The sequence below is a fragment of the Lolium perenne genome, chromosome 3 (genome assembly GCF_019359855.2).
Source record: "Lolium perenne isolate Kyuss_39 chromosome 3, Kyuss_2.0, whole genome shotgun sequence".
NCBI classification, from domain to species: domain Eukaryota; kingdom Viridiplantae; phylum Streptophyta; class Magnoliopsida; order Poales; family Poaceae; genus Lolium; species Lolium perenne.
In genome coordinates, this window is record NC_067246.2 from 267606416 (window position 1) to 267723014 (window position 116599).

The 116599-nt window shown below is 48.0% G+C and overlaps 2 protein-coding genes, 2 long non-coding RNA genes, 1 other non-coding gene and 1 pseudogene across 6 annotated transcripts; 4 read left to right on the plus strand and 2 right to left on the minus strand.

Annotated features, from left to right (window-relative positions):
- Positions 1-36518: 36518 nt before the first annotated feature.
- Positions 36519-37895, plus strand: LOC139837656 (uncharacterized). Its single transcript, XR_011754248.1, has 3 exons — positions 36519-37251; positions 37485-37637; positions 37815-37895. It is a non-coding gene; the product is annotated as an uncharacterized lncRNA (long non-coding RNA).
- A 133-nt stretch (positions 37896-38028) lies between these two features.
- On the plus strand, positions 38029-42138 carry LOC139837657 (uncharacterized). The gene is made up of 5 exons (XR_011754249.1): positions 38029-39247; positions 39347-39475; positions 39566-39691; positions 39792-39959; positions 41742-42138. It is a non-coding gene; the product is annotated as an uncharacterized lncRNA (long non-coding RNA).
- Positions 42139-47689: 5551 nt separating this feature from the next.
- Positions 47690-47761, plus strand: TRNAD-GUC (transfer RNA aspartic acid (anticodon GUC)). The gene has a single exon. It is a non-coding gene; the product is annotated as a tRNA-Asp (tRNA).
- A 181-nt stretch (positions 47762-47942) lies between these two features.
- Positions 47943-50541, plus strand: LOC127344034 (sphingosine kinase 2). The gene is made up of 9 exons (XM_051370259.2): positions 47943-48273; positions 48452-48574; positions 48687-48787; positions 49063-49135; positions 49225-49389; positions 49478-49548; positions 49637-49915; positions 50018-50140; positions 50237-50541. Exons 1-9 carry the CDS (start codon positions 47943-47945, stop codon positions 50432-50434), a joined length of 1464 nt encoding a protein of 487 aa, XP_051226219.1. The 3' UTR covers positions 50435-50541.
- Positions 50542-51397: 856 nt separating this feature from the next.
- On the minus strand, positions 51398-58828 carry LOC127344032 (putative disease resistance protein RGA4; annotated as a pseudogene).
- An 11046-nt stretch (positions 58829-69874) lies between these two features.
- On the minus strand, positions 69875-81378 carry LOC127344035 (salicylic acid-binding protein 2). Of its 2 annotated transcripts, XM_071828475.1 has the most exons (4): positions 80381-81378; positions 80083-80217; positions 79565-79887; positions 69875-70052 (listed from the first exon to the last, which is right to left on the minus strand). In XM_071828475.1, exons 1-3 carry the CDS (start codon positions 80780-80782, stop codon positions 79606-79608), a joined length of 819 nt encoding a protein of 272 aa, XP_071684576.1. In that variant the 5' UTR covers positions 80783-81378; the 3' UTR covers positions 69875-70052; positions 79565-79605. The 2 variants fall into 2 exon arrangements, with proteins under 2 accessions (XP_071684576.1, XP_051226220.1); XM_051370260.2 differs by lacking the exon at positions 69875-70052 and having other exon boundaries at positions 79511-79887.
- Between the last annotated feature and the right edge of the window lie 35221 nt (positions 81379-116599).

A 116599-nucleotide genomic window follows, 5' to 3' on the forward strand; every position in this document is an offset into this window, starting at 1 on the left:
TCAGCCACCTTGAGCTTGGCGGCTGCAGATCGGCCCGCCTCCTCGCTCTTGGCGCACTGGGCGCGAGCAGCCCGGAGATCCGCCTCCAGCCGCGGGACCTTGGCGGCTTCAACTGCAAGGCAGCCGGAAAGAAACGTCAGCCAACGAAGACTAAAAAGAAAGAAGACATCGAGTCGGAAGAAGCAAGATCTTACCCTTGACGGCCTCCAGCTCGCGAGCCAAGTCGGCCCGGTCCAGCTTGGCCTTGTGATAGTGGGTCACGGCGCGGTTGTACAGATTGGTGCGCCGATCCGCCACAGCCTAAGAAAAAAAGAAAAATCAGTATGCTAGGCGAAACCCGGACCGGCTCCGAGCAGCCGGCCCACGCCTCGGAGGGCTACCAGGATGATACCCAAATCGGAAAACAGACGAAGCTTACCTTGTTGGCTTCCTCCACCTTGGCGACGTTGGCCGCGGCCTCGGCAGCCCTGGCCTTGAGGTTGGCCTGCAGGCTGGAGAAGAACATCTCCACCGATGCTTGGCCAGGGTTCCCCTCCCGGCTGGTCACCTCATAGGAGTCGGCGCGGAGCCACGCCTGCTCCATAGTACCAGCCGAGCCAAGGCTGGAGTCGGAGGCGGACGGCACATGCAGAAGGAGAGCGCCCTTGGCCACGTGCAGGCCCTGCTGCGGCGCCGATGGGGCTCCCGTCCTCACCAGCACGCGCGAGTCGGCGCCCTCCATGCGCGCCGGCTCATCCCTTGTTGGCTCCTGCCTGGCCGGCTCCTCCGTCGTCGGCTCCGGTGGTGGCGGCGCTCCGGGCGAAGCGGATGGCCCAGTCGGCGCAGCCGTCTCCGGTGCCTGAGGTGCCCCCTCCGGGCTCTCATCCAACACCACCACGCTTGGCCTGGCTCCGGCTCCGGTCGCGGGCGGTGCAGCCCTGCCGGCTCCGGCTCCGGTCGAAGGCGGCATGCCCCGGCCGGCCCCAGCGGCTGGGTCCAAGACGAGTCCGGCGCGGGAACATGTCGTCCGGTGTCGGGCCGGCGCGTCGGCTCGGCCCACGTGCCGCGATCAGGCGCTGAGGCCAGCGGCACGGCGAAGGAAGCCTCCCCTGCGGGAGGCGGAGTACCCGCAGGCGGCGGCGTAGGTGCGCGCGATGGAGGCTGCGGCGTCGGCTCCCTCCTTTGGCGCGGAGGCGGCGACACGACGCGCGGAGTCTGCCGAGAGCAGCCGCCCTGGGCAAACTTGATGGGGGCCCTAGCCGGACAAACAAGGAGAAGATAAGCATAAAAAGTAAGGAAAGAAAAGGAATCAAACAAGAGAGAAGAAGAGAACTCACCCGGCCTGCTCCGGAACCTTCTTCGGCTGCTGCCGGCGGAGCTTCTTCGCCTTCGCCTCCAAGGCGGCAGTAGAGCGGAGGTCGCCGGCTCGCTTCTTCCCCTTGGGCGCCGAAGTCGCCGTGGTGCTTGGCGGCCTCGCGCGTAGGGGCACGGCGGGGATTGGCCCCGTGGCGGACGTCGCCGGCTCCTCGTCCTCCTGCTGCTCCGGTGAAGGGGGCGGATTGTGCTCCCCCTGGCCGCCTAGATCAGGCGCCTGCATCAGGTCGTCGTCGCCGGCCTGGTCGCCGGCTTGGTCAGCCGGATCGACGTGATCCGGCGTCCACCTCCTCGTCGCCGGGTCGCCGTCCTCGACGTTCTGGCGGTCAAAGAGCTAGAAAAACAGAAAACATGAGCAAACAACAAGCCGGAAGTCGGCAGAAGCAAAAGGAAGTCGGCCTCGCAGCCGCAAGCCGGAAGCCAGCGAAAACACAAAGCTTACCAGCTCGGGTTGGTGGTCCCTGTCGTGGGGCGCCAGCCCGTAGTTCCATTCGTCCGGCATGTTCGCCTTGGTGATGTTATTCACCCGGTGGGCCACCTGGGCCTTGGAGAGCAGCGCCTTGGACGTCCGGTTCGGGTCGAACCGGCCGGACATGTGCCCGATTTTGTGGGTGCGCATTTGGAGCGGCAGCACCCGGCGCTCAGCGATGGTGCAGAGGAGGTCCTCGGCGGTCAGCCCGTTCGCGACAGCCGCCCCCAGGAAGTCCCAGAGCTGATTCACCTCAGCATCCGGATCCGTCGTGCGGGCGTTGTACCTCCAGTTGATCCGGCCGACTGGAGGAGCCGGGTTGAACTCCGGAAGGTTGATCCGGTCGACGAGCTGGCCCTCGTCGCGCACGTAGAAGAATGACATCTGCCAGTTCTTCACCGAGTCCACAGTTGGAATTTTGGGGAAGGGCGTACCCGGCCGGGTGTAGATCGAGGCGGCGCCGCAGGCCCGCAGGCGGCCCTCAGTGGTTTGCGCCTTGAGGTAGAACAGCCGGCTCCAGAAATCGATATCCGGCTACAAGCCGGCGTAGGCCTCCATGAAGGCCACATAGCAGCTCAGGAGGATGCAGGCGTTGGCCGGCAGATGGTGCGGCTGCAGGCCAAAGCTGTCGAGGAACTGGCGGAAGAAGGTGGAAGCCAGCAGGCCCAGCCCGCGATCGAGATGCGCGCCGAAGACGACGCGCTCGCCGGGCTGCGGCTCGGGCTCCGTCTCCTCGCCGGGCGCCCGCGTGACCACCGACGACGGGATCCGGCGGAGGCGCACTAGCCGCTCGATGTCATCCTCCCGCATGTAGGAGCCCCTCCACGATCCGCTGGCGGAGGCCATCGTCGAGGAAGAAGAAGAGGAAGACCACGAAAGGCGGAAAGGCGAGGAAGAACCTTGCGACGGCGGCAGCGACGACGGCGGCGGAGGACGCTCCGTCGAAACGCGGGGCCCCGTGGCGCCGGCTCGTCGGAGTAGCGGCGGCGGATCGGTGGAGATTCGCTCGCCGGAGTTCGCCAGCGGGAGACGTTCGCCGGAGCAGCAACGGGCTCGAGCGCGAAGAAGAGAGCGAAGAGGAGCGGGAGCGCGAGGAAGATGAAGTGAGGCAAGTGGCCGCCTCGGTACCCTCCCCCGCGGCATTTATAGCCGACCGCGGCGGACGGTTAGCCTCCAAGTGGCGATCGTGGCCACGTCGCCAGGATCTTCTGCGCGTTAACTCCCCCACGACCGCTGCCGTTACCAGAAACCGCCACACCACGCCACCCACGACCGCACCGGATCCGGAGGGGACATTGATGTGACCAGATGAACCGGCGGCAGAGCCCAGGCGTCAGACCGGTCAAGTCGGGTGCAGGACCCGAGGCGGCGGAGACTCCGGCGCGCCGCAAGCCGGAGTCGAACAATAAGTTCAACTCGGACCAAAAGTCATCCAGCAAGGCGGAGACACCACCAAAATTTGCGAGAAAGCAAAAGCTGCATAAGTGTAAATAGTGGCCGGCTAGAAGCAGCCGGCCGAAACGAGCCGGATGAGGGTGCAGCCGGCTGAATGGAAATTCTCAGTCGGCCCCTCCAAGTGCCGTCACGTATATTCGAGAAGCCAGGAAAACCTGCCTAGGTCCTTCTAAACGCAGGACCTTGCCAGCTTCGGGGGCTAATGTCGGGGGGAAGACCCCGGGTAGGGCAATGGACGCGGAGCAGCCGGCTGGCCACTGGCCGGCTCGCGGCAAAGGCCGGCTGAAGAGCAGCCGGCTGGCGCCGTGGCCGGCTGGTCCGGAAGCCGGCTGGCTCTAGGTCCTAGTCGGCCTGGCTACGGCCGCCAATGCTGTAGCTGGGCCGGCTTCTACAAGCCATATCCGACTAGGGGTTTGTACCTCAGACCGACTCGAGGCTGGCGAGTCTTGCACTGGAAGGAACCGGGTTGGTGATCCGGGTTCCCAAAGTCCACGCTGACTTCATCATCCGTAAAGCGCGGGGCACTGTGGAGCAATAGTGCCACGCGCCGGACAGGCCATCATGGTCTACGTCGAGCCGTACTGGCTACAGTTGCTGATGGCGACAGGGACACCTCCTCACCATGCCGCTGACCTTGGCAGCCGGATGGGACAGGCCATGAGGCCTCAATGGCTCCTGACGTCACTGCCTCGGGAAGGAGCGGAAGCCAGAGCCGGCCAAGCCGGCCAGTAGACTATAGGGTCTTATATGTAAAGTGCCGGTGCCTATATAAGCCGCACTACCCCCTCTCGTGCAGGGGATCGATCATTCTCACTTCATTCCACCCTTAGCGCTGCCCTGTGAGAGAGACCATCGCCTCCCTTAGCCTCCCAGGAGCAGCCGGACACCGCTCTAGGAGCACCATTGTATTGTGTGATCATCATATACACTCATAGCAGGAGTAGAGGTGTTACCTCCATCGGAGGGCCTCGAACTTGGGTACGTCGCCGTGTCGCTCGTCCCCATACCCGCATCCGGATACCGCCGTGAGATCTCTCAGGAACCACCTTCGATTAGCCACCCTATGGCATATGCCGTGACGATACCACGACAACGGAAAATCGGACCGTTAGAAGAGTTTTCGGGAGGCCGTTGACTCGACGTCATGCAAACTCACACGTGGCAGACGCTGTTAACTGTTAGTTAACGTTGTTAACCAACTGAAACACCGTGATAGATGGTAGGCCCACACAAGGCTTGACACGCCTTAAGCAAGCTGGCCCATTTAGTTTGCGGGTTGGGCCAGCTGACTTAGTTTGACCGGTCAACTATATAACTGGGCTGGTCTATTAGGTACGTGGGCCGGGCCTAACCTCTAAGGTTGACTCGTCAAAACTTAAATGGGCCAGCCCACTAAGCACGTGGGCCGGGCAGAATGCCTTCGTTTGACCGGTCAAAGGATAGCTAGGTGGGCCCACTAAAAAGGTAGGTCGGGCCGAATGTCTTCGTTTGACTGGTCAACACGGTAAATGGGTCGGCCCACTAATCATGTGGGACGGGCCGAATGTCTTTGTTTGACCGGTCAACAGGCAAATCGGACCGGCCCAATAAGCATGTGGGCCGGGCCAAATGTTTTGTTTGACTGGTCAACAGACAAATGGGCCGGCCCAATAAGCATGTGGGGTCCACTTTCCTGTTATCGGGCCGACCCAGTTAGTAAGTGGGGTCCACCTTAAAGCAAGTGGGCTGGCCCAATAAGCCAGTGGGTTGGCCCAAAATAAAAGTGGGCCCACTTTCCTGATATCGGGACCAGTCCGTAAAGTTACTTGTCAATTCTATCTCAGTTACAAGCCTAGCGCAAGGTAGAAAACGGATGCCAATTCTACAAAATTTTATTCAAATACAATTTAGACTAAGTTCATGATAAATTGAGTTTACTATTAATCCTTAAAGTTAACCAGGTGAACTCCCACTCAAAAACAACATCCCTCATGTTGCCTTAATGATTACATGAACCAAATCCACTACACCAAGTTCGATCATCACGAGAGATGATGTAGCTTCAATGGCTAACATCGACATGTTCATAATATCATCTATATGATTCATGATTTACCTTTCGGTTTGCCGTATTCTGAGGCCATGTCTGTACATGGTAGGCTCGTCAAGTTAAACCTTAGTTTCTGCATGTGCAACTCTGGCTTGCACCCGTTGTATGCACACGTTGAATCTATCACACCCGATCATCACGTGATGATTCGAAATAACGAGTCTTAGCAACAGTGCTAACTAAGGACGAACACTTTATTTTATTGAGTTTCAGTGAGAGGGATCATCTTATAATGCTACCGTCACGATCTAATCAATACAAGATGCATAAAAAGGATTAACATCACATGCAATTCATAATGTGATATGATATGACCCTTTTATCTTGCGCCTTTGATCTTCATCTCCAAAGTACGGGCATGATCTCCATCATCGTCAGCGGGGCGTCAATGTCAATGGCACTGTCTTCATGGTTGTTCACCACTTGTAGCAACTATTACAACTACTTTGAAATAAAACTACTACATGATGAATCGATATGAAATTAAAGACAACCATATGGCTCCTGCCGGTTTCCACAATACAAAAAGGATCATCTCATACATCAAATATAATCACAATCACATCATGGCCATATCACATCACCAACCCCTGCAAAAATAAGTTAGACGCCTCTAATTTTGTTTGCATATTTTACGTGGCTTGGGGTTTTCGAGTAAGATCCGATCTACCTACAAACAAGAACCACAACGCTGATACAAGTGTTTTCAAGTGAAGCTTGTAAATTGGATCTTAACTATGGTGAGAGAGACAAACACTCGCAAAGCCACTTATGCAATACAAATTGCATGTCAAGCATGGACCAAGTATCATAAACACGATCATGTAAGGTTAGCCCGGGCCGCTTCATCCCGCCATGCCGCAAGATGCAAAGTACATGATAAGAAAACGACAACAAAAGCATCAACGCCCATAAAACCATTGTGTTCTACTCGTATAACCATTCTATGCATAGACACGACTCTGATACCACTGTATGGATTCGTAGCATAGAAAACAAAAAAATTCCTACCGCAAGAACGAATAACAAGCCAAGATATAATCTAGTAGATGGTAGCAACGATGTGAGATCAACATACCATCGAAGATCTCTAAGCGTTAACGAGATAAATCTCGTGGATGTAGTCAATCACTTGCCGCTCTCAAGAGTGCGCAGAAGAACTTGACGGTGCCACAATCGGGTAGCACCTCCGCACTCGTTCACACGTACGGTGTCGATGAAGACGTCCTTCTTCCCATTCCAGCGGGCAGCGAAAGTAGTAGATCCTCCTCGAAATCCCGCAGCATGACGGCGTGGTGACGGTGGTGGTGGAGAAACTCCGGCAAGGCTTCGCCACAGCCGTACGGGAGATATGAGGAGGAGGGTGTTGCTAAGGTTTAGAGAGAGAGGGCTAGGGTGCTGGCCAGGGTGCCCTTGGGTGGTGCAGCTCAAGTGGTGGCCGGCCCCTACCCTCCTCTCCCCTTTAAATAGGTGGAAAACCCTAGGGTTCAATCAAAATCCACATGGGAGTCCAATTGCAAAACTTACCATAATGGGAAACCTAGACAAGGTGCGATTTCTCCCTTTCCTTGTCATGTGGCCGACCAAGGAGGCGGAGTCCACCATGGACTCCACCTTCCCATCTTGTGGGTCGGCTAGGGATGGTGGAGTCCCTGCCATAGTGAATTATTCCGGATGATTCTAGAACCTTCCAGAACCTTCCATAAATTCACCAGACCATTCCTAAATTTGGAATATGACTTCCCATATATGAATCTTATTCTCCGGACCATTCGGGAACTCCTCGTGATGTCTTGGATTCCATCCGAGACTCCGAACAATATTTGAACTCCATTCCATATTCCATATCTACTTAAAACAACATCAAACCTTAAGTGTGTCACCCTACGGTTCGCGAACTATGCAGACATGATCGAGACACTTCTCCGATCAATAACCAATAGCCGTACCTGGAGATCCATAATGGCTCCCCCATATTCAACGATGACTTCGTGATCGAAAGAACCATTAACATACGACACCGATTCCATCTATCGCGCGATATTTTACTTATCCAAAGTTTGATCGTCGTTATCTCTATACCTAGTTCAATCTCATAACCGATAAGTACTCTTTACTCGTGCCATGATATGACGTCCCTTGTGAACCAGTCACATGCTTGCAAGCTAATTAGATGACATTCCACCGAGAGGGCCCAGAATATATCTATCCGTCATTTGGATGCACAAATCCCACTATTGATCCACGTGCTTCAACCTATACTTTCCGAACACTTAATGCCACAATTATAACTATCCATTTACGAAGTAGTGTTTGATGTCATCAAAACATCCATCCGATGTAGGTGATTAACATGATCTCATGGTCGAAGGATTACGTTACTATGTATCTTAAAGCTTGAAGCAAAACAAACTTAATGACTTGATCATATTCTACGCTTACTATGGGTGTATGTCCATGATGTCTACGCACGCTTCTATTCCTGTAGACAGTGTTGGGCCTCCAAGAGCAGAGGTTTGTAGAACAGCAACAAGTTTCCCTTAAGTGAATCACCCAAGGTTTATCGAACTCAGGGAGGTAGAGGTCAAAGATATCCCTCTCAAGCAACCCTGCAATTAAGATATCTTGTGTCCCCAACACACCTAATACACTTGTCAAATGTATAGGTGCACTAGTTCGGCGAAGAGATAGTGAAATACAAGTAATATGGATGAATATGAGTGGTAATAGCAATCTGAAATAAAGATGGCAGCAAGCAAACATGTAACAGAACTTGTTGGAAACGGTGTTTCAATGCTTAGAAACAAGGCCTAGGGATCATACTTTCACTAGTGGACACTCTCAACAATGATCACATAAATAAATAACTTCTCTTCTCTTATGCTACTTTCAAAGACTCTATTGTTGGATAACAAACACCATTCATTGTGTAGGGCTACGAGAGCACCCTCAAGCCGGAGTAAACAAGCTCCACAACGTCATAAAGGAATCACACACGATGCAAACACTGTCACTGTCACACCATGGAGAGTGAATCCGGAGTTCATATTAAAGTAACTCTAGAGTGCATAGTAATAGTTAACTTCATAATCTACAAGAGATTACAATCATAACCTACGCCAAGTACTACATGATGCACACACTGTCCACATTACATCATGAAGGAGGAATAGACTACTTTAATAACATCACTAGAGTAGCACATAGATTAATAGTGATACAAAGCTCACGATCACATAAAGATCACACCATGGGAGAGAGAGATGAACCACATAGCTACCGGTACAGCCCTTAGCCTCGAGGGAGAACTACTCCCTCCTCATCATAGGAGACAGCAATGGCGATGAAGATGGCGGTGGTGTCAATGGAGATGCCTTCCGGGGGCAATTCCCCGTCCCGGCGGCTGATGGCGTGTAACTCACACGTTCGTTGGGAACCCCAAGAGGAAGGTATGATGCGCACAGCAGCAAGTTTTCCCTCAGAAAGAAACCAAGGTTTATCGAACCAGGAGGAGCCAAGAAGCACGTTTGTTGTGGGTATACTTCATGGGTGTACCATCGACAGTGCCTAGATCCGGCAAGCCCGGGTGGCCCACAGATGGTGATGAGGCATGTGGCCCATCGGGCGGCCCAGTTGCTGTTGATCATGAAGGAAGAAGTCCGGCCCAGGAACAGTAAGCCGGATCCGTACCGACATTAGGAGGAACCCGGATCCGTGGAGGCCCATGAGGAACCGGATCCAAAGACGGCGTATATGGAAGGCGGATCCGTGACGTGCACGGCAAGATATTGTACCGTAGCTAGGCTATACGTAATCCGGCTAGGACTCTCCATGTAAACCCTAGATCCGTGCGCCTTTATAAGCCGGATCCTGGGAGCCCTAGAGGCACAACCACAACTCATTGTAACAACGCGAAAGCGCCCAGATAATTCCAGACAAGCAGCAGTAGGCCCTGTCATCGTGCAGGTGTTCTGAAGCTGGGTAAATCGCGTACCACCGTCTCGTGTGCACTCCGCCCCATGGCCCCTACTTCTTCTCCCCCTCGTGAGGATCCCTCCTCCGAGGTACCGTCGAATAGGCAACGACAGTTGGCGCCCACCGTGGGGCCTGTGGCGTCTGGAAGCCGGAACCGGGAGGGTTCCGCCATGGGAAGCTACGACGACACCATCGCTGTGGGGCGCGTCCTTTACGCCGGGAATCTGCCGATCGTCCCTCCGGATGAGTGTTGGATTCCGGCTAGGACAAACCCCGTCAAGCTCTCCATCGTCCCAATTGGCGGCATACACATCTTCATCGGGGAAACCGTCGATTCCGACGGAAACCCACTGGTAAGTAACGCAGACGCGACCGCCGCAGAGCTGGACGCTGTCGCGAAGATCCGATCTGAGATGCAGGAGCTTCCCAAGGAAGATTCCGCCTCGGATCCGGAATTTTCAAAGCCCACCCAATCCGCCCCTGAGCAGGAAACAACGGTGGAAGACCAATGCAGATCCGCCTGGGTCTCCCAGGTGTTAGAAAAGCAGAGGTGCCACTTCGTACACTTCTTGGCCCATACCGCCGGAACCGCCCCTGAAGAAGCCGGAGCTGGTCCTGAGCAGGTAGAGGCACCGGAAAACGGCGCAGATCCGGAACAGGCTGAGCCTGTCGGAGAAAGCGAAGCTCCGGTTGAAGAGTCGATTTTGGGCAATCTGAGCCCAATTTCCGGAGATACCCCCTCCATGGATACTGACGAGTTTAACCGCAAGCTAGGGGAGTACGGTTTCGGTGATCAGCCTGAAGTCGACTCCGCCCAGCCTAAGCAGGTTCTCGCAACGGTAGCAGCGCTGGGACAAAGTGGATCTGAAGAGCCAACCAGCCAATCCGACCCCCAACTATCCCACCAAGGATCTCCAATGTCACGGGAGCGACCTCGCAGGGATTCTTCCTCGGAGGAAATCCTGCCGGCTGAAGAGATGGTTGCGCGAGCAGTTCTTAACACACCTATAACCCCGGGCGACGCCGCAGATCTGGAGGCTCTAGAAGCCACTAGACAGGAAATGCTGGCCACTGCCAAGAAGCTCGCCGAGACTGAAGCCGCGTTAAGGGAAGAGAGGGCAGAAGCTGCAGGATTGGCGGAAAATTTCGACAGACAGGATCGCGAGATTACTGCCACACTCGAGCAGGTCAAGGGCATGAGGGCAGAGTGGGAAGTAAAGATGATTTATGCGTAGGCGGAGGCCGATCGAATTGTTAGAGAAGCAATCCCGCCTCGCAGAATACCCTTCAACACGCCCGCAGAGCACCGGCCGCTGGAAACCCCAAAGGACAACATGCAAAAAGCTGCGGAACTGTTGAAGAAGAAGGACGAAGAGGTTGATATCAACTACCTCCGCACACTTGTCGCTTCAGCAATGCAGCAGCAAAGCAAGGCGGATACTTCGCGCAGGCTGGAATCCAATCCGGATAATTGTGTATCTACCGCGCAGAAGGACGCCCACGCTGATCGGCATCCCGACGATGAATCACACACCGGATCCTCGGAGCGCAGAAGAAGAGTCAGGGAACACCCAAATTTGTCTGGGACGACGCAGCTGACGCAGCTCTTCGAGGGTTGAAGGAAATACTCACCTCCCCACCTATCTTGGCAGCTCCAGCAGAGTCAGAGCCAATGCTCCTTTATCTGGCAGCTAACAACAAAGTCATCAGCCTCGTCATCGTGGTGGAGCGAAAGGAAGAAGGTCATGAATATGACGTCCAAAGACCTGTCTACTACATTAGCGAGGTGCTGACAGAGTCAAAACAAAGATACCCTCACTTTCAGAAGCTAGCCTATGGAGTGTTTCTAGGCAGCAGGAAGCTGAGACACTACTTCCAAGAGCACCCAGTAACAGTTGTGAGCAAGGCTCCGCTGTCAACAATTCTCAACAACGCTGACGCAACAGGACGTACGGCTAAATGGGGCATCGAATTATCTGCCTTCGACATCGCTTACAAGCCTAGGACTGCGGTAAAATCCCAAGTCTTGGCAGATTTCGTCGCAGATTGGACAGAAGCTCCGGATGCAAGTCTGGAGCCGGAACCAGAGACATGGGTCATGCACTTCGATGGATCCAAGCAGCATCAAGGCTCAGGAGCCGGAGTCACCCTGAAGTCCCCTACCGGAGAAGAACTGCAGTACGTTCTGCAGATCCACTTCGAAGCTACAAATAACATGGCGGAATATGAGGCTCTACTACATGGTCTGCGCATCGCTAAGGAAATTGGGATCAAACACATCATATGCTGTGGAGATTCCGACCTGGTGGCACAACAAGTAGCCGGAACCTGGATTGCCAGAAACTCCGTCATGGCGGCCTACAGAGACGAAGTTGATGAGATCGCCAAGAGCTTCCTCGGATACGAAGTCAAGTACGTCAGGAGAGACGATAACACAGCGGCAGACATGCTATCCAAGCTCGGATCCGGCAGGAAGCAAATTCCGCCTGGCATTTTCCTGGAGCATCTCCGGATACCCTCGGTGAAGGGCGCTAACCCGGAAAACCCAGAGGTGGCAGTGTCTCCGGCTAAGGAGGTGATGGCTATCATTCCGGCTTGGACACAGCCTTTCCTGGACTACCTCATCGATCAGAAGTTGCCAGAGGACGAGGTCCTCGCAAGACAGATCGTCAGACGAGCGAGATCCTACACAATTGTTGATGGACAGCTCTACAAACGAAGTGCAGCAGGGGTATTTCTCAAATGCGTCTCCAATCAAGACGGCATTGAAATCCTCAGAGAGATCCACGCAGGGGACTGCGGGCATCATGCCGCCCCCAGATCGCTCGTTGCAAAAGCTTTTCGGTTAGGTTTCTACTGGCTCACAGCTAAAGAAGACGCTGACAAAATAGTCAAGACCTGCCGAGGTTGTCGCATTACGCTACTCAACCAAACGCTCCGGCCCAAGAGCTGAAGACCATACCTATCACCTGGCCATTTGCGGTGCAGGGGCTCGATATGGTTGGTAAGTTAAAAAGATCATCTCCTGGCGGTTTTGAATACCTCCTGGTCGCTGTTGACAAGTTCAGCAAATGGATCGAGGCTAAGCCAGTGAGAAAAGCCGATGGTGCTACGGCACTAAAATTCGTCTGCAGCCTCGGGACGAGATTCGGCATCCCACACAGCATAATCACAGATAATGGCACAAACTTCGCTCAAGGAGAGTTGAGGGATTATTGTGAAACAATGGGGATACGGCTGGACCTTGCATCTGTGGCTCACCCATAATCCAATGGTCAGGTTGAAAGGGCTAACGGCCTAATATTATCAGGAATTAAACCACGCCTTGAAGGACCGCTGCGACGAGCAGCTGGAGCTTGGGCTGACGAGTTGGAAGCTGTTTTGTGGAGTTTACAAACTACCCCTAACAGATCAACAGGGTTTACCCCATTTTTTCTGGTATACGGATCCGAAGCAGAAACAGCTGACGAGGCCAGACAGCTATCTGTGGACCTGATCGAGGAAGCTCGGAACTTAGCTGACCAGCGCTCCGCCATCTACCAGCAGAAGCTCCGACGTTATCACAGTCGTCAAGTTCGGAATCGCTCCTTCATGGCAGGAGACCTGGTCCTCCGCCTTCGACAGGTGAAAGACCATAAGCTGCAATCTCCATGGGAAGGACCCTTCGTCGTTAGCAAAGTACTTCATAACGGGTCATACTACCTTGTTGATTTCCGCGAGCTGAGGGATAGACCTGCTAATTGGCACCGGAAACGCAAGCGTGAGGACCCTGATGATATCTACGACGAGACAGATCGCCCTTGGAACATCGCACAGCTACGTCCTTTCTACACTTAGCATATTTTTTCCGAGTTACAAACTCTGTAATAATTATACATGATCAATGAAATAAAGCTTATGGTTCACTCTCTGAGTCTTTTACCTCCTTTACTTGTTCATTTTTAGATCGTGTATGTTTTCCGACTAAAACCGCAGAGCTGGATTTTTCCGCCTAGGCGTGTATAAAAGTTGTGATTTTCAAAAATCGTCCTTTAGGACGTGAGCTTAAGTTTTCTGATTAAGTTGTTGTCTGTTGCGAACTCGTGGATTCCTAGTAGCGATTTCCGGCACCTATGCTTGGGGGCTTGTTTCCGCGGTTATTGACGGATTGCCATTGGGCTTCGTCGCCGCTGGCGAGCGTTTCCGGCTAAGGTCTTCCGGCTCGCGGAAGGTCAAGCGGGCAAGCCGGAAAACAACGAAATCAGCACTTGCTTTCCGACACAAAACGAAACATGCACATAACATTAACGGATAGCAGGATAAGTGTTTCCGCCCCATGCATAATCGTTTCGTTCCTACCTACTTAAGAATTTAAGTCTTATTACAAACCCACTCCGGGGCCAAAATGATGCAATTTGTTTCATTGTCTAAAACAGGAACTCTACTCGGAGTCCTCTTCTTCAGATTGCTGGTAGGTGGAGCCGTCGTCGCTGTCACCAGATCCGGCTTCGGAGTTGTCACCAGAGTTTCCTCCGGAATGCTCGCCGCTTGACCCGGATCCTTCCCCATAATACTCCGGTTCACCTGCCTCCTCCTCTGCATCGGAAAATCCTTCGGGCAGATCGTGTTTGTTATACCAGAACGAGTGATCCACTCGCCTGACAAACAACTGCTCATAGCCTTCGGTTTCCGCGAGGAGGGCACCCATGTCGGAATCCTTGGGGGCTCCGCGTGCAACATCCGCCAGGTTGAATGAGGGGAAGTGAGCCTTGCAGGTGGCCAGGACTAGGGAGGCGGCTCCGCGTGCTGAAGATTTTTGCCAGTCCTTGATGAAATCCGGCACCTGTTGCATAAGTTTGGTCATCGTGTCGATGATCGTGGTTTTGGCCTTCTTCGGAGACAGAGTCTTGGCAATTCCGCGACAGGCTTCGAATAACGCGTCGATTGAAATCCGCGCTTCATCGTATGCCTCCGTCCTCTTCAGGTTTGACTCTTTTGACCACTCAAAGCCGAGGCTTGCTGTGGAAGAAGGAGGTTCAGTTCCGTTAGAGAGAAAGCATACAAGATAGTCGGAGCAACGACACGGAAAAACGCTTACGGAAGATAAGTTTGTCAATGGCCTCCGCCTCCGCTTCCAGAACTCTGTTCTTGGCTATCACGGAAAGCACGCGGCCCTGGATTTTCTCCAGTTTATCATTTAGCTCCGCCAGGTCGCGGGCATGCTTCTCGGAGAGCTCTTTCCTTGCCTCAGTCTCCTTACTGGAGGATTCTTGGATGAAGGCTTTGAGGGACTCATTCTCCGCCTCAAGCACCTTGACCTTGGCGGAAAGCTCATCGAACGAGGAGTGCTTGGCAGTTTCTTCTGAAGGCAGAAAGTTGAACATATTATGCATCTTGACAAACTATGTCAGCACAAAAAGTAAATACCCGGATCTCGTACCTTGAAGGCGGGTCTCAAGCAGCTGGATATCTTTTTTGCTATTTTCCGCGTGCTGGTGCAGCCCCTCGATTTCCGCGATCTGCTCCAGCACGTGCACGCGCAGATCTTCGTGCAGTTTCCGCGTGGTCTGCGAAGCAGCAAAGAGTTAGTCGGATATTAAAATCTGGGGAGCTAGCGAAGAATTCAAAGTCTTGGGATAAAAATTTCAAATTTCCGCCTAAAAGTACATTTTGGGAAAAGCATCGACTGATACATGTTACACGGAAATATATCACCCAATGCTTGGGGGCTAGTATTACCTGCCGCACTTCCTTGTGCTTGGTGAAAAACTCCTTCAGGCTGTCCTCCAGGTCGGCGAGTTCACGCACCTCCTCGTCCGGCTTTCCCCACACTTTGTTCAGCATGGCGGAAACTTCCGCGTGACGCTGTGCAAGGGTAAGCTTTTGAAGGGACAGAGTTGGTTGGAGGTTGACCCGAGTCGCGTTGGTAACTTGAAGGAGCTTTGCCTTTTGCTCCTGTTCTTCTCCTGTGGGCCCCGCGAAAGCGGAGCTTGGCTGATCTGGCGGAGGAACGGGTGAGGAGGTCCCCTTGGCGGAGTCGCCATGGTGGGCGGGATCCTCAGGAAGGTCATCAAGGTTGATGACGTCTTTCGGATCCGGCTTGGTGGCGGATGAAGCCTTGGGCGGAACTTCAACCTCAGGAGTAATAGGAAAAGAAGCCGGAGATGGCCTGGCTCTCTTCTTTGGGACCCTTGGGGCCTTGGGGGGCTGGCTTCCGGAGCTTCAGAAAAAACATAAGTGTAAGAGTGAGCGTGAAACCAGAACTTGGATCTCGGAAGTAGAAGCTTACCCGGAAGGCTTGAAGAAATGCTGGATGGCAGGCTGCCCCTTGTTGCTGGTATTAATCAGCGAAAGGCGCTTCTTCTCCGCCTCCGCTTTCCGGGTGGCCGCAGTGCTGAGCACTTCGCGGGCGCGTTTCGCATGGGGGCTGGAAGGAGCCGGCTTCTTCCTCTTAGCAGGGCGAGGGGCTTCGGGAGCTTCCGCCTCCGATGCAGCTTCCGGATCCGCGTTGCCGGTGGATGGGACTCGGAGGAGAGTTCCGAGTTCATTTTCTTCAAGCGCCTCGAGCTAATGCAAAGTTAAACACTTAGACAAAAAAGTTTGCAGAGAAGCAATAGACTAAAGTCAAAGCCGACGTACCGCGGTTCCGGATCCATTCGTGTGGATGTCTTTGTTGCACACGTGAACATGGAGTTCACGTGGGATTTTGATGAGGACCCGGATCCTCTTGTCGATGGCGTCGGCGGAGAGATTGTCTTTGGTGGCGCGCATTGGATCGTCACACCCTGTGTATTCGAACATCAGGCGGTCCCTGTGTTGCAGCGGCTGGATCCGCTTGGTGAACCAGGAAAGGGTTAAATCCTTCCCCGTCAGCCCCTCCTCCGTGAGCTTGCAGATCCGCCTGACAGCGCGGGTCAGCTGAGGCGAGTCAGAGAAGTGGGGGCACTGTGTCCATGCCGGAGTTTCACTGGCGGGGCTGTTCTTGAATGATGGGAGTGTCCTGTTGCCCGCCGGGTCGGAGACGTCCTTCAGGTAGAAGAAGCCTCCGGACCAATACCGCGCGGATTCGTGGCGGTCGGTATGGGGGTAGACGCGGCCGGGGCGGAGCATGAAGGTGATGGATCCGCAAGTTGCCAACTCGGAGGTCTGGCGGATCTTCTCCTTCTTGACAGAGAAATAGTATTGGAAGAGGGGAAGCTCGGGAGTTACCCGGAGGTGGCCCTCGCAGAGAGTGACATGGTTGCTAATCGCCAGGACGCTGTTTGGCGATATGTTGTGGGGCTGGAGCCCGTACTCCTTCAGGATTTCCGAGAAGAAATCCGATGGCGGAAAGGAAAAACCTCGCTCCACCAGTGCCTTTGTTACCACCATCTCGCCATCCTGTGGGGCTGGAGCTAGGGAACCCGGAACTGTTCGCCAGCTTCCGGGAAGCAGGAAACCTTCTGTTTCCAAGTTCTTCAGCTCCATGTCAGTGGTGGTGCAGGGCCACCATTTCCCTTTGGGTTCCGCATCTCGCTGATGAGCTTTGGATTTCCTGGCGGCGATTTCTTCCGCCTTTTCCTCCCCGGAGGCTTTCTCCGGGTTAGCAGAAGTTCCTTCAGTGTCCTTGCCGGAATCCTTGACGGGATCCAGGTGGGCCGGAGCGAAGGGTGGAGGGGCGGAGGAGATGGGAGTTGCCATGATGGGTTCGGAGGCTGGAGGCGGAGTCACAGAAGACATCTGAAGAGAAAAGCAGTGGCGGAAACGAAATTTAGCCGGATCCTGCATCGTCAACCTAATGATCGTACCTACCAACTACGGCAAAGCTCGAAGCTCGGAGAACTTACTGCAATGGACTTCGCGGTGGTTGGAGTCGCCGGCGACGAGATTTTTGTACGGTGGCTCGCCGGAGTTAAGAACACGAAGAACACCACGGTGGTGAACTCGCTCCGGTGATGCTCCGGCGACTTCTCCGGCGGGTTCCGGCACGGCGGAGGAAGAGCTCGCGGGCGGCGCTACGTGGAGAGGTGAGAAAGGGGGGTGAATGAGGAGTTAGGGTCGACGACTGATATTTATAGGCTGAGGGACGAGATTCGTGCTCCGCATCCTGTGGTCGGAACGCAAGCGTCGCGCCGTTGGATGCGTGACACGTGTCCCAAACCCTAACAGTAAAAATGGCTAGAGATAAGTTACCGCTCAAATCGCGTGAAAATGGCGCCAGAATTGGCGGAACCGTTTGAGTCTATTTAAGATTCCGGGTAAAAGCGCGAAGATAATTCTCATTCGCAAGCAGGGGAGTAACCCGGAGACATGTTTGAAACTGTCGATGGATGAAGTCCCGCAGGATGGGGGATTTTCTGACTAAAGGTTAGGAAAGAAGAAAATGCGAAGTTGGAGTTCTTCAAATTTCTCCGCGTTACCAACGATGCCGGAAACCTAAGGTGCAAGCATGGCGGAAACTGCAGGCGAAACTCGGAGAACTCTGGGGGCTACTGTTGTGGGTATACTTCATGGGTGTACCATCGACAGTGCCTAGATCCGGCAAGCCCGGGTGGCCCACAGATGGTGATGAGGCATGTGGCCCATCGGGCGGCCCAGTTGCTGTTGATCATGAAGGAAGAAGTCCGGCCCAGGAACAGTAAGCCGGATCCGTACCGACATTAGGAGGAACCCGGATCCGTGGAGGCCCATGAGGAACCCGGATCCAGTACGGCGTATATGGAAGGCGGATCCGTGACGTGCACGGCAAGATATTGTACCGTAGCTAGGCTATCTGTAATCCGGCTAGGACTCTCCATGTAAACCCTAGATCCGTGCGCCTTTATAAGCCGGATCCTAGGAGCCCTAGAGGCACAACCACAACTCATTGTAACAACGCGAAAGCGCCCAGATAATTCCAGACAAGCAGCAGTAGGCCCTGTCATCGTGCAAGTGTTCCGAAGCTGGGTAAATCGCGTACCACCGTCCCGTGTGCACTCTGCCCTATGGCCCCTACTTCTTCTCCCCCTCGTGAGGATCCCTCCTCCGAGGTACCGTCGAATAGGCAACGAGAACGTTGAAGGTTGATGGCGGCGGGATGTAGTGCGGCGCAACACCAGGGATTCCGGCGCCAACGTGGAACCTGCACAACACAACCAAAGTACTTTGCCCCAACGAAACAGTGAGGTTGTCAATCTCACCGGCTTGCTGTAACAAAGGATTAACCGTATTGTGTGGAAGATGATTGTTTGCGTAAAAACAAGAGAACAAGTATTGCAGTAGATTGTATTTCAGTATAGAGAATTGGACCGGGGTCCACAGTTCACTAGAGGTGTCTCTCCCATAAGATAAACAGCATGTTGGGTGAACAAATTACAGTTGGGCAATTGACAAATAGAGAGGGCATGACCATGCACATACATATTATGATGAGTATAGTGAGATTTAATTGGGCATTACGACAAAGTACATAGACCGCCATCCAGCATGCATCTATGCCTAAAAAGTCCACCTTCAGGTTATCATCCGAACCCCCTCTAGTATTAAGTTGCTAACAACAGACAATTGCATTAAGTATTGCGCGTAATGTAATTAGTGACTACATCCTTGAACATAGCACCAATGTTTTATCCCTAGTGGCAACAGCACATCCATAACCTTAGAGGTTCTTGTCACCCCTCCAGATTCATGGAGACATGAACCCACTATCGAGCATAAATACTCCCTCTTGGAGTTACTAGCATCAACTTGGCCAGAGCATCTACTAATAACGGAGAGCATGCAAGATCATAAACAACACATAGACATAACTTTGATAATCAACATAACAAGTATTCTCTATTCATCGGATCCCAACAAACGCAACATATAGAATTACAGATAGATGATCTTGATCATGTTAGGCAGCTCACAAGATCCGACAATGAAGCACAATGGGGAGAAGACAACCATCTAGCTACTGCTATGGACCCATAGTCCAGGGGTAGACTACTCACACATCACTCCGGAGGCGACCATGGCGGCGTAGAGTCCTCCGGGAGATGATTCCCCTCTCCGGCAGGGTGCCGGAGGCGATCTCCTGGATCCCCCGAGATGGGATCGGCGGCGGCGGCGTCTCTGGAAGGTTTTCCGTATCGTGGCTCTCGGTGCGGGGGTTTCGCAACGGAGGCTTTAAGTAGGCGGAAGGGCAGGTCGGGAGGCGGCACGAGGGCCCCACACCACGGGCCGCGCGGCCAAGGGGGCCGCGCCGCCCTAGGGTCTGGGCACCTCGTGGCCCCACTTCGTCTCCTCTTCGGACTTACGGAAGCTTCGTGGCAAAATAGGACCCCGGGCGTTGATTTCGTCCAATTCCGAGAATATTTCGTTACTAGGATTTACGAAACCAAAAACAGCAGAAACAAAGAATCGGCACTTCGGCATCTTGTTAATAGGTTAGTTCCAGAAAATGCACGAATATGACATAAAGTGTGCATAAAACATGTAGATAACATCAACAATGTGGCATGGAACATAAGAAATTATCGATACGTTGGAGACGTATCAGCATCCCCAAGCTTAGTTCTGCTCATCCCGAGCAGGTAAAACGATAACACAGATAATTTCTGGAGTGACATGCCATCATAACCTTGATCATACTATTTGTAAACCATATGTAGTGAATGCAGCGATCAAAACAATGTATATGACATGAGTAAACAAGTGAATCATATAGCAAAGAGTTTTCATGAATAGTACTTCAAGACAAGCATCAATAAGTCTTGAATAAGAGTTAACTCATAAAGCAATAATTCAAAGTAAAAGCATTGAAGCAACACAAAGGAAGATTAAGTGTCAGCGGTTGCTTTCAACTTGTAACATGTATATCTCATGGATATTGTCAACATAGAGTAATATAATAAGTGCAATAAGCAAATATGTAGGAATCAATGCACAGTTCACACAAGTGTTTGCTTCTTGAGGTGGAGAGAAATAGGTGAACTGACTCAACATTGAAAGTAAAAGAATTGTCCTCCATAGAGGAAAAGCATCGATTGCTATATTTGTGCTAGAGCTTTGATTTTGAAAACATGAAACAATTTTGTCAACGGTAGTAATAAAGCATATGTATCATGTAAATTATATCTTACAAGTTGCAAGCCTCATGCATAGTATACTAATAGTGCCCGCACCTTGTCCTAATTAGCTTGGACTACCGGATCATCACAATGCACATGTTTTAACCAAGTGTCACAAAGGGGTACCTCTATGCACTTTGTACAAAGGTCTAAGGAGAAAGCTCGCATTGGATTTCTCGCTATTGATTATTCTCAACTTAGACATCCATACCGGGACAACATAGACAACAGATAATGGACTCCTCTTTTATGCATAAGCATGTAACAACAATTAATAATTTTCTCATATGAGATTGAGGATATTTGTCCAAAACTGAAACTTCCACCATGGATCATGGCTTTAGTTAGCGGCCCAATGTTCTTCTCTAAAAATATGCATGCTTAACCATAAGGTGGTAGATCACTCTTACTTCAGACAAGACGAACATGCATAGCAACTCACATGAAATTCAACAAAGAGTAGTTGATGGCGTCCCCAGTGAACATGGTTATCGCACAACAAGCAACTTAATAAGAGATAAAGTGCATAATTACATATTCAATACCACAATAGTTTTTAAGCTATTTGTCCCATGAGCTATATATTGTAAAGGTGAATGATGGAATTTTAAAGGTAGCACTCAAGCAATTTACTTTGGAATGGCGGGAAATACCATGTAGTAGGTAGGTATGGTGGACACAAATGGCATAGTGGTTGGCTCAAGTATTTTGGATGCATGAGAAGTATTCCCTCTCGATACAAGGTTTAGGCTAGCAAGGCTTATTTGAAACAAACACAAGGATGAACCGGTGCAGCAAAACTCACATAAAAGACATATTGTAAACATTATAAGACTCTACACCGTCTTCCTTGTTGTTCAAACTCAATACTAGAAATTATCTAGACCTTAGAGAAACCAAATATGCAAACCAAATTTTAGCATGCTCTATGTATTTCTTCATTAATGGGTGCAAAGCATATGATGCAAGAGCTTAAACATGAGCACAACAATTGCCAAGTATCACATTACCCAAGACATTAATAGCAATTACTACATGTATCATTTTCCAATTCCAACCATATAACAATTTAACGAAGGAGAAACTTCGCCATGAATACTATGAGTAGAAACTAAGGACATACTTGTCCATATGCTACAGCGGAGCGTGTCTCTCTCCCATAAAGTGAATGCTAGGATCCATTTTATTCAAACAAAACAAAAAACAAAAACAAACCGATGCTCCAAGCAAAGCACATAAGATGTGATGCAATAAAAATATAGTTTCAGGGGAGGAACCTGATAATGTTGTCGATGAAGAAGGGGATGCCTTGGGCATCCCCAAGCTTAGACGCTTGAGTCTTCTTAGAATATGCAGGGGTGAACCACCGGGGCATCCCCAAGCTTAGAGCTTTCACTCTCCTTGATCATGTTGCATCATACTCCTCTCTTGATCCTTGAAAACTTCCTCCACACCAAACTTAGAACAACTCATTAGAGGGTTAGCGACAATAAAAATTAACATGTTCAGAGGTGACACAATCATTCTTAACACTTCTGGACATTGCATAAAGCTACTGGACATTAATGGATCAAAGAAATTCATCCAACATAGCAAAAGAGGCAATGCGAAATAAAATGCAGAATCTGTCAAAACAGAACAGTTTGTATTGACGAATTTTATCGAGGCACCAGACTTGCTCAAATGAAAATGCTCAAATTGAATGAAAGTTGCGTACATATCTGAGGATCCCTCACGTAAATTGGCATAATTTTATGAGTTACCTACAGGGAAAACAGCCCAGATTCGTGACAGCAAAGAAATCTGTTTCTGCGCAGTAATCCAAATCTAGTATGAACTTTTCTATCAACGACTTTACTTGGCACAACAAAACACTAAACTAAGATAAGGAGAGGTTGCTACAGTAGTAAACAACTTCCAAGACACAAAATAAAAACAAAATACTGTAGGTAAAAACATGGGTTGTCTCCCATAAGCGCTTTTCTTTAACGTCTTTCAGCTAGGCGCAGAAAGTGTGTATCAAGTATTATCGGAGGGTGGTGCATCAACCTTACCTTGGGCTTTACCCTTACCTTTCTTGTTGTTTTTCTTTCTCTTTGATTTAGGAAATGTATGATTCCCCCCCGGTATAGAGGTGAAATCTAGGATGCCTTCTCCCACATCTATGACTGCTCCCAATAGTTTTAGCAGGGATCTTCCGAGTGTGATTTTTCCTGTCCCTACACATTCAATAACAAGATAATCAATGGATATTGTTCTTCCAAGAATGGTTGTATGCACACCTGCGGCTATTCCCTTAGGAATTATAACAGAGTTATCAATGAGAGTTATTTCTTCTCCTCCTTCATCAACTCCCCAAAGTTTCAAAGATTTATAAATGCTCTCAGGTATAAGGCAAAATTCAGACATAATATCACAGTTGGCACGAAGAGTTTGATCACCGATAACAATTTTAACAGTAGGATCCCATAATGAAGGTTTAGAGTTCACTAAAACTTGTTCAAGACGATTACGAACATGGTGATAGTTGTCATCCAAGCGAGATGTACTTATCTCGAGATTGTTTAATCTATTATAAATGCTAATAAGGGCTGAATCAAAGTTATTAGCTGAATCATGTGATGCAACCAACTTCTTTATGGCATTAAAAGCTTGATCCCCATTGCAATGGAGGAAATCTCCTCCCACTAAAGCATCCAAAGCATATCTATAATGAATCATAAGACCAAAATAAAAATTACTAAGGAGCAAACTTAGAGTCATTTGAGGTTCAGTTTTATGATAAGAAGTAAAAATTCTAGACCAAGCATCCTTAAAACTCTCCTCATCCCCTTGTTTAAAAGTGAAGACTAATTCTTCAGGCGAAGAAGTAACAGGTTCAGAGCTAGACATGGTAACAAAAGTAACTAAATTTTTTTTTTGTATTTTTAATATAGAGTGCAAGACAGTAAATAAAGCAAACTAGATAAAGTAAATGCAAGTACCTAATTTTTTTGTGTTTTTGATATAGCAAACAAGATAGCAAATAAAGTAGTAAATAAAACTAAGCAAGACAAAAACAAAGTAAAGAGATTGAGAAGTGGAGACTCCCCTTGCAGCGTGTCTTGATCTCCCCGGCAACGGCGCCAGAAAAAGAGCTTGATGGCGTGTAACTCACACGTTCGTTGGGAACCCCAAGAGGAAGGTATGATGCGCACAGCAGCAAGTTTTCCCTCAGAAAGAAACCAAGGTTTATCGAACCAGGAGGAGCCAAGAAGCACGTTGAAGGTTGATGGCGGCGGGATGTAGTGCGGCGCAACACCAGGGATTCCGGCGCCAACGTGGAACCTGCACAACACAACCAAAGTACTTTGCCCCAACGAAACAGTGAGGTTGTCAATCTCACCGGCTTGCTGTAACAAAGGATTAACCGTATTGTGTGGAAGATGATTGTTTGCAGAAAACAGTAGAACAAGTATTGCAGTAGATTGTATTTCAGTATAGAGAATTGGACCGGGGTCCACAGTTCACTAGAGGTGTCTCTCCCATAAGATAAACAGCATGTTGGGTGAACAAATTACAGTTGGGCAATTGACAAATAGAGAGGGCATGACCATGCACATACATATTATGATGAGTATAGTGAGATTTAATTGGGCATTACGACAAAGTACATAGACCGCCATCCAGCATGCATCTATGCCTAAAAAGTCCACCTTCAGGTTATCATCCGAACCCCTCCGGTATTAAGTTGCTAACAACAGACAATTGCATTAAGTATTGCGCGTAATGTAATTAGTGACTACATCCTTGAACATAGCACCAATGTTTTATCCCTAGTGGCAACAGCACATCCATAAACTTAGAGGTTCTTGTCACCCCTCCAGATTCACGGAGACATGAACCCACTATCGAGCATAAATACTCCCTCTTGGAGTTACTAGCATCAACTTGGCCAGAGCATCTACTAATAACGGAGAGCATGCAAGATCATAAACAACACATAGACATAACTTTGATAATCAACATAACAAGTATTCTCTATTCATCGGATCCCAACAAACGCAACATATAGAATTACAGATAGATGATCTTGATCATGTTAGGCAGCTCACAAGATCCGACAATGAAGCACAATGGGGAGAAGACAACCATCTAGCTACTGCTATGGACCCATAGTCCAGGGGTAGACTACTCACACATCACTCCGGAGGCGACCATGGCGGCGTAGAGTCCTCCGGGAGATGATTCCCTCTCCGGCAGGGTGCCGGAGGCGATCTCCTGGATCCCCCGAGATGGGATCGGCGGCGGCGGCGTCTCTGGAAGGTTTTCCGTATCGTGGCTCTCGGTACTGGGGGTTTCGCAACGGAGGCTTTAAGTAGGCGGAAGGGCAGGTCAGGAGGCGGCACGAGGGCCCCACACCACAGGGCCGCGCGGCCAAGGGGGGGCCGCGCCGCCCTAGGGTCTGGGCACCTCGTGGCCCCACTTCGTCTCCTCTTCGGACTTCTGGAAGCTTCGTGGCAAAATAGGACCCTGGGCGTTGATTTCGTCCAATTCCGAGAATATTTCGTTACTAGGATTTCTGAAACCAAAAACAGCAGAAAAACAAAGAATCGGCACTTCGGCATCTTGTTAATAGGTTAGTTCCAGAAAATGCACGAATATGACATAAAGTGTGCATAAAACATGTAGATAACATCAATAATGTGGCATGGAACATAAGAAATTATCGATACGTTGGAGACGTATCAGCGGCGTGCCGGAACAGAGACTTCTGTCCCCCGAACTTGGCTTCGCGATGGCGGCGGCTGTGTAACTTTTCTCGTCCCGTGGCTTATCTTTTTAGGGTTTTCGAGGCGGAGAGAATATATAGGCAGAAGGGCGGCCTCGGAGGAGCCAGGGGGTGGCCCCCCATAGGCTGGCGCGGCCCCCTTGGCCGCGCCGCCATGTGGGGTGGGGCCCCCAGGGCTCCCCTCTGGTCCCTCTCTGGCTCTCTGGAAGCTTCCGTGAACTATAAGATCGTGGGCATTAATTTCGTCCAATTCCGAGAATATTTCGTGTGTAAGATTTCTGAAACCAAAAACAATAGAAAACAGGAACTAGCACTTCGGCATCTTGTTAATAGGTTAATTCCGGAAAATGCATCAAAACGATATAAAGTATGAATAAAACATGTAGGTATTGTCATAAAACTAGCATGGAACATAAGAAATTATAGATACGTTGGAGACGTATCAAGCATCCCCAAGCTTAGTTCCTACTCGCCCTCGAGTAGGTAAACGATAACAAGGATAATTTCTTAAGTGACATGCTACCAACATGATCTTGATCAATACTATTGTAAAGCATATGAGATGAATGAAGTGATTCAAAGCAATGGTAAACATAATGACTAAACAACTGAATCATATAGCAAGGACTTTTCATGAATAGTACTTTCAAGACAAGCATCAATAAGTCTTGCATAAGAGTTAACTCATAAAGCAATAGATTCAAAGTAAAAGGAATTGAAGCAACACAAAGGATGATAAAGTTTCAGCAATTGCTTTCAACTTGTAACATGTATATCTCATGGATAGTTGTCAACATAAAGCAATATAACAAGTGCAATAAGTAAACATGTAAGAATCAATGCACACAGTTGACACAAGTGTTTGCTTCTAAGATAGAAGGAAGTAGGTAAACTGACTCAACATAAAGTAAAAGAAAGGCCCTTCGCAGAGGGAAGCATGGATTACTATTTTTGTGCTAGAGCTTTTATTTTGAAAACATAGAAACAATTTTGTCAACGGTAGTAATAAGTCATATGCGTTATGTATAAGACATCCTATAAGTTGCAAGCCTCATGCATAGAATACCAATAGTGCTCGCACCTTGTCCTAATTAGCTTGGATTTACATGGATTATCACTGCATAACATATGTTTCAACCAAGTGTCACAAAGGGGTACCTCTATGCCGCCTGTACAAAGGTCTAAGGAGAAAGTTCGCATTGGATTTCTCGCTTTTGATTATTCTCAACTTAGACATCCATATCGGGACAACATAGAAAACATATAATAGACTCCTCTTTAATGCATAAGCATTCAACAACAGATAATATTCTCATAAGAGATTGAGGATTGATGTCCAAACTGAAACTTCCACCATGATTCATGGCTTTAGTTAGCGGCCCAATGTTCTTCTCTAACAATATGCATACTCAAACCATTTGATCATGATAAATCGCCCTTACTTCAGACAAGACGAACATGCATAGCAACTCACATGATATTCAACAAAGGTGTAAAAAGTTGATGGCGTCCCCAGAAACATGGTTACCGCTCAACAAGCAACTTATAAGAAATAAGATACATAGCAACATATTCAATACCACAATAGTTTTTAAGGCTATTTTCCCATGAGCTATGTATTGCAAAGACAAGGAATGAAAATTTAAAGGTAGCACTCAAGTAATTTACTTTGGAATGGCAGAGAAATACCACATAGTAGGTAGGTATGGTGGACACAAATGGCATGGATTTTGGCTCAAGAATTTGGATGCACGAGAAGTATTTCCTCTCAGTACAAGGCTTTGGCTAGCAAGGTTGTTTGAAGCAAACACAAGTATGAACCGGTACAACAAAACTTACATAAGAACATATTGCAAGCATTATAAGACTCTACACTGTCTCCTTGTTGCTCAAACACTTTACCAGAAACTATCTAGACTGTAGAGAGATCAATCATGCAATCCAAATTTCAACAAGCTCTATGGTAGTTCTTCATTAATAGGTGCAAAGTACATGATGCAAGAGCTTAAACATGATCTATTTGAGCACAACAATTGCCAAGTATCAAATTATTCAAGACAATATACCAATTACCACATGAAGCATTTTCTGTTTCCAACCAAATAGCAATTAACGAAGCGGTTTTCAACTCCGCCATGAACATTAAAAGTAAAAGCGAAGAACACTAGTGTTCATATGAAAAAGCGGAGCGTGTCTCTCTCCCACACAAGCATGATAGGATACGATTTATTCAAACACAAACAAAAATAAAAATAAACAGACGCTCCAAGTAAAGCACATAAGATGTGACGGAATAAAAATATAGTTTCACTAGAGGTGACCTGATAAGTTATTGATGAAGAAGGGGATGCCTTGGGCATCCCCAAGCTTAGACACTTGGGTCTTCTTGAAATATGCAGGGATAAACCACGGGGGCATCCCCAAGCTTAGAATTTTTACTCTTCTTGATCATATTGTATCATCCTCCTCTCTTGATCCTTGAAAACTTCCTCCACACCAAACTCGAAACAAACTCATTAGAGGGTTAGTGCATAATCAAAAATTCACATATTCAGAGGTGACATAATCATTCTTAACACTTCTGGACATTGCAAAAAGCTACTGAAAGTTAATGGAACAAAGAAATCCATCAAACATAGCAAAACAGGCAATGCGAAATAAAAGGCAGAATCTATCAAAACAGAACAGTCCGTAAAGACGAATTTTTCTGGGGCACTTAACTTGCTCATATGAAAAAGCTCAAATTTAATGAAAGTTGCGTACATATCTGAGGATCACGCACGTAAATTGGCAGATTTTTCTGACTTAGCTACAGACGGGGCTGCTCAATTTCGTGACAGTAAGAAATCTGTTTCTGCGCAGTAATCCAAATCTAGTATCAACCCTACTATCAAAGACTTTACTTGGCACAATAATGCAATAAAATAAAGATAAGGAGAGGTTGCTACAGTAGTAACAACTTCCAAGACACAACAAAACAGTAGCAAAATAAAAACATGGGTTATCTCCCAAGAAGTGCTTTCTTTATAGCCATTAAGATGGGCTCAGTAATTTTAATGATGCTCACATAAGGATGAGAGTTGAAGCAAAAGAGAGCATCAAAAAGCAAGTTCAAAACACATTTAAGTCTAACCCACTTCCTATGAAAAGGAATCTTGTAAATAAACAAGTCATGTAAGCACAATGCAACAAGCATAGGAAGGCAACACAAGCGCAACTTCAAGATTCTCAACATAAAGAGGGGAAACTTAATATTATTAAGATACACATAACCATGTTTCCCTCTCTCATAATAACTTTCAGTAGCATCATGAACAAACTCAACAATATAACTATCACATGAAATATTCTTATCATGAGCTACATGCATAAAAGTATCATTACTCTCCACATAAGCATAGTCATTACTATTACTTGTAGTGGGAGCAAATTCAATAAGATAGCCTTCATTATTATTCTCATCATCATAATCATCATATATAGGAGGCATATTGTAATCATAATTAATTTTCTCCTCAATAGTAGGTGGACTGAAAATATCATATTCATCATTGTAATCATCATATATAGGAGGTAAAGTATCATCAAAGTAAATTTTCTCCTCCATGCTTGGGGGACTAAAAATATCATGCTCCTCAAAACCAGCTTCGCCAAGCTTAGAATTTTCCATAGCATTAGCAACAATGGTGTTCAAAGCATTCATACTAATAACATTGCCATTAGCATGCATATAAAGTTCCATAGGTTTTTTAATTTTCTCTTCAAACACCTCATGTCCTAACTCAAGATAAATACTATAAAGATCTCTAATATTTTTGTTGTTTTCCATTAAGCCTAACTAGTGAAAATAAAAATAAGAAACAAAAAGATATAATTGCAGGATCTAAAGGAAATAGCTTCGAGCACTCACACACCGGCAACAGTGCTAGGAAATAGCTTAGTAGTCGGAGGATGTGAATACCTTTTACCTTACCTTCCCGGCAACGGCGCCAGAAAATAGCTTGATGTCTACGCACGCTTCTATTCCTGTAGACAGTGTTGGGCCTCCAAGAGCAGAGGTTTGTAGAACAGCAGCAAGTTTCCCTTAAGTGAATCACCCAAGGTTTATCGAACTCAGGGAGGTAGAGGTCAAAGATATTCCTCTCAAGCAACCCTGCAATTAAGATACAAGAAGTCTCTTGTGTCCCCAACACACCTAATACACTTGTCAAATGTATAGGTGCACTAGTTCGGCGAAGAGATAGTGAAATACAAGTAATATGGATGAATATGAGCGGTAATAGCAATCTGAAATAAAGATGGCAACAAGCAAACATGTAACAGAACTTGTTGGAAACGGTGTTTCAATGCTTAGAAACAAGGCCTAGGGATCATACTTTTACTAGTGGACACTCTCAACAATGATCACATAAATAAATAACTTCTCTTCTCTTATGCTACTTTCAAAGACTCTATTGTTGGATAACAAACACCATTCATTGTGTAAGGCTACGAGAGCACCCTCAAGCCGGAGTAAACAAGCTCCACAACGTCATAAAGGAATCACACACGATGCAAACACTGTCACTGTCACACCATGGAGAGTGAATCCGGAGTTCATATTAAAGTAACTCTAGAGTGCATAGTAATAGTTAACTTCATAATCTACAAGAGATTACAATCATAACCTACGCCAAGTACTACATGATGCACACACTGTCCACATTACATCATGAAGGAGGAATAGACTACTTTAATAACATCACTAGAGTAGCACATAGATTAATAGTGATACAAAGCTCATGATCACATAAAGATCACACCATGGGAGAGAGAGATGAACCACATAGCTACCGGTACAGCCCTTAGCCTCGAGGGAGAACTACTCCCTCCTCATCATAGGAGACAGCAATGGCGATGAAGATGGCGGTGGTGTCGATGGAGATGCCTTCCGGGGGCAATTCCCCGTCCCGGCGGCGTGCCGGAACAGAGACTTCTGTCCCCCGAACTTGGCTTCGCGATGGCGGCGACTGCGTAACTTTTCTCGTCCCGTGGCTTATCTTTTTACGGTTTTCGAGGCGGAGAGAATATATAGGCGGAAGGGCGGCCTCGGAGGAGCCAGGGGTGGCCCCCCATAGGCTGGCGCGCCCCCCTTGGCCGTGCCGCCATGTGGGGTGGGGCCCCCAGGGCTCCCCTATGGTCCCTCTCTGGCTCTCTGGAAGCTTCCGTGAAATATAAGATCGTGGGCATTAATTTCGTCCAATTCCGAGAATATTTCCTGTGTAAGATTTCTGAAACCAAAAACAGCAGAAAACAGGAACTGGCACTTCGGCATCTTGTTAATAGGTTAGTTCCAGAAAATGCATCAAAACGATATAAAGTATGAATAAAACATGTAGGTATTGTCATAAAACTAGCATGGAACATAATAAATTATAGATACGTTGGAGACGTATCAGTCCATCACATCATTCACCTAATGATATGATCTTGTTATTAATAACATCCAATGTTCATGATCATGAAACTATGATCATCTATTAATCACAACGCTAGTTTAACAAGAGGCTTACTAGGGAATCTTTTATATTTACAAAACACATAAGTATTAATGTTTCCGGTTAATACAATTATAGCATGAGATGTAAATATTTATCATAAACACAAAGATATAATAATAACCATTTTATTATTATCTCTTGGGCATATCTCTGATACGTCTCAAACGTATCTATAATTTCTTATGTTCCATGCTAGTTTTATGATAATACTCACATGTTTTATATACACTTTACATCATTTTGATGCATTTTCCGGTACTAACCTATTAACAAGATGCCGAAGCGCCGCTTTGTCATTGCTTTTTGGTTTCAGAAATCCTACACAGGAAATATTCTCGGAATTGGATGAAACAAAAGCCCACGGTCTTATTTTCCACGGAGCCTTCCAGAACACCGAAGAGGAGACGAAGAGGGGCCACGAGGCGGCCACCCCACAAGGCGGCGCGGTGGGGCCCCTGGCCGCGCCGGCCTATGGGGTGGGCCCCTCGGGCGCCCCCCGACTCTGCCCCTTCGCCTATTTATTCCTTCCGTCGCGAAAACCCTAGTACCGAGAGCCACAATACGAGAAAAGTTACTGAGACGCCGCCGCCGCCAATCCCATCTCGGGGGTTCTGAAGATCGCCTCCGGCACCCTGCCGGAGAGGGGAATCATCACCGGAGGACTCTACATCACCAAGCCCGCCTCCGGACTGATGCGTGAGTAGTTCATCCTTGGACTATGGGTCCATAGCAGTAGCTAGATGGTTGTCTTCTCCTCTTGTGCTATCATGTTTAGATCTTGTGAGCTGCCTATCATGATCAAGATCATCTATTTGTAATGCTACATGTTGTGTTTGTTGGGATCCGATGAATATGGAATACTATGTCAAGTTAATTATCGATCTATCATATATGTGTTATTTATGTTTTTGCATGCTCTCCGTTGCTAGTAGAGGCTCTGGCCAAGTTGATACTTGTGACTCCAAGAGGGAGTATTTATGCTCGATAGTGGGTTCATGCCTCCATTGAATCTGGGACAGTGACAGAAAGTTCTAAGGTTGTGGATGTGCTGTTGCCACTAGGGATAAAACATCAATGCTTTGTCTAAAGATATTTGTATTGATTACATTACGCACATTACTTAATGCAATTGTCTGTTGTTTGCAACTTAATACTGGAAGGGGTGCGGATGCTAACCCGAAGGTGGACTTTTTAGGCATAGATGCATGCTGGATAGCGGTCTATGTTCTTTGTCGTAATGCCCTAAGTAAATCTCATAGTAGTCATCATGATATGTATGTGCATTGTTATGCCCTCTCTATTTGTCAATTGCCCAACTGTAATTTGTTCACCCAACATGCTATTTATCTTATTGGAGAGACACCACTAGTGAACTGTGGACCCCGGTCCATTCTTTTACATCTGAAATACAACCTACTGCAATCATTGTTCTCTGTTGTTCTTTGCAAACAAACATCATTCTCCACACCATACGTTTAATCCTTTGTTTACAGCAAGCCGGTGAGATTGACAACCTCACTGTTAAGTTGGGGCAAAGTATTTTGATTGTGTTGTGCAGGTTCCACGTTGGCGCCGGATCCCTGGTGTTGCGCCGCACTACACTCCTTCACCAACAACCTTCACGTGGCCTTCATCTCCTACTGGTTCGATAACCTTGGTTTCTTACTGAGAGAAATTTGCTGCTGTACGCATCACACCTTCCTCTTGGGGTTCCCAACGGACGTGTGCTTTACCGTCACAAGCAATCTCCAACACAAACTTGTTCTTGGAGAAAATCCACAACCCGGATGCTTCCAAGCGACCCTAGCCGCCTAAGATTTCCACAAACCCAAGAGTAACAAGCTTGCTCGATGAACTCAAGGGGGAATGAGATTTGGCTTGGTGGAATCATAGATCTAGGCCTCCTCAAGCTTTTCCCCAAAGGTATTTGAGTTTGATTGGTGGAGGAGGGAGATCTCAAGCTTTTCGAGCTCGACAATGGAGTGTGTGTGTGTGTGTGTGTGAAATATCTTCAGATCTTGAGACTGGTCAACCTACCCCTTCGACGAAGAAGGAGTGGTTTATATAGGCCTCCCGAGAAAAAGAGCCGTTTGGGACAGAGTCGAGCCACCCGGCATAGGACTCGGCAGGACCGAGCAGGAGGTCGGGTTACCCGACATCATACCCGGCATACCGGGACAGAGGCCGGGCTGCCCGGCAGCAGCACCCGGTATGCCGGGCTGCATGCCGAGTTACCCGACAGCAGCACCCGACATGCCGGGCTGCATGCCTACGTGGCCGGCGCTAGGGTTTGTCCTGCCCGGCTCTATGCCGTGATTCTTGACTTTGCTCAAACGAAGTATTTCTTGCAACAATTATACCTCTCAACACTTTTTGGTGTGAAGAATATGTGGTAGGATGTGTATGTATGCCTTTGGCAACATCCCCATCAAGCTCATCGAGACCGCCCCTCTTAATAGTGTGGTGTTTCCTATTGACTCAAATATAGTAAGAGAGAAATGAGAAGAAACACCGGCACATCTTTTCTTCAACGAATGGGGGGTCTACGATCACCTTCCAACACCATTAATGAACTAAAACATGTGTATACACTAGCAGGTAACATTAGTCCACACTTTAGCTACGGTGTCATAGTTTTTATTTTGAGATCTAAAGAATGAGACTTTGCCTTAACCAAAATATAAGTTAGGGTAGAGTATACCCTTACAGAGGCGGCATGCACTTTCACTTGTACTTAGAGGCCCACTTGATCTAGATGACCACTCTTATATCGAGTGAGATTCCATACTATACCAATCGGAGAACCAAATCAAGTGCCACCAAACCCTGGTGTATGCTCTACGTCACGTGGAAGTGGAACATGTGGAATGAAACCAATAGGAGAATTTCCCAAGGGCAGAGATTAACCTATATAGACGCTGATCTCCTCGCTTACGAGGGCATTAGAGGTACATCCTTTAGACATTGCATGCCTGAGTGATACGACCGTCGACTATACAACTTATACAAGGCAATCCTTGTGTGCAGATTTTTAGGGGTTTTCAGATTGCTCCCCGCAAAAACATGTTCCACCATGTGTAACTGTTATTTCTATTTTTCTTGATGAAAATGCAAGGTTCCTGCCTGTTACTTGAAAACGAAAAGGTTCTGTGCTGATTGTGAGTTCGTAGCTTGTACCTGCAGGACAGGTTTGCTGCCCTCTGCAGACCATATACTTGCTTTCTGCATGATGGATTCTGGGTGATGGGGATACGCCCTAGGGGGCCCATCACCAAGCTCACTCGCCAGATGAAGAGAGCCGAAGGCGGTTCCAGTCGGCGGACGACTGGGCCATGCGCTCTAGCGACTGAAGCCCGGAGCGACTGGATCGGCAGAAGGCCTATGAAGCGTAGCGGCCCAAATAGCCTTATACATGTAAACCCTAGGTGGCTGCCTATATAAAGCCACCAGGGGCATCTCGCCTCATATCATACCTCAGATTAGACACAATCTCTCCCCCCGCCTCTGGCGGCTACCCCAAAGCAAGTCGCCTAACGCTGGCGACACTATGATCATAGTAGATTTCTAGCAGGACGTAGCGATCCTCCACCGAGGGGACGTGAACCTGGGTACATCGTGTGCCGACTCGTTTCCGGAATCTCCAACGCCGCCTTGCTCTACATCTCTCATGTGCTACCCTGTAGCATCTGCCGTGGTCAAAACCTCGACAGTGGCGCCCACCATGGGGCATGCGGCGCTTGGAGTGGTGATCCGGGCGAGACCCATCGTCTTCAATCGCCAGATTGCATCTGGCCAGCGGCGGCTCGTCCGCGACTGTGGCGATACGCCCGTACGCCGGCCGTGATGCGTAGAATTTGTGTCCATCAATCCTCTTTCTCTTTGATTACTTGGCCTACTGCTTATTTTATTTGGATCTGACCCTCTGTGCAATGTTTATGTTTCATATACGCATCTATGGAGAATTGGCCAGCTACAACACGGGATCAGAATTCCACGGATCCATCAAAAAGGATCAGAACAAGTAGCGGCAGCTGCTGTCCAAGTTCCGATAAGAGGAGAACGATCGATTGATCCATGCAACGGAGCGCGTCGTACACACGCGTGCTACATGATCAGGCCATCTTTATTACTGATTAAATTCTATTTGATTACCTTCAGTAACCTATTTAATCTACACACTTTGCTCTGTCCATGCGTGCAGCGAGTTGATCATGTGATGCACCAGTTCACATGTTCCGTTCGAAGTATTGAACGCGCATCAGTCGATCAAGAGCAGTTATGTCGAGCTGTGTCATCTAAAGGTATAATTGCTGCACCCCCATGGGGGATTCACAGAGATTTGCGAATGTGGACCGTCGGATTTTTACTGTCTATGGCCACCGGTCGATCTCAACCGTCTGTTTTTGGCAGCACAGTCCCATTGCCCTCCTAGATCAAGCCATGAAACGGACAATTTGTACCCGTCTGCAACTGTGTGTGGGACCTACGTTCATCCGGTCCACTCGTCAGTCCCTAGGGTTGGTTTTGGGCGAGTCGCGCGTGGCTGCGGGCGTAGGGGTCGCCACCCACCCAATCCAGGCCCCATTCATCTCCCCCAATCCCCTTTCTCTCCCCTCCTCCCCGTGCCATCTCATCTCCCTCCGCCGCCGCCCTTCGCGTTGCCGGCCGGCGGCAGCAGCGCACCATCGCCGCGCGCTATGCAGTCGAAATTGGCTAGTGGAGCTCCGGCTGTTTGGCGCGTTCCCTCTCGTCCTCATCCTCCTACTCTTCACCCCCTCTTCTCCCTGCCTCCGAGCATGGCCGCCGCCGCGCAAGGTAGCCAGGCGAGCACCCTCCTCCGACCCTTCAAGTTCACGCTGCTGACCTCTTGCATCCGAGCATGGCCGCCACCGTGCCGGCGAGGACGACATCAAATCGAGGTCAGCCGCCTCAGATCCTTGCGCAGGCTATGCTTCTCCTTGTCTCCCTCCGCCGCCACCTCTCCTCTACTCGTCCTTCTCCACACTTTCCTCATCCCATCCCCTAAAAGCTCTTGACCTCTATGTGGTGGTATCTAGGAGCAGCAGCGCTCAACAGCAGCTGTAGGAGCGGGAGCTGCTGCCGGTGGTCACAAGGAGAACCACATCCATCCACCTCTGCGGATTATTCGTCCCTGAAGATGCCGGTCAGCAACTCATCGACATGCCCCTCGCCTCTACTTTGTCAGGCAGGTACATGCTCTCTCTCTATCCCTTTCTCTCTCTCATAGTAACCTTGCTCTGGAGGGAGGAGCACAGAGTGTGCAATCTGCTCAAGGTGAAATGCTCCTCTGCCTCCCCGAGGTTGAGGTAACAGTGGTGCCAAACTCCCCCTCTTTGATTTAACGCCTGGAACATCTCATCTTTCTTTGTACAGATCCGTTTTATCTTTGCATATAAGGTGTTTGATGAAAATCCTATATAAGATGTGTATATTTTTGCTCCATCTAGCTGTTTGCAAACCACAATGCTACTACTACTAATAATGATGTTTTTAGAAGTCATCTCATAACCATAAAGCAAATATCATTAAGAATGAACTTACTGAGACATTCCCTTGAGCCTGCTCTTCTTTGCTATGATATAAAGAGAACCACATAAGGGGAAGGCAGGGGAAATGTGCAATGAATTTTTGCTGCTTTGTGAAAAAGACATCCACCATTCCGTTCCATTCATTGTTTCATATGTGCACATTCCATTCACTGTTTTGTTCTTTAAATTAGTGCAGATTTTTAAATAGCTTCCAAAACAAACCATGGATAAAAGTGGAAACTCATAGATGAAATTTGTTTGCAGTGTCTTGCCGAGCTGGGATGGAAGATTTATCATATTCTTCCAGTAAGATGCTTGCATAATCCTGCAACAGGGTCCTCTTTCAGTTCTCGAGGGTGATCTGCACAAAAAATTGCAAATGGATGTAGTGACTAATATAAGCTACAGAAGAGGTATAATCAAATGGTGAGACATTCCCACTGCTATGAATCCATCCTTTCTTTATGGATGGGCTTAATATTCTTTTTTGCTTCACCTGATGCTATGCTTTGGTGTAAAACATGACCTAATGATTTAGGGATTTGACTGCCCATTAGTGAACTTTGTGCCATATCTTGCGTGTTTGCATAGGGTATGCTATAAATTATAAGCCATTAACTTCAGGTTTTGCAGATGGATATTAGCTTTGCAGTTGGCTTGCTTGCTGCCAATTAGAAGAAATCAATGTGTTTCACGATAAGTATAATTTGTAGGTGCACGAAAGCCGTACATTTATGTTTCTTTCAAATTTGTTCGGAAGGCTCTCAAAGATTTCCCTACTGCTATAGCTTGGTCATAAATTGTTATGTAATGACAACCATATACTAATTGAGCATCTAATTCTAGGAAAAGATGATAACAATATTTATGTTGCTAGCGGGCGAGTGACCAATCAGCAGAATGTCTAGCGAATGGAGCTATCATCCGAAGACGCAGGTGGAACGCGAAAAACCAGTTCTAGATTCTCCATTGTTTATGTAATCCACGACGCCGACTCAGGTTTGCCTTAGAGCATCTACTTTATTATTTACCATGTCTCTTTGATTGTTCGGTCGCCGGCAGACATGTTTTGATTGGTTTGCTAGCTAATGTATACACATTGGTAGAAGGTTGATTGAGTAACTACCTTGACCAACTGATCCGTTTTACTTCTTGTGGCTGCTGTCTGATTCCTTCTCTCTGTTTGTTTCTGTTATATAGCATTGTTATTTAATCTCATTTACTCTATGCAGTTGCTGCTGAAATTGTGTATCCTCTATACACGTTTGCCGGGAATGTGTCTGTGGAGTGAGAAGGGCTCTAATCCAGCGTTTTTTGGGTCAACTGCTCTGATGAGCCCTCCATCATGCACAAATGTGGATTCTTCAACTGGATCTCCATGCAAGGTGAGCGCACTGGTAGTTGTTTGTTCCTCGACCAGCTAAATTTCTTAGTGTTCCAAGCAGATGAACTAATCAAGAGCTTTCCCATTTTCTGCACGTACCTATTTTCTTCATTTTGATTTTTAGTTGGCTCTACGGATTCATTTGCCACTAAAGCTTATATATTTTCTCCTATTTCAGGAATCAGTTGAGCATGAGGCAAAGAGGGTATGCCATTGCTGACCTACAGTTAATCGAATTGTCTATCTGTCCTTGTTAAGTGTATGTTCAATCTCCTTCTTTTGTCATTAGATCAAATAACTGCAGTATGGTGTGGATTTTCCTATGACGATGACTGATTCCAAGTTTATTTATTTTGTTTGGCAGCAGTACCGTCTTCAGGTTTGCATTTATAGGAAGCCAAATTTATTTCTGTTGACTGAGAACTATCATCTGATGTTGCAAGCATAATTTTTTTACCAGGTAAACAAGAATGACAAGAGTTATTTGATTTAAGTGCAAATATATATCTCTCTTATCCAAATATGCTCTTTGTTGTTGAGATTTTTCTATTACAACTTCAGTTTGTCATGTTTCTCACAAAAGTTGAGTTAAGCAAGGCATGAGATGGTAGTTTTTTCCAGATTTTTTCGTGTATGCTCGCATAATTTTGTCCTATGTTTATGTTGTGTACCAAACTCAATTTAATGGTGCTTTCAGTCTGTAGTTGAGCATTCTTTTTGTCATACCTTCCATACTCTTTATGCCACATAAAGAGCATTAGATCTAGCTCCCGATCTAGGTCCCGCCCCTCCACGGATCTCCAATCTAAGCTACATTAACTACTTTGTCACTGTTCTGGTTTGCCAGCACATGCAGCAAGGATAGGTAAAGGAACTCTATCTGCTGCTAAGTTAAATTAGCTAGCGATTTTCCACTCTGTTAGTTATCAGCCCATACGCCAGGTATTTTCTGTCCTTCGAACATTCTAATACGAATTACACGGAATATTTGTTGCCCACTCGTTCACATTAGGTGCTGCTTATATCATCGCTTAGGAACTATGCGGAGCTAAACCACTGAGATTATGTTATACTATATCGTACGCCAAGTTTTTCGTAACACATGCAGCACGGGTAAATGATTTGGAACAAACTTCAGTCTCTTATGTATCTGCTGCAGCTTGTACTTAAAATATTTAATACTCTGCTTTTACTCTATTGGTTTTTACCGATTTAATATGTCGGAGATTTGCTTCCTACAAAAGTATGTGCCTGATAAAACCATGCGGTGTACAGATTAGCATGCTACTAGACAACATAATTCTTATTCTAACTCGTCTTCTTTTATTTTTAACTTGCATCCACTCTTTTCACAGTTTATATAGCACGATTTTTGTCGGACCTTATCATTGTGTAGTGCTTACGATGCAGTAAGCATTTCGTTTCTCATCTATTTGCATCGTCATAAGGATTGTTGTACTGCTGTCGAGCAGATAAGGGATTGATGGGATCTTAGATGACTACAGGCAGTACCTGACCACCTCCTACAACTGGTTGTACAACTATGACAGATGCAGGTCTAGACTCAATAAGAGTATATGATGACCTACAGGCCTGGATAGCAAGATATAGGTACCTTTTCTCTTTTTGCCATTTTTTTTGCATCACCAAATACTATCTTTTATTAATTCACATGTGCATTACACTATTTTCCTACGGTTTACCCCACAGAGCAGTGTCAAGGGGTGACCTCCAGGAGGCTATTAAAAGTGCTTTCACTTGATGAAAACGGGAACCAAGTACAGAAACAAGGAACAAAATGTACCAGGAATTGCTTTATAATCTCCAAACAACATATATGTAGGTAATTTTATTAATAGCTAACAATGCTATGCATTTCTTTTCCGTGTGTTATGCATCCAGTCGACTAATACCTTTTACGTTTCTCAGGACTTGCTTCGTGTGTGGGCAGGAAAAGTTTCTGCTCTTTCATGGAATGTGCGCTGTTGTTCAAAGTGTGCGCTTTTGTACAGATGCAAGCTCAAGGTTGATATATAATCTCTACGTGATATGCATGTAAGTTTTTTTTGGTATGCCTATCTCTACTGCCCCCCTTTTTCTCTATGTATTGTGCATTCATATGTCTAATATGGTTCATTAATTGCTTCTTCTATAGGTTCACTTCGTTCATCACTTCTATTGGTTGATTTTTTGTTTTTTGGAGGATGGTGCTATACATAATTGGTGAGACCCCCCATAAGGCTCCTCCGATCTCAGCGCATGATGGCCCTCTGATTGAGCTCCCAGCAGATCCCAGCCATCTTTTTCACCGCGTGGATCTGAGGTGAGCCATTGTATCTGTAAAACAAGTTGTTCCATCCCAGTTCATGTATATAAAAAAAGAGTTTTTTTTCAAAAAATAACCAGAAAGATCATCAGATCATGTGATACTTAATATGATAAGTAAAATGTCTACTACTGATGTAATGCATTCTCCGTTTAACAATATATGAGTTACACTGCTACATTTGAATTTTTAGTTCTCCCCTTTTTTATTGATAAGCTTTTTTTGAGCCGGCGGTTGTTTATGTTGAGGGTTGTCATTGATCTGTGGTTGTGGCAGTGGGGATAACATTACTACGACCAGGTCATTGAACTTTCTATCTTGCCCATTGATCATCGGTTCTTTGAAATTAATTTTTCAACATGCTCAAGTGAAGATTGCTAGCTGGCCTCTCTACTCTGACCTACTGCCATCAATCTAGAATTCAGCAGCGGGGTGACATTGAATCCATGTTGCCATGAGCTGCAGCGATAAATAGAAAATGGACCTGGGGCACGTGGAGAGCATAGGGGAACATAAAACAGGCCAGGCTAGCTCATTAAATTAGTTCAGATTTCAGTATGTATCCAACAACATCAAATGATGCTTTTGTTAGCACCATTGATGATTTCTTAATGACATGTTGTCATACTAAATTCTGAACCCCCTGGGTTTTAAAAGCTTTATTATGATTAAAGATTATACTAGAGAGCAAGTCCAATCATAGTCGTTTACTTATATGGTTCGATGCATTGTATGTACAGATCTTTGACTTGTCTCAGCCAATTATCTTCTATCGATTGTTTTATTTGTCCTAGAATATATCCATGCTCACTGGGATTAAGAGATAAAATTGTTTGACCATTTTCAGATTCTCAAAATATCACGTGTCCTACAAGTAATTCTAGGGAAATAAGGATACATGGGTTATTTAAGTAAATTCTTGCATATATACTTGCAAGTATATGTATTCTTGGTATCTTCCTGTATATTCTTGCATTTATGTTTCCGAGTCACAGCTAATGTTTGATTTTCTTGGAGTAAATTACTTCTACCTATAAAATGAACACACATGTATGTGAGATTCCTTGAGAATCATTTTTGCTAGGGAGATTCTTTCAGCATTCTATCAGTAAATATAATAATGGACATGTAGGTGAGGTTTCAGCGTTCGTGCAAACATTAGTCAAACACTAGCTTATTAGTACCCATTTACATCGTCTTGTGTCATTAAGACGGAGCACTAAAACAACAAACAGGCCAGCTCTGGTTGCATCCTATGTGAAAACACCCGTGATTGTATCGCACTATGTTAAATATGATTTAGAATGGATAAAAAAGTGGCAGAAGAGGTCACGTTCATAGGTTAGCTAAAGAAAAGAAGATAGTATTGTTTTTGTTTCTCATGTGCTTCCTTTCTGTGTCCATACTCCATGTTCATTCTATTTATGGTCTGACTATTGCACTGACCGCAGCGGCCAGGTGCTCAAATTTGATCTGTGATAGTGCTTTAGTGGAAACACGTTGAGGTTCCTTGGGACAAATCGAGTCAGTTGCCATCTTTGTTGGCATCACTGACCGAGATTATTCCTATACCTATTCTTTATTTCATTAGACATGCCGGCATGGTATCATTTCTGTGTTAAAGAAAAAGGGGTCTAGCCAACGGGAAAGCATGTAGATGGTACATCAATATAAACATGCGGATATAATTGCCTTTACTGCTAGGTACAACATTTTGTCCTGACTTGTCAATGCTCTAATATTGAGTGACATTGACATATTTCTTTTGTCTTCTTTCAGTGGTCTACTAAATTGAGCCCGTCGTAGATTCTTCGTTGGCTATGAATATGCGCTGCGTCACCAAGTAGGCGACCGAGGAAATCTGTTGTTGAATTGATCAAATTTAATCTCTTGCATGTGACCGTTTGGAGAAACGTCTGGAGAAAATAAGGATGAGCTACTGTTCCTAAAATTAGAACCAAGGTTGCATCTATAAAATTGATTTGTACTCATGTTGTGTTATTGTGTAAGGTTGTTTATAGCCTTTTCAGTTCAGCTATTTTGTTTCTTTTGAATAGCTTTTGACACGCAATGTGTTGTCACCCCTTATCTGATTAGGTTACATTGATATGTTTGTAATAATTATGTTCATGGTGTTCTCCTTTTTTCTTAGCTTAGTATATATGTCATGCAAAACATTCATTAATGCCAAAGGCCAGGGCTGCTTCTTCCTGTGTATTTGATTTGGCTCACATTTAGTTGGTAGTTAATTTACCTTTCATTTGCAGTGGTGTTGATTTTTGGTTGGCGAGTACCTATTAGTTCCAGGTGTGTTGTGGCCTCTGACGACCTTCCTTCGGTGACGACCTTCCTTCGTTTGCTCTTGATAGACCAAGAATCTTAGTTACTTTAATATATTTCCCCAATTTTCTGATTGTATAAGTGTTTGCTATTCTAATAGTGATTTCTTCTGCTTTATTCCTTTTAAGAAACTTTCACTTCCTTTTGTAGAGCCTAAAAAACATATTATGCACTTTATTTTTTTATCGTTGTTATATAAAAAATAAATCGGCGAGTACTTCACGGGATCGTGCGCCAAGGCGCACATTTAAATCTAGTTTACTTCAACGCAGCACGTACGCCATGGCTACCAGGAAAGAAAGCGACGCCAACACATCGACCTCGGCGCCCGCGCGCGCTGTGGTGGATTCGCCCGTGGCGGACTCAGACCAGCGCGGACCCGCCGTCGCCGTACTCGTCCTGCGTGGAATCGCCGCGCACGGCGACTTGCCTACCGCGTATTCGCTGTGCTTGGGACCCACCCGTCACGGAATTATCATCACCGACTCGCCATGATTGGCGACTCACCCGCCGCATATTCGCCGCGCTCGGGGACTCGCCGGCCTCGGACTCGTCGCCACCGGTTCACCCGTCGACTCTGCCAACATTTGCCAGCTAAGTTTATTTATATTGGTACCTTATATAAGTTCAAAACATATTCACCTATTGGTTCGATCCATAAAGATGACCACGCAGTCGCAAACAACCCTCACGGGGACTACATAACAATAATTAGGATCGGGTTTCAATTTTGTCTGCTGTTTATTCGCGTCCGTCGAAGTAGTGAGGCTGGGTACCAAAGGCCGACCTTGTCTCCGGGTTCAACGGCTGGCATCGCATCCCTGTTACCCGGCAAGCGTTTGATGCTGGAGGTCTGCCTACTCATGAAAAGATACGCATAAACCTTCATACTGCTAACCAATCCATTTAATAATGCGCATTTTATCTACAAGTCACACGTCTTTACAAATAATGTTCAATATATTTCATAAATACACCTTATTGCAGTTGTACTTGTTTCTCTTTATTCACGACAGGAGCTGCAGCAGAAGGTTGATCATCTTGGCATCATACGGATCATGTCCCAAGAAAATTAAGCCCACGTGATCTTGTCCAGCAAGGAAGAGAAAGTTGAGTTGGCTAGATCGTGTGCATGCAAGCCATCGACCCGATGTAGCAATGAACCGGCCCTTCATGCTTTGCATAGGGGCGGTGATGATGGATCTGACATCCGTCTACTTTCTCAATTTCAGTAATTATTCTGTTAAATAATTAATTTATTCATACTGATCTTTTGCATGATGCTATCAATACGCATGTACTCGCCCAGCGCGGACTCATCGGCGAACCAGCCGTCGCGTGCTTGCCCGCCATGGACTCGCCCGCTGTAGACTCGCCTGTGGCGGCCTCGGCTCGCCACGTCGCCGCAGCACCACCTACTCGCCAGGCTCAGGGCCTCATTCGTCGTGGATTCGTCGCCACCGCAAAACGGGTTGGTGTCTTTCTTGCCACCCGCCACGCTCGGGGATTCGGCGCGCTGCAGACAGCGCCGCTCGCCCGAGCTCGTCACTCGTCACGATCGGGGACTCGGCGCGCTCCAGACAGCGCCACTCGCTGGTCGCCCGAGCTCGCCATCCACCACGCTCGGGGACTCGGCGCGCTCCAGACAGCGCCACTCGCTGGTCGCCCGAGCTCGCCATCCACCACGCTCGGGGACTCGGCGCGCTCGCCGGTCGCCCGAGCTCGCCATCCACCACGCTCGGGGACTCGGCCCGCTCCAAACAGCGCCGCTTGCCGGTCGCCCGAGCTCGCCATCCGCCACGCTCGGGGACTCGGCGCGCTCCTGACAGCGCCACTCGCCGGTCGCCCGAGCTCGTCACTCGCCATGCTCGGGGACTCGGCGCTCTATAGACAGCACCGCCCGCTGGTCGCCCGACCTCGCCACTCGCCACAACGCGACTCAGTCCGCCGTGTCGACCTTGTCCACCGCGTCGACGCCGTTCGCCATGCCACCGGCTAAACGCCGCGCAACTCCGTCCGCCGTGTCGACCCCGTGTCCGCTGCGTCTATTGCGCCACAGCGCACCTCAGTCCGCCGCGTTGAGCATGACTCCGCCGCGCCAACTTCGCCCCGTGCGACCCCTTCCACAGCGTCGACCCCGTGTCCGTTGCGTCCACTGCGCCACGGCGCGCCCCAGTCCGCCGCGTAGACCATGTCCGCCGCGTCGACTTCGCCAACTCCGAGTCGCCAAAGAGAGCTCTGTGCCATGCCGCGCACCTCACCACTGGGTGTCCTCTTCCTTCGGGATGAAATTTCAATTGCCGTCATCAACCTTCGGCAGAGAAGCCCGAACTGGCTAAGTAGTGCGAGCTCCGGCTCGACCACTGCGACGCTAGGGGAAGGACCTCCATTGGAGTCGCACGCTCGACTGGCCTTACGGGCCAAGATGACCGGCTCGGCTCTGCCCCCGGGCACCCATGTCCCTCTCTACCTTGGACAGAGCGACCTGAAAAGCTAAGTACTGCGCTAGCGAGGTCGCCACAGCGGCCCAACACGTCCAGGAAAAACGCCGAGTACGGAGCCCTCCTTGGGGTCGCTAAGCGACTGGCCTCCCGGGCCACGAGATGCGACTCGCCTCCGCAATCATCAGGCAAACAAATCGCCCTCCTCTACCTTAGGCAGGTAACTTGAACGGCTAAGTACTTCGACCAGGGATCCCGCAAAACGGACCCGCGGCTCGCCAAGGAAAACACGCCAAATCAAGAACCCCTTTGGAGTCGCCACGCGACTGGCCCCACGGGCCACGACGAGAGGCACGCTATAAGATACAGCGTCAAATAAACGCCACCCATGAGGCTGCTACTCGCGCTATATGACTACGTACTACGACTGGGGACGCTCGGCTCAGCAAGGAAAACAGTCAAGCGGTAGCCTTCATCGGGATCGCCTAAGCGACTGGGGAACACAGCGACATGCATAAAATTACTTAGTCGCCACAGCGACATTGCTCATTACAATTTTTACAAATTGAAGGCCCTAACACTGGCCCATACAAAACAATTATTTTATTTTCCTGCCGCAGGAACAGCACCAGCAGTGGCGACCTACTCGCCATCCTTGCCATCAGCATCGCCTGCACCTTCGCCACGCTCGGGGACTGGCCAGACGCTGGTCTCCGGGATTCGCTCCAGGATTCATCTTCGCCACGCTCGGGGACTGGCCGGACGCCGGTCTCCGGGATTCATCTTCGCCACGCTCGGGGACTGGCCGGACGCCGGTCTCCGGGATTCGTCCTCGCCACGCTCGGGGACTCGCCAGTCGCCGGTCTCCGCGACTCGCCACTCGCCATGCTCGGCGACTCGCCGGTCTCCGCGACTCGCCACTCGCCGCGCTCGGGGACTCGCCGGTCCCCCGGACTCGCCGGTCTCCGTGACTCGCCATTCGCCGCGCTCAGGGACTCGCTAGTCCCCCGGACTTGCCAGTCTCCCGGACTTGCCCTCGCCATGCTCGGGGACTCGCCGGTCTCCGCGACTCGCTACTCGCCATGCTCGGGGACTCACCGGTCGCTGTTCTCCGCAGCTCGCCACTCGCTGCATTCGCGGACTCATTCCGCTTGGGTGACGCGCCGAGATATCAAGAAAAGGAAGACTCAAGCCGCCTTCATCGAAGCCGCCTCGAGCCTCGGGGACTGCATCCACTAGATATACTGAGCGCATATCCAGCGCAATGATATCTCGCCAACAAGTTGTGACTGCTGCGTCCGAGGGTTCGACATCGACGCTTGCCCTTGGCCGCAGCCTATTATATCCATCACGTCTACATCAACAACTTCACCAACATCATCAGAGTCACAGAGAAATGCATATGCCGGGGGGAGCTCAACATCAGCATCGATCGTTCACGCGTATGCATGCCAGATTTCGCTCGGCTGAATCTACAGTCTGGAATACTGCCTGATTACCTCGCCGATAGGCCTACGGGAGAAACTGAAATTCAAGAGGTCATGTACGTGATGTAACCTGAAGCCAATCATACTACACGAGTACCAAGGCACGTAGCAGCCCAAGTGATATAAGGTTTAAGCAAAGTGCGCTGCACGCAACTTAGCTCGGGAGGTTCTCTGATTCTGATGCTCCAAAACATGAAGACCGCACTAGCTCAATGATCAGCGATCAGTTACGGCATCAAGTCCGGAAGACGCTGCTACTCCATCGTCGTGAATTCGTTCGACTGAGGATCGGCCAACTTCATCTTTGCTACTCCGTCTGATATCAGTGCCGAGTACACCAGCACCATCTAGCATGGCTTGGTCGCATCACCATCAACTTGGCGACTTCACCGACTTCTTCACCTACAATAACACTGCTCCGACAGCTACAATCTACTTCAGCACCTGCACTCCATCGACGCCGACTGGCTCTCGCCAACTGGCTCACGCCGATTGGCCTACGCCGACTGGCTCTGACACCGACTGGCTCTCGCCGACTGGTTCACGTCGACTGGTTCACGCCGATTGGCCTGCGCCGACTGGCTCATTTCGACGGCCTCTTGTTTCACGATTGTTTCCTCTGTTTCAGGAGCCCGTCGCCGATTCACCTCGACCCATCACCAAGCCTCTTCGCGCCCTGCCTCAAGCCCGCGCCGAATCCACGACGCGCTCGGGGACTACTGATGGGGATACGCCCTAGGGGGCCCATCACCAAGCTCACTCGCCAGATGAAGAGAGCCGAAGGCGGTTCCAGTCGGCGGGCGACTGGGCCATGCGCTCTAGCGACTGAAGCCCGGAGCGACTGGATCGGCAGAAGGCCCATGAAGCGTAGCGGCCCAAATAGCCTTATACATGTAAACCCTAGGTGGCTGCCTATATAAAGCCACCAGGGGCATCTCGCCTCATATCATACCTCAGATTAGACACAATCTCTCCCCCCGCCTCCGGCGGCTACCCCAAAGCAAGTCGCCTAACGCTGGCGACACTATGATCATAGTAGATTTCTAGCAGGACGTAGCGATCCTCCACCGAGGGGACGTGAACCTGGGTACATCGTGTGCCGACTCGTTTCCGGAATCTCCAACGCCGCCTTGCTCTACACCTCTCATGTGCTACCCTGTAGCATCTACCGTGGTCAAAACCTCGACACTGGGCGAAGTTCGTCAGACATGAATGGAGGCAGAAGTTCAGAAGGCTCATATCTTGATACACTGATGTGCAAGCTCCGAGCTAGTAAATACTCTTACTAGCATTAGCACTAGCGTTGCAGTCTTTTTTATTTGCACTGGAGGGCCAGTCCGTTGCTGCTGCAAATACTAGCTGTTGAATTGGTTGCACTTGTTCAAAAAAAAAATATTGGTTGCACGATTTGTCCTCACGTTGAGTATCTATATCGTCTGTGATTAACTATTTCAACAAAGTCGTTGTAGTATAGTGGTAAGTATTCCCGCCTGTCACGCGGGTGACCCGGGTTCGATCCCCGGCAACGGCGTATTTTTTTTTTATTTTTGCCGGCGAGTTTTCATCTGATTCGGTCTCCGTGGAGGTTACGCGGAAAATATTGTGATCGCTTTCTGCTACCATGTCGAGCCCGTCCGCCGCCCGACTCCCTTTTTAAGTGCCATAAACCTTCGGCACTCTCATCCCACACGTTCTTTCTCTTCCCGGCCACCATGGAAGACCACCATAGCGCCGCCACGAAGGTCAGCGTAAACGGCGCGCCGGCCGAGGCGACGCTCTCCACTGGTGCCGGCGGCGTCGGCGGCTCCGAGCTCCGGTGGCGCTACTGCGCTGGCGCCGCGGCGGAGAGGAGCCTCTCGCTGGAGGCCGACGTGCTTGGCGTCGAGGCGAACGGGAAGGAGGTCGTAGTCAGGGCCTTCGTGGCGGACGGCAAGGCGGGAGGGAAGAGGCGCCGGAGGAGGGACTACGTGTTCGAGATGGCCGACGGCGAAGGCGCGGCCGCGGCGTGGGGCGACAAGCTGCGAGCCTGCTTGGACTCGTTCGGTACGTACGCATGTGCCTCTTTGGTGCCTCCGCCGTGGTCTCTGACGGAGATTGCTGCTTCAACCTAGATGGCAACGCACCGTTCCTCTGTTTCGCAGCCTTTGATTTTAACCAACTTTTTTTTTTAGTTTAGCAAGAGATTATAACGTACACAACTCGAATCTTGTGATGGATATAGGCCGGACGAAGAGACTGTTCGTCTTGGTCAACCCTTTCGGCGGCAAGAGATGCGCGAGCAAGATCTACGAGGCAGAGATCAAGCCCATGCTGAAAGCTGCCGGTGTCGATGTCACAATGCAAGGTTTCGCCACGCAAATGCGCATTGTTTTCTCCATGATTTAAACTATCGTTCCCCTACATTCTTGGCTGTTGCAGTTATTTTGACCCGCCTGGTTCGTGCTTTTTTGTTTCAGAGACTCAGTACGGGGGGCATGCCCGGGAGTTGGCCACTTCTCTTGACCTTGCGAGATACGACGGGATCGTCTGCGTTAGTGGTGACGGCGTCCTCGTGGAGGTTGGTAACCAATACCCGACTGGCCGCTTGTGTGTTGCAACCAACGTCTTTTGCATGGTTGGCATGATACGATTTGATCCTCTGCATCCTTAGTGATACTTGTTCGCATTGGCTATGCAATTGCAAGTTGACTTTTATATGACGGATCTCACAGAATCATCTTTTATCTGAAAAAAGCTGGCGATGCAAAAAAAGACTTTAATAAAAGTTTGTTGGGAGAGAAAGCCATCCAGGTATTCTGGAGGTTCTAACTTAATTCCCATACCTGGCAATAGGTAGTGAACGGAATTCTGCAGCGAACGGACTGGGAGGAAGCAATAAAAATGCCAATTGGGATAGTTCCAGCTGGTACAAATAATTCATCTTCGGTAAGATACCAGTACAAAAAAAAAAAATTGGGAACACTCAAACAAATTCTGGAGTTGCAATCTGTGCAGGTACAGGGAATGGCATGGCTAAATCACTTCTGCATGCTGCAAACCAGACATGCTCAATTTCAGACGCTTTATTCGCCATTATCAGAGGCCATAAGCAGGCCTTGGATGTCTGCACCTTAGTGCAAGGGCAGAAGAAAATTTTCAGTGTGCTGTCAATTACGTGGGGTACGTACGAAACCACGGAATCAATAAACCTCTAATTCCAACGGAGCTTCTGTGGTTGCTGGATCTGACTCTTCCAGATAAACTTCAGGTTTGGTGGCAGATATAGACATCGAGTCCGAGAAATACAGGTGGATGGGGAGCGCGCGCTTCGACTTTTATGTGGGTATTCTTTTTATATCTTCAGTAACTTCAAATCTTTGGAAACTGCCGCCTTACAATGAAACAAGTTTTTACTGACTTACTTCAGGCTCTGGTTCGCATAATGAATCTGCGCCGATACTACGGAACCATCCATTTCGTGCCTGCCCCGGGCTATGAGGCGTACGGGGAGCCTGCCAAGCAAGTCGAGAGTTCCATTGTGGAACGTCTGGAGCAGAATGGGGAACCTCAGGTGTGTTCTTATCAAGGTCCTTCAGCTGAGTTACAAGGTTCAGACTGGAGATCCATTGATGGCCCGTTTGTGGCCGTGTGCCTCAACAACGTGCCATGGGCTACTGAGAGTGTCATGGCAGCTCCTGAAGCCAAGGTAATTGGATCCAGCTCCATGTTCTTCTTCAAGAGCTTTCTGTTAGCTGTTGATTTGATTTGCTTAACTAGTGTGAGATGGATGATGTGGCTGTCGATGCAGTTCTCAGATGGATATATGGACGCAGTCATAATCAGAGATTGTCCAAAGGCTGATCTTTTAGCTCTGATGCTAAAGATGAGCGATGGGAGCTATGTGAAGTCGACATATGTTACATATCTCAAGGTTAATTACGGTTTCAACTTATATGGATTCAGATCTTGTGCCACCTTTTTTCCCGAATACTTCATCAATAGCAATGCCATCAATTCAACTTTGCAGGTGAGATCTTTTCGGTTATCACCAGGACAGCTTGTGGAGAATCCCAAGAGGGGTGGCATCATAGACGTGGATGGCGAGGTGATTGCCAGAGGAGAAGGAACCTATGGCAGAAACCAGCATCAAGATTTGATCGCGTATGGTCCTTCTGTTCAAATGACACTGCACCAGGGCTTGGCCACTGTATATTGTCCCAAATGATTGCCCATCTGTGTCGATTTCTTTATTCGTTTTCAAACAAGGGCAGCTCAAAGAAAATGTTTCAATATCTGCATAACACTGATTCGAAGTGAACCAAGTTAGGGTCCTCCTTGTCTTCGAACCTCGGCAAGTGATCGAGCGCTGTTCAACAGGAGACCTTCAGGAAACTACAAATATATAAGAAAAATTGCCACACAGAGACCTGCAGAAGGTCAACTACAATATTTTCTCGAGAAAATGCACACCGTGTGAAACGTAGATCATCGCCGTTCTTAACCGAGACTCCGGTTAAGCTCCATCTCGGAACCGCCGGGGGTTAGGAGTAAAGCATCCCGAGGTTGGCGCATCTCGTTGGGCATGGAGAAGCATTGTGAACCCCAATATCTTTCTTCGGAGCTGTTTCTTTTCAAGGACCTTTGCGTTTCTTTCATTGAATAAGTAGAGTTTGGGTTACAATTCTCCTAGGAGGTCACCTACAATATTATATGGAAATATGTAGTTTAACCCTCCAGAAGTACATATCATACCAAAGTAAAACACAAAAGAAAACAGTCACACTCCAAGACAGGATCACAAAACAATGACAGCAACATAGAACAGTTTCGACGCCAGTATCTCAGCACGGCTGGTACATCAGTTGATACTTGAGAGTGGGAGAGCGGACAAATTTAGCAATCCACGAAGAAGGGAACCAATGGGTCGGCACCAGTGACAGCGCGGCGAGAACTGAAGTGTAAGTGAGCTCGAGGCACTCCTCTCAGTGGATACGAGATTGCTGGAGGGGACCGATCTCGAGCCTGTGTTTTTCTTTCTTTCTGTTGGAAAAGGAGGTTTCATTACTCCCAGCTTGCATTCGAAATAAACGAAGGGAAATATAAATGAATGAAGTATTTGAATGATACAAAATTATGAAATAAAATAATCTATTAAAGGTTATACTTAAGAGCACGGTGTGGTGGGAGATTCTACCTTCCCATTTGTTTGTAGTTATGAATCTGGATCATAATTCACTTTTGAAATCCTTCCATCGGATATGTGCAATCTTTGGCCAGCTTTCTCCATCAGGTGCTCGGCAGCTCTCAATCAGGCGCTCACAAACCCAAAAACATATATGTTGGAGGGATGATGGCAGATCTGGTAAAGATGATATGTTTGGGCATTCAAAGATATTGAGTTTCGTCAGACTGGAGAAGCACTTCAGATTTCCTGGCAGGGACCTCATTTCACACCTACATAATGTCAGGCACTTGACATAAGTGAAATTTGCAGAGTCTTTAAATGACACAAATGGCTCCTTGCATTCTTCAAGAGAGAGAAATGGTGGAACTGTAAAACCTTCAGCCAAGAGCATTTGGTTGACCATCGCAAGGCTGCTAACACAGAGTGATTTCTGGACTCGAAACTGCGTGATGCACTCTGCAGTTAGCTTCGGAACATCTGTCAATTGTACGTGCTGAAGTTGCAGAGAAGACAAGCCATCGAGAAAGCACAGATCAGGGATACCTCCTAGATATAATAATTCAAGGGAGGTCAGATGACCAATCGACAAAGATGGAGAGCTTCTGCAGCAAAACATGGAAAGAAATTTCAAGTGCGTCAAGTCACCACTGAAGAGATTAGCTGCAACCATGGACCTGGATATAATGAGCCTCTCAAGAGATGACGGCATTAAATCTGTTCCGCCTTCCAAGTCCAAAGATAGGCAGGAAATCAATCTAACATCCAAAAGAGAGGTAGCAACTCTTACGCCCCCTAACGACCTGAAACACCAGCAATCTCTAATGGACAAGATCTTTAGCTTATCCAAATGTTGGAAGACCTCTTGCGACGGAAGTGTAGTTAAAGTCATGATCTTCGCTAAGGACAATTCTCTCAGTGAAGTAAGACCATCAAGGCATGCAGCTAATGCACCGTCTGTTATACTACATGAAGAAAGAGCAAGTCGACCAAGTCCTGATGGTGGAACCAAAGGCATCCCGATGTGCCTTCCATAAATGAATCTTATCCGCTTCTGGTGGCAACATATCCATGCCTTGATGATATCCTCTTTCAGCATTGTTGTATCTCTCTCAGCATTTGCAATGGTTTGAAGATGTGACATGTCAGTATCCATCAGTGTCATCAACTGCTTCAGAGATGAGTGGTCTGACAATATTACTTGCCTAATTTCCTCTTCGGAATCCACCTCCCACATGGAAGCAAGTTGTGATGCCAAGTACTCTGTCCTCATGATGTTCTCCATCTGATCATGTTGTTCTAGTTCAGCATTCATAATAAACATAAGCAGTGGGCAACTGCTAATTGATAAGTATGTAAGTGCTGCTGGAAGATAAGATAATGTTTTCAGACTTGGGACATTCTCGAGCAGCAATTCAGAGCAATGCCCAAAGAGCTCTGTGTTGATTGGTAAGCTTTCTAATGCACTGCAATTAACAAGCATAAAAGATTCCAAATTCTCAAAATGTAAACCCTCAAGTAACCAACTTGGATATGTCGCAGATTTGAAACCCTCGATTTTCAGGCCCATCAGTTGCGGTGGTGGCACCAAACCTTCTAGAACCTCTAACTGTAAACTACCTTCCGAGTTCATCCCATCATTGCAACTCCAGACCAGCCCCAAGCTTCGAAGATGACTTTTCTGATATAACTTCGACTCTAAGGCTTCATCCTTTCTGTTGACATTCTCGAGATTTTTTATACTTAAACTACCACTAAGCTCTTTCATGTCTCTGAGTTGTCGTAACTCACATCCCTTCTGCTTTTGCACACAAAATTCTTCAACATGTTGGAGCGAACCTAGCTTGCCTATATAAGGGATTTGAGGCAGCGCTTCTTCAAACAACTTACATGACTCACGATACCCCTCAAGATATTGTAACTTACTTAAATTGCAGAGTTTGTCAGGAAAACTCTTAACTTTATGGTTTAAGTGAAGTAACTGTAAGTGGTAAAGAGCACATAATGAACCAGGTAATTTGTCAATGGACGTTCTAATGAGGTTTAGATACCGAAGGTGCTTCAGTTCACCAACAGAATCAGTGCAGAATAAGTGGGTCAATGCAGATAACAGTGCGCAGATTATGTAGCTTGCAGATACTGTGCTTATGTTGTTTCATACTCTCAACACGAACAGATAGATGTCGAACAGTGCAAGGTATTTCTGTCACTTTATCATCCTCTAATCGGAAGCAGTCTTCTTTAGAGAGCGACTCTGCTAAATCATGAAGAAGATCATGCATAATGTAGCCTGGCTCTTTATATCTTTCAGAAAATGGTTGCAAGAAAGACCCAGAAGCCATCTCACTGAGGTAATCCTTTCCAACATCTACCATTCTCCTGTTCTGGTTGCACGGATCAATAAGTCCCTCCGCTATCAGCAGGTGAACCAACTCATCAATGTTATACTTGTACCCTTTCGGAAACAAGCTGCAATATACAAAACACCTCTGAAGACGTGGATCTAACTTCTGATAACTCCACAACAGGGCTGTTCTGGGCTCGCTTAAGCTGTCAATCTTTACAGTTAGAGCATCTTTCCAGGCAGAGATATTCATTTTCCCTTTCAACTGGGAACCCACAACTTTTGCAGCCAAAGGAGATTGTCCAAGCCTTTTAGCTATCTTTTCTGCAATCACTTCTAGTCTTTGACGCAACTGAGGGTTACTAATTTCTGCTCCAGTGAAGGCATAGTGTTTGAAGAGTGTCAAGAACCAACTATCTTCCATGTTTTCCAGACGGAGGGCCTTTTCACAACAAAGAGCAGCAGGAAATGTATCACGGCGAGAAGTTACCAATACTTTGCTTCCCTTTCGCTGAGAAACCAGAGGAGCTAACAGTTGGTCCCATTCCATCTGACTGCCCAAGTCATCAAACCAAACATCATCCAACACAAGCAAGAATTTCTCTGATTTTTGCAGTATGTCCCTTAATTGGCACTGGAGAGTGTCCAGATTATCAACACGTGGGCACTCCCTCTTAGCTGCTGATTCAATAATCTCACGTGTATGTCGATGGACATCAAGTCTGCGTGAAACACAGACCCACATCCGGACATCAAAATGTTCTTCTACCCTCTGGTCATTGTAAACATGCTGTGCCAAGGTGGATTTTCCCATGCCTCCTGCTCCGATAATGGCCAAACCCGAATATGTAGGTGAATTAGTCTCAACACCAACCGCCTTGGTCAGAAGGTTGATTATATGATCACGATCCTTGTCACGACCTATTACCTTCAGAGGTGGTAATGATGTGGCCTGAGGAACAGCGGTTGTCTGTTCAACAGGACCCTCTGCACTGTTACCAGCTGGTAAGCAAAGAAGTGCACGGAACACCTTTCCTTTCGCCAGAATGGCCTTCAGTTCATTCAGCTGCCTAATGAGCTTCCTATTCTTGGAGCACAGATTGGACAACCGGTTGGACGCAGCATGCAGAGGCTTCAGAATAGTGCTGATGGTGGAATCATGTGATGGCGAGGTACCCTTCCTGCTCTTTGCTTTGCACTCGAGGAGGTTGTACTCATGCATGTCGAGCAGATCTTCGGCTTTGTAGAAGGCTTCTTTGAGTTCTTGGAGCCACTTGTCCAACTTGGCTCTGTGGTTGCTCCTGTTAGCTGCTTCAATCATCAGCTCAAACTGAGGCATGATGGTGGTCTCCAGTTCATGGAGCTCACTCGCCATGTCAACACCAAGGTACCTGGAAGCATCAGCGAGGAGCTTCTTCAGGATCGGCGATGCTGCCATTTGTAAGCCAGCCAGCACCACCTCCGCCATGGAATTGCAGATTTTTGGATGTCTTCAGCTAAATTATAGAATGCATGAATCTCAGGTGCAAAGACATGAAAACAGGGAAAGGTGGTTAAATTGGAGTCTTGGATAGTTGGATCCTGGATGCAGGAGGATATGAAGAAGCGTTTATCCAGGGGGGCAAGGGCGGAACATCAACACGTAAATCATGGTAAACAGGAGCAAAACAAAGTCTCCCCTCTTTCTTTTGGAGTTCTGTTCTTTTTTTTTATGAAATGGCGCGAGGAAACGAAAAAAAGAGCAATAACAATGCTTTTGGAGGGGCAAACAAGCAGTGAAGACAGCAACAGATGAAAAACCTGTAGAAGTGTTAAACAATGAGATAAATTAGCGAATTGCAAGGGCGAGAAGCCAAGAAAGAGCACAGCCCAAACAGTAGATTTTTCATTCTTCGTTTTTGTGCCACCAGAAGTATTTCTGGAGGAAAATAGAGGGGAAAACCTAGCAAGTGAAAACAGCAAGGGAGTTCTGAATCTTACGTGGATTATGGACCTCGGAAGCTGAGTTGTTGGAGCAGCACGCGATGAAAGGGATGCAAGGTCACCAGAGAGGCAGATGGGAGCCAGTGTTCTGTTGGAAGAGAAATGAGATGCAGAACTCTCCAAGCAGTAGGCAACCAAGATAATCCTAGATCTGACCCAGTGTAAATCCACTCATCCAGCCAGTTGCCATTAATTAAGTTTAGCTGAGCTGGACTCACTGAAAAAGTGAACATGGAGACTGTGGATAGCTCACTGATCAATGATTAAAATACATGCAAGTAGCCTAAAGCCCTAACCTATACCCAATAAAATAAAAGCAATTGACTGTCCATTCATATTATGAAATTACTTGATCAAAGAGCACCTGTTAACGTGAAGGAATATACCATAACCAAGTCTTCAACAGGGACAGATATATCTTGGTAATTAGTACTTACTATTAGTGGGTTCTGCGAACACGAGACCAGTAACTAAACAACATCTAGTTTGTGTTAACCGCTGGATCTTCACCAGTAAGACCACATTTGTTTGCATACCATGTAGGAGTCAAAGAACTTAAAAGAACTATCCTCTGATTGTGCACACCACATCAAAACCATCTAAGTCAGTGAAATACTGAAATGGTTGATAACATTACCTGCTTCTCCTATTTTATTGTCCATCATCATCAGCAGCCTTTCACGCTTCGCAAGTGCCATTGTCTCAAGCTCTCAATTATGAAAGCTACGAGCAACAATAAAATACTGTTGGTCTTCGGTATACAGGAAATCCATGACAATGTACAATTTACAAACAGGCAACATGCACTCCATCAAATTGGATCCATATATTACATGAGATGCACTTCTCGTATAACATTTATCTTGGAGCAGCATGACCAAAGAAGAATGGAGAGACTATGACAATCCAAAACACAGAGGCAGGAGGGATGGTAATGCAAACAAAGAAACACACTACTGAGCTACTCCAGAGAATACTGAAAGATTACCCGTGTTAAATTTACAAAAGTTACCTATGTTGCAGCCTTGCAGGCATATGTTCTTTATTTCTTCCTTTCTTTCTTTGGGAGTGTAACAAACACGCAAAGGAAGAATTGATAGGACCAGTTCCACCTGCCATGTAGTTCAGTTGGATCAATGTTGCAAATTGAACGATCAAAATATCTACTGGGAGAGAAGATAATTACCCAAATGGACAGGGATGTGCAAACATCCTACCATGAATGGACATTACAAAGGAACATTGCACATTTGTATATACTATAGCCAATATGCAACAGAATCAATTGATAAGAATAAACTTTCCAAAAGATAAGTGGAACTATTGTTATTGACAGTCAATATTGTACAACCTAAATTACAACATATCTATGAGTAGTGACCCAAAGACAAGATCACAACAAAGTACAAAACAATGGAACAGTTCAGAACAAGGCTAAGCCTTGCTATATTCTTTTCTAAAAGCGACAAGTAAAAGGTAATGCTTTCCCAAACTTAATTTCTCCTTTCTCTTCTTTTTTTCTCTGTCATCACCGGTCTTTGATGCCGTTTTTAACTGAACCGGTATTTTATGATTTCACTTGACATCCTGTAAGATCCAAAATCTATAACCAAGGAATATAAATGATCCCAACACATGCCAAAAGGTCGAAAATATTATTTTGATCAATTGTTATATCAACAAACACAATAATGGCATCTGACTAAGGGTATTTCCTCTTGGTGATCTAATTATTTGGACGAGTATAGTGCCTATTTTATATATGATAAACCCTTATATTTATAAGAAACATATTAAAGCAGATAATCCTGCTACCTCAAAATAGGTTAACCAACTGCCTCAAGGAATTTCAATTTCAGCAGAATCATTAAATGGAGCATTTCTCAGGGTGATATAATAATATCATCTTATCACGTTAGACTACAACTATCAAATCCATGATGGAGTTTGCCAAAGCATAGACTTCATGACTCGGAATTTCATAACAGAACCTCCATGTATTTATGCACCAGTTCAGGAAGCTAGTGCACAAAGCTAAAACATCGGTGCAATCAGTCGCACTTCCACCTGCGGCTGCCCTAGAGTAAAACAGGATTATTCCTGCAAGCTAAAAGATCATAATATCCACCAGGAAAGAGAAATATATATAAATTGCCACTTACTCCACATACATATTATGGAAAGATAAGAAACATATCCAATGGACAGAACATAGGCGAGCATTCTACCATTATTATTGGACATCACAGAAGAACAGTGCAGTATATACCAATTTTTTAACAGAACCATCGAGTGATTTTTGGTAATGTTGGTTCTCTTTCTGACAAAGAATAGAACGCAATCCAAATTAAACATCTACAGTGATCTGAAGACGATAGCCTAACAAAGTAGAAACAAAGGAACAACTCAGAATCAAACCGATCCTTTGTCACAAGCCAGAGCGAGGCAGTAACGCACTGTACGCCGAATCCAGGCCGAATATGAGCTGTCTGGCACTGGCACGTTGCCCCAAGAGCTCGTCCCCAGCCTACCCCACCTTATTAGCTTTGCGAGCCACTCGTTCACCTTGACCTTCCCCTAGAGTTCGAAGTCCCGCGGCAGGACAGTGCCTATCTTCCCCATTGAGCCTGGAGAGGTCGTGGAGCAGGGGGGCGGACCTGTTCGTTGGCGAGCATATTGGAGCTAGACAGCATCCATGGCTACGGCCGGCGCGGAGCAGGATGTGGTGGCAGCACGGAGCTCGACGGTGGGAAGAGGTTGAGAGTGGTGGGGGCAGTGGAGGCGGCAGGCCTGGACGAAACGGCCCCCGCAAGGGAGGGGGAGAGGGGGTTGAACTGGGAGACGAGGTTGAGGCAGTTGGCCTCACCGGCGGCGGCGGAGAGGAGGTCACGGAAGTCTTCTATTCCAGTTTCAGTTTTAATCTGAGCCAACCCCTTTTCGAACCCAGCAATTGTACCCGTGCACAGCACGATTTCATTTTGGGTGAACTGAATTAGCCTAGAATTGAATTGGATTTTGAATTCCAAATCTAAGATGGAAAGGAAATGGTTTCCAATTCAAATTCTGGTGTTGGGGTGTGCTTGTAATTTGCTGTTGAAATCGAAGGCTGGTACCGAATTCCAATTATTGTTTGGATGTACAATTCGTGAAGATAATATAAAGTTGTCTACCTATACGAAAATCAAAAATAGTTGTGTGTATTTTAATTATTATTATATAGTTGTGGTTACATGCCGCTTGTTTTAAAACCTCCTTGTAGTTTTTACATTTTGTGGTGTCCAAGTCAAACCTTACAGCATCTCCAGCCGCGTCCCCCAAAGTGTGCCCCAAAGCGATTTGGGGCGCGCCGGACAAAAAAAATCGTTCCAGCCGCGTCCCCCAAAGCCCATTTTTGTCCGGCGCGCCCTTATACGGTGTCCGGCGCCCCGAGCCCGTCCCCGTCCCACAGGGGACGCACCGGGGACGCCGGACACAACGAAAAGCGAGGCGGGGAGTGGCGGGGCCGACTCGTCAGCGACACAATAAATTTTTAACCTAACCGTCGCCTACCTCGCGACGGAAGTTATTGGCGGTGCAGTTCCCGCAGCGACGGTGCAGTTCCCGCAGCGACGCGTCCCGTCGCGCCTAGCTCTGCGTGCCGGTGTTAATGCGCGCCACCGCTCCCCCGCCTCCCTCCGGCCTATAAAAGGCTGCCTCTCATCGTCCCTCTCACACACAAACCCTAGCGCCTCTCTCCCAAACCCTAGCCGCCACCATCTCAACAAGACTCGACGCTATGTCCAGTAGAGGCGGAGACCAACCTCGCGGCCGTGGTCGTGGCCGCGGCCGCGGCAGAGCTGAACGCTCGCCGTCGCCTTCCACGCCGCCGGCTTCATCATCGTCGGAGATGGACGTGGAGCCGGGCGTGCGGTTCGAGTTCGTCCTCGTCCTCAAGGGCGACCCGTGCGGCATCCAGATGCTGCCGGACTCCTTCGCCGACTACGTCGCCGGCGACGATCGCCCGCGCACGATGCATCTGCGGGAGGCTGCGTGCGGCTACTACCGGTGGATCGTCGACGTGATCTACGACGCGCACGGCGAGATGTACCTCAACATCGGCTGGGAGAAGTTCGCGCGGCACCACAGCCTCGAAGCCGGCTTCATCCTCCTGTTCCTACTTCGGCGACAGAGACATGAGCGTCAAGGTCTTCGACGAGACGTGGTGCCGCCGGGACTACCACGGCGACAACACCGACGAGGAGGACGACTGAGTGTTCTTTCTTCGCAGCGAACACGTGCACGGAGGTTTCTGCATGTTCGCCTCATCGGTAGAACCAACAAGGGCACCATCCTCCCGCTGGATTTTCCAGTTTAGGTGACTGGGTGTGCCCTCGAGTTTTCTTTCTTAGCAGCGAACACAGGAAACCTTCGATGCACGGCCTAATTAGGTTTAGTTTCTTTGCAAAATTTTATATTTGTGTCCACGACGGTTCAAACTATGTATTAGTTTATGGAAAACCATGTGCCTAACTGTGTTTTCGTGTAAACCACGTTCCAAATTATGTATTAGTTTGTGAAAATTGAAATAAAAAAGCCAAAAAAAAGTATTTTAAATGTTTGGGGGAGGCGTTTGGGGGACGCGGCTGGGGAGCGACGTCCCCCAAAGGCGGCACGAACAAAACACGTCCCCCAAACGCTCAACCCAGTGGCGCGGTTTGGGGACGCTTTGGGAACGCGGCTGGAGATGCTCTTATGTTCCTCGTATGCTACCGGATGAGGAAAACATATCGAATGGATGTTCTATGTAAAGCTAGCTTGTACTAGTATACATTGGCGAGTTAGCACATCTGCGTTCTTGGCTTCTTGCGCATCTCGCCGGGAATCAGGTGGAAGCCAAATTGCTCGCCTCCAATGGCCGTGGACTTGGCCTGGAGCACCTTGCCGCCGTCAATTGGCCGCAACTGCTACCAGTTTGGGGAAACTGCAATTAAAACAGATCCAAAAATTAGCCAAAACTACCGCTGCAATTGTAAGTCAATGGATAAGAACATGCCCAATAATGTCCACCGCCGTTCACCTTCCTGCCGACGCTGTTCACCCTCCCATCATTCTCTGGTTGTGCCCACGATTTAGGTTAGGACCAGGTGGGGAGGGGGGGGGGGGGGGGGGGGTGACCAGAGGGAATATGGGCGGGTATGGGAGTGCCTGGAGGCGTTCGGCAAGGGAACAGGAGATCGGCGAAAGGAGACGGGACGGAGGCCATATATCTGCGCGCGCCGGACCAGAGGGAATATGGGCGGGTATGGGAGTGCCTGGAGGCGTTCGGCAAGGGAACAGGAGATCGGCGAAAGGAGACGGGACGGAGGCCATATATCTGCGCGCGCCGGCGGCGAGTCGCTGGTCGCTGCTGTCGGGAGGAAGAAGAAGAGGCCTCACTCTCGACAACGACAGGCTCGCTCTGTTTCGCTCAGCGAAAAGGTACGCGCGGGCTTGTTTCCACGCGTTTCCGAGGGGCCGAGCTCTGAATTGGTGCGGGTTCCTCTGCACGCGAGCGAGTGGGTGCTCGGAATTGGTTTCTGTTTCCACATCAAAATTCCGAGCGCAACCTAAACGGCGGAAATTGATGCTGAATTCCAGATTCTCTGATTCTAGACCCAAGTTTTTACATCCAAACACTATTATTGCATTTCACTACATGTGAAAAAAATGAAACACAATGAATCTCAACGAAATTTCATGAAACACCGTGGCATGAATTTTAAAGCGAGGAATTGACAGCACAAACATGCACGTGACCTCGCGTGCACGAGATAAGAGCATTTCACACCTTCTTTTTCTACTAAATAAACACAGTACATATATATAATACTTTCTACATCTGGGTGCAGTTACATCCATGCATATCTAATATACATTAATGTACTACTATACGGAAGTATATACAGTACTTTCTCGATCCGTGAAGTGGAGTTGTAGCCTTCTTGGCGTTGTATCGGCTGTCTTGGCATCTCTTCTATATGATTGATACATGCCGTGGGAATAACCACGGCAGATGCTACATGGTAGCTTATGACTTATGAGAGGTGTAGAGCAAGGCAATGAGGAGAATCTGGGAGCGAGATTGGCACACGATGTACCCAGGTTCATGCCTCCTTGGTGAAGGATCGCTACATCCTGCTAGAAATCACTATGATCATGATAGATTGGTTTACAAGGAGCCGCCGTGGACGGAGGGGGATTGTATGTCTAATGAGGGATGATCTGTCTAGGAGGTGCCCCTATTGGCTTCTTATATGTAGCCAGTTAGGGTTTACATCTGCATTCTTGCCTTCTACTCCAAGTCATTGTGACATGCGGGTCCAATCTGCATCTTCGGCGAGCTCAGGTGAGTTGAGCTGGCCTGGAGTCTCCTTCATAGCGTACCCCGGAAGGCATATCCCCATCAATACACCTTCAGAGTGTATTCTCGAAAAAGTATGTTTCTAAGCTATATCTAAGATATTTCAGATCAAGTTTGATGAAAAAAATGCATGTGAACACCTAGTTTGCACTATATATCTAAAATACATGCATATTTATATGTAAATAATAAGTATATGTAAAAAAATGTGCATACTACCTACAAAGTAGTAATCCCTCCGATCCGAAAAAAGAGTCGGACGAGCCATTTTACAAAAACAACCTTGCATTTGTTTTGTCCTCAACCCGCAGTCCACGTGTGTAGCTTTCTCCCTCTCCACGTGGCACCTCCTGGCCACGCATTCCTTCTGCTTGGCGTCCCTCCTATTCCCCTTTCTATTCTGACTTCTCTCCCGGGAGCACCACCGACCACCTCATCACCATCGTTCGGCTAGCTTCTACCACTCCGCGACCCGCCAAGACCTCCACGAGTTCCTCCACGTCTCCGTGTTTCTTCCTGAGAGATGGATCCTCCCGGGAGGCCCGAAAACGCCCCCACGGCCACCGATTCCCTTCCCCAATTGCAATGCTTCGGCGTCGATTCTGGACGCCACCATTGTTCTCCGCCACCGTCATCTCCATATGTACCTTCATGGCGAGTCACCGCTCCTCTGGAACCTCTTCTCCATCTACAGCCTGCCCTTAGTCAGTCCATTGATGGTGATCAATGTTTTCTTGCAGCAGATGTGCCTAGCGCCCTAATTCAAGGGTTGACCCCGGTCTCTCGCGGCTCCACCTTCGTTGCCATGGCGGACCCGTACAGCGGCGGTAGGAACCCAAGCAGCAGCTGAAGCCAGCGCTTGATATGGAGGCTCTGACCTCGTCAATGTCGATCTCGGCTAGCGCCTCTTCGCACGCCTACCTCAGCGAGTAGAGGATCCACTGGTTTTTTCCTGATTTTAGAAGGATTTAATTGTTAAAACACACTTGTATTAACCGCTCGACACTCTTTTTGAATCGGAGGGAGTATATATCTTGTATATTTCATACTACATATATATACCCTCTAGATTGTGAGAAACACACATGGTAACTATACCTTGGTGTAGTATGAATATATTCATAAATACGTATATACACTCATCCTTATAAAACAGAGTCTAAAAATTGTTCCGGGGGTCATGAGATTAACAAAGTCACAACAGATGCTGATGACAAGAATATCGCCTGCCAGTTATGATTTGAATTCTAGTGAGCTGAGGTGCCACTACCCTCCTAACCATGCCCATAGAGAGAAAATTGAAGCGCGCAGCTGGCCAGTTTGAAACAACCTAACGCGAGGGTGTTTGGCAGTACTTCACAACAGTGTGGAACCCAACTGCTGATCGAAAGAATAAAGGAGGAGTTCAGACTCTGGAACTTGTAAGAGTTGGAGGGAGTTCAGTGATGCCACGAAAGTAGGCTTAGGTTTTCTGGGTGACTCTGGAGTTCACCGCCATAACATTTCGCAGTTGTTGTGTCGGTTTCTTGTAAAACTTGTTGCTTCTATTTTATAAAGATTTAGTACGTCATTGGTGTACCCTCGAAAAAGAGAATGTGAGATCGTTAGGAAACTCTGGACATAAACTGGAGAAATTCAGCTACTCCCTCCGATCCATAATAATAGTAGTGGTCTTCCATGAGAACATAAGATTTCGGAGAACATATTTATTTCCTAGAATACACATAGCATGCCTATAATAATTAGCAAAGAAAGGACAAAGAAGCTGGTAGAACACCAAGAATGGCTCCAACAGCACACAGACAAACTTAACGTCCCATGAATTCGAACGCAAAACCATATCAACCATGTGACATAGAGAAGCCTTGCATTGTCCCCTGCCAGAAACGGCGAGGATGCAAGACTCCCTAGATCGTGTCACAACCATTGATGGAAACTTTGGTAGCATGACTTGGACATCACAACTGCACGAAGCAATGTATCACCCACCCAAAAATCCTAGAAGAGTCAACGAGTTTACTGCATGACCCCACATGATCGGAGGAAGGTTGTGACATTTTGGCTCAATGATTAATAGAATTGATAGGATACTCGTACCAACAAGATACATCCTCTTTTTCCAAAGCTCACCTTCAAAGAACCTTTAGGTTAATCTTGTTTGGCCTTGAGAAATTTTGAGGATGAGTGAATGACCGGGGAGTTTATCTTGAATGCGCACGAGTGAGGAGGGAGAATGAGAATAGAAGTAGGGGAGAAGGTGGAGAAGTGGAAGAATAGGATGGAAAGGAGATGGAGAAGGGGAAGAGAAGGGGAAGATGAGGAGGAAAAATCGAGAAAGGGTAGAGGGAGAAGTGCCATGGTATGGTTTCCAAATTAGCGTGAGGTTCGAATTTCTTTGCATCAAAATCTAAAACCTTAGAAAACTGTAGTTTACCTTTTGATTTTGTGGAATCTAAAAAATATTGAATTTGGATGTAACTTTTACTGCAGATGCTTCATTTTACCGAAACATGGTGCCATTTTTCAAAATATATCAAAATTTATGTTTCTCATTTTTTCCTAAAAACTAAGTTACGCAACGTATGGACATATCAAAGATTTTAAAATTTGAAGTTTTTATCATTTTTATATTTTTTATTTAAACCGAAAAGGCGATCCATGGGGGTGCAGGTTCTGCCTACACTTATCGCTGGTGCACCAGTATAGTTGTACGCCAGTGGTACCACTACAATGGTGCGCCGACAATGAGTGTAGGGCGCGGCTCTGCCTAGCCCGGACCTAGGCGAGACTTACCCCCGCCGTGCAAAATTGGTGGTACGTCGACGGTATTTGGGCATCACTGGCACGCCAATATTTGGTGCGCTCGCACTAATTACCGCCGGCGTACCACTATACTGGTATATTGGTGGTAACCCTGGGCCTATAGTGTCAAAACCAAAAGGTAACAAAATGAGGTCCTATGCTTGATGATATTCCTCGAGGTGCATATATATTCTAATACATGACGACATATTCAAAGTATATTACAAACATTTCTTCACACTGCGGAACATATACTTTGAGGCAAAAGAAGCATTGTTCAGATTTAGATTAACATAGGTAAACATGGTCCTAAGTTAGATCTAGCTATTAGCTAGATACATAATAAGCATTGTTACTCATAACTCTTGAAATGTTATTGACTGAATATTCGCCACAAACAAGACAGTGCAGTGTTTCCTCATTTTCACCCTCACAACCAAGTACAAGTTGGTTCATATTGCAGAAGATGTCCAGTCATTACTGAACTCTATCTCGTTGATGTTGGCATGAATGATAGTGTACTCCCCAATTCCCAGGAATTGGGGCATCCTTGCCATAGCTTAGAAACAGAGTTGTGTCATTGTGTGGGATCTTGTAACCATGTGCAATGTTTGATGACATGACTTTAAATAAAGAATACATCAATTACATTGAGCATTAGCAAACACATTAGTATACTCTCGGAATATTGTTGAAATAGAATAACTCACGAAGCGGTTGTTAGCTACATCAATTCCATTGAGCCTTGTAGCAAAGTATTGGAGTTTAGACAGATGGAAAAAAGATCATCCTTGTGAAACAATTTCTGCTTATTTACTTGCTTCATCATCTCAAAAGTTATGACGCACATGTCTGCCATAGTAATAAGATGTATATTTGTGAATACACTCATGTAAGAAACGTCCCTATTGTTGGGATCCACATCTGCCATAGTCACTCCTGTAAAATCCAATTAACATTATAAGGGTCTCAGATGGCAGGCAATATTTACTACATACATGCATGCATTTGATGGGAAACCACGTACCAAGAATATTCTGGAATTCTTTGAAGTTACCATTAGGGGAATGTGCGTCAATATTAAACACATACTAACCTCTCTTCACAGGGTCTTGTTCCTGCACATCTTCCTCTCCTTCCTCAGTTCCTCATCTTCATCTTCCTTGGATCCTTCCTCATCTTCTTGATCACCAGCTTGCGTGATTAACGTAAAGGTCACACGTTCATCGGGATCAATATTGTGTGACATCAAGAAGGAAGCATAGAAAGATCCTCTTATGTATGTAGTTTATTCTCTTTCACCAGGAAAAACTCAAAACATGGCCTGCGGCCACAACATGTAGCCACTTATCAACAAAGTAGTTGAGTCCTTCATTCAAATGACAAGGATTAACATGAGAAAAAATGATGATGTTGTTGTATATAACACAACAGATCTACTACATAGATATGCTAAATCATCTTATTAGTAGTTGTAATTCAGAACATATATTACAAGCTTAAAAAACAAAAATGAAAGGCTCTTGTGTGTCTTATTATGTTATTTTATTTTAGTGTCTACATAGAATATAGGCTTTAGTGCGACACACAATTTTCATGATTTTTTTAGGGATTTGATTATATTTTCTTATCTTATGCAAAGTCATCTATTTTCTCATGTTAAATGTATAGGGGTAATCCTGCCCAAACCTGGTGTAATTTTCTATCAATATGTATTTTTTGATTTTTGTGCCAAAAACTATATGACTTATATTTAGAAACGGAGGCTAAAATTTACTCAATACAAAGTGCTAAAAGTTTGGCTGATTCAAGATGATGTAGAACAACACTGCATGATTTTTTTTAGGGATTTGATTATATTTTCTTATCTTATGCAAAGTCATCTATTTTCTCATGTTAAATGTATAGGGGTAATCCCGCCCAAACCTGGTGTAATTTTCTATCAATATGTTTTTTTTATTTTTGTGCCAAAAACTATATGGCTTATATTTAAAAACGGAGGCCAAAATTTACTCAATACAAAGTGCTAAAAGTTTGGATGATTCAAGATGATGTAGAACAACACTGCATTCCTCTTTAAGCGGTGGCAGCTGTGACTGGATGCAAATACGACAAATATCCATCTCTAAATAAAGCCTAAGCTTCTTCTGCCTGCTGAAATACAAGAAGACATCCAAGAACGAGAATATGGAGAAGAAAATTAGAACATGACCGAACTGGAAAAAACCTAGACAAACTGGGAGAAATACAGATCGAGGAAGCACCATCTATCTGGGAACAAATTGGATAGAATGAAATGTAGAAGCACACTATACTTCTGCGTACAAAGAATTGACGATTGGATAAGGAAATCTAGAGAAAGAAATCAAAAGGAAAGAAGAGGATGAAAGCGAGAGTAGCTGGCGGGTGTTGCCGGATTTCAGACTTTCCCTATTCCTACTCAAGGAAACGGTTTCTAGAGGTTCGTCTGTGGTACAATTTCTTTTAGAGGCGATCGTATATCATCACCGTCTAAATAACATCTTAGAGTCGGTTTCTTTTAAGGGCACGAACGACTTTTGGATCCTGTGGTAACTCCTCTCGGGATCTAAATGTATTAGAGAAGGGTTAGAAATCATGACCAGCCGAGGGCTCATATCCGAAGCTGATTTTTCCTAAACTTGGTGGAAACCGGCTTAGGGCACCGTCTCTAACTTCTGAGTTTGTACTAGTGTTAGCATCCTCGTCACACAACTAAGTGTAAGCATCCAGACCATCACGATAGGTACCAAGAGCGGCTGAATAGACAAGTACATGTTGATCACAAGTATCACTACAGCATCGTCAGTAGACTTGGATGCATCCTTAGCGGTTTGAGAAGCACTAACAACAAGGACATGTGGGGTAGGAGCCACAAGAGCAACATGACACTGCGGGCATGAGACATCCCTAAGGAGAACATCCCCAAGCCAATGACCGCACATGAGGCAACAAACTTATCATAATTGATGCCATCGAAAATCAGGAGCAACGAGGAATGCTAAAATAGCTTGACAAAGAAGATGCCATATTGGTACCCTTCTTTTTTGGTCAACGTGCCGACCGACCCATGGAAGCTCGCTCCGATCGAGCGCTCGTCCAAGCGTGAACTACAGTGCACAAATCAAAGAGCTATCAGATCGGGGATGGGGCAGCTAGATCAGGGTGGTGGCCATCTAGAACAGAGCTGGGACGGCCGGATCGGGGCAGGGCGGCTGGATCATGGCAGACGCGGACCAGATAAAGGTGGCGGCCACGGGAATCATAGCAGGCGGTGCCGGAAGATGCGACAAGCAGCCAAATCGGGGAGGCAGCGACCGAAATGGAGCCGGGCCTGCACGAGCTCCACAAAAACGATAGATAGATATTGGACCTGCACGAATAGAAGCTTGACAAGAAAGAGGGCGAAGAGAAACTGTACGTTGGGCACATATTTCGACGACAACGTTGGTGGTGGAGCAAGCACGTAATTGTAGCATGCGAGAGACCCTAGTTGGGGTCTGATACCATGTTGGAAATAAACAACTACCAATCACAGGGGTCAAGAGCCAATACATGTACATGTGTGAGCTCCCGTACGACTCTTAACCCCTCCCGTGGAGCTCCCCAGGGCGCTACCGGGGGGCCGATCTCCCTCCTTCCGCCGCTGCCGTCGGCGCTGGCCACGGTGGCGGCAGGCCCCGGCGCCAAAGTGCCCGGGGGATTGTTGGAGGCAGCGACCGGCGGTGGTGGCTGGGGCGGCGACCTCCGGCTTCGGCGTGCTCCACGTCTAGGGCAGCGTCCCTAGATGTGCGGCGGCGGCTCCTCCTCCACGGCCTCCGGCGATGGATGGTGGTGGCGGCGGCTGTTGGATCTTGTGCCCGCCGAGATCCATCGCCGGCTTCTGCTGGCGACGCGAGGAAGGGGGCGGCGATGTGCGGGGCGAGGATGGCGTGTTGCGGCTTCCGCCGTCCACCGAATTCGCCTTCGTCATCGTTGGTCAGCGGATGGCGGCGTGGGGGCATGTTCGTCTGCTTCGGGTTTGAAGGTGGTGGTCCTAGGGTTCTTCTTCTGCGAAGATGAAGACCTACCGGATGCTGATCCTTTTCATCTAGTCGGAGTGTTGAGTTCCAGAAGGCTCCGCCGGTGAATGCAACAATGCATCTTTTGCCTGTAGTTTGCTGGAACGGGTGGTATTCGGTCGCGCGCACCCATGCTTTTGTTCTGACCGTTTGGTTCTGGAGGGAGCGGCGTGAAGCTCTTTTTATGTGTGGACATCAAGTGACTATGGATCCATGATGAAAGTTGGAAGATGAGAATTTCATGAAGGCCGGATGGGAGGACTAGCTAAGGGAGGTTCAAGTCTCCGCGCTGTTGATGGACTTGCTTGGTGTTCCGGGCTTCACAACAGCGGTAAGAAAGTGGGGGCGACAACACATGTGAAGTTCAGAGTCCTACCTTTCAGGGTGAAAAACCAAGGTCTAGCCTTAACTGGTTGTGTCTGGCAATGACTTTGTTGGAGGCATTGTTTTGAGAGCGGGGACTATCTTCAGGGTGAAAACCTAAGATCTTTGATCGGGCGACGACGGTGTTAGAGCATTGTTCACTTCTTGAGGGCGTCGTTTTTTGAGAGTCTGTATTTCAGGTGTTGTCTTGGTGGTGGATGTATTGCTGCAGTTAGGCTCGAGATACTGTAGCGGGACTTTTGTTTCTTAGTTTTCTTTTCTATTTTTTGGCTGTGTGCATCCGTAGTGCCATTAAGGTGGTGCGTTGTTGCAGAGGTTGGGTGGTTGGTATGTTTTGATGTTAATATATTCTCTTTATCGAAAAAAAATGTACATGTGTGATACATACTATGTAGGAAACCTCTTATACACTAAGATATACAGAAAAGGGGGCCTATGTATCTCTTATAACAAAACCAATGTACCAGGCCTTGGTCTAGGTAGATACACCAATTATTATTATAATAAAAAGATTGAGAAGTGGAAGTCCCATTAAAGAATAGTAATTTTCATTGTTGTGTAAAACAAGCTCATTTTAACAAAAAGCGATCTTGCCATGCGGATCGGCAAACAATGTTGCTTTTATCATGATGAGAAAATCGAGACATGTTAACGCACCATCCATATTTCTTTCGGAGTAACATAACGCTGGGAAACTCTCAGTTGAACCTGCGGGCATATGCACTGAGCGGAAGTCCAATTTTGATTGGTCCAGCTCGCATGTGAGCCATACAGGAGCAGCTGCCATTTTCTAGTACAAAAGAGAATACAAAGCTGAATACATCCGTGGGCCCCAGCAAATTAAGTGCCTCTCCCCATCCGCTTACCTGCAGTTCTGCACCACGACCAAAAACCACATCACATGACTGCTTGTTCTCGATGGTCCCCGTGCGCGCCCCCGGAGCCTCGGACATGACTGGCGGCGAAATTCTAGGCACGGACGGGGCGGCGGTGAGCAGCACGCGGCGACCTCCACGTCAACCTCGTCGGCGACCTCCACCAGCCACACCGGCTCCATCTCAACCTCATCATCGTCGGGCTACACAAGTGAAAGCCGAATAGAATTTTAGGCTGCGTGATCAATGTCACGGCCTCCCCCCTCATATATTTATATGCCAAAGAAATACAAGTCCAACATGATTACAACACAAATACATATCCGTATGCTGCTAGGTTTCTTGGAGTCTACTCCAAGGCGGCGCGGACGCCGTGTGTAAGTCCTTGTCTAACACGCCCCCGCAGTCTGAACGATGGAGAGTATCGACGTGAAGACTGGAGCGAAACTCTCGGAATAATGCAGTCGGCAGTCCTTTAGTGAAGATATCAGCATACTGTGAAGAGGACGGGACATGAAGCACACGAACAGCACCGAGAGCAACCTTTTCCCGAACAAAATGTATGTCAAGCTCAATGTGCTTGGTGCACTTATGATGCACAGGGTTGGCGGAGAGATACACCGCACTGACATTGTCACAGTAAACAATTGTGGCAGTGTGAATAGGACAGTGAAGCTCCTGCATTAGTTGGCGTACCCAGCATGATTCGGCCACGGCTGTTGCAACGGCTCTATATTCGGCCTCAAAGATCGAGCGAGAGACCGTCGTTTGACGGCGAGAAGACCAGCTAATCAAATTATCTCCAAGATACATGCAAAACCCTGACGTGGAGCGTCTGGTGTCCGGACATCCCGCCCAATCAGCATCCGAGTAGGCAATGAGAGAATGAGAAGTGGATTTGTGAAGTGTAAGACCGTGAGAGAGTGTACCCTTGAGATAGCGAAGAACGCGTTTGATAAGAGAGAAGTGAGGCTCTCGAGGATCATGCATGTGAAGACATATTTGTTGGATAGCATATGAGATGTCAGGACGAGTGAGGGTGGCGTACTGTAATGCCCCAGCCAGGCTGCGATAAAAGGATGGATCAGCCACCGGTGGACCGGCGGTAGAGGAAAGTTTAGACTTGGTATCGATAGGAGTGGTGACGGGATGACAATCCCGCATACCGGCACGGTTAAGAATATCTAAGATATACTGATGTTGGGAGAGATGAATGCTAGTGGGTGAGCGAGTGACATGGATTCCAAGGAAATGATGAAGGGGACCAAGATCCTTCATTGCAAATTCATGACTAAGAGACGAAGTGATATTGGAGAGGAAGCTGGGAGAGGAAGCTGTAAGGATAATGTCGTCGACGTACAAGAGAAGATAGGCGGTGTCGGCACCGCGGCGAAGAATGAATAGGGAGGCGTCGGATTTGGATTCAATGAACCCGATGGTGCGAGCAAAGTAGGAAAAACGTTGAAACCAGGCACGTGGGGCCTGTTTGAGACCATAGAGGGATTTGAGAAGCCGACATACGTGAGTAGGGGTTTGAGGGTTGATGAAACCAGAGGGTTGTTGGCTGTAGACAACTTCGTTGAGGTGACCATGTAGAAAGGCGTTTTTGACATCGAGTTGATGGATAGGCCAAGAGTTAGAGAGAGCAAGAGATAAGATAATGCGGATGGTGGCCGGTTTGACGACAGGACTAAAGGTTTCATCGAAATCAACTCCGGGTTGTTGAGAAAAACCACGAACAACCCAACGAGCTTTGTGTCGGGCAAGAGAGCCATCGGCGTTGTATTTGTGATGGAAGATCCACTTTCCGCTCACAATGTTAGCGCCAGGAGGAGGGGGAACCAGAGTCCATGTCTGATTGAGGGTGAGAGCATCAAATTCTTCCTGCATGGCATGTCGCCAATTAGGATCACGAAGAGCGGTGAGGTAGTTAGTGGGAAGAGGAGAAGAGACGATGGCTTGGAGGTTGAGTTTGGCAGGTGGACCAGGGAGGCGGCCGGTGGTGGACCGTGTGCGATGCAGGATAGGTGGTGGTGGCCGTGGCGGACTAACTGGTGGTGAAGGTCGTATGGGTGGAGAATGTGCTGCCGCGGCAGGAGAATGAGGCGCGGCAGGCTGGCGTGGCTCGGCGGCAGGCTGCCGTGGGCTGGCGGCAGAGAGATCGGCTGCCGCGGTAGGGCGGGCTGCCGGCAGAGAGGGAGGAACGGGTGGATAAAAGAGGTCAGGAGAAGAAGATGCAGAAGGTGTCGGCGAGGCGACAGGGGCATAAGGAAAAGAGGTTTCATCAAAGATGACATGTCGGGAGATGATAATGCGACGAGAGGTTAGGTCAAGGCACCGATACCCTTTGTGACGAGACGGATATCCAAGAAAGACACATTTGGTGGATCGGGGGGATAGTTTGTTTGGTGAAGTGGAGGTGATGTTTGGGTAGCATAAACAGCCGAAGACACGTAAGGTGTGATAAGGTGGTGGAAGGCCGAGAAGACGCTCATATGGTGTAGAGAGAGAGGTAGCTTTGGTTGGTCTAATATTAATAAGGAAGGTCGCGGTATGAAGTGCCTCAGCCCAAAGAGAGGGCGGCATCGAAGCTTGGAATAAAAGAGTGCGAATGACATTGTTGGTGGTGCGAATAGCACGTTCGGCCTTGCCGTTTTGCTGCGAGGTGTGTGGGCAAGAAAATCGGAAGAGGGTGCCGTGTTGGGAGAAGAAGGAGTTTACTTGATGATTGTCAAATTCGCGGCCATTATCACATTGAATAGCTAGGATGGGAAGGTTGAATTGGGTGCGAGCATAGGCATGAAAGGCGGTGAAGGTTGCATAAACATCTGATTTCTTGCGAAGTGGAAATGTCCAAAAGTAATGCGTAAAGTCATCCACAATAATGAGATAATAATTGTAACCAGAAGAACTAGGAATCGGTGATGTCCACAAATCACAATGTATTAATTGAAACGGTTTGATACTATAAGAATTCGAGGAATAAAAGGGGAGCCTAATGTGACGACCTAATTGGCAAGCATGACATAAAGACGATAGGGGTTTATTGCTAGGAATATGTTGTTGCCGATGAAGACGTTGCATGGTGGGATGGCCGGGGTGTCCAAGGCGACGATGCCAAAGCTCGGTTGATGAAGTGGCAAGTAGAGTCTGGGCTTCTGGTGGGCGGCAGATGGAGTAGAGAGGACCGGGACTATTGCATCGAAGAATCACGGTCTTGGTAAGAAGATCCTTCACGGAGAAACCAAAGGGGTCAAATTCGATGGAACAAAGATTATCGATTGTAAATTGACGAACAGAAATTAGATTTTTGATAATGTGTGGAACAATTAGAATATGACGAAGAAAGAAGTTTTTAGAATTAAGGGTGAAGGTGTGAGAGCCGGTATGTGTGACAGGGAGAGAAGCACCATTGCCCACTATGATTTTATGTGCGGAAAAGGGAACGGAGGAGGAAAGTATACCGTGATCGGATGCCATATGAGACGAGGCGCCGGAGTCCATGACCCACTCCTGGCCGCCAGGGAGCTGCAAATTCTGGAGAGCTGTAAGAAGAGCTGGGTCAATATGTTGTTGCTGCTGCGGCTGCTGAGCGATCATCATGTTGCTGGAGGGATGCTGGTAGCCGGTGGCGGTGTACGCCTGGTACGGTGGCAGAGCTGGTCGAGGCCCCAAGACGCCGGGGGTCGGAGCGCGCCAACGGGGCTGCCAGGAGGAGGGCATCGCCGGCTGCTGCTGCTGGAGTTGATGAGCGCGCGTAGGGAGGCCGGTCCAGGGATTAAACATCCAAGGGCTGTTGCTGTCACGGCCACGGCCGCGACCTCCGCCGCGTCCACGGCGGCCTCCGCTGCCACCACCCCGGCTGAAGTTGGTGAAGACGCCGGGCTGGAGGGGCGAGGGAGTCCGTGGATGAGACGGACCACCGCCAGGGCCGGCAGGAGGAGGGGCGCCCCCGGCGTGCGATGAGTTGCCGCCGTTGGGAAGCACACTATTGCCGCTGGCCCAGAGCGCAGTGGATGCCGCATGCTTGGCATCAGTCTTCTTTTGCGCCTCCTCGAGAACCAGGGCGGAGCGTGGGGAACGCCACCTGGTAGGGAAGGAAGGCGCGGAGGTGGCTGTATTGTTCGTTGAGGCCGCGGAGAACCGTGAGGACGAGGGTGTCATCCGAGATTTTCTCACCAACGTCACCGAGAGCATCGGCAAGAGACTTGAGCTTGGCGCAGTAATCATGGACACTCATGTCACCTTGTGGCGTGTTGCGAAATTCCGCGTCGAGGGCAAGGGCGCGGCTTTTCTTGTTGTCGTGGAAGAGGTTGGCGATGGAGTCCCAGATCTGCCGCGCCGTCGAGCCAGGGGAGATGACGATGCCGAAGAGCTCGGGGGAGATCGAGCCGTAGATTCAGGAGAGGACGGTGAAGTCGTCACGCGCCCAATCGGAGGTGGGGGAGGTGTCCGAGGGCGTGGCGTCGGCGGTGCCGGTGACGTGGCTGGTGAGGCCGTAGCGTCCAAGGGCGACGAGAAAGAGCTCGCGCCACTTGATGTAGTTGGAGTCCTGCAGATCAAGGGTGATGGCGACGATGGTCTTGACGGAAGGGACGTAGGTGGAAGGGTTTTGGGGGGTAGGGTTGCTATCGACGGCCTTGCCGATCTCGGCAGCACGGCGGTCGAGCTCATCCTTGCGCGCCTGAAGGAGGGATTCGCGCTGCTTCAGCTCGGCTTCGAGCTTGGCGATCTCGTCGGGAGTCATCGCGACGGCGGGGGGAGGGTGTCGAAAAATTTAGGGTTTAGAGGGGGGGTAGGATCGGCTGGTGCTCTGATACCATGAAAGCCGAATAGAATTTTAGGCTGCGTGATCAATGTCACGGCCTCCCCCCTCATATATTTATATGCCAAAGAAATACAAGTCCAACATGATTACAACACAAATACATATCCGTATGCTGCTAGGTTTCTTGGAGTCTACTCCAAGGCGGCGCGGACGCCGTGTGTAAGTCCTTGTCTAACAACAAGGGTGCGCTCGGCGGCGTCGGGGCGGGGCGTCGCGTTGCTCCTCTGCCGCGCCGCCGCGCGTCGTGCTGCTCCATGGCGTCGTCGGGCTCCACGAGGGCGCGCATGTCGGCGTCGAGTCTGCGCTCGTGGCGGGCGTCGGACTCCAAGAGGGCGCGCACGGCGACGGCGCCGGGGCTGGGCTGCCCAAACGGGAGCAGGTCGAGCGGGCGGGCGATCAAGCGAGCGCGAAGACGTTAGCCACGCAGCCGTAGGGCGCCGTGCTGCTCCTCTGCCGCGCCGCCGCCGCGCGTCGCGCTGCTGCGCGGAGTGGCCCTTCCGCTCACCGTACTGCTGCCCCGTCGGGCTGGCCCCGGTGGCGGCCGGAGCTTCCAAAGTCGCGGGGCGCTCCAGCGCTCCGTACGACTTCGCAGCGAGCTCCTGTCCTCGTCCGAGCACTGTCGCTGCTGCAGCTCTGTCAGTACTGTTTTACTTTATTAACTGTCTAGGGTCCACATATGTATTACGCCAAATTTGTTGTTTTTTGAGAATTCGGCAGGTGAGCTGCTCGATATATTAATAGAAGAAGGGTTGGCTCAGTTAATCAGGGAAACCGGGTCCAAAAACCATACAGAGTGGCCGAGTTTATGAGGGAAACCGGCCGGAAAAACCGCACAAAAGTCGGGGCCTCATCGCCCACACGAAACCAGACCGCCGACGATCAAACACACACCACCAAAACCGGAGCCGCTGCTCCGACGTCCCCAGCTCGGAGGCGAGCCGCAACGCCGCACGGCATGGACGTCTTGTAGCCCAAGCTACCAAGGCGACCACCCGCAGACCACGAACACCGCGCCAAAAGATCCGGGGCCGCCGCCCCGACTTGCCAGCCACACCGACCACCCCGTCGCGTAGGCCGGGCCGACGAGCTCGCTACCCACGTAGCACGAACACGCCACCCAAGCCTTGCTAGACCATGACCACACCCCATGGAGTCATCGCTGCAAGACCATCCGAGGCCGCCGCCTCGGCGCACGTCAACCGTCCGGGGCCGCCGCCCCGGCTTCCACCACCCTCGACAACAAGGCAACCGAGCACAACTACCACGCATCTACCACACCAGGAGGAACACGGACTCCAAAAGCGGCGCCTTCAAGAAGGTAACGGCACAGAGTGTCGCCGCCGCCCGCTCCAAGGAGCAGAGGTTTTCACCCGGAGAACGCAAGAACTCGCGACAGCGGGAGACCAAGCTCCCCGATGAAGCCCTCAACAGGGAGAACGGTACCCAAGGGCACCGCCAACATCGGCACCGAATGGTGCGAAGCTTTCGCCTGGAGTGTCAACGATGTCGATAGGCCAACGTAGGCCCTGGCAGGAGAGGGGGCTCGCTGAGCAGGGTACCTTGATGCCGTCCACCAAACATCCACCACACGCCAGAGAAACGCAAACCGACCAATCCGCTGCAGGAGGCATCGGATCCGGCCGCCAAACCGCCGGTAGCCCAGGCCGCGACGACGTCGCCCCGGACACCGCGGGAGGCCCCGGCAAAGGCGGAAGAAAACACGGCGCACACCGGGAGAGCTGGGAGCGGCGCAGGCCACAGCCCTCCAGGCCCAGATCGAGCCCGGGCGGGCCTAGATCGGGCCCTCCCCAGCCAGACCGCGCCAAAGTCGGGCGTCGCCGGACGGTGAGCTGCAGGAGGCTGCAGCGAAGGCCGAGACGGCGGAGCCACGACGAGGGGCGCAGGAGGGGCGGAGGACGGCGATGACCTCCGGGGTCCGGCATGGCGTCCTCCCTCCGAGACGGGCCGTGCGGGATCCCGAGAGGCCTAGATCCTCGCCGCCCCCTTCATCGGCGGCGGACGGCTTAGCCGCCGGCGGCCTCGGGAGGCGACGAGGGAGCGGGCGGGGAGGCTAGGTGGCGGCGGCGGGGGGCTAGGGTTTGGCTCCCCCGTCGCCTGGAGGAGGCGACCGAGGGAGCGAGGCGGGGACTGCACCGTGTCCTTGTTTTTCCGCGCCCCAAATTTGTTGTTACTATACGCCAAATTCACCTCCAAGCAGTGGACGCGCCACAAACTGCTGGACCAATGAAAGGGCAAGTTGCCCCAGGATCACATACCGCCGAGTTCCATAAGTCCACAACGGAAAACGCGCGGTTGAACCGCTCGGCATTTGATCCCGGCGCATCTAAGGCTGTCAGCAATCCAAGATTCGTGCAGCGGAAGGACCACACAATGTATATAGTCTTTGTAAAGGCTGTATGATGTGTGTATTGCATGGGATCAGCAGCAAATTCAGATGGTCCAGGGCCGACAGCGTTAGGAAAGTCAGCTGCATGGCGATCGGTACAGAGGACCGTTTTGTGTTGGACCAGCACTGGTTACTATGGGCGTGTTTGGTAGCCCGGGGCTACTCAGAAACTCTCCTTCCAACCAAGATTTTAAAGGGATACGGTGTTTGTTAGCCTGGCTCTTTCCATCTGCGCACTGCTGAGGTGATACGGAAAACGCCCCAGAGCCGGGATGAGGAGGGAAGCTCAAATCGAGCTTCGCTGCTCATCCGGGATGAGGTAATCCCGCAAACCACTGTAGCAGCGGCCCGCGCCCCCCCAGACCCCCACCCCGCAGTCATTTCCCCCCACCCCGCGCGGCCCGCGTCTCCTCTCTCTTATCCTGCGACCGCATCGCCTCCACCAGCGCCGCCTCCGCCGACTGCTCCTCCTCCACGCCTGGACGCCGTCGAACTCTTCCTCCTCCACGCCTGGATGCCGGCGAGCTCCCTCCTCCACGCCTGGACGCGCCGGCGAACTGCTCCTCCCGGACGCGCCACGGGGACGAGCTTACCTGCGCCACCAACCGCCGCCAGAACGCGCCGCCTCGATGCGCAACCTCGACGCGTCGTGGGGCGTGCTGCATCGACGCGCGCCTCGCGCCAGAGACAGCTCCAAGCCTCCCGCCTCGCGCCGCCTTCTCGCGCCGCTAGGGCTAGCTCCAAGCCCCGGCACGGCCGCCAGAGACGCGCCGCCTCTACGCGCCGCCACGGCCGTCAGAGACGCCTCCACCAGCGTCGCCTCCTTGCGCCGCGACAGCAGCCACCCACCGCCGCCGGGACTCGAATCGACGGCCGCCACAACGACCCCCAACGTCCGGCAGTATTGCGCCGCCTCTACGCGTCGCCTTCACACGCCTCCATGGCCGGAGTAGCCTCCTCACTGCGGTGGTCGGAGTAGCCTCCATGAACGAAGGACCCGATTGCTTTTTGTTTTTCTGTTCAGGGACCTTTGTGCAAAATTCTGGACAAAGAATCATCTCAACTCATACAAGCCACCGAACACCATCTCAACTCAGCACCTCTCAACAAATACGGGCTACCAAACAACCCACAAAATCTCAACTCAGCATATCTAAGGTCAGCATGTATGAGGTGGGAAACACATGTTGGGGTGATCCGACCTACCAAACACACCCTATATAACGGACAGAAACGGGCAAGGGCAAGTTTTACCGCGAGCACTATTTAAGCGCACAGAGAGGATACATTTCGAACCACAGCTCCTCCATCAGCTCCCCACTGTCGCCATTGTTTCAGTCCGCTCTAGTTCTTGTCTCATGTGCCAAAGCTCTGTCGCCACGGAGGCAACAACACAGCTGATGCGGCCATAATTTCCCCAGTTAGCTCCGAGGCTGCACCACCGGGGTAATCAAGGCTGTCGCCGTATTCCGTCGCCGGCGGCAGGTGGATGCTAGACACATCATCAGTGACTGCTCGCGCTAGGCTTGCAGCCTCGGATGGTGCGCTCTCCACCGGCTGTCCTTGAGGCGGGCTGAAAGACCCACTCCTCGAATCGTCACCTCGCTCTCCGGCCACCGGCGATAGATCCAGAACAGCTCGCGACGGAGACAGGTCGATCTGTCCGTCCGCCATCCGAAGCTTAGCTCTTGCCCTTGATCTGTATGGCCTTTTTTTTTTGGTGCCCTATGGTGGGAACGAGCGGATCGGCGGCGGGCGGCGAGCAGAGGCGTAGGGATTTGTGAATTTCACCGGGGAAGAAGGTAACCAGTGGTTTGTGGGATGGGCCGGTGGTGGTCTTTAAAGCCAGCTGCGGAAGTAAATTTCAGTTTTTACTCCCGTGAAAAACTGTTCAGTGGTGGGCTGGCCTGACCCAAAGGAACTGCTGATCAGGATGGGTACCTCGGACGATCTGCAGAGAAGACATCGTATTCGTCAACAGCGGAGCTTTTATGTGCACTTTCCACATTAATAACCTAACATAGCGCGATCAAGAACGTGCGGTGAGATATCGGCGCTCATATACCGGCCGGTTCCATTAGTCCACTCTCACGCTATCCACGGTACATAGCCATTGAAACTATTTACTCTAACTCAATTGTATCTGTTAGCAATGTCAATGATGCACTTCACAACTTGGTCTGGCGTAGAAAGCATTGCCATGTGATCCGCACCGTCGATCTCCATGACCTCATCAACAGGATTGTTCGCCACCATCCATCTCTGGTGCTCCTCGGTAATGGTCTTATCTTGCTTACAGACCACATATACCTTACGCACTAATCCATAGTGATCCTTGGTGAATGGCGGCTGGGTTTGCAGGTCTTCCAGGAAGAGTGAACCAATTCGCATGAGAGATTTCCCAAGTGTGAGGTCCTGCCAAGTTAGCAAAGTTCATAATTGTGAGACCTACAGTAAATCGGATTCTCCTGTACTTTCATACATCTAAATTTTGACAAAATTAAGACAAGTTTCATGGAATGGAGGGTGTACTAAATTCGATTACATTTGTGGCTTTCTGATGAGCAACTTGGAATCGTCAACCAAAATTAGCTCAGCTCGTGCACCTACCTCAGGCGAGCACAACTGATACAGCAGTTGTTCTGTAAACTGTTGCCCGAACATGAAGGAAGATGGGAGTTTTCCCTCTGCATCTTGGGGTCTCATCTCGTTGTCCAACGGTGTGTAAGTGCTGCGGGCAACATTCTAGATGAAAAGTAAGTAAGAAAAGGAAAAACATGTAGTACTAAGCCACAATGTACAAGTGAACATATTAATAACTTTTATGGAGTCGCTTGGTTAGTGCTTACAAAATATCTGTATTAATATACTATGAACTAGGATTACCACTGTAAATCCAAGACTTTACCTTAAGAATCACCTCCGATGGCGGAGACACGCAGTCCGGCATGAAGGCAGTAAGGAACACCGCTGCGGCGACCTTCTCCGGGAACAGCTCCGCTGCGAGCGCGACGCTCAGGCCCCCGAGGCTGTGGCCGACGAGCACTGCCTTCTCACCCTCCGGTAGTGACCGTAGCACGTCGAGCAGCGGCGCCGTGTAGTCACGGAACGTCGGCACCTCCGACAGCCGACGGGCATCCACCCCTGACGCAGCGAGGTCCGGGGCCCCGACGTGGTAGCTGAGCTCTGCCGCCCCTGATCGCAGCCGAGACGCCACCTTGTACCAGCTCCAGCCTCCGTGGCACGCGCCATGGACGAGGATGATGTGCTTGGCTCCGCTGCCACAGGCTGCCTCCATGGATGCTGCCATTGCGTGAACTATTCTATTGATTCCTGTGAGCTCCCGCGTTGCAAGTAATAAGGCTTTAAGCTAGCTGTCACGAACCCTGCTCCTACTAACAGACGCAAGGCCAGGACATCGATTGAGAAAGAAATCATCAAGGCTGCTTCTACTGAAGATCAAGAGAAGCTTCAGCAAGCCAAGCGAGAGAGAAGGAGGAACGCTCGATTCTCTGGTCCTGAGTGGACCGCCTGATCCGACGGTCACCAAAGCTCCAGGCTACGTCACGCCAACAAGCGAGCGACAGCTGCCGATGACCCACAGGATGGAGAGATTGGCCATTTGTGTGTAGTGGGGAAAAGCTGGGGTACCCCAGCTTCCCGCAGCTTCCCGCACCCAGGCGAATCGGTACATGGCCTTGCCCCTATCGTTTGCCTTATTTACGTTGAAATGCCACCGCAAAGCTGTTAGTTGACCAAAACGTTACCCCTCATCGACCCACAGAGAGAAACTCCTATTCTATTGTTCCTCTCGCGACTGAAAACAAAGACGTTAGGGTTCCTCCACCACAGCCGACCCGGACGCTCCGGCCGCCGCCAGCCTCTCGCCCGCCTCTGATCCCCCGACGCTCCGACCGCTGCCAGCCCGCCTCTGATCCACCGACGCCGCCCCGATGCTCGACCGCCGCGGCCGCCGGCCCGCCTCCCATTCCCCGACGCCGCCCCGATGGTCCGGCTGCGCGCCGCCCGCTTCCCATCCCCCGACGTTGCCCCAGACGCTCCGGCCGCCGCCCGCCTCCCATCCCCCGACGCTCCAGCCGCCCGCCCGCCTCCTGTCCCCCGCCGCGCCATCTCAGGCCACGCCGATTCCATCGGGCACCCATTGCATGTCATCGCCCCATCGAGCGGAGCTCGAGCTCGGCGGCCGGGACTCCCTCTGCTGCAGACGTCGAATGGCAGGGCTTCGTCCGGCCATCTCGCATCCACTCCAGCGAACGTACTTTGTCCGGCCATCTCCCCCTCAATCACCAATCGTCTGTTGAATCCCTGTCTCTTTTTTCTCATCACACAAATTTGTTCCAAGGGTATTATAGACTTTCCAGCATACACCTCAGATGATAAGCTAAGATAGGAGAAGCCAAAAAGAACTGGACTATAGTTTCCCAAGAGCTTAATTTCACAACTGCTTCTGTGGACAGCTCTAGCCACAATGGCTTATGCACAAGCCGAAGCTTAAAAGAACTGGGCCAAAGCCGGCTCCCTCCCACCACGGCTTAAAATCCAGTTCTTTTGGGCTTAGGCTGCCCCTCACCTCTAAGCTGTCTAGAAGCTCCAAAAGAACTGGCCCTAAATAGCCTAGGCATCTCTCTCGTTCGTTGCTTTTGGAAGGCCTGTAAAACTGAAGAACTGTCTCCTCCCACCTCATGCTTCTGTTCCTCACCCCTTCTCTGAAACTCCCCCCTTGCTGATACTTGTATCCATGAATTCCTGAGACAAATTGTGAGAATCTGGTGAAGTAATAGAGGTGCATCCAGGTACTTAACACTAGCTATATTGCACCGCAGCTTGATCTTCTTGGAAGGCCATTAAGTCGTATTTATATGGAGTGACTAACTAAACAGTCGCCAGCGAATACTCATAATTTACACACTAGGGTGAATAAACTCATGCACCATGCACCATGCACCGGCGTGATACACATGCATGTGCAGCACTCAAAATACATGGAGTGTGAACGTTGGACATTGCCGCACTAGTAATAGTAAGTCAAGATTTGAGCAGTGCTTAGGATTTATAGGCAGGATCATTGCCGCAGCACTAGTAATAGTAAGTCAAGATTTGAGCAGCACTAGTAATAGTAAGTCAAGATTTGAGCAGTGCTTAGGATTTGTAGGCAGGATCATTGCCGCAGCACTAGTAATAGTAAGTCAAGATTTGAGCAGTGCTTAGGATTTGTAGGCAGGATAGATTGTGACTACGGCTTGACTATAAAGTTGCTGATTCACACTCTTAGCTAGTGATGTTGAAGTAGTGTAAATAGCACCCCTTTTATCCCTGATAAAAGCACCAAGTACACTAGTAGAAAAAGGGCATATAATCCTGGTTGGTAAGGGCCTTTAGTTCCGGTTTTGAAACCGGGACGAACCATTCGGGACTAAAGGCCCTTCCCTTTAGTCCCGGTTGTAAAACAAACCGGAACTAAAGGTCCCACCACGTGGGCTGCTGGCACGCGTCGAGAAAATGACCTTTAGTCCCGGTTTGTAACACTAACCGGGACTAAAGGCTATTTCGTTTAAACAAATTATCCATTTTGTTTTTCTAATTATATTTCGCTCCTTTTTTCCCCTTTTTTTGAATTTCTAGTATTTCAGTTATTTAACTAGTTTAGTATCTTACTACGTTTAATCTCTAACCAAATTACTTACCCGTGGTCAAATTCCCCGCTCGGTCACCCATCCTCCCACTAACTTCCAAGTTCCTTTCCGTCCCGCTTCCAAGTGCTTCGCGCTCATGTTGTTGATAGTAGTATCATATCAATCCTATTAATATGTCGGTCGATGTCACACTTTTCTATTATTTGAATTTCTCATAATTCTTTTAATAAGCAAAACTAATGATATAATAAATCTTATAATTTTAAATTGTTTTAAATATTAACTTATTTTGTTTCGAATTTTTAATATTTTTTAATTAATTTTTTAATAATTTTTTTGACAAACCTGAAAATTTGAAAATCTTAAAATTGGCTAACTCTATGGTTAAGTAATAGTAATCTTTATGCAGGATGCAATTATTTAATTTTAAAATAAAAAAATATAAAATACTAAACTTCTCGCAAAACAAAAATCTTTTTGCTTTCATATTTTCATTCAAATTTGGAGAATCTAAAAATTGGCTAACCGGGTAAACCAAGGTAGAATCGGATGTAACTTTTTTCCCACGATCATTTTGATATATTATACGTTTTTTCTGACGTTGTATGCAAAAGTTAATACCGTTTTACCTTTTCTAAACTTTTTTGCAAAAAAGTCAAAATTCAAATTTTTTAATTTTCCCTAATAGTAGGTTGTGTAGCACACAAGAATCTCAAAAGATTTTATTTCTGAATTTTCTAACATTTTATTTTATATTGAACAGTGCTAAAAAAAGGCGATCCAGCGGGGGTGGAGGTGCGTGGGGAGCCAAAAAACCGGAAAAATCCTTTAGTCCCGGTTGGTAAAGCGAACCGGGACTAAAGGGTAGACATTTAGTCCCGGTTGGTAATACGAACCGGGACTAAAGGTTTTTGCCCCGGAGGCAGCCTGCACCACCCTTTTAGTCCCGAATCGTAGTACCAACCGGGACCAATACCCTCCATGAGTCCCGGTTCGTTTTAAACCGGGACTATAGCTCCCAGGGGTGCTGGACCAAAGACATGTTTTCTACTAGTAGTAGCAGCAAGAAATAAGAGAGAAAATTGCCCAACTTCTTGTGTCACTCCTGAAGAGTCCATTCAGTCCTCTATGTAGTGCGTGTGTGTATCATCTAGCCCTGCTAGTGTTGATTTAGAACTCACATTTGGTATCAGAGCATTGAGTCTAGCTATCCACCATGGTAGGGAATGGAGACCGTGTTGCTCTCACGCCACCAGGAACACTTGCCACGCTCGATGACTCAGCACGGGCATCCCAGGTGGTAGGGCAGAAAGTGGTACGGGCGGCAGGCTCGACACAATTCCCTCCGCTCACACGCTCCAACTATGGAGACTGGGCACTCTTCATGCAGGTCGTGCTCGAGGCGCATAGCCTATGGTCGGCAATCGAGACAGGCACGGCCAAGCGAGAGCTCGACCGTCAAGCGATGGAGGCACTGCTCTGCGCCGTCCCGCCGGACATGATCTCGACGCTGCGCATCAAGGCCATGACGAAGGAAGCCTGGGACACACTGAAGGCGAAGGCGCAGTCCCTTCGCAAGCAATACGAGGCGCTGCAGTTCAAGTACGGTGAGGGCATCGACGCATTCTCAATGCGCCTCACCGGCCTAGTGAGCGCACTAGCCAACCTCGGTGATAATATTCCCGAGGACAAGGTGGTGTTGAAGTTCTTGGCCGTGGTGCCCAAGAAGTACAGCCAGATGGCATGCGCCATCGAGACGTTGCTCGACCTCGAGAACATGACCATCGATGACCTCACGGGTTGGCTCAAGGTGGTCGAGGAGAGGAACAACGTCGACAACAACACAGGCTCCGGCGGCCAGCTGCTGCCCACGGAACTAGAGTGGCTCGTACGCTCCAAGCGAGCGCAAAGTGGAGCATCAAACTATGGCAAGCAAGCACATGGTCCCGGACGTGGCCTCGACCCACGCAACGGCAAATACAAGCCTAGCGGGAGTGGCGGCAATGCCCGAAACGGCTCCACGTCGAAGAGCATCCATTTTTAATGTGGTGTTCTCATGCATCTCAATAAGTTTTTGGCTCTCAATAGCAAAAACTAAGATTTCAACAAATTTAGAGCAAGAAATTTTATTTTTGCGAAGAGCACGATGAACAACCTCACCCTTTTCATGTAGAGAGGCAATCAATTCCTCTTCTTCTTCTTGTACTTCATCTTCATCATTATGAGAAAGATTAGCTTCCGAGGTATGAGATACCGTAGAAGACTTAGCCATAAGACATATATGAGAAACTTGAGATGATGGAGAAGAAGAGATACTTGAATCTCCATTCAAGCTCTTTTCACTGCCAATGGATTCTTTGGTTTCCTCTACATTGTTAGACACACAACAACTAGAGCAAATAGAAGCATTTATATCATGACGACAAGAATTAGCAAGCATATCACCATGGAATTTAGATGAGCATTTATCACATGGTATGCAAGGAATATCAACACAAGCATGTGAATCATTTATAGTGCTATATGTGTTTAAGTCCAAAGATGAGGCATTGCAATGAGATAGAGATGAAGGATCATCAAGAATAGGATCACCATCAATATTGCAATGGTCATCACCACTCACCTCGGCATTTCCTTGTTTCTTACAACACAATGGTGGAGTGGATGAAAGTTCATCACGGTCGGAAGTGAAGGGAATACAATCATCCTCAATAATGTTGGAAACATCATATTTTTCTTGAAGCTTCGTCCATAAATCATGAGCGCTCCGGAAAGGCAAGATTTCAAGAATATCTACATTGCTCAAAGCATGAACAAGCACGTTAGAAGCTTGAGCATTGAGATATACATTTTTCTCATCCTCTAAAGATAGATTTTGGGAATCCATCGGAGGAGAAAAACCTATATCTACAATTCGCTCCATACGAGGGTCAATGGCCCGAAAATGACTAAGCATGCGAATTTTCCAAACATCATAATTTGTGGCATCGAATATAAAAGTGTGATCATGCACTAAATCTCTAGCTGACATCCTTACTCTCAAGGCGGTAAAGCCTATAGTGAGAGACCGGGCTATGATACCAATTCAAAGGACATGGATGCCGCCTAGAGGGGAGGGGGTGAATAGGCGGTTTAAAACTTTTACGACTATGGCTTAACAAATGCGTAATAAAACTAGCGTTTAATTTGTCAGGCACAAAACCTATATAACTAGGGTTCACCTATGTGCACCAATGACTTATGCTAAGCAATTCAAGCAACTATGTGATAACAAGATATATAACTTCAAGCACGAAGGCTATCACAAAGTAAAGTGCATAAGTAAAGAGCTCAGGTATAGGAATAACCAAAGTGACGCAGAGACAATGATGTATCCTGAAGTTCACACTCTTGCGAGTGCTACTCTCTGTTGGAGCGGTGTGGAGGAAAAGTCACTCCAAAAAGCGTGAAGGCCACCGTATTCTCCTCGAGATTTTCCACCAAAAGGGATGCCCTCGATCCACTATGGAATCTTAGGGTGGTTACCGAACCCGCACAAATCTTGGGGCTATCTCCACAACTTAATTGGAGGCTCCCAATAAATCGCCACAAAGGCCTTGCCCTTGAAGAATCTCCACAACTTAATTGGAGTCCCCAAGAACACCACAAAGACCACAAAGACCACTAAGCTGTCTAGGGTCCAAAGTCCCAAGAGGAACAAGCTCCCGAAGTGAATATCTCACGAACTTTCACCTCCACGTATCACCGCGGAGAAGTCAAACTGATGCACCAAATGCAATGGCAAGAACATCAGAAAGATGCCCAATCCTTCACTCTCAAATTCCAACAAAGCTACTAAAGCTATTGGAGAAATAAGAGAGGAATAACAAAGAGGAGAACACAAAATTCTCCAAGATCTAGATCCCAAAGATTTACTCACAAAGAGATGATTTGGTTTGGTCAGAGTGAGGATCTAGATCTCCTCAATATTTATCTCAAATAGATGCAAGAATCATGGGATGGGGAGAAAGATCTCAAGCTCAAAGAGGTCAACAACAATGGTTGGGAGGTTGAGAGAGGGAGGAAGAAGAAGCTACTCAAGGAAGATGGGGGAGAAAGACTTAAAAAGCTGGCCCCAATTTTTCTGCCCGTTGGGGCTGCCTCGACTTGGGGCCGGTAGTACCGGCCAGCTAGGGGCGGCACTACCGCCCGTGGGTGATGCGTGCGTGAGTGAGAGCAAGTGTGCTAGGGAGAAAGAGTCGCGGGCCGGGGGGAGACCGGAGGCTCCGGCCCCTGCCGAGCGGTACCTCCGGCCCCAGTACCGGTTGGGGTACCGGCGAGGGCGCCCAACTCCCTGAATGTATACTATAAGTTTGGCCATATTTCCGGTACCTCGGGCGGTACTACCGGCCGTGCTCGGGCGGTACTACCGGCCAGCCCAACTCCTCTCTTTGGGCAATCTTAGAAAATCAATAACTAGAGTTTGGAAACTCCGATCGACATGAAACCAATTTTGTTGGAAAGAGGACGACAAGAGCTACCCCAACAAAGAGTGAAAATATGGAAACTAGTTGGGGACGGTTTTATATTATTTTTAGAGTGAAACCTCTCAATACGAGAAGCCGGGAAAATCACCGATATCGAAAACGCAACAAGTGATAAACCCGAAATCCATTTTCGATGAACTAGAGCTTGTCATGGAAATAACCACAAGCTCTAAAACACCAGATGGATAAGATCCAAATACAACCAAGAAAGATAATGCAAGGATGCAAAGGTTTGACCACACTCCAAACAATACGATCGAGTTACTCACTCGAGATCCCCTTGATAGAACGACCACTATCCTATCAACCGGTCTCCCAACTAAACCACGAGACCAGTAAAAAAAACCCTATGATACGTTGATACGTCCAAAACGTATCTACTTTCCCGAACACTTTTGCTATTGTTTTGCCTCTAATTTGTGTATTTTGGATACAACTAACACGGACTAACGCTGTTTTCAGCAGAATTGCCCTGGTGTCTCGTTTTTGTGCAGAAACTCAACTTTCAGTAAAATCCTCGGGATTAATTCCAATGGGCCTATTTTCACAGAAGATGGACGGAGCCAGAAGACCAGAAGGAGGGGGGCCACGAGGCGCCCACCCCAAAAGGCGGCGCGGTGGGCCCCTGGGCCGCTCCGCCTGACAAGGGATTAACTTGTCAATGCCTACGGATTGTAGACTAGGGTTTAGTTGGAAGTAGAAGGCAAGTAGATCTCGAAGGTTTCAGCCGAAAAGTACTCGACGATATGAAAACTAGGGTTTGTGATACAATGATTCGATGCTTTCTTTGTCCCTCGACTCCCCCTTATATAGGAGGTGGAGCCGAGGGATTCGTATTGTACAAGTTATAGAGTCCGGGAGGGTTTCCAACTCATCCCGCAAGATTACAAATATTATCTCCTAATACAACTCTAGTCTTTCCTTAGTAATAACTTGGGCTTCCGATTCTTCTTATTCTTCGAGTCGTGGGCCTTCAGTAAACCCCGGGTACTATCTTTGGCAGGCCCATTGGGGATGCCTATGTCAGTAGCCCCCGAGATTTTGTTTGAATCGTAGAGTCAGGGAAAATCTCCACCGTTATATTTACTCGATAACTTTGACTTTCTCCATATTTCTTTGCATATGAATTTCTATATTGTACAGGGATAATGGTAATTGGGGCTAGTTCATCTGACGGATCAGGTACTAGTTAACTGCTCTAGTGACAATCCGCAAAAACCTACTTCAAGATCACGTCCCTGGACATGATCTCGGGATACTGGTGTAAACTTCGACAGGTGCCGCTTAAGGTCTTACCATTCTGTCGACTCCCAGTCATATTTATCGGGTACCTAACGCGTCCGTTAGGATTTTTCTTCGTATCTGTTGATACGGATAAAAATAGCAAACCGACGTCCGAGACGGCGCCACGCCACACAGAACGGATCTGGGGTCTTACCTTCGCAAATTTTTGCGGCATTCAGAAATTATTCGCAACTTTGGTGTTCTGAGAATATATTGTCGAGTGCTTATTCGGCTGTTGGAATGGCACATTTTATTGAGTCAACGGATGACTTATATTGCTCTCACGATGGGAGTATATGTAGAGTTACTTATAACTCGAAATATACTCTTTTGTTCTTCTATCTTTCTTTTTTATAATTTCATCGGGTACGCGAACAGCGTTCCCGATGGGAGTAGCCCCCGAGGCTACAGCCAAGGAATTGTCATTGGATGTAGGCTCCACACCTTATGTCACTATATTTTCTTTCTGTCTCAAAATTTTCAAATCTTTCGGGTGCGCGAACAGCGCTCCCGATGGGAGTAGCCCCTGAGGCTATGAGCAAATATTTGTATTTGATCATAGGCTCACGCCATTTCTATTTTGTCTTTTCTCGAATTTTTTCATTTTTCCAAAGTAGCCCCCGAGCATTTGATCAAAAACTTTGTATTTGATCAAAGGCTCTCCAATATCTTTTGCTGTCGCCTTTTTTATGAAACTGTTGAGGCAAAATTTTCTCTTACTAAGGTGACATCATTGCTGACGATAGCCACGACCGCTGCTCCTGGAAATCGCGAGAAGTTCTCTCTCGCTGTGATGTAGCCCCGCCTATCGTCGAAACTACTTCATGGCCAACGTTTCCCCCAAGAGAACCAATGACCCGAGACCGAGTGAAGTCCATACATGATAAGGTGAATTCACTCCTCTCTACACTTGAACTCGACATAACCTTGGACGGATTGCTACCTCATATCTATGTCTATGTGTCATTAGGTACCAATCTCGCCAAGGACCCAAAGGAAGCGTCAAGGAGCCGAGGAGAGGGAAGCCACATGATTCATGGAAGAAGAAGGGAAGACCGAAGAGAAGAAGGAGAAGCGCTCCAGCCGCCAGCCACGACAAGGCCGGCACTGCCGCCCCCACTGCCGGCACTGCCGCTTTCGACGCCGGCGCTGCCCAACTCTTGAAGACGCCACGGAGACCAAAGCCGGCATCGCGCCCCCATCTTCCCCGGCACTGCCGGCCCCACCGGCACTGCCGCCCCAAACACGCCGGCACTGCCGGCCCCCTCGAAGTCAACTTCATCCCAACCGTCTATTTATCATCTATGGTCACCAATACTTTATTGTAATGCCCCTTTTACCCCTGGACGGATCTGGGCCTATATATACCTCTCTCCCCCACCTCATTTAGGTCAGACAAGATTAGGCTTAGACTACATGAGCTTTGTCTCCCTAGAACTATGTTCTTTGTATCAAGGCACTCTTGAGTGATTTCTACTCTTCATGGATGATTCAAGGCTACCCCTCTCTCATCCAAGTTCTAGTTGAGATCTCCTCACCAATCTCCCACTTGTTAGATTCTACCCAATGGTCTCTCTAAGAAGTGGTTTTATTGGCTTGGTCTAACCTACCAAGGGAGTAAATTTGGTTTGTGTTGGGTTGTGTGTGTTCTTATTTGGATCTTGTGTTCTTCATCCTCTTCCCCCTCAATCACCCACTCACTTGGTCAAATTCGTGGGATCTGGGCACATCCTTGCCCTTAGGCCACATCAAATGGTATCAGCAGCTCTTGGTTAGCCCGGATTTGACCCCCATCCACCCAAATTCGCCCCAAAATTTTTTTCCAAAAAATTCCCAAAAAATAGCCCTAAATTGCCTTTGTTCAGATCTGTGATTTTGTTGCGTTTTTAGTGGTTTTGATCCATGGATTTCGTGTTCATATGGTTGATCTATCTTTCCCCCATCTTCTCCCCTTCAATTCCACCCGATTTCGTGCAAATCTAAGCATTTTCGGTCCGCCCGTGGTCAAAATGGACGAATAGTTCGAGCTGTTCTTGGTCGGCCGGCACTGCCGGGCAGTGCACAGCGGCACTGCCGCAGGACCGGCACTGCCGGTTGGCCCGGCCCGGCACTGCCGCCAGCCATCGTCTTCCACCTCGCGCTCGCCCCAGGCCAACCTCCCACGCCCACGCTACTCGCCCGCCTGGCCCAGCCCACCTCGCGCCGCCAGCACTCCCCACACGCAGCCGCAGCGCCGCCAGCATCCACCCCAATCGCTCGCCTGCTCCGCAGGAGCTGCTCCACGCGCGCTAGGAAGACCACGACCCCGCGCACAGCAAGCCAAACACCACCAGCTCGCCCCGCATCCGCCGCTCGCCGCGTCCCCCAGCAGTCTCCCCGCGCGCCAACCACCACCACAGGGCGCCCGCAGCAGCACGCCTGGCCGCCCGCATCCGCTCGAGCAGCAGCAGCCGGAGCCCCAATCTCCACGCGCTCACGCCGCCCCTGGCCCTCCATCCGCGCTGCGCCCATGCATCCGCCCCACCAACCAAGTTCCAACCAGCGCATCTTCCCATCGCTCAGCTCCGCTTGTTCCCAATTGATTTTGGCCAAGTTCTTGCCCAGCGGCACTGCCGGGAGCCACTCACCGGCACTACCGGCCTGATCACTCCGGCACTGCCGGCCACACCACAGCGGCACTGCCGGCCACGTACGTGTGCTGTTGCAGTTTCGGCCAATTCTGACTCATCTTTTTCCCAAATTTTGACAACTTTCCGGCGCCCGTTTGACCCCAAACTTTCACAGTTATCCCTTTTCATATTGACTCTAATTTTGACACCGTTTCCGAAATTTTCCGACTCCAAAATTTTGACACCTTCGATCGCTCGGCGTGACCCAAATTTTCGGGCATTGACTTATTTTGCTCGGTTTCCGTTTTGGAGTGCAAGGTTTGTCTATCAAGCTTCCGCGTCTACATCGACACCGCGGCGACACCTTCGGCACCCCGGACTCCGGCGCAACTACGACACCATCGTCGCCATCATCGCAAGTTGTGTGTTCCGACACCGCCTAATATTTTCATCTAGGTATAACTTGCTCCCCACCTTGTAGCCCCTCTTCCTTTTGCGACCTATCCTATCGAGCATTGCTTATCAAGTGTTGCGAGACATTGCACGTGGCCCCGATTGTGAGGTGTGTGTGTCGTGTGGAGTCAAGCTTATAAGCAAGAACTCGTGTGGCAAAATAGCAAAAGCGAGCTAACGCTAACATAGTGCAAGAAAAAAGCCGCCAAAACACAAAAAGAGCAAAAGAGTGCAAGTGCCCCCATACATACAAATAGAAAAGAGTGTCAAGTGCCACCAAATACAAAAGAGAAAAAGCTTTTAAGCAAAAGAGAGAAAAGAGAAGAGAGGCCGCGTGTGAATCTTGTTGTCTCTCAAGTTGCAACCAAAGCTTTGATCTCTTCTTGTGTTAGTGTGACACCGAGCACCCTTGCTTTTGGGTTCTTACACTTTTCCGCTCAATCCTTGGTCGCACTAACCCCGTTCATCTCGTGTGTGCGTTCCACATCTTTCGTGTTTCCATGATCACCATTTGGACACTTGATTTTTGGAGCTTACCCACTCTTAACAACAAACTTGATTTCGGATTTTGACTTTTGGCTTTCCACCATTCCTCACCTACCACCATATTTGCTAGCTTTTGCGTGTGTTTTTGTGTGTGTACCCCAACACAAATCATTTTGCTCTCGGTATCGTTAGTTGACCCAATTCCATCACTTCAAGGTAAGACCCGAAGGTAGTCTCTCCACTAACACCCACCATATAGCTTTTATCGTGCTAACATGGATAGTGAAGAAGAGGAGATGGAAGACTACATGGAGCACTTCGAGGAGGATTCCTCTTCAAGCACCGCGGATGTGGAGGAACATGTGGAGCTCGATACCGACTATGGCTCCGCGAGCATCACCGACATGACCGACATCGAGGAGCTCTACATCGACAATGGCTCCTCAAGCATGGACGACATGGTGGAGCGCCACCTTGAGGACGACTTCGACGAGCTCTACATCGACAATGGCTCACCAAGCATGGACGACATGGTGGAGCAACGCCACGTCTACGACATCAACACCATGGCGGAGCCTCACCTCGACCCCACCATGAGCAACGCCGGTGCCTCCACGCACCCCTACTTGGCCAATGGAGCTACATATGAAGATAGAGGACCTCCACGATGGCACCATATGGATCATCAAGAGCGTCCCCATCATGAGCGTCATCGACACACTTCTCCGAGCTCCACAAGGCGCCACCATGAGAGTGCTTATGCACAAGATCATCGACATCAAGGACATCATATGGAGCTTCAAGAGCGTCCCCAACATGATCGTCATTGACACGCTTCTCCAAGCTCCACAAGGCGCCGCAAGCAACATGCCACGTCGCATGAGCCATCATCTAGGCATGGCAAGGACCGTCATCGACTCACACCATCTCATGATCGCCATCGACCAACATCCTCCAAGGATCATCGACGACACTCCTCAAGACATGGTGATGACGCACGAAGACGAGAGCCTCGACATGAAGGCGACAAACACCATGATAGGGTGTCTACCACTACAAGGATGGCAAGTGCATATCGCGCATACCTTCCTCATATGGCGACTTCCACCTCTTGTGCCACCACCACAATGGCCCCTCGCTCGTCATATGCCTATGGACTCCGATGCTACAAGTGCAAGCAACAAGGCCACCCTCCACGGGAATGTCCCAATCTCCTATGTGAGGTGTGCAAGGCCAAAGGTCACATGGCATGGCAATGCACATCGACGAGCGCCGACATGCTCCACTTCGACGAGCTACAAGGCCAAGCCACCAAGAAGCCTACGGCGCCCACACTTCAAGATGAAGACCTCCAAGGCCATCGCAAGGATGATGTGGATCCGAGCCTAGCTCTCCACGACACTATGGCGCCACCGATGGAGGACGACTTGGGAGGCGATGGAGTTGAGATGGTTGAGCATGGGAATTTCCCTTCAACCAAGGAGGCGCATGGAGATGAGAAAGTCGAGCCTACTCCCCTATGATTCATTGATGAGTTGGTACCAATCCCGTGTGAGCATGAGAGCCACTTAGCCCACTTGAGTGAGAGTGATAGTGAGTTGAGTGACTTCCACCCCATATGTGAGTTTGAGTGCTTCCGTTTGGAGGACATGAGTGATACACAAAGTGAGTTGCGAGAGGTAGATGATAGGTCCACGGAGGACATCGCTTTTGCTAACACATTAACCTCTCCCTCGTTTGTGTCTTCTTATGTTGCACTAGGTTCCACGGAGGACGAGTTCCCGCTCATGGAGACGATGTACATGGTGCATGAAGATGATGATATCTCACCATGCTTGCTTCAAGACGGACATGTCGACCACATGGATCCTCCTACCTCCACAACACCTACCTCAAATGAGTCGGCCTACAAAGGTAACAATATAGGTGTTGATGATGCCATGATCCCACTAGTGGACATGATGCCTTTTGAGTGCATGCACGATCTCGATGATCCATTTGCTACTTCACATGCTACTTTCATTTTCCCATGCGATACTTTGCTTAACATTGTTGATCATGTGGAAGTGAATGCTTGTGATACCATGACCATGCCATGCTATGAGAGCTTCAATTTTTCTACCATTGCTTGCAATATGTCGACCACTTGCTCTTTCCCATGTATTGCTTGCAATGACAATGACAAGGATGACATTAGCTTCCGCATGCTTTGCCCCAAATGTTTACACCATTCCATGATCCTTGCATCCAAGATTGTGAACAATTGCTCTTTCTTATGCTTGGTATGCAAGAATGCTTATTTCATTGTCCACGAGATGGCCCCCATAGCCTTCTCACTTTTTGATGATCATGAGTTACCACATGCCATGAATGCACCTTCTTGCCATATGCACCATCGCCATGCATTTCATACTATCTTGATTGACACTAATGGTGATGTGCACAAGACATGGAACATCATGATGGATGATGTGTTCCTCTACCATGCACACACGCTTTTTGTTTTCTCTTTTGTGTGTATAGGTACCCGAATGACAACTTCCACCGCTACGGAGCATGAGCTCACGACACGCGCAATTGAGAGCTACCCCAACACGGACGAGATACATGATCCAACCCATGGGATTCACGCCAAAGGGTATGTTCCCAAACGCATTCGCCCTCGTGTGTTTCCGCCTTGTCTTGTCGAGCTTCCGGTTTGGACCAATGCCTCGTCACCTCTTTTGCTTCTTATGCAACATATCTTGACACATCTTGTTGGCACAATGGTTGTTGTATGTCTTGATGCTTTCATCATACACTTCGAGAATCTCAAGGACCATGTTATACATGTGAGAGACACCTGATGCATCTTGTGCCACTTGTCACACAAAAAGTTGCTCTTCTTCGGATTTCTCATTTCATCTATGGCATTTGCATTGGATTCTTCGACACTTGAGGATACCCATACTTGGTGCACGCCAACCATACTTTCCCAAGCTAGAAGTCTCCATCGCTTTGCCATTGCACATAACAATTTTGCCCAAAATTTTGCCGCCGATACTTGCCTTCTGATTGTTCCATTTGTTTGGGACAATACCACAATCCCCATTTTTGACACCTTCCAAAGGACACTCTTCAATGCACAAATTTTTGCCATACCACATTTTGGATACATCGACACTCTTTTGATTCCCATTTTTGCCAAATGCCTCTTGGAGAAACGACTTGATGCTTCGTATTTGATTGAGAGCCTCTTGTTCGCCGATCACAAAATTGGCATCCACAAGCTTTCCATTTGCAAGTTGTTTTTCCCCAAGCTCTTCTTCAACCGCGACTTTATCCCTCTACCACAACATGGGACACCCGTCATGGACTACACCGTCGGTGAGGAGGAACAAGAGTCGAGGATGACTCTTCCCCAAGGGGGGGGGGAGATGATGTAGCCCCGCCTATCGTCGAAACTACATCATGGCCAACGTTTCCCCCAAGAGAACCAATGACCCGAGACCGAGTGAAGTCCATACATGATAAGGTGAATTCACTCCTCTCTACACTTGAACTCGACATAACCTTGGACGGATTGCTACCTCATATCTATGTCTATGTGTCATTAGGTACCAATCTCGCCAAGGACCCAAAGGAAGCGTCAAGGAGCCGAGGAGAGGGAAGCCACATGATTCATGGAAGAAGAAGGGAAGACCGAAGAGAAGAAGGAGAAGCGCTCCAGCCGCCAGCCACGACAAGGCCGGCACTGCCGCCCCCACCTGGCCGGCACTGCCGGTGGGCACACCCCGCACTTGCCGCCCCGACAGCCGGCAGCTGCCGGCCCAACCTCTTGAAGACGCCACGGAGACCAGGCCGGCACCTTTGCCGCCCCATCTTCCTCGGCACTGCCCAGCACCGCCTTGCTGCCGCCCCAAACACGCCGGCACTGCCGGCCCCCTCGAAGTCAACTTCATCCCAACCGTATATTTATCATCTATGGTCACCAATACTTTATTGTAATGCCCCTTTTACCCCTGGACGGATCTTGGCCTATATATACCTCTCTCCCCCACCTCATTTAGGTCAGACAAGATTAGGTTTAGACTACATGAGCTTTGTCTCCCTAGAACTATGTTCTTTGTATCAAGGCACTCTTGAGTGATTTCTACTCTTCATGGATGATTCAAGGCTACCCCTCTCTCATCCAAGTTCTAGTTGAGATCTCCTCACCCATCTCCCACTTGTTAGATTCTACCCAAGGGTCTCTCTAAGAAGTGGTTCTATTGGCTTGGTCTAACCTACCAAGGGAGTAAATTTGGTTTGTGTTGGGTTGTGTGTGTGTGTTCTTATTTGGATCTTGTGTTCTTCATCCTCTTCCCCCTCAATCACCCACTCACTTGGTCAAATTCGTGGGATCTGGGCACATCCTTGCCCTTAGGCCACATCACGCTGCCTTGCGGGCCCAAATTACGCATCGTATTGACACGTCGTGCAAGTGGGGGACACACGTCCTCCGCTTTTCCTGGCGCACGCACTGTAACGCCTTCAGGACGAAATTACTTTTTTACCCTTGCTCCACGTGTACACCATCTGCCTCACACTTTTTCCATCGAACGGTGCGCCGATTCGCCGCACCTCTATTTAAGGGCTTCATCTTCTTCCTTCCGCACTTTCGCTTGCGCCGCTCCTCTGCTCTCCTCTTGCAAAAATCTCCTCTTGCGCCCCATAGCTCCTTGAGCTCAACTCTTATCACGCTGTACTCCTGCGCCATTGTTGATGCCACCGCGCAGATTGATCAGGCACAGCACTCTTGAATCGAAGATGGCCTCCGCAGATCTGGGGAGCGCTGAGTGGGAGAGATCCAAAATCTCTGCCCAAGACATCAACCTGCTGAAGAAACTGGGGATCAGCAAGAAGCCAAAGGCGCTATGCTTCCCCAGCGAAGAGAGCTACCCAACCCCTCCAATGGAGTATCGGGTTAGTTTCGTCGATCATCTCATCCATGGCCTTTCTGCCCCCATTCACAATTTTCTTCGGGGGTTGCTTTTCGTTTACGGATTGCAACTTCATCATCTCACTCCCAACTCCATCCTCCATATTTCCATCTTCATCACTCTTTGCGAATCCTTCCTCGGCGTCCAGCCTAACTGGGCGTTGTGGAAACGCATCTTTTTGTGTCGCCGTAATGGCTCTGCCAATGTCGCCTATAACATAGGCGGTGTTTGTATTTGCGTTCGCCCTGATGTCGAATACTTCGATGTCAAATTCCCTGACTCAGTTCAAGGGTGGCGCAAAAAATGGCTGTACATCCACGAGGAGAATCATGGGTGTGTTGAAGACAACATTCCTCCTTTTGATGGTGCCGAGAAAATCTATCGCCGCCGCTTCTGGGATGCAGAGGCTACCGACGAAGAAAAAACGGCGACGGAGGCACTGATGACCCGCATCCACGAGCTTCAAAGCACCCGCGGCAAAGAACTGTCAGGTATCCAAATCACGGCATATTTCCTTAGAATCAGAGTACAGCCTCTGCAGGCCCGCAAAAATCCCCTCTGGAAGTATGCTGGCGACAATGATGTGGATCGGCTGTCGGTGGATTTGTCGGTCAAGGATTTAGAAAAACTTGTCCGGAAAATCTCCTCCCTCAGCAAGAAAGATGCTGTCCTTTCTTCTTGTCGCGTAAAACCATATAGCGCCACCAATGCGCTCCCCAAGGTAACTTTTGTCGACTTGCTTATTTTTATTTAACATCCTTTGCATAACTCTTTTATTGACATCCCCCTTTGCCTTTTATAGAACCATCCAGATCTCGTCTCTCTTCCTCCCCTTCCTGAAGGTGGAGAAGTCGAAGAACGAGCCGTTGTCACTGATGATAACCAGGGTGCTCCTTGCCCTGAGAGTGAACCCGCAGGTTCTCGAAAATCTGCGGGATCCTCTGAAAAGGAAGCTGACTCCGAGGCTACCACATCGGCACACTCTCCTCCTCCTGCTGTTTCTCCAAAGAACAAGAGGAAGAGGACAGAAGTCGAAGATTCCGGCACCTCCAAAGCCGAAGAAGCTGCTCCTTCAACTCGGAAGGCAGCTTTCGATCCATACCTTGACGCCCTCGTCAGTTCGTAAGTCACCCCTTGTTTCTTACTGTTTTGCCTCTTGAAGATTTTTGTCTATCTTGCTTCTTATACTGTCGCCATTTAATTGTAGTGGTGACGAGGAAGAAACGCCAGCTATTGATGCAACTGCTCGAACGAGTACGTCGCATACTTTAGTCGTTTCTGAAGTGCAAGTTGAAGGAGAAGAATCTTCTCGTCCTCAACAAAACACCGACGCGCTTACTCCTCCTGCAAGCCCCCTCGTCCCTTCACCAAAAAGGGCGAGGGTTGAATCACTCACAGAGCCTACCTTACAATTGGGTAGCTCCTCGACTCCTCTTTTGGATGATGTAAGTCCTTGAATACTTTCTGATGCTATCGATGTTTTCAATGTTTGCTTCTTTTCATTTTGCGCTATCGCACTTTTCCCCATAGTGACGCTTTCTTTCTCTATCTTTATTTTAACAGCCTTTGATCAAGGAATTCATCCGCTTCGGTGCCCAATTCGTCGGGTACCGCGAGTATGCTAGCAAAGCTGAAGGTACTGTCTTTCTGCTTCTCTTTACCCTTGCCTTCTCACTCCTTTCTTGTCGTTATTTTGACTGGATTTGACTATCTTGGCAGAAAAATTGGCGGAAGCCAACAAACGTGCCGACACACTTGCTCAAAAATTAGAGCAAAGTGAGGAAGCTCGTAAGAAGGCTGAATCAGATGATAGTAAGGCTAGGGCAGATGCTGACAAGGCCAAGGCAGACGCTGCTGGTGTCGAAGAACTTCAGAAGAGGCTTCACGACGCCGAGACTTCGTTGAGCGAGCATATAGCCGTCGCTTTGTCAGTGAGTACCCGAACCATTTTGTATTCTTTGGACTTGCTTTTCTTTACTCGTTTGTTGATCGATAAATTTCTGCCTCGACAGGTAAAACATCTCAAGAATATGAACTTGAAGATCCCGACAATGATCCTCTTCTTGACGCACTTGCTTTCCTGGAGTTTCACGGCGATGAAGCACGCGAAGGTCTTACTGTGGCTAGGGAAGGATTGTCGTGGCTGTACCCTTACTTCTTCCCGAAGAAAAAGGAACCCGCGACCTTCCTTGCTCTCGCTAAGTGCTTCAATCCCCCAGAGGATCTTGGACTTAAGCTTCGCCAAGAAAATATGAAGATCGCCGTGGAAAGCACTATTGCTCTACAGTTCTTTGACGATCGACAAAATATCGACTGGACCAAAGTTGGCGACACGCAGGAGATGGAGACCACGAAGTGGCAATCGCTGATCAGGGCTTCAAAGCCCAACTCCAAGAAGATCCTTGCCTATCTTGGATGCAAGCCTACTCCTGCTCCTAGCTCGTCGAAGCTGGAGGTCTAGTAGAATGCCCTATCTTTTTCTATTTTTATTTTTACTGTTTCTTTTGATGTTGTCGTCACAGTAGCTTTGGCGACAACTGTCGTAGTAATTCTTTTGAAGATTCCTTCTGTAATATCTGTGTAAATTTCCCGAAGATCAATGGAATTCTATTTTGCGTGATCATTGATACTGAAATTTTCTTTTCCAGTTGATATTTGATAACTACTCCGCAAATCCTCATCCTGCCGATACTTTTCCTGCTTCCTCCTTCTCGAAGAAGACACTTGTCGATGATGACCTTATCGAAGGTTCTTCAAGTAAACACTCCTCGCAAGATTTGCAAGAACTTCGCCAACAACTTCAGTCCATGAAAAAGCAAACTCTTGCGATGATGGAGCAATCCTTCAAAGCATCCGAAAGAGAGAAAATTGCCCTTCAACAAGCTAAAGAAGCCATAACTGCCAAGGAAGCTTCTATTTCGGAAGCTGAAAAAGCAACTACTCGAGAAAATAGTATGCTCGAGCTAATGACTGAAGCTAGTGTGGATATGTTAGGTATGCTTTTTCAACCCAGAACTTCTTCTGTCTTTTGTTGTACCCCCTTGTTTTTTGAATTTCTTGTTCTTTCGCTTAATAGGTTTTGTTCTTGACACTGCTGCTGAAGATGAAAGGGTTAATGTAAGAACGAACCTCCTCGTTAACCTTTCTCTTAACCATGGATGTCTGTTCTGGGCCACTCCCGAGCGGACCCAACAGATTGTCAGGTTCCAAGACCGCGACTGTTAGGTTCGCGAATTCCTTAACTTCTGCACGAGAACCTTGACCCTTGTTTACAAGACTATGTTCCCTCGAGATGAAGCTCCCGATACTCTTCTTGGATTGATGGAAAAGTTTCGAGATGCCCCTCGTATTCATAACTTTGTACGAGCTCAGTTGACTGCTGGAGCAAGATTCGCCATGATCATGATACATATTTGCCATCCAAAATTAGATCTGACGAAGATTGTCTTTGACTGCCTAGCCAAAAAATCGCGACGAAAGAATAACGTCGACGAAATCAATGACATGGTGACTCCTGTGGCCGAAGCGATGATGGATGAACTTCTTCGGATGGATTCTGAATTCTTCGTCAAGGGGAGCTATGCTGAGCACAAGACAACTGCTGCAAATAACAAAGGTTTATCCATAGATAGTATATTAGGCCTTGACTGAGTTGTACTATATTGCGAAAGGTTATATCTATTTTTTTTGTCGAATTCTTTGTATTGATGAAGTTGTCTTTATTGTAAAGTGTAATCTATATTGCGAAGCCCCCGAGCCTTTGGCTGGAGCTTATACTATTTTGTCTTCTCGAAGAATTTACTGTTTTGCGAGAATATATGTATTTTGCTGTCGCGGGTTATGAGCCCCCGAGCCTGTCGAAGAAAAAAGATGTATATCATCACTATCTTTTATTATATTGCAGCACCGCGAGCCCGCCTCATTAAAAACCTTTCCAGCCCCACTCGGTGCCCTGAAAAGGAAAAGAGTGCGTCTGAAAACTCGCGGGCGTTTCAGTACATTGTATTTTTACAAAGGAGGACTATATTTCGGCTCTAAGCGTAGAACCGTCTGAGCTGCGCCACGTTCCAGGGGTTTTTCTCGGGAACCCCTGTCTTCTTGTCCTTGATCCTGTATGCTCCTCCTTCGATTACTTCTGTGACGACGTAAGGGCCCAGCCATGGCGACTCGAGCTTTTCGGTACTTTGTTGATTGAGCCGCAGGACCAAATCTCCGGCCTGGAAAGATCTTGGCCGCAATCGTCGACTGTGGTAGTTTTTTAGGTCTTGCTGGTACTTGGTAACCCGTGAAAGTACTTCATCTCGAGCTTCGTCGAGTGCATCTACATCGTCCTCCAAAGCTCTTCTTGAGGTTTCTTCATCATACTCTCTGACTCTTGGGGAGTCATGCTCTATTTCGATCGGTAGTACTGCCTCAGCTCCATGGACTAAGAAGAACGGAGTTTCTTGTGTCGCCGTGTTTGGTGTTGTTCGAATACTCCACAAGACACTTGGCAATTCTTCTGGCCAGGTATGTCGAGCCTTTTCAAGCGGTCCTAGCAGGCGCTTTTTAATATCGTTGCAGATGATACCATTGGCTTTCTCGACTTGACCGTTGGTTTGCGGGTGCCCACCTGATGCGAAGTGCAATTTGATGCCTACTTCTGCGCAGTATGCCTTGAACTCCTTGGACGTAAAGTTACTACCATTGTCTGTGACGATGTTGTGAGGTACTCCAAATCGAAAAACGATGCCCTTCACGAATTTTATTGCTGATGCTGCATCTGGTGAATTTATCGGCTTTGCTTCTATCCACTTGGTGAATTTATCGACAGCAACCAACATGTACTCGTATCCTCCTGGCGAGGCCTTGTGTAATTTTCCCACCATATCGAGACCCCATTGGGCAAAGGGCCAAGACAATGGTATTGGCATCAGCTCTACTGCTGCAGAGTGGGGTCTTGCGGCGAATCTCTGGCACGCGTCGCAGGTCCGTACTATTTCTTTTGCATCCTCGATTGCTGTCAACCAGTAAAATCCAGCCCGAAAAACCTTGGCCGCAATAGCTCGACTGCTCGCGTGGTGACCACATATTCCCTCGTGTACATCCTTTAAGATTATCCTTCCTTCTTCGGGTGTAACGCACCTTTGCAGCACGCCCGAAATACTTCGCTTGTATAACTCCCCTTTGACCACTGTGAAAGCTTTGGATCGTCGAATAACTCGCCTTGCTTCAACTGGGTCGTCGGGTATTTCTTTCCTTAGGATATACTCCCTCCGTTCTGAAATACTCTACATTCTAGCCCTAAAATTTGTTCTGAAATAGTCTACATTCTAGCTTTTAGTCAACAATGACACTGAAAACGAGGTGGTTTTATTCTTTTTATTGGATGTTGTTATTTTCAATGTAGCTTGGATTGGTTGTTCACATATCTAAGTAGTACTAGTAAATGCACTACTAATTTGTCTCATTTTTTCTAGAATGTAGACTAAATCAGAACGGAGGGAGTACGATATGTACGCTTGCATCCATGGGACTTCCACCATCATCACCAGCTCCTGGTCCTCTTCTTCGTCTGGAGCTTCGTTGAGAGGCGCCGAAGTTTTCTCCTCCTTCTTCTTCTTCTGCGCCTTCTTTGGCTTTGTAGATCTCTCAGCTATCTCTTCCCAAAACACACCTGGCGGGATTGTAAGGCACTATGACCCGATGTTTGCGAGAACATCGGCTTCATCGTTGCTCAGCCTACTGATGTGATTTACTTCGCATCCATCGAACAGCTTCTCAAGCTCGTTGTACACTTCCTTGTATGCCACCATGCTATCATTGACTGCATCACATTGGTTCATAACCTGCTGAGCTACCAATTGTGAGTCGCCAAAGATTTTTAGTCGAGTTGCGCCGCAAGCTTTCGCCATCTTCATCCCGTGTATAAGAGCTTCATATTCTGCTTCATTGTTAGATGCGTTTGGGAACGTCATCCGTAGGACATACTTCAGTTTGTCGCCTTCAGGTGATATGAGTATCACTCCTGCACCAGCTCCTTCTACTCTCTTGGATCCATCGAAGTTCATGGTCCAAGTTCTCGACAAATCTGGGGGTCCTGTATTTTGCAGCTCCATCCACTCTGCAATGAAATCTGGCAGAATTTGCGACTTGATTGCTTTTCTTTTTTCATACGTGATGTCCCGAGGGGAAAGTTCTATTCCCCAAAGGGAGACACGCCCTGTAGCTTCTGGATTGTTCAGTATATTTGATAGAGGTGCTTCATTGACCACTATTATCGGGTGTGCCGAAAAATAGTGGCGCAATTTTCTTGCTGCTCTAAATACTCCATATGCTAACTTCTGGTACTGCGGGTACCGCTGTTTGAAAGGCGATAAAACTTCACTGATAAAATATACCGGCCTTTGCACTCCATGGAGTTTTCCTTCTTCCTCTCTTTCAACGACTAGCGCCGTGCTAACCACCTGAGGTGTGGCTGCGATGTATAACAGGAGAGGTTCCTTCTCTTTCGGCGCCACCAAGATTGGTGGTGTCGAAATTGAGCGCTTTAAATCCTCGAAGGCTCTATCTGGCTCTTCGTTCCACTGGAATTTCTCTCCTTGCTTGATTAAAGCATAGAACGGTAACGCTTTTTCTCCCAGTCTGGCGAAAAATCTGCTTAAAGCTGCGACTCGACCAGTTAACTGTTGTATTTTCAACTTTGTTGGCTTCCTCATTGTTACGATAGCTTGAATTTTTTCAGGATTTGCTTCAATCCCTCTTGCTGAAACGAGAAAACCAAGAAGTTCTCCTGCAGGGACACCAAAGGAACACTTCGTTGGGTTGAACTTGAGGCAGAATTTGTCGAGGTTGTCGAAGGTTTCCTTCAGATCCTCGATTAGCGTCGTCCCCTTTTTTGATGTTATGACGACATCGTCGATGTACACTTGTACGTTTTTCCCAATCTGTGTTGCTAAGCACTTCTGCATCATCCTCTGGTATGTTGCTCCCGCGTTTTTCAGACCAAAAGGCATGGTTTTATAGCAAAACACGCCATAAGGTGTGATGAACGCTGTTTTGACCTCATCTTCTTCTTTCAATCTGATTTGGTTATAACCAGAATATGCATCCAGGAAGGAAAGACGTTCACATCCTGCCGTGAAGTCGATGATTTGATCGATCCTTGGTAGGGGAAAGTGATCCTTTGGACAATGTTTATTGAGACACGTAAAGTCGACACACATGCGAAGGACTTTAGTGTTTTTCTTCGGCACCAACACTGGGTTCGCTACCCATGTGGCTTCTGTATGCAGCTCCTTGATAAAACCAGCTTCTCTCAGTCGATCGATTTCTGACAGCATAGCTTTGCGGTTTGGCTCCGAAAAACGCCGCAAAGGTTGTTTTATTGGTCTCGCTAATGGATCCAAGTTTAGGTGGTGCTCGGCAAGTTCCCTGGGTACTCCTGGCATATCAGCTGGACACCATGCGAAGATTTTCCAGTGCTCACGGAGGAACTCGACGAGCGCGCTTTCCTATGCGAGGTCCATGTCTGTCGCAATGGACGTCGTCTTTTTCGGGTCTGTCGGGTGAATCTGCACCTCCTTAGAATTTTTCTCGGTATTAAAAGCTGATTCTTTGTTGGGCCTTCCTACATCTGGCAACACATCATAGTCAGTCGTGAGCCTTGACGCCATGTATTCTGCTTGCATCCCGAAGGTTTCTGACAGTCGATGAAAATCCTTATCACACTTATCGGCTAGCGCAAAGCTTCCTTTGACTGTAATTGGTCCCTTAGGTCCAGGCATCCTCCACAACAGGTACGTATAATGTGGTACCGCCATAAACCGAGCATATGCTGGTCGTCCCAACAAAGCGTGGTATTGTGATGGGAAATCCACAACTTCAAATTCCAGCTTCTCTATTCTGTAGTTTTCTCGGGTCCCAAACTGAACGTCGAGATTAATCTTCCCCAGCGGATAACTTGGCTTCTCCGGTGTAATACCGTGGAATCGCGTGTCGGTTGGTTTCAGGTTTGCTAGGGATATGTTCATCTTCCTGAATGTATCTGCATACATAAGGTTTGAACTGCTGCCGCCATCTATGAACACTCGAGATACGTCGAATCCTGCAATTACTGCTGGTAAGATAAGTGCTGATTGCCCTGGTCGAGGAACTTGCTGTGGATGATCCGCTATTGTGAATCTGATATCTTGCCCTGACCAATTAAGATACTCAACCGTTGGTGGAGGCATCTTCTCTGCCATGAACACCTGTCGCGAGATTACTTTCTGAGCTCTATTGGATGGCCTGCCTTTCTGAATCATCGAGACCGCTCCGCTGGAATTGGGATCAACATAAGGCGGTGGTGCAGGTGCTGCCGCTATTCTGAGCTGATGTCGATTTTCGTCCGTAATTGCGGGAGGAGGTGGCAAGTGAATCTCACTCCTGGGTCCTTGAGGATTTCTGTGCGCTGCCTGAGCATTGGCATGCCCTGCCCACCTTAACATTGCCTGGAAATTTCGGCAATCCTTTTGCAAGTGTCCTGACTGTCTTTTTCCGTTATTGTCGAGATAAAAATGCATCTGACACGGCCCGTTCATCATCTCTTCGGGAGACACGAAAGGTCTCTGAAACCTTGACCCTGTATGTTGCCTGTTGTTTCGAGAGTCATATCTATTGTCGCCTCGCTGCTCGTTGCTCCTCTGATAATCATCTCTATTGTTTCCTCCGGCGCTTGCTTGGAAGCCAGCCGAAATTTGCCCAGGAGCATCATAGCCCGAGTACTGCCGAGGGAATCGTCGCCTATTTTGATAGTTTCGGCCACGGTCCTCCTCTGGTGACCTATGCCGTTTGTTGTGAACAGCATCTTCTCCATCTGCCCATCTGTTTGCTATCTCCATTAATGCGGATACTGTCTTTGGGTTAGTTCTCCCCAAGTCCTCGACAAAATCTCCTCGCCCGATTCCTGCGACAAACGCATCTATCGCTCTCTCGTCAGATATATTCTCTGCCGAGTTTTTAATGATATTCCACCTTTGGATGTATTTTCTCATTGATTCGTCTGGCTTTTGTCGACACGCCCTCAATTCCTCTAGCGATGCGGGTTTTTTGCAGGTGGACCGGAAATTCTTGACGAACACGTCCTCAAAACTATCCCAGCTATCGATAGATCCTGGAGGAAGCTTCTTTATCCAAGATCGCGCGGCTCCACTTAAATACACCTGGATGCTTTGCATAGCTGTTGCTCTGGTTCCTCCTGTGATTTTCACCGTCTCGAGGTAATCAACTAGCCAGTCCTCTGGATCTTGCAGGCCGTCGAATTTTTTGAAGTTATCAGGCAATTTAAACCCCGAAGGGACCCGAGTTTTTCGGACCCTCCTTGTGAAGCATGGCAAACCACACATATCCTCGTCGTTTAGCTCTGGGGAATGCCGATGTTCCCTTCTATTTTTCCTTGCTCTGTCCACCCTTGCTTGAGCTGCCGTGTCTCTTGCCCCGCTTGTTCCTTCGGGAACTGTTGCTGCTGCCGCAGGTCTTGGACTATTTTGCCTTGCTGTTCCTTCGGGAGGTGTTGATGCGAACGCCGTTCCCATGGCTCCGACTCCTGCCATCGCCATGTTGTACAGTGCCTCCCTTGGATCTCCTGGAGGTGGCCTGGATGCAAGGATAAAGGCCTGTGTCGCCATATACCCGGCTTCTGGTGTCTTGGGGATAATATTCCCTCTCGTATCTATCGACATAAAAGACATGTCGAGGTTTTGAACCAAGTGCTCTCTTTCTCCTTCAGGTATGTTTTGTAGCCTTGATCTTGCTCTGTTCCGAGCTTCCCTGTGGCTATCTCCCGAAGTTCTAGATTGGCGACTTAACTCCGCCCTTCACCTGCTTGATGCGGAGGCTGCCTCCCTTCTTCTGTTCAGAGCAGCTGTCTATTTTTACAACTCCCTTGCAGCTTGCGCGAGCCTATATTGATATGCTTGCAACTCTTCTGGCGTGGCTGTTGTGGCCATTGGTTCTGAGCCGTCCATAGCTCTTGCGGCTCTATCCCATGCTGCTTGTGGGAGTTGAACCCTAACACGAGGTGTAGGTCCGACATATTTGCTGCCTAGACCTCGTCGTAAATCAGAGGGATCAACGTATGGATTTCCCAAATCGTCGAAAGCCTCGGACGTTTCTTCCTGATCGCGGCTTGGCTCTCTGATGGCATAGATCTGATGATATTTTGTATTCAGATCTCTGCTGGGTTTGGTGACACCATCATAAAGATTGGTGAAGACCTTGCCCACTGTATTGGATTTGTCGATGAAGTTGAAGCTGTCGACACTGCTCGAGTCATTGCTTATATAGGAGTCCGGGGATGACTCGAAGGACATGTCGCTGAAGATCTTGGCGAGCTTTTCGCTTGCCCTAGTGCTGATGAAGCGTGGCGATGAAGTCTCCTCTTCGCCTGACTCGATTGACGATGTGAAGTTTGAAAAATCGGAATCGACCCCCGAAAATCCCGATGAGATCGGAATTTCGAGACGATACGCTCCCTCCTTCTCGACGTGAAAGTGGAATCTTCCGAACGTCATCTCCATAGGCTCCTCCGGATACGCATATGCATCCAAACGGGAGGGCGGGTGAGGAACAAAATCGACAGGACCAATTGCGATTTGTTTACCTCGATCCATTGTGTTGCTTGCTGTTGATGAAGTCAACGATCTTTAACGTGCCATCGAGATCAGATCCTTGACGCCTCTAGTTCCCACAGACGGCGCCTCGGGCAGCCCCAGGTGCTCCCCTCTGGACTACTTAAGGGTTTCGACCTAAAAACGCACGGGGGTGAGACGAAATCGCCAGAAGACATCCAGAAACTCCGCCGCCATCGCGAAACTCCGTCTCGGGACCAGAAACTCCGTTCTGGCACTCCACCGGGACGGGGAATTGGAGGAGATCATCGCCATCATCACCACCGACGCCTCTCCATCAACCAGACATGCTTCCCCCATCCATGTGTGAGTAATTCCCCCGCTGTAGGCTGAAGGGGATGGTAGGGATTGGATGAGATTGGTCATGTAATAGCATAAGATTTTTAGGGCATAGTGCCTAGTATCCGTAGTTGGTACTTTTATGATATTGTTGCAACTTGTTATGCTTAATGCTTATCACTAGGGCCCGAGTGCCATGATCTCAGATCTGAACATGTTATCAATTCATGATGATATTCATTGCTTTATGATCTTACCTGCAAGTTGTATACACATATTGCTGTCCGGAACCCGAGGCCCCAAAGTGATAGAAATTGGGACAACCGGAGGGGAAGGCGGTGATATGAGGATCACATGTGTTCACGGAGTGTTAATGCTTTGCTCCGGTGCTCTATTAAAAGGAGTCCCTTAATTACCAGTAGATTCCCTAGAGGCCCGGCTGCCACCGGCTGGTAGGACAATAGATGTTGTGCAAGTTTCTCATTGCGAGCACGTACGACTATATATGGAACACATGCCTATGGTTGTTTAGTACTTGGATACTGTTTTATTACTATCTGCAAATGCCCTACCTTGATTGTTACATGAGTTCTCTCATACATGCAGCGCCCGTTCATCCATCCCTGTGCCTACAGTATTTTTAATCATGTTGTTTACTATAATCACTACTGCTGTCTTTGTTACACTGTTGCTTATATTTCACTACTGCTACTACTATAAAACTGTTGCTACTGATAAACTCTTGCGAGCAAGTCTATTTCCAGGTGCAGCTGAATTGACAACTCCGTGATAACCCACAAGTATAGGGGATCGCAACAGTCTTCGAGGGAAGTAAAACCCAAATTTATTGATTCGACACAAGGGGAGGTAAAGAATACTTATAAGCCTTAACAACTGAGTTGTCAATTCAGCTGCACCTAGAAAAGCACTAGTAACAGGGGTGATGTGAAAGGAGCAGTAATATGAGAGCAATAGTAACAGTAACACAACAGCGATACTTGATAACACAGAGGCAATGGCACCAGAAAATAGTTGATACTACTTCCAATGACATATAGAATGAGTATATGATGATGAGAGATGGACCGGGGTTCCCAGCGATCTACACTAGTGGTAACTCTCCAATAACAAGTGACAAGTGTTGGGTGAACAAATTACAGTTGGGCAATTGATAGGATTGAAATAGCATTAAGACAGAACATCAAGATTATTAATCATGTAGGCATGTTTTCCATATATAGTCATACGTGCTCGCAATGAGAAACGTGTACAACATCTTTTGTCCTACCAGCCGGTGGCAGCCGGGCCTCAAGGGAATCTACTAGCTATTAAGGTACTCCTTTTAATAGAGCACCGGAGCAAAGCATTAACACTTGGTGAAAACATGTGATCCTCATATCACAGCCTTCCCCTCCGGTTGTCCTAATTTCTGTCACTTTGGGGCCTCGGGTTCCGGACAGCAATATGTGCAAACAACTTGTAGATACAATCTAAGCAATAATTATAGAGCTTAAATCTAAGATCATGCCACTCGGGCCCTAGTGACAAGCATTAAGCATAACAAGATTGCAACAACAATAACTTCACAAACTTTATAGATAGACTAATCATAATGTATCATCCATCGGATCCCAACAAACACAACACCGATTACATAAGATGAATCCCAATCATGTAAGGCAGCTCATGAGATCATTGTATTGAAGTACATGGGATAGAGAGTACCAACTAGCTACTGCTAGAACCTGTAGTCCATGGGGGGACTACTCACGGAGCATGATGGAGGCGGTGGCGTCGATGGAGATGGCTTCCGGGGGCACTTCCCCGTCCTGGCAGGGTGCCAGAATAGAGACTTCTGTCCCCCGAATTGGAGTTTCGCGATGGCGGCGGCGCCCCTGGAGTCTTTCTGGAGTTTCGTCAATTCGTATCGCGTTTTTAGGTCGAAAGGGGTCTTATAGACGAAGAGGCGGCGCAGGAGGGGCACCAGGGCGCCCTCCCCATAGGCCGGCGCGGCCAGGGGCCTGTCCGCGCGGCCCTATGGTGTGGGGGCCCTGGGCCTCCTCTCCGTCTCCCCTTCGGTGTCCTGGTCCGTCTCGGTGAATTATGATGTTTGGTCTTCGTTTCGTCGAATTCCGAGAATATTGCCCGAACAGCCTTTCTGGAACCAAAAACAGCAGAAAATAGGAACTGGCACTTCGGCATCTTGTTAATAGGTTAGTTCCGGAAAATGCATGAAATCATTATAAAGTGCGAGCAAAACATGTAGGTAATGTCATAAAACAAGCATGGAACATCAGAAATTATGGATACGTTGGAGACGTATCACTCCGATGTTAAGGCTTACAAATATTCTTTGGCTCCCCTTGTGTCGAATCAATAAACTGGGTTTTACTTCCCTCGAAGACTGTTGCGATCCCATATACTTGTGGGTCATCAAGACTATTTTCTGGCGCCGTTGCCGGGGAGCATAGCTTTATTTGCAAGTTCATTTGGATTGATATTGTTCGCTACAAATTATCCATCATGGGTAAACCTCACGATACTAAAGTCGCCATATTACCATCCACTATAAGAAAAGGTACAACTCTGAGTACCTCTGCTGCTCTTGATTCACCATCTGTGATAAGTCAACTTGTTTCACCACCACAAGCTTCACATGCTGGTACTTCTGCTGAATCTGAAAATTCCTCTTATAATTTTAATGATGCTTCTGTTGTGCTTGATGATAGTGGTTCGTTAGGATCTTTTCTAGATGCTACAATTGCTAGGTCTAGACAAATTGAAAATACTAAAATTCCTAATAAAAATACTGTTACACCTGTTAATTCACCTGAGTCTGAATACTCTAGTGATGATCTTGATGAAGATTATGTGGAACTTGATGATGATTTTATTGTTAAATGCAATGCTACTACTGATGCAAGTAAAATTAAAAAGCTTCTTGCACAGCATACTGTTAGATATAAGATGTCTCCTGATCCTAAATTTGCCACATCTCCTATAAACATTAAGGAAAAGGATTATGATTTCTCTCTTGATCTATCACTACAAGAAAAGTTGCCATGGCCGACGAAGTTGAAGTCGCGCCGTGGTTGCTGGTGTACCATGGCCGACGATTTTGGGTATGTCCGTTGTGCATGTCAAAACGTTTTATTTCTTGTTTTTGAGGCCACCTAGCCCGACGAAAACGGCCAAAACGTTGCGTATGGTGGCCCGGGACGTGGTGCATCTCGAATTCTCGGGTTCGCCGGCCGAGTCAACGCAAATCCGCACCGCCGAGGGATGTAGGGCCCAGATGGCAGCCTCTCTGGCATTGTTTTTTTCTCGATCGCGCCATCTCGTTCAACCTTCTCCGATCGAGCCGTTTACGATGCAGGATCATGGGTCCCGCATGTCATCCTCTATGAACCAAAATTCTTTCTATTCTTGGATTTTTTTTGACCCCCTGATTTCTGGCTACTTCCTTTTTCTTTTGATCCCTTGCCGCCTTGGAAACGTTGAGACCGTTGTTGCTAAATGGGACCCACATGTCATCCTCTATGTGCAATCAACTTTCTTTTCTTGGAGTTTTTTTTGGCACCTCATATTTGGTCACTTGCCTTTTTCTTTCGATCCCCTGCCGCCTCTCAAACGGTGATACCGCTGCTGCTAAATGGGACCCGCATGTCATCCTCTATGTACTATGTGGCGGAAGGGCGCCCAAGCACGACGGACCAAAAAAATCGTCGTAGGACTTTGCCTGACGCAGTTTCGACAACAGAACCCATATCGTCGGGTTAGGCCCATAGGCGACGAAAAATACCCCTTAGCGGACGATTTTGAGACGTTGTCTATCAGAACTTTTCTTGTAGTGTATATCATATATCTATTGTTGAGAAAACACCTTTTTGTGGTACTGAAAAAGAAAGTGTTGTAGAACACATTATTGAGTTGTCTACTCTGAGTAGCTTGTTTTCTGATGATATCAAGAAGCGTACTTATTTTTTTGCTAAATTTTTTTCCTTTCTCATTAAAGGATGATGCTAAAACTTGGTATAATAGTTTGCCTCCTGATTCTATTGATAGTCCAAGTGGTTTGCTTGATGTTTTCTTTCGGAAATATTTTCCTGCTAGTGCTCAACATATTGCTTTGCAGAAAATTTATAGTTTTGACCAGGAAGATGGAGAGAAATTGCCTGAAGCTTGGGCAAGGTTTTGTTCTCTTATCAGAGCTCGACCTGGACATGATCTGGAAAAGCATGATTTACTTGATATATTTTATAGTGGACTAACCATTGAGTCTAGGGCATACCTGGATAGTTGTGCTGGTTGTGTTTTCAGGAAAAGAACTTCAGACGAAGCTGAAGAATTATTGGCTAGAATAGGCCGAAATCATGATGATTGGACTACACCTGAACCAACCCCAACACCAATGTTGAAGATGAGGGGTATGATTAAATTAAATGATGAAGATATGAGGGAAGCCAATAAATCTCTTAAGGAGAAATGTATTAAATCTGAAGATGTGAAGAATTTACCTACCATAGAAGATTTATGTAAGATAACTCCCCCTTCATCCATGATTGAGGTACATTCTCTTCAACGCTTTAGTAGGGAAGATATTCCTTATTCAAAACCTCCTGATCAATGATTAGATGAGTTTGATAATTATATTGTTAAGCAAGATAGTTTTAATATGAGAGTAGAGAATCATTTAAATGAAAATTCTCAAGCTATTAGTAAATTGCATGATATTGTGGAGAGAACTTCCAATAATGTTAAGATGCTTGTTAAACATTTTCATATGGTTCAAACTCAAATTGATCAACTCACTAAAGTGCAAAATGACTTGTTAAAAAATAGTTCTAAAGAAAAACATGCTTATGAAGTAACAACTAGAGGCGGTGTTTCTACTCAGGATCCTCTATATCCTGAGGGGCATCCCAAAAGAGTTGAACAAGATTCTCAACGAACTAAAACTAGCGCTCCTTCTAAGAAAAAGAAGAAGAAACATAAAACTGTTGTAGAATGCTCTGAGCATGTTAATGATCCTAATAGTATTTCTATTTATGATGCTGAAACTGAAAGTGGTAATGAACATGATAAAGATAATGATAAGAATGATGCTTCCGATAAAGAAGAGGTTGAAGATGAACCTGAAAAGCATGCTAAAAATAAAAAGTATACTAAATAAGATTTTATTGCTAAGAAACATGGTAATGAAAGAGAACCTTGGGTTCAAAAGCAAATGCCTTTTCCTGCTAAGAAACTAAAATCAAAGGAAGAAGAACACTATAATAAATTTTGTGATTGGATGAAACCTTTGTTCCTGCAAATCCCTGACTGATGCTATTAAATTGCCTCCTTATTCAAAGTATATGAAAGATATTGTCTCTAACAAAAGGAAAATTCCTAATGAGGAGATTTCCACTATGCTTGCTAATTACTCTTTAAATGGCAAAGTTCCAAAGAAGCTGGGCGACCCAGGTATACCGACTATTCCTTGTTCCATCAAGAATAATTATGTTAGAACTGCTCTATGTGATTTGGGAGCAGGTGTTAGTGTTATGCCCTTTTCTCTTTATAAGAGACTCTATTTAGATAAGTTGATACCAACTGATATATCTTTGCAAATGGCTGATAAATCTACTGCTATTCCTGTTGGTATATGTGAGGATGTTCCTATTCAAGTTACTAATAATTGCTTAATATTAACTGATTTTGTTGTGTTGGAAATGCCTGAAGATGATAATATGTCTATTATTTTTGGAAGACCTTTTCTTAACACTGCAGGGGCTGTTATTGATTGCAATAAAGGAAAAGTTACTTTCAATGTTGATGACAAGGAGCATACTGTTTATTTTCCCAAGAGGATTGATAAAGTATGTGGAGTTAATACAATTTCTAATGTGAGAACTATCAAAGTGGGAGTTATTGATTGTCCTATATATGAGCCTAAGCAAGGATATCAAAATATTATGATTCGATCCATATCAATTCAATACAAGGTAACATGATTGATTTGAGGTTTATTTCTTCTTATGTCATGTAAAATTTATTTGGTGGCAAGACTTGATCAACCTTGTCAACAAGTACATTTTATAAGCATAGAGGAGCTAAACAACATTTCTTTCTTCCTCCACTTGTTTTACTTGCTGTAGCACTACTTGTTTTGCAAGGTTCTTTAGCTGTTTAGAGGTTTGAAAATCTTTTTCTGCCCTGTAATAATAATTTTAACACCCAGAAATGTGCATTTTTCAAAGTTTTCAAAAATTTACAAAAATTATACCGTTGTTCTTATTTTTCGAAGAGCTAGCTGGGAGTGCCTGGGGCTGACCAGTGGGGCACCCCAGGGCTGCCCCCATGAGCCGGCGCGGCCAAGGAGGGGGGCGCGCCACCCTGTGGTGTGGGCCCCTCCCTGCCCCACTAAGTCATCTCTTCCTCCCATTCTACTCTCTCCCCCGAAAAAACTCGTACCAACTTTCTCTCACTCGCGTTTTTGCTCAAGAGCTCAGGATTTCTCGATCTCTTTGCTCAGCCCAGATTTTTGTCTGAAATTCGGCACATTTGCTCTCCGGTATATGACTCCTCCGATTATCCAAATAGAATTTTGTTTGGTTGAGTATATATTGAGTATTTTGCTGCTGTAGGTAACATGTTAAGTGAGCTTGCATGCTTGTTCTAAGTTGTAAAAACTAGTTTTGATGCATGTTTAGTACTCTACCAAGTTCCTATAGTAGTTTCCTTCATTTATATGTCTCCAAATCAACTTTTATAATGTTTGTTGAAAAATTTCAGAAACATAAGATGCATGACCATACCTTTGGAGAAGTGTTCGAAAGAGAGACGACAAGCACGGGGAGGCCCTCAAGGGCAGCCACTCGAATTAGACGATCCTATAATGAGGATGTCATTGCACCGAGCTTCGAGGTTGAAGAGGACAATGGAGTTCCTAATGCTTCATCCTTTCCATGCTATGACTTTTTGCGTAATGCAGGGATGCTTGATGACTTCTTGTTCCTCATCAATAATGTGGGCTTATCTACCTACATGGAAGATGGGCGAAGTCAATACTACATGCTAACTAAAATCTTTGTTGAAAGCTTTAAGTTCAACAACGCACACTTCCAGCCATCAGTTACATTTAGGATTTATGATAGGCCTATTACTATGAAGTTGAAGGATTTTTGTGCTGCATTGGATATTACTCCTGTAGGTACAGTGAAGAAGATCGAGAAAAGTCCCAAAGCTTTGACGGAGCTCTATCGAGAAGTTACCAATGATGATAGCCGCACCATTCAGCGCGGCAATATAAGAAACATTCAACTCCCTGCCATTAGATATTTCGCTTACTATCTTGCTACTAGCATTCTTGGTAGGGAGAACACTAGCAACATTTCTAGTTACCATCTTGCTTTTGTAGTTGCTGCACTTACTGGAAATACACCTTATCATCTTGGTGCTCTTGTTGCTCGTCGTTTATCCAATAAGGGGCCTATTTTTGGAGGAATTGTTGCCTCGCGTATTATGGCATATCTAGATCTTCCTCTTGATCCTAGTGATGAGAAATTAACTCCTATAAGGCTTGATATTGCTGCTATGAAGAGTCACCAATTTGTCACAACTGACTCTAGTTTAGAAAATATTGTCTATAAAATGTTGTTTATGTAGGGATTCGTTGCATAGAAAACAAAAATTTTCCTACCGCGAGAACGCAATCCAAGCCAAGATGCAATCTAGAAGATGGGAGCAACGAGGGGATGATCAAGACTAACCCTTGAAGATTTCCAAAGCCTATAAGAGTAGGCTCTTATTGCTGCGGTAGACGATCACTTGCCGCTTGCAAAAGCGCGTAGAAGATCATGATCACGGTGCCACGATCGGGCAGCACCTCCGTACTCGGTCACACGTTCGGTGTTGATGAAGACGACGTCCTTCTCCCCGTTCCAGCGGGCAGCGGAAGTAGTAGCTCCTCCTTGAATCCGGCAGCACGACGGCGTGGTGGCGGTGGCGGTGGAGATCTCCGGCGGAGCTTCGCTAAGCGTGCGGGAGAAGAGGAGGAGAGAGGGGGCGGCTAGGGTTTGGGAGAGGGGGTGGCCGGCCACCTAGGGGTGCGGCCAAGCTATGGGCTTGTGGTGGTCAGCCCCCTCTCCTATGCCCCTCATTATATAGGTGGAAGCCCCAAGAGTTGTAGTCCAAGTCTTCGAATAAGACCCCAACACCAAAACTTCCCAAAGGTGGGAAACC

What these genes read in the sequence shown, in the direction of transcription:
- LOC127344035 (XM_071828475.1), bottom strand. Translation starts at nt 80,782, where the DNA reads ATGGCAGCATCCATGGAGGCAGCCTGTGGCAGCGGAGCCAAGCACATC. An exon ending in CATCGGAGGTGATTCTTAAG is followed by an intron (nt 80,218 to 80,380) that starts GTAAAGTCTTGG and finishes CTTTTCATCTAG; the next exon opens with AATGTTGCCCGCAGCACTTA. An exon ending in ATCAGTTGTGCTCGCCTGAG is followed by an intron (nt 79,888 to 80,082) that starts GTAGGTGCACGA and finishes CTAACTTGGCAG; the next exon opens with GACCTCACACTTGGGAAATC.
- LOC127344034 (XM_051370259.2), top strand. Translation starts at nt 47,943, where the DNA reads ATGGAAGACCACCATAGCGCCGCCACGAAGGTCAGCGTAAACGGCGCG. An exon ending in TGTCGATGTCACAATGCAAG is followed by an intron (nt 48,575 to 48,686) that starts GTTTCGCCACGC and finishes TTTTTGTTTCAG; the next exon opens with AGACTCAGTACGGGGGGCAT. An exon ending in TGGCAGCTCCTGAAGCCAAG is followed by an intron (nt 49,916 to 50,017) that starts GTAATTGGATCC and finishes CTGTCGATGCAG; the next exon opens with TTCTCAGATGGATATATGGA.